The sequence below is a fragment of the Salvia miltiorrhiza genome, unplaced genomic scaffold (assembly GCF_028751815.1).
Source record: "Salvia miltiorrhiza cultivar Shanhuang (shh) unplaced genomic scaffold, IMPLAD_Smil_shh original_scaffold_302, whole genome shotgun sequence".
Lineage (NCBI taxonomy): Eukaryota > Viridiplantae > Streptophyta > Magnoliopsida > Lamiales > Lamiaceae > Salvia > Salvia miltiorrhiza.
The window spans coordinates 12098-129032 of record NW_026651523.1 but is presented as its reverse complement, the minus strand read 5'-3'; the positions used below and the strand labels follow the sequence as shown (position 1 = coordinate 129032).

General features: G+C 36.3%; 5 protein-coding genes and 9 long non-coding RNA genes across 16 annotated transcripts in view; 8 read left to right on the top strand and 6 right to left on the bottom strand.

Annotated features, from left to right (window-relative positions):
* The first annotated feature begins 11764 nt into the window (after positions 1-11764).
* LOC131003939 (uncharacterized) lies at positions 11765-14580 on the top strand. The gene is made up of 3 exons (XR_009094862.1): positions 11765-11826; positions 13684-13750; positions 14357-14580. It is a non-coding gene; the product is annotated as an uncharacterized LOC131003939 (long non-coding RNA).
* Positions 14581-21605: 7025 nt separating this feature from the next.
* On the top strand, positions 21606-24421 carry LOC131003938 (uncharacterized). The gene is made up of 3 exons (XR_009094861.1): positions 21606-21667; positions 23525-23591; positions 24198-24421. It is a non-coding gene; the product is annotated as an uncharacterized LOC131003938 (long non-coding RNA).
* Positions 24422-35723: 11302 nt separating this feature from the next.
* On the bottom strand, positions 35724-37763 carry LOC131003937 (uncharacterized). Its single transcript, XR_009094860.1, has 3 exons — positions 37428-37763; positions 36549-36615; positions 35724-36135 (listed from the first exon to the last, which is right to left on the bottom strand). It is a non-coding gene; the product is annotated as an uncharacterized LOC131003937 (long non-coding RNA).
* Positions 37764-44152: 6389 nt separating this feature from the next.
* Positions 44153-45637, bottom strand: LOC131003936 (F-box protein At3g07870-like). The gene has a single exon (XM_057930501.1). The coding sequence runs from the start codon at positions 45391-45393 to the stop codon at positions 44236-44238; it is 1158 nt and encodes a 385-aa protein (XP_057786484.1). The 5' UTR covers positions 45394-45637; the 3' UTR covers positions 44153-44235.
* Positions 45638-48632: 2995 nt separating this feature from the next.
* Positions 48633-49793, top strand: LOC131003935 (uncharacterized). Its single transcript, XR_009094859.1, has 2 exons — positions 48633-48898; positions 49496-49793. It is a non-coding gene; the product is annotated as an uncharacterized LOC131003935 (long non-coding RNA).
* Positions 49794-58248: 8455 nt separating this feature from the next.
* Positions 58249-59409, top strand: LOC131003934 (uncharacterized). The gene is made up of 2 exons (XR_009094858.1): positions 58249-58514; positions 59112-59409. It is a non-coding gene; the product is annotated as an uncharacterized LOC131003934 (long non-coding RNA).
* A 1960-nt stretch (positions 59410-61369) lies between these two features.
* On the top strand, positions 61370-62466 carry LOC131003933 (uncharacterized). Its single transcript, XR_009094857.1, has 2 exons — positions 61370-61838; positions 62299-62466. It is a non-coding gene; the product is annotated as an uncharacterized LOC131003933 (long non-coding RNA).
* Positions 62467-69006: 6540 nt separating this feature from the next.
* LOC131003984 (F-box/kelch-repeat protein At3g23880-like) lies at positions 69007-70119 on the bottom strand. The gene has a single exon (XM_057930557.1). The coding sequence runs from the start codon at positions 70117-70119 to the stop codon at positions 69007-69009; it is 1113 nt and encodes a 370-aa protein (XP_057786540.1).
* Positions 70120-82628: 12509 nt separating this feature from the next.
* LOC131003983 (receptor-like protein 7) lies at positions 82629-85265 on the top strand. The gene has a single exon (XM_057930555.1). It carries the CDS (start codon positions 82629-82631, stop codon positions 85263-85265), a length of 2637 nt encoding a protein of 878 aa, XP_057786538.1.
* Positions 85266-86574: 1309 nt separating this feature from the next.
* LOC131003973 (F-box protein CPR1-like) lies at positions 86575-88034 on the bottom strand. The gene is made up of 2 exons (XM_057930547.1): positions 87367-88034; positions 86575-87249 (listed from the first exon to the last, which is right to left on the bottom strand). Exons 1-2 carry the CDS (start codon positions 87896-87898, stop codon positions 86795-86797), a joined length of 987 nt encoding a protein of 328 aa, XP_057786530.1. The 5' UTR covers positions 87899-88034; the 3' UTR covers positions 86575-86794.
* A 1811-nt stretch (positions 88035-89845) lies between these two features.
* LOC131003967 (uncharacterized) lies at positions 89846-90862 on the top strand. Its single transcript, XR_009094871.1, has 3 exons — positions 89846-90085; positions 90530-90580; positions 90817-90862. It is a non-coding gene; the product is annotated as an uncharacterized LOC131003967 (long non-coding RNA).
* A 12851-nt stretch (positions 90863-103713) lies between these two features.
* LOC131003974 (uncharacterized) lies at positions 103714-107100 on the bottom strand. 2 transcript variants are annotated; one of them, XR_009094872.1, is made up of 3 exons: positions 106321-107100; positions 104523-104601; positions 103714-104012 (listed from the first exon to the last, which is right to left on the bottom strand). It is a non-coding gene; the product is annotated as an uncharacterized LOC131003974 (long non-coding RNA). The 2 variants fall into 2 exon arrangements; XR_009094873.1 differs by having other exon boundaries at positions 104523-104588; positions 106321-107099.
* A 5556-nt stretch (positions 107101-112656) lies between these two features.
* LOC131003976 (uncharacterized) lies at positions 112657-116025 on the bottom strand. 2 transcript variants are annotated; one of them, XR_009094874.1, is made up of 3 exons: positions 115262-116025; positions 113466-113544; positions 112657-112955 (listed from the first exon to the last, which is right to left on the bottom strand). It is a non-coding gene; the product is annotated as an uncharacterized LOC131003976 (long non-coding RNA). The 2 variants fall into 2 exon arrangements; XR_009094875.1 differs by having other exon boundaries at positions 113466-113531; positions 115262-116024.
* A 470-nt stretch (positions 116026-116495) lies between these two features.
* LOC131003982 (uncharacterized) overlaps positions 116496-116935 on the top strand; it is a 1023-nt gene continuing 583 nt past the window's right edge. Inside the window, exons 1-2 of the mRNA XM_057930554.1 lie at positions 116496-116709; positions 116834-116935. The exon at positions 116834-116935 is cut by the window's right edge and continues 494 nt beyond it. Of these exons, the coding sequence (XP_057786537.1) occupies positions 116583-116709; positions 116834-116935 (229 nt within the window). The 5' untranslated portion in view covers positions 116496-116582. The remainder of the gene's footprint in view (positions 116710-116833) is intronic.

Here is a 116935-nt window from a genome sequence, read left to right as displayed (position 1 = left end):
GGATTTTCCCTTGTTCATTTAGATGATTAGTCGTACCCCAGTTATAGTTATTGTTTCAAGAATTGGGGTGTGACAGAATGGTATCAGAGCATGAGTTTTCTTTCATGTTTCTGATAACCATAAGTTTTTAAATGTCGAGTCTAGAATAGTACCTCTAGACTTCTAAGAAAGTTGTTGAACCTCAGCTCGCCGTCACACTGCCGCAGGAAAAAGGTACGATTTAAAAGTTTCAAAGTTATTAAATGTTTTAGAGTTTTCAAGAAGTGCGCGCTTCAGTAAATGATGCTATGTGAATTGCTTAACGCTTTCCATATGCTATAAGTTATGAATTGCTAATTGCTTTCATATTGTTATTTTGAGTCTCCGACTCATATAACCAGCTAAGTATCGTGTTTGGGACAACCCGAGCCCTTAACGATAAAATGAAGTAAAGTCGTGTTTAGGACTATCGAGCTTTTCACGAATATCAGATGTATGGTCGAGTTAGATCCTTTGAATCCCGGCAATAGAAAAGTTTCATGTGACATTAAATGTCCACATGTTTCAGGTTTCAAAGAGAATGAACGAATAAGAAAGTTATGTTATTGTTTTAGGTTCACTGCCTATACGATCAGAATAATAAGAACTCTTACAACTGTTTGAGTACCACCCAAGAATGTCTTGGGAATGTTAGTCGTGATAGCCCCGCTTGATCGATTTAAGTAAGGACTGGTAAGATAGAAACGTTTAACATAGATATGTTATAACGTAGAAGCAATGAGATAAGATTAAGGATTCACTTGAGTATTCCACCCAGATAGATCAGTTTCCCCATAGAGTTAGCCTTTCATAGGGTTACACTATAGAAGTAATATACCTTAAGTATATCTATGTATGTATATATGTATGCATGCATGCAGAATAAGTCTCACTTTTGTGTTATTTTCGTTCGTAAATCAGAATGGAAGACGCACCAAGAAGACGCGGTAGGGGACGAGGACGTGGTCGTGGTCGTGGACGCGGCAGGGGATTCATCCCTGAAGAGCCAATCCAACAAGTAGCACCAAATCGTACTGCTGAAGAGAAGTTTCGCAAGGAAAAACCTCCAACATTTGACGGGCTGGGCGATCCAACAGACGCCGAAAAGTGGGTTAGGGCCATAGAGCGTATCTTTAACTACATCCGTTGCGATGACGAAGACAAAGTAACTTGTGCAACCTACCAACTGGTGGACGAAGCCGACTTCTGGTGGGAATCGGTGAGGCGCACAATGACTGAGGAACAGTGGGAAAATTTCACTTGGGAAGATTTCAAGACTGAATTATATGAGAAATACATACCGGGATGCTATAGACAGAAGAAGCAGAATGAGTTCTGGAATCTGAAGCAGAGGGCTGGGACAGTTACTGAGTACGATAGAGCCTTCAATCAGCTATCAAGATATGCTCCGACGCTGGTGGACACTGATGAGAAGCGTGCAGAAAAATTCAGGAATGGACTGCGCCACGAGATATCAATCTCCCTAGCAAGCCAGGGAGGTCTCACCTACGCACAAACTCTGAGCAGGGCTCTTACCATTGAGTCATTGCTACCAAAGGAAAAAGGGAAAGCTCCGGGACAGTCTGGATTTGTACCACCTCAAGATGGTGGTAAAGGAAAAAGAAAGTGGAACGAAGGAACTGGAGGAAACCCTGGAAATGGAAATGGGAAGAAACCATGGGTTGCTAACCAAAATCAGAATCAGCGTCAGAACCAACAGCCGCAAGCAATGGGACGACCACTCTGCCCAAAGTGTCAGCGACCTCATTCAGGGGAATGCCTGAAAGGAATGAATATATGCTATAGATGTGGGGAAACTGGGCACTATGCTTCAGTATGTCCGAAGAAGAACGGAGGAGCACCTCAACAGCAAAACCCCAGAAATCAACAGCGACAAAATCAGGGTCCTGGAGGACAACGGGGACAGCCACATAATGCTAGGGCCTATGCCCTTAACCAAAAACAAGCAGCGGGAAACCAAGGAAACTTGGCAGGTATGATTAATGTTTTCGACGTGCCGATTATAGCTTTGTTTGATACTGGAGCGTCCCACTCTTTCATTTCACATACTGCTTGTAAGAGATTAGAACTGGCTCCACAATTGGCTGAGACAATTTTAGAAGTTAGCACCCCTGGTGGTAGAAGATTGGCTGCTAAGGACATTATCTCGAACTTAGAGCTGAACATAGGTGCTGAAACGTTTAAGGCAGATTTGTATGTCATCACTATGATAGAGTTTGACATAATCCTAGGGATGGACTGGCTTACTCAAGTCGGTGCCACGATACTGTGTAGCGAGAGGAAGATCTCTTTCCAATCCGCTGGAAAGGAGAAGGCAAGTTTTCATGGCATAAGAATGGGAGGAAAAGTACCAGTAATTTCTGCAATGAAGGCCACCAAGATAATAAGGAAGGGAGAATGTGAGGCTTTCCTAGTCAGTTTGACAGGAGAATGTGAGGCAGAGAAAACGATCGAAGAAGTTCCAGTGGTGCGAGATTTCAAAGACGTTTTTCCCGAAGAATTGCCCGGTATGCCACCGAACAGACAACTAGAATTCACGATTGATCTAGAACCCGGGGCAGCGCCAGTGTCGAAGGCACCATACAGGATGGCTCCGCCGGAGTTACAAGAATTGAAAGTGCAACTACAAGAACTGTTGGATCTAGGTTTCATACAACCTAGCGTATCACCGTGGGGAGCACCGGTCTTGTTCGTCAAGAAGAAAGATGGTTCACTAAGGATGTGTATCGACTATAGAGAATTGAACAAGCTCACGATAAAGAATAGATATCCTCTTCCAAGGATAGACGACCTGTTTGATCAGTTGAAAGGAGCCGGTGTGTTTTCCAAGATTGATCTAAGATCTGGTTACCATCAACTCAAGATGAAAAGAGAAGACATTCCAAAGACAGCATTTCGAACGCGTTACGGACATTACGAGTTCACAGTGATGCCCTTTGGATTAACGAATGCCCCAGCCGTTTTCATGGATTTGATGAACCGAGTGTTCCATCAATATCTCGATAGTTTTGTCTTAGTGTTTATTGACGACATCCTCATCTACTCTAAGACTGAAGAACAACACGAGGAGCACTTGCGCATCGTACTCGAAACCCTGCGTAATGAGAAATTGTTTGCTAAATTCAGCAAATGCGAGTTTTGGTTGAGAGAAGTGATGTTTCTCGGTCACATCGTGTCGACTGAAGGAATCAAAGTAGACCCCGCCAAGGTCGAAGCAGTCAAGGAATGGAAGGCACCATCAAATGTCAATGAGATCAGGAGTTTCCTCGGTCTAGCAGGATACTACAGAAGATTCATCGAAGGATTCTCGAAATTGGCTAGGCCAATGACTCAGCTTTTGAAAAAGGGGACTAAATACGTTTGGTCTGAAGCATGCGAACAAAGTTTTAAGGAGCTGAAGACTAGGCTGACTACTGCACCAGTGTTAGCAATACCAGAAGAGAATGAAGAATTCGTGGTGTATACTGATGCCTCGAAACTAGGATTGGGTTGCGTGTTGATGCAAAATCAGAAAGTGATAGCATACGCGTCTCGTCAATTGAAGCCCCATGAGCTGAAGTACCCTACTCATGATTTAGAACTAGCAGCCGTCGTGCACGCGCTGAAGATTTGGAGACACTACCTCTATGGAGTAAAGTGTGAGATCTTTACAGATCATAAGAGTTTGAAATACTTCTTCGAGCAAAAGGATTTGAACATGAGACAACGAAGATGGCTCGAATTAGTAAAGGATTACGATTGCACCATCAGTTATCATCCAGGAAAAGCGAATGTAGTAGCTGACGCACTGAGTCGAAAGACGAAGGCTAAGCTAGGGTATTTCATCACCCAGCAGAAGGAACTGATCCGTGACTTCGCCTCACTCAGTTTGGAAATTGTTCATCCTCCAGACACAGTATCGGGTTGTGTTGCTGCATTGATAGCTAAACCTGATTTGAGGGAAAGAATTGTGCAAGCACAAAGAGAAGATTGGTTTTTGGAGAAGATGCGTCTAGCTGCAAGAACGAATGAAACGAAAGGATTCACTGAAGCAAAGGATAATGCACTTATGGTTGGTGAAAGATTGTGTGTGCCACACAAAGAAGAATTAAAGAATGAGATTATGAGCGAGGCTCATGATACTCCTTACACTGCACATCCAGGCAGCACAAAGATGTATCAGGATTTGAAGAAAATTTTCTGGTGGAAAGGAATGAAAAGAGATGTAGCGTTGTTTGTAGAGCGATGTCTCGCTTGTCAACAAGTGAAGGCCGTGCATCAGAGGCCGTATGGAATGCTGCAACCACTATCTATCCCTGAGTGGAAGTGGGAGCACATTAACATGGACTTCGTAGTGAGCCTACCGAGGTCGGCACGTGGAAACACTGCTATTTGGGTCATAGTGGACCGATTATCAAAGTCGGCGCACTTTCTGCCAATTCAAATGACTTTTGGATTGGAGAAACTTGCAAAGTTATATGTCAGAGAGATAGTACGCCTTCATGGTGTACCTGTATCTATCACGTCAGATCGTGACACCAGATTCACATCGCGTTTCTGGAAAAGTTTACAAGAAGCAATGGGCACTCAGCTGAATTTCAGCACAGCATACCACCCTCAGACTGACGGGCAGTCAGAAAGAACGATTCAGATCCTAGAAGATATGCTGCGAACGATTGTCACAGACAAAGGTGGAAGTTGGGAGGATTTGTTACCTCTTATAGAATTTGCTTATAACAACAGTTATCAAGCAACAATTGGAATGGCTCCATATGAGGCTTTGTATGGCCGAAAATGTCGATCGCCACTTTACTGGGATGAGGTGGGCGAGAGAAAGTTGTTAGGTCCTGAACTGGTCCAACAGATGGTTGAGAAGGTCGACCACATCAAGCAAAGAATCAAAGAAGCTCAAGATAGACAAAAGTCTTACGCCGATAAACGCCGATCGGAGTTAGAATTCAATGTTGGGGATCGAGTTTTCCTCAAAGTTTCTCCCTCAAAGGGAGTTATACGTTTCGGAAAGAGGGGCAAGTTACGACCCCGTTTTATAGGACCTTTTGAGATCCTAGATAAGATAGGCCCTGTAGCCTATAGGTTGGCATTGCCACCCAGTATTGGAGACGTACACAATGTGTTTCATGTCTCTCAGTTAAGAAAGTATGTGTTTGATCCAAAACATGTGATTAAGCATGATGAAGTGGTCCTAGCCCAGGACTTAAGTTATGAAGAGAAACCAGTCCAGATACTTGATCGCAAGGTTCAAGTTTTACGTAACAAGAACATTGTTCTCGTTAAAGTGAAGTGGAACCATCACGGGATGGAAGAGGCCACATGGGAACTTGAAGATTCAATGAAAGTCAAGTATCCCCAGCTAGATTATCAAGGTATGTAATTTCGGGGACGAAATTTTTTTTAAGGAGGGAGGGATGTAATACCCCGTTCCTTTTTGCTAAGTTTAGAATAATTTTTGAACTTAGATATTAAGTTGATTCACGCCGGATAAAAGAAAATAAATTTATTTTTAATTCCAACAAAAATGATTTACAAAAATATTTGTAAATTTAGTTATTGAATTTATATGCATTGCATATTTATTTAATTTACCTTTCAAGTATTTTCACGAGATATTTATTTAACGAACACTAAACGAACATTACAGTTTTCATAGTACAACCCGGAAGATTTTTATTGTATTTTATTTTATTCTCCCATCAGCCACTTTAACACCTTTCCAACCACCCATCCACTCTTTCCCTTTCCAACCACCCATCCACTCTTTCCACCTAAAGAATTTCCTTTCCAACCACACACGATACATTGTCTCCCCAAAATCACAACTTTAGCCATATTTTTTTTTTAAGCAATCAGCCATACTTTTGTTAAATCAATCACATGCAAATCAATATTTTACAACAATCAATCCACTTGGAAATTTCCTCACAAGCTCTTCTTCATCCCTGAAGTGCGCAGCAACCATATGTAAATTCCTCTCAACTTTGAGATTTCTCCATCTCATTCTTAGTTTCTCTGCATATATTGAAGAGAAGCAAAAATCTGAAATATTGTGCAGTGATTCCAGCAAACAAGCAAATTCAGAATCAGGCAGCAACCATTTCACATCCTAAATACCTAAAGGTTTCCTCTCGAGCCCTTACCTCATTTGCTCGACTGTTAAAAATCAAGCTCTTCATATGTGCCATTCCAGTAAACCAATATACACAACAAAACATTCAAGCATTTCAATAGTATGACTTTCATTATTACATATACATACATGATAGCATGATTCATTGAAAAGAAAAGATTTTATTTTGAAGCATATCTATTAATAAGAATAAAGAAAAAGTCTTGAATTTGATATTAATGCCGAGTTCAAATGTTGGAGTTGAGTGTCTGGTTGGGTCTGCTGAGTCGGAGAGGACGGCGGTGGCCTTCATGGTTGCTCGCCGGGAATGGTGTGCTGACGGTGGTGGCGCGGAGCCACTGACCGAGGCTGCCGGATCTGTGAACAGAGGGTGGGGAGAGAGGAGCGGCTGCTTCGATGGGGTGCAGCGGAGGGAGGCAGGGCGCGGCGGCGGTGCCGCTGCTGCCCGGCCACGGCTGGAGAAGAGGAGAGGGGTCATTTCCGATTTGAACTTTGAGCGGCGGAAGTGTGGGAGTCGGAGTCACTGGTCGGCGGCGGCTTTTGCTGCTGTGCACCGGAGATTCAGAGGAAGAGAGATTAGAGGAGAGGGAGATGAGAGTCAAGGGGGCGGCGGCGTATCCGGCGGTGGCATACGTCGTCCGTCGGAAGAGAGAAGGATGAAGAGGGAGGCTGGGCGGCAGTCCGCTTCTCCTGCTGCTGACCGACCGAAGATGGAGAAGGGAGTCAGGGGACGGCGGTCGGGTGGTGGAGACGGAGCTGCTACAGCCGCCGGAAAAGATCGAGAGGAAGGGAGAGAGTGCTGCTGCGTGCGTGTGTGTGCGTTTGTGTTTGTGTGTGTGCATTTGTGTTTATGTGTGTGCGTCCGATGGGGGAAGAAAAGGAGGGGTGAGGATGTTGGGCTAGGCTAGGGCTTAATTAGTAGTGGGCTTGAGTGGGCCGATTTTAATTAAGTTGTGGGCTCGAGTCATGGGCCGATTTTTATGAGTATTTGGGCCGAGATTTTATTTATTTTTGTTTCAGTTGGGCTTTAATTATTAAATCTGCTGGGCCTTTATTAATTTATTCAATTGGGCTGTGCAGCTTCTTTATTTAAAATGGACTATACTATTTTAATTAATTAGACTTATTAAGTTTGATTAATTATTTTCAAAGAGTAAATTTTTATAATAATATTAAATTATTATTATAAGCATATTTTAAGTAATTACTTATTATATGCTAAGCATGACAAGATTTGCATTATATTTTGCAATAAGAATATTTATGATTTAATTGGTTTTATTTATAATTCCAATTAAAAAAAAAAAAAGATGAGTAAGAATATTGTTGGTGTTCTTAACTCAAGAGAAATGTTTTCAATTATTTATTCATTAAATTTTGAAAACCCGGCTAAGTGAATCATAGAATATTAAGCACTACACCATGACTTAAGATTAGAATTCAAGGAGACCTATTGAGAATAGATTTCTTGTAGGCTTTGAGCATCAGGAGGATTAGCACTGCTATTCCGATTCAGAGATAAGGTTAAACGACAGGCTTTGCCTAGACAGGTGGGCTTATTTTTCAAATGTATGATTAAGCTATTGAGCTTAAATATTCGTGTAATATAAACTGTTTATCCAATAAAATATTTTTGTGCACTCTACCATGTTTAATGCTCGTACAGTTAATCAATTGAGGTTCTCTTATGACCTAAAACGTTGTTTGAGAATTGTGTACACTTGTTAGATGACTCGGTGGGTTGATCTCCATCGGGCACTAACCAGAGGCGTTATAAGGGTGCTCGACGGGATGTGTTCCGGAGCATAGAAATAATAGGCCTGTCTGGATTAATTTTCGAGGTTTATTATACTTGGCTGGGTTACGCCCTCAGTTCAAGTCAGCGGGAGACAGAGATCCGTCGGTGGCTAGAGGTCCGGGATCACAGCGAGTAACAGAATGGAGTGTGCAAACGCGCGCAAAATAATTAAGTATATATATATATGAAAATGTTTTAACATGCATAGAAGTTATTTCTCTTTAAAACCTTCTATGTCATGTCAGTAAGATTGGATAAACTGTTCTTCAGATTATGAAATGCTTTAAAAGTTGCAGCCCACTAAGTACATTAGTACTTAGCCCAAAATTACTTTCAAATGTTTTCAGGTTAATGGCTGGTGATGACGGGGCAGAGCTGAGGCTAGAGTTCAACTCCTTATCTTGATTTCCGCTGCAGAATTAGCCAGTATCTGTCTTTTGTTTCTTAACTTAAGACCTATCATGTTGCGATTCTAAACAATATCTTGTGTTGAGCCTAAACTATTGACTCTCAAAGTATTTCAATCAGTGAATGTTGGTTATCTGAAGCATGACACTAAACTTGTGATCTTGAAGTTGTTATGTTTGTTGATTGATTCGTATCACTTGAATACCTGTCTTTCTTCATCCAAAGGGGCTAAGCCCGATTGTTATCCCTTTTATTCAGATTTCACAAGGATTTTCCCTTGTTCATTTAGATGATTAGTCGTACCCCAGTTATAGTTATTGTTTCAAGAATTGGGGTGTGACATGTTATTTTCGAGAGCTTTACCAGCGGTATCTTTCTCGGTCATTTCCTGAAGAAAAAGTCTTCTCTCCTCACCTTCTGACTGTCGTGGTTTGCCCTCGCGTTCTTTGTCTTTCTCCGATCCAGACTCGGCTGAAAGCCTCGTTTCTTTGGCAAAAACTTGACAGGATGAACTCTCTCCCACCTGACCTTCCGCGAATCCATTTTCCCTTCCCATTGTGACTTCTTCCTCAAAAAGAGACGCTGATTTTCCACTTGTTTGGTGGCTCTGGGAGACCAAACCGCAGGAGTCAAGAAAGGGCTGGGCCAAAAATGCTTCCTGATTTCCTGGGCCACTCTCTAGATGATGTGGGCCTTCATCTTCTTTACTAAAAATATATACTAATCCCTTCGTCCCAATTCAACGGGACTTGGACACAAATGTTAAAATAAATACTTCATCCGTCCACTAATTCAAGACTTAGGAGGCAAAACACGAGTTTTAAGAAAAATTATACTTTTATTAATTGGGTGGAGAAAGAGACCCATAAAATATATTGTTTATTGGTTGAGTGGAGAAATGGACCCACAAAGTATATTATTTAGTTGAGTGGAGAAAAAGTGTATTGTTTATTAGGACCCACCAATTAAAATATGAATAAAAATTTACTAAAAATATATAAGATTGAGTTGGTGGACGGACCAAAAAAGAAAGTAGGCCTTGAATTATTGGACGGAGGGAGTAATTTATAATAAAATAAAGGATAAAAAAATTAAAAATATATTTATTTAAAAAATAAGAGAGAAAAAAATAAAAATATTATTTTTAAATAAAAACAGAGATAATTTTCTGTAGATCACAATTACATTTAGTGTAAATTATGAGTTACGTGAGAAGATTTGTTACGTATTGACTTTTCATTTTAGAAAGTAATCTATTGAAATTGAACATTAAAAAAAAACGTGACACATTAAATTGGGATGGAAGAAGTACTCCATTTGTCCTTCAAAATTATGCATACTTTTTTCTTTTTGATACGTTCCCCAAGATTATGCATATCATATTTTTGGATTCTACCCCACATATAATTCTTATAATTTTACCCTTTTAACTTACACTATTTACTCATAATCTAATTAATAATACTCTAAATATGGGACCCTTTCTTCATTATCATTACTATAAATAATTTTTTTATTAAAATTCGTATCGGAGTCAATCATACATAATTTTAAAGGACGGAGGGAGTATGAAATATAAAATTAATTTAATATTTTCCCGTCTATAAATTCACTTCCCAAGTAAAGTGGACACAAATTTACTTTCGAAATGAGTGGATAAGAATTTTAAACAAGTTAATTATATATTTAGTGGCCCCATAAATTAGAAAAAATAGTGTTAATTATTGGGTTCATTAGTGACGGTACGTAAAAAAATTTAAAGAGTGATGTTATCTCTAAAAAATGGGTATTATGTGAATGTGTGGACGGACAAAAATGTTGAATTAGAAAATAAATTAGTAGACGGAGGAGTAATGCTTTGTGTTTCCAACTTTTAACGAATTAAAAAAAATATCTTAAATTTTTATTTATTTTTATTTAAAACCTCTAAATTTTTCAAAGAATATCTCATTACGCACAATCTAACAAAGGATTGATGTATTACCTCACCGGATTAGCAGGTGGAGCGACATCATTTTATGAAGGGAGAAGTAGCAAATAATCCCTTATCATACAACCCCTAGCACATTTACCTCTTTATCTTTTAATTGTGGACGATTAGCCCTCAACATTTTATAAAGAGTGCAAAGTCTCCCATGTTCCTGACGGATACTTAACACCGTAAAATATATCTTTCAATTTTCTTATTTTTATTTCACTATAATATTTATTAAGAAAGATACACTCATAGAAAGATTTCTACGCAAACCTCAACTCTAGTTAATAATTAACAGCTATCATTAAATATAAATTCGTATTTTTTGGAACATTAATCGACGAATTCCCAAAGATTAAAACATGCTCATGCAATTGCTTCTATTTATTTCTCCAAGAAGCAGGATCCATTGACCATGATATTCATTTGGTATGATAGAGAAAAATACGTGAAAGCTTATGAGCTCCCAATCTTACATAAGATTAAAACATGCTCATGCAATTGCTTTTATTTATTTCTCCCAGGATCCATTGTAATACCCGGGCTTTTGATGACGTGTTTAATTGCTTAAGTTTGAGTAAGTAGGGTATAAGATCCCTTGTTTGATTACTTTGTATAGAGATGAGGAGTTATATGAAGTTTTGTTGTTATATTTTAAAGATGTTGAGATGTTCTTTTGATGATGTGAGGATGATGTGTGATTTTATATCCGTAATTGAGTTTGAGTATTTGAATAATTCGAGATAATTATTTGAATGAGAACGGTGAACTCGGAAGTGAGATCTGAGTCCGTTAAGACGTTTTTGAAATTTTTGACTTTTTGACGATGAATAGTAAAATACTGCTATTTCGTCTTTTTGTCGACTTTCAAAATCTTACGTGCATGTCGTCGAGAAATATTCTTAATTTTTCGATACGAGTCCAATAATGAAAGTTTTTATTTTTGGACGACGAGTGAATAGTAAATTGGGATTTCTCGATAAACGAACCGAGCTCGTTTATCAGAATTTCGAGAACGAGCTTGCGTTTTCTATATTTATATAGAATTACGAGTGTAATGAAAGTGAGTAGGAGTTAAGAGGGTGAGTAACGAAGAATGTGGGTAATTAGTCGTTAAAACGAGACGAAACGGGATATTTAACGACTAACGGGTTAATATCTTAAATATCTAAGGCTACCCCACCAAAACTGAAAGATATTATGGACTAGATTAGGATATATTTGATATATTCTAATACTAAGTAAGACAGTTCAAGTGTGAATTCCTTAGTCGTAATTGTTGACTCAAGTGTGAATTCCTTAGTCGTAATTGTTGACTAAGGAAGACAAGACAATTTAGAATTGTCTTCTTCGCTTATAAATAAGGGAGCTTGGTCTTACGAATCGATATATGAAAATATACGAAAACATTAGCTTAGAGCTTTTGACTTCCGATTTGAGCACCGAGACGAGCGCCGATCATCTTTTCGATCACGTATCTAAGTAGGTAAGATCTCTACCTACGTTTTGATGGTTTTCTTTTCGATTTTCGTCGACGTCGAAAAACGTCGATTCTCGACTTTATTTTGAAACGACGTCGGATCGTCGGGAAATTTTAGTATGTTGTTCTTGGGTAGATGTTGAGCATGTTTAATGAAGGGAGTAAGAACGGAACGAACCGTAGCTATGAAACCCATGAGGGCAGCCCCGTTTTTCACATATTAGCTTGTCTTTCGATTTTTGTTTGATCGTTTTGACTTGATATTTGTGCTTAGGGGTATGCTAGAATCGATATATATTAAATTCGTATTTTTCCAAGCACGAAAATTGTATAAATTTTTAGAGTATGATTATTTAAATTCGTGAAGTTTGAGACGTTGCATAATGAATATTATTGCGTATATGTGTTCTACGATATCACATGAGCATGCTAATTGATTTACAATTTATGGATGATAATTGTTGAACGAGATTAAAACTGGAATTCTGTCAAAATTTTACAGCAGTTTCAAGCTTATGTTTCGATGAGTTTTCATTGCTTGATGGCTCTGAAATTTTAGTATGTTTATCTATGATATGTGTATTTCGTTTCTGCAAAATTTCATGTCTTTTGGATGATGTTTGCTATTTTAAAGATATTTTGAAAAATCCTTGACAGAATCTGTCAACTATTGGTAGACTTCACAAAAACGTTTATATCTATTAATCCATGAAGGATTTTGCATCACCGTTTTTTTTAAACGAAACTAGACTTCAATAATTTTCTAAAAACATAAGATTTCGATTTTTATGACCTCTGAAACAGAGCAGTTTATTATTTCAAAAATGCCCTGTTCTGCTGTCATATTTGTCCAACAGTAAAAGTGTATGAGTTTCATTGTTTATTTGGCAGATCATATGAACGTTTTCTCTTGTGAAATTTTAACCAAATCTTCAAGGATACCTTTAGTTTTGGATGATTAAATTTGATGGAATTTTATTAAGGTTTGCCTTGGTTTCTAATGGCCTAAACAAAATTGGCAGAAACTGTCAATCTTTGACAGCCTGCACTAAAAGAGCAATATCTCCAAAAACCTTTAACCTTTTTGGTTAACTACCATTTTTAGAGTGAACTACACTTCATGAAGTTTTTGAGAGCAATTGGTATGAGAGTTTATGATGATTGAGTTGGTTGTTATGAATTTTTAAAGATGACACAAAAACAGCAAAACTTTCTAGAAAACAACTTGATTATATTTGTTTTGATGGATGATACGATATGACTAAATGGTGTGAGTTGTGAGAGTTATGATTAACGCACATAAATGTTGGTATCTGACACTCGAACAATTGGTGTCGAGTATAAATGATAGTTTACTGATAAAGAGTTTTGATGATTTTGAATTGTTTGGTTTGCGTTGAAAAGATGTCAAGATGTTAAGTTTTGAGTCGAGAGACGAGTTCACGTAGTGAGATTCACGCGTTGAAATCTCGTGGCTGACATTATATATGAATAGGTCATGCCGAAATTTTTAGTGAAATTAGAATTTGAGCATAGTAAATTCTTGTTGACCCGTGACTCAAATACATGCCTAATGGAAAGTTTAACTTTCTAATTGGTTAATTAGACGAGATGAGAGCGAATATATCTGCTAAGAAAGTGGACTTTTCGATGTGTTAAATATTTCTTTTAATTGAAGCGCTGCTAATTATAACATAAGGATGTTATAATTAATGAGTAATGACGAGAGATAATAATTGTTATATTGATTAACAATCAAGAGAGATGAACATTAGAGATACTAATGTTTCATAAAAGAGATTAGATTATTAATCGAGGTTTCTTTTATAACTTCTCACCAATTCTTCATAACGATGAAGGTCCTTTTGGGAAGTAACGACTTGAGGGAGAGAGTGACGTTACTCATTGATACAGAGACACAACGAGGTGGGCATTACTTTTACTATACGTATATAGAGATCCCCTGCGTGTCGTAGGCCTCTTATACGAATGAATGCATGAGATGATTTAACTGTTAATTTCAGTTTTATATATATCTATCAAATGAGTTTAATGTTACATTTGAGCAAGTTATTTCGTTACAAAATATTTGAGTTAAAGTTATTTCAAGTATTGTCTTGCCATAAAATGTTTAAATTTTAGTATGATATCTATCTGCTTTGGCTTTGCCAATGATGCAATCGAATTCGGGTCCTGAGCAGTTGATAGCTATCCTGCCAGGGCTAGTGTACACCAGTGACCGTGAGTCATCTAGCGGGTTGGCCGGTCAAGTGACCGTGAGAGGTGGCCACCTCTCCGGCACACAGTTTCAGATATGATAGATTACAAAAGAACTTAGTCTAATCAGACGAACTTTAAGAATCACAAATGAACTTAGTAAGCTTGGGCCTTTTTAGCGAAAAAACTCCCTTGCTGTACTGATTATGATGGCATGACAATTTATAGTTTTGAAGCATGTATTTTTATACCTAGGCATATGTGCCCACTGAGTGCTTTTGTACTCAGCCCTGCATATGTTTTCTAAATGTGCAGGTTGAGCTGATGTGATGATGGTGCTGCAATGAGCGGAGTCTCCAGGGTTGTTAATAAATAGTTAACCTGTCTAGAATATGTCTTCATACATATGTCTAGCTACTTTCCGCTGCAAGATGTTGTTGATGTTATAGTATGTTATGTCATACTTTGAGTCTTAAGAGAATGGTTTCATACGATGTATAACTTGATTAATGATATTAATTAAGTTTTATGCTGTCTTTCATAGACTGTTTTCAATTGAGTATTAATGAATAAAAATGACGAGTTTTATTAAGATGAGTAAGTTTTACGGCTATAAATGACGCCCCTTTTCTTCCCCTTCTTCTTTAACCCCATCCCTAGTCGTGGATCACTCGACCTAACTATCCATAGTTAGGGCGGGCTGTGACAGAGTGGTATCAGAGCGAAGGAAAGCTCTGAATTAGAAGTCTTGAGTTTAGTCTAGAATGAGTCACTAGACTAATAGTTATTAACAACCGTGAGCTCGGCGCACCATCACACCAGGCTCAACGAGGTATGTAAAATTTCAAAGTTTATTTGACGTTAAATTTTGAAGAGCATGATGTTGAGGTTATATGATGAGTTATGATGTTACACTTTAAAGGTGCATAGTTTGAGTTTGAGGATGACAACATGATTAATAATGAGTTATTATGTTGTAAGAGCATATGTTGACGTTACATGATGAATCATGAGAGCGTTTATATCATATGATGTTATATGATTGAAGATGCATAATTATGAGTTATGATGTGATGTATTTGAGATGTTTTTGTGATGAGAATTGTTTGAGCAGTTGTGATAAGTCACGATGATTTAGATGAAGGAATCTAATGTCATTGTTAAGAGAGATTTTTTTTTTTTACTAAGTAGAAGGATGAAATGAGAACTTAGAGCTAAAGCTTGAGAGAATTAGCAATTGCTTTAAGTACTTGTTGGTTTTAGTTATGAGTTTGAGTTATGAGCTTGAGTATAATAGCATGATTAATGATGAGTTATTAGCATGCTGCAATGAGATATTGTACGATATGTTGAGTTATTTTGTGACGCGAGTTTTGCTCACGCAACCTTAATGGTACTTGAGGAGGTATCATGAGCCATAGTCTTTGGAGATGGCTTTGAGAGAGAATTGTTGAGTTGTCTTACTGAGTCACGATGATTTAGATTAAGGGATCTAATATCATTGTTTAGAGAGATTCCCTACTAAGTAAAGACGGGACGAGATGAGAATTTAGATGTTTTGAGCTTGAGTTTTAAGATAACAGTACTACTTAATAGGAGTTTTGCTAAGTTATGTTTTGTTTATTTCTGTTGCTGGAGCCAAGTAGAGTTAGTTCCTAGAGTCACCTTTAAGTTCTCCTTATAGGTTGGCCAGGACTGTTGGCACTGCACGAAAGTGGACTGTTGTGAGATCGAACTCAGGAAAGATCGGATACGAGGACGAGGCGTACAGTATGTGGTACAGAGATACCCTAGCAGATTTTCAAACACATGTTCATAGACTATGAAAGGATGAAAGCCTTATGGTTGTTACTAGACTGGATGGCATCGTGCACCTAGTCCCCGTGCTACCAATCGAGTGGTAGGATTGAGCAAGGAAGAAAGCCACTCAATATGATGGGACATGTTGTCTTGAGCATTGGACCCACAGGAGATGAGATTTGTTACAGATACCCAGATTTTCTATGCGGATCTAATGACCGGATGCTTGTTTTCTACCAGAGACTCTAGAAGAGTGTAGTAGATATCGAGTCGATCCTTGAGTATCAGTTACCAAAGATGATAAAATGATAAACGATAATGAGGATGAGAAGTAGCCGAGGATGGCTAGAGTTGATGAGGATGAGAAGAGAAGTCGATGTAGGCTAGAGCTAAGGATGATCTTGAGAGTATGCGCGGTACACCCTCGTTTTTGATTAGTTGCAATTACATTGCGATGTATATAACTTACTTAGGAGATATTGGTACTTGAGATTTTGACATGATGATAGATAAGCATGCGAATATAGTACCCTACTGATGTTAAATAGATGGATGTTCCTAGTGTGCTAAAGTAGCAACTAGATGAGTTGACTGGTAGCAGTTACCGTAGGAGGTCCAGACCGAGACATAGTACTATTAATGGTGTCGGTTTAGAAGGGACATTACGATAGATACTATGGTTTTTGTAGGGTTTAAATAACCCCTTTATGTAAGCCCTCTAAAACGAGGCATTCTACTGATGGATATATTAGGTTGACCAGAGTGGTCTTTTTGTTAGCATTTCGTGAGTGCTTATTGCCTTACAGATGAATGTTAAGGTGACCGTGAGGGTTTCCTTAAAGTTGAGTTAGTAAATTGAACTTGAGTTTTGAGGATGCTTAGAGCGTTGGTCGAGTTGAGTTTTCCTTTTGTGATTTCAAAAATGCCTCAAAGATGTCATCAAGAGTGTGATGTGAAGGATAGGCGGGATAATACTCCGCCACCACCACCGCAACATGAGAGGAGAGTTGAAAAATATTGAACTTTCGAAACAAGAGTCTAGAACATATGACCCTGAGTTTAAGCTTTTAGCTTGCTGGTGTGAACTTAAGTTTTGTTATGTATAGTATGTTGAGGGTTTAGAAGACACATAATTTCCAAGTTCGGGATAGTATATCCCGTGTGACTGGGGAGTGATTATGTTGGACCTGGCCAGTCCGCATGATCCAAATCTCAGTAGACGTGTTTTGGGTTTATAAACCCACGTGTTTCAACTTTCGGTTGAAAAGCCAGATGGGTTCTTACTCTAGGTCATTTTTGTTCGACCTGGTAGTTACTTCATTCTACCCTCTGGTCATTCATTTGAGTCTCTTGAACAATTTGTTTTGATGTCGTTCTAGGATTGAACCCTTACAACTTTTGAGTTATCCTAGTAGATTCTTTTAATGTATAAGACTAGTGAGAGGCACGTCAGAGGACTTTAACACCCGAGCAACTGGTAAACTATACTTGAGAACAATTTAAGACTACTCTTGAGAAGTATGTACCGAGGAGTACAGTAAGCAGCGAGAAGCTGATTATCGAAGTTTGATGCAAGGAAAGAAATCGGTTGTAGAGTATAATTGAGAATTCTGTGAGCTATCACGTTCGCTCATCAGAAGATGGATACTGGTGAAGAGATGTCTGAGTTTTAAATGCCAGTTTAAGGCAGGACTTTAAGGTAGTATGGGCAAGTTATTGGATGCACCAGTTAGAATCCTGTTTAATACAGGAGCCTCGCATTCTTTAAGTGTTTGAAGCATGTTACCTCCAAACTCGAACCAAAACGAGCTAGTCCCAAGTTGAGAGTAATCACTCCTGTAGGAAGAGCTACTACAGTTTCTCACATGATTTCTAAATTAGAGTTTGAGTTAGGATCACTAAAGATGAAAACAAGAACCTTGCACTTAATGCCTATGTGGAACGTAGACATTATTCTAAGGATGGACTGGTTAGCAGAGAACTTTGCCCCGATTGATTGTAAGAAGAGACAGATAACTTTCCAACCACCTGGGAAGGAACAGACATGTTTTCACGACATTGATAGAAAGAAGAGAGTTCCAATCATTTCGGCACTTCAGGCGTCGAAATTGGTAAAGAAGAAAGGAGCACAAGCTTACCTAGTTTACTTGAATGATGAAGGAGAATCAAGTAAAAACTTTGAGGATGTAGTAGTGGTAAGGGAATATAGAGATGTATTTCCCGAGGTCTTACCAGGATTGCCACCAACAAGATAGTTGGAGTTCACTATCGACCTAGAACCTGGATCAGCACTAGTGTCGAAGGCACCCTATAGAATGGCGCCTAAGGAGCTACAAGAGCTGAAGATTCAGCTACAAGAATTGCTCGAGTTAGGTTTTATTAGACGTAGTGTATCCCCGTGGGGAGCACCAGTCTTTTTTGTCAAAAAGAAGGATGACACGTTGAGAATGTGCATAGATTATCGAGAGCTGAATAAATTGACACTCAAGAACAAATATCCTTTGCCGAGGATAGATGACTTGTTTGATCAATTACGAAGAGCGAGTTTTTCTTGAAAGTTGACTTGAGATCATAATACCACTAGTTCAAATTTTGACAGGAGGATACACCTAAGACAGCTTTTCAAATGAGGTATGAGCACTATGAGTTCATAGTTATGCCATTCGGTTTGACGAAGGCACCAGTAGTTTTCATGGATCACATGAATCGAGTGTTCCATCAATAACTGGATAAATTTATCCTAGTTTTCATAGATGATATTCTCATCTATTCGAAGAATGAGCAGGAGCGCCAAAACATTTGAGAAAGATGTTGGAAACACTAAGAGTTGAGAAGCTTTTTGCCAAATTCACCAAGTGCGAGTTTTGGTTGAACGAAGTAACTTTTCTAGGACATATTGTATCATCCGAAGGAATTAAAGTTGACCCCGTCAAGGTACAAGCTGTACATGAGTAGAGATCACCAACTACGCCTAACGAGATTCGCAACTTTTTAGGCTTAGCAGGATACTATCAGAGGTTTATTGAAGGATTTTCCATGATAGCAAGACCGAGAAAAGAAGCTAAGTACAATTGGAAAGAGGAGTGTAAAGAGAGTTTTTAAGAGCTTAATGGAAATTGACTACAACACCAGTGCTGCTAGTCCCGGAAATGGATAAAGAGTATACCATCTACACAGATGCGTCAAAGAATGGGCTAGGATGTGTTTTGATGCAAGAAGGAAGAGTTACAGTCTATGCATAACGATAACTTAGACTCCACGAGATACATTATCCAACGCATGATTTAGAGCTTGCAGCCGTTGTGCATGCCCTGAAAATTTGGAGACATCATCTCTACGGAGTTAGATGTGAGATTTTCACGAACCACAAAACTTTGAAATACTTTTTCGAGCATAAGGATATTAACATGAGGCAAAGGAGATGGCTCGAATTAGTAAAGGATGTTAACTGCGACATTAATTATCACCCTAGCAAGGCCAATGTAGTAGCCGATGCATTGAGCCGAAAAGTCTCGTCAAAGTTAGGATGTCTTCTCACGAGAGAGGATGAGCTTATAAAGGACTTTGACAAGATGAGGATAGAGATGATAAAACCACCAGGGACGATAGCAAGTATTGTTGCGACGATGCCTAGTTGGAGGAAAATGGTGATTGAAGCACAAGGAAAGATGAGACAATGAACAATTTATGAGAAAGGATAAGAGCAGGAGATCTCAAGAGTTACAAAAAAAAAAAAAAAAAAAACATCAGACAATGCTATCTTATTTTAAGGGGAGAAGATGCATTCCCCGCGATGATGAACTTAAGAATACGATCATGAGTGGGACTCATGACACGCCTTACACCGCCCACCCAGGAGGCACAAAGATGTATCAGGTTGTGAAAAATAGATTTTTGTGGGACGGAATGAAATGAGACATAGCTTCGTTTGTAGAGCGATGCTTAGCTTGTCAGCAAGTGAAAGCATTACACCAACGACCCTATGGGAAGTTAAAACCGTTGGAGATTCCCGAGTGGAAATGGGATCACATAGCGATGGATTTTGTGATAGCTTTACCGAAAAGTCAAAGAGGAAATACAGCAATTTGGGTGATTGTAGATCGACTAACAAAATATGCACATTTCATACCGATCCTAATCGCGTATGGACCAGATAAGTTAGCACAATTGTATGTTCGTGACATTATAAGATTGCATTGAGTACCAGTGTAGATCACCTCAAAAAAAAAAAAAAAAAAAATTACATCACGTTTTTGGATGAGTTACAGAAAGAGTTGGGTACAAGGATGAATTTTAGCATAGCAGACGATAGAAGATATGATAAGAACTACTATCCTTGATAGAGGAGTACATCAGGAGAATGTGTTGCCACTACTTGAGTTTGCCTATAAGATGTGAGACAAAGTTTCGAGATAGGAGACAAAGTTTTCTTAAAGGTTTTACCTCAAAGGGGATGAATAGATTTGGAGTTAAAGGACAGGTTAGACCCAGAGTTATAAGTCCTTACGAGATATTGCAAAAGATAGGTTCAATAGCGTATAGGTTGGCTTTGCCACTTAGCTTTGGAAATGTGCATAACGTGTTTCACGTGTCACAATTGAGAGGATATATATTTTCGACCCAAACCATGTGGTTTACTAAGAAGAAATGATCTTAGAACCAGACTTGAGTTATGAAGAGAGACCTCAGATGATGTTAGATCATAAAATTCGGCAATTGAGTAATAAGTCGATTGCATTGGATAAGGTCCAATGGAGATATGATAGTTAAGAAAGAAGTGGAAAGAGAGCTTGAGGATAAGATGTGAGAGAAGTACCCGATACATTTACAAGAGGTACAAATTTCGGGACGAAATTTATTTTAAGGGGGAAGGTATGTAATACCCGGGCTTTTGATGACGTGTTTAATTGCTTAAGTTTGAGTAAGTAGGGTATAAGATCCCTTGTTTGATTACTTTGTATAGAGATGAGGAGTTATATGAAGTTTTGTTGTTATATTTTAAAGATGTTGAGATGTTCTTTTGATGATGTGAGGATGATGTGTGATTTTATATCCGTAATTGAGTTTGAGTATTTGAATAATTCGAGATAATTATTTGAATGAGAACGGTGAACTCGGAAGTGAGATCTGAGTCCGTTAAGACGTTTTTGAAATTTTTGACTTTTTGACGATGAATAGTAAAATACTGCTATTTCGTCTTTTTGTCGACTTTCAAAATCTTACGTGCATGTCGTCGAGAAATATTCTTAATTTTTCGATACGAGTCCAATAATGAAAGTTTTTATTTTTGGACGACGAGTGAATAGTAAATTGGGATTTCTCGATAAACGAACCGAGCTCGTTTATCAGAATTTCGAGAACGAGCTTGCGTTTTCTATATTTATATAGAATTACGAGTGTAATGAAAGTGAGTAGGAGTTAAGAGGGTGAGTAACGAAGAATGTGGGTAATTAGTCGTTAAAACGAGACGAAACGGGATATTTAACGACTAACGGGTTAATATCTTAAATATCTAAGGCTACCCCACCAAAACTGAAAGATATTATGGACTAGATTAGGATATATTTGATATATTCTAATACTAAGTAAGACAGTTCAAGTGTGAATTCCTTAGTCGTAATTGTTGACTCAAGTGTGAATTCCTTAGTCGTAATTGTTGACTAAGGAAGACAAGACAATTTAGAATTGTCTTCTTCGCTTATAAATAAGGGAGCTTGGTCTTACGAATCGATATATGAAAATATACGAAAACATTAGCTTAGAGCTTTTGACTTCCGATTTGAGCACCGAGACGAGCGCCGATCATCTTTTCGATCACGTATCTAAGTAGGTAAGATCTCTACCTACGTTTTGATGGTTTTCTTTTCGATTTTCGTCGACGTCGAAAAACGTCGATTCTCGACTTTATTTTGAAACGACGTCGGATCGTCGGGAAATTTTAGTATGTTGTTCTTGGGTAGATGTTGAGCATGTTTAATGAAGGGAGTAAGAACGGAACGAACCGTAGCTATGAAACCCATGAGGGCAGCCCCGTTTTTCACATATTAGCTTGTCTTTCGATTTTTGTTTGATCGTTTTGACTTGATATTTGTGCTTAGGGGTATGCTAGAATCGATATATATTAAATTCGTATTTTTCCAAGCACGAAAATTGTATAAATTTTTAGAGTATGATTATTTAAATTCGTGAAGTTTGAGACGTTGCATAATGAATATTATTGCGTATATGTGTTCTACGATATCACATGAGCATGCTAATTGATTTACAATTTATGGATGATAATTGTTGAACGAGATTAAAACTGGAATTCTGTCAAAATTTTACAGCAGTTTCAAGCTTATGTTTCGATGAGTTTTCATTGCTTGATGGCTCTGAAATTTTAGTATGTTTATCTATGATATGTGTATTTCGTTTCTGCAAAATTTCATGTCTTTTGGATGATGTTTGCTATTTTAAAGATATTTTGAAAAATCCTTGACAGAATCTGTCAACTATTGGTAGACTTCACAAAAACGTTTATATCTATTAATCCATGAAGGATTTTGCATCACCGTTTTTTTTAAACGAAACTAGACTTCAATAATTTTCTAAAAACATAAGATTTCGATTTTTATGACCTCTGAAACAGAGCAGTTTATTATTTCAAAAATGCCCTGTTCTGCTGTCATATTTGTCCAACAGTAAAAGTGTATGAGTTTCATTGTTTATTTGGCAGATCATATGAACGTTTTCTCTTGTGAAATTTTAACCAAATCTTCAAGGATACCTTTAGTTTTGGATGATTAAATTTGATGGAATTTTATTAAGGTTTGCCTTGGTTTCTAATGGCCTAAACAAAATTGGCAGAAACTGTCAATCTTTGACAGCCTGCACTAAAAGAGCAATATCTCCAAAAACCTTTAACCTTTTTGGTTAACTACCATTTTTAGAGTGAACTACACTTCATGAAGTTTTTGAGAGCAATTGGTATGAGAGTTTATGATGATTGAGTTGGTTGTTATGAATTTTTAAAGATGACACAAAAACAGCAAAACTTTCTAGAAAACAACTTGATTATATTTGTTTTGATGGATGATACGATATGACTAAATGGTGTGAGTTGTGAGAGTTATGATTAACGCACATAAATGTTGGTATCTGACACTCGAACAATTGGTGTCGAGTATAAATGATAGTTTACTGATAAAGAGTTTTGATGATTTTGAATTGTTTGGTTTGCGTTGAAAAGATGTCAAGATGTTAAGTTTTGAGTCGAGAGACGAGTTCACGTAGTGAGATTCACGCGTTGAAATCTCGTGGCTGACATTATATATGAATAGGTCATGCCGAAATTTTTAGTGAAATTAGAATTTGAGCATAGTAAATTCTTGTTGACCCGTGACTCAAATACATGCCTAATGGAAAGTTTAACTTTCTAATTGGTTAATTAGACGAGATGAGAGCGAATATATCTGCTAAGAAAGTGGACTTTTCGATGTGTTAAATATTTCTTTTAATTGAAGCGCTGCTAATTATAACATAAGGATGTTATAATTAATGAGTAATGACGAGAGATAATAATTGTTATATTGATTAACAATCAAGAGAGATGAACATTAGAGATACTAATGTTTCATAAAAGAGATTAGATTATTAATCGAGGTTTCTTTTATAACTTCTCACCAATTCTTCATAACGATGAAGGTCCTTTTGGGAAGTAACGACTTGAGGGAGAGAGTGACGTTACTCATTGATACAGAGACACAACGAGGTGGGCATTACTTTTACTATACGTATATAGAGATCCCCTGCGTGTCGTAGGCCTCTTATACGAATGAATGCATGAGATGATTTAACTGTTAATTTCAGTTTTATATATATCTATCAAATGAGTTTAATGTTACATTTGAGCAAGTTATTTCGTTACAAAATATTTGAGTTAAAGTTATTTCAAGTATTGTCTTGCCATAAAATGTTTAAATTTTAGTATGATATCTATCTGCTTTGGCTTTGCCAATGATGCAATCGAATTCGGGTCCTGAGCAGTTGATAGCTATCCTGCCAGGGCTAGTGTACACCAGTGACCGTGAGTCATCTAGCGGGTTGGCCGGTCAAGTGACCGTGAGAGGTGGCCACCTCTCCGGCACACAGTTTCAGATATGATAGATTACAAAAGAACTTAGTCTAATCAGACGAACTTTAAGAATCACAAATGAACTTAGTAAGCTTGGGCCTTTTTAGCGAAAAAACTCCCTTGCTGTACTGATTATGATGGCATGACAATTTATAGTTTTGAAGCATGTATTTTTATACCTAGGCATATGTGCCCACTGAGTGCTTTTGTACTCAGCCCTGCATATGTTTTCTAAATGTGCAGGTTGAGCTGATGTGATGATGGTGCTGCAATGAGCGGAGTCTCCAGGGTTGTTAATAAATAGTTAACCTGTCTAGAATATGTCTTCATACATATGTCTAGCTACTTTCCGCTGCAAGATGTTGTTGATGTTATAGTATGTTATGTCATACTTTGAGTCTTAAGAGAATGGTTTCATACGATGTATAACTTGATTAATGATATTAATTAAGTTTTATGCTGTCTTTCATAGACTGTTTTCAATTGAGTATTAATGAATAAAAATGACGAGTTTTATTAAGATGAGTAAGTTTTACGGCTATAAATGACGCCCCTTTTCTTCCCCTTCTTCTTTAACCCCATCCCTAGTCGTGGATCACTCGGCCTAACTATCCATAGTTAGGGCGGGCTGTGACATCCATTGACCATGATATTCATATGGTATGATAGAGAAAAATACGTGAAAGCTTATGAGCTCCCAATCTTACATATTTTAATCTTTGCGTACTTGTCGATTGTTCCCAAAAAATGTGAATTTATATTTAGTGATAATTGTTAATTATTAATTAAGGTTGAGATTTGCGTAGAAATATTTGTAGCAATGTATTTTGCTTAACAAATATTATAGTGAAATTAGAAATTAAAAAATATTTAACGGTGTTAAGTGTCCATCAGGAATAGAGGGGTTTTTGCACTCTTTATGAGATGTTGAGGAGCTAACAGCCCACAATTAAGAGATAAGGAGGTAAATGTATTAGGGGGGTTGTATGATAGGGGGCTATTTGCTACTTCTCCATTTTATTAAATACTCCCTCCGTCCCGCTCCAAATGTCTCCTTTCTTTTGTACACGGAGATTAAAAATGTGTATAAAGTAGATAAAGTGGGTATAAAAATAGATAAAGTGGGTTGGTGAAAATTGTTTAAATATTAAGTATAGAGAGAGAGTGTATTGCCAAAAAAGAAAATGAAACATTTGGAGTGGGACGGAGGGAGTAAGTTTTTAAAAAAATCCACCTAAGACTCCGGTAAAATGACTCATTATTTTATCTTCAAATTTTATGTAACATGAAATTTTTTAAAACCACTGGAAGTCAAGTATTTTTATTTTAATAAAAAATAAAAAATTAGAATTTTTTTTAGAACAAAATTTTTTATAAGTTAAAGACACAAAATATAATTAATTTAAAATATATAAATTAGTAACAACTTTCGGTCTATTGGATGTCAACATATCCATAATATATTTGTTTGATTTCCACTAGTAAGTGAATGGAAAATCGAATTAGATGGTTTGATTCGATTTTTAAGTTTCAACTTTTTAAAACGAATTAACAATAGTTTATCCTTTACTTTTGTGTTGATTCAAATTTTTAATCTAATAATTAAATATAAACGTCTTATAAAATAATCTGCCGTTCATAAAAAATTTATATTTATTTTGCTCATTCCTAAAATTTAGTATTTACATATATTTTAGGGTAAATATTCGATTTTGTCCCATCGTATTAGCGTTTTCATAAATATGTCCCAATTTAAGGATAAGTGCATACAAATACCCATCGTTTCCGAATTTGATTATATATGTTCCCCAAAAAAAATTCAGCTCCTAAGTACTGACGTAGAATGCCCAAATTTCACATTCGCAACTTACGTGGCACCAATAAAATATGCCACGTAAGTTGCGAATGTGGAATTCCAACATTCCATGCCAATACTCAGATGCCAGAATTTTTTTTCGAAACACAAATAACTAAACTCTAAAAGGATGGGTATTTGTATGCACTTATCCTTAAGTTGAAATATTTTTGTTAAAACACTAATACGATGGGACAAAATCGAATACATACCCTATTTTTTACAATAATTTATACTTGGGAATCATCCAAAGGCGAAAAATGTTAAATCTTTATATATATAAAAAGCAAAGTAAATGTAATTTAATTCAATTAGAAGGGTGTAATTGGAATTGGAGTGAAAATAATATATAATCCATGTCATATAACTACCGAAAATTGTGATCCAAGGGGAAAAAAAACTGCCTAACTTTAGTTGCTATTTTTGTAAATTTAGTTTAAAATTTTAATTTATTCCATTTTTTCTCATTTTGTTGATAAAGCATATTTTTCTCATTTTTATTAGTAAATTATATTTAAGATAAAATATGCAATCTACATCTTGAATAAAAGATCATGAAATTACCTTTAATTTGATATATAATATGTAAAAAAGAAAAATTAAATGAGAAAGTTGTAATAATTTAAAGTTTTAGCATATTAAAAGTTTATATTTTAAGAAGTGGTATGTTCCTTAAACTAAGGAACCGTATTTTAACTCTTTTAGTTTTCTTTTTCTTTCTTAATTCTAATATTTTAAAATTTCAAATTATAAATTAATATTTATTTTATATTAAAAATATATTATTAATATTACATTATGTAATTATTATAAAATCATATCATATTATATATTACAAAATATAGTTTAATATATAATAATAATAATGTATCTATATATGATTTGTACTTTATTTCTTATTATTATTTTAAATCTATAAATATTTAAAACATAATTTTTAATGTTATTATATTTTAAATATATAATCCGTGTGCATCGCACGAGTGATATACTAATATATATATATATATATATATGTATATATATATATAAGGGAGAGTGTAAATAAATTAAATTAAAATGATATAATTGAAAGTTTACAATTAAATTATTTAAATATAAATTATCTCAACAATTTTATATCATCACACACGTAATATAGATACTTCAACTATCTAATGCTCAAACTAAATTCATGTTTATTTCGAAACAAATTAATTCAATTATCCAATCAACACTTAGGATGTGATAACTTATGATTTCTTTTTCTTTTTCTTTTGCATGGATTATTTTCTTTTTTTGCATGTAAATGTGTTTTAAATGAAATATCAAAATGTGTGCTCCTAAATAGTAACAGTTTATGAAAATAAGTTTAATATACGATATTTATGAATTGAATTCAAATTGAATAGGTTATGATAATTTAAATTTTGAGCATATTATTTGAATGAAATAACTTTTTATTTTTATTTTTATATTTTTTCCTTATATATATATACATATATTACTTGATTTTACTATTAGTTATAATTTTGAATTTGAAAGTAGTTATAAATCCGGTTTATATACTAGCAACTTCTTATACAAGTGATATTATATCTATATATAAACAAATGTTATATTTTTGCATAAATTACATTGATTATATTAAAATATTAGATCAGATTGAAAATAATAAATTTGATATTAAATTTTTAATTTTTTTAGGTTATATTAATAATTACTCCATCCGCCCACAAAAACAGTCTATTTTTGTCATTTATGGACGTCCACAAAAATTAGTCTCATTATATTTTTGGAAACTTTACATCACATGATGGATCTTTTTCTTCACTCGCAATATAATTAATTATCATTATTTACACTATTGTTTACGTGTGATCCTTTCTCTACTGATCACAATACACTAATAATTTTTATTAAAATTTGTATCGTCTCTTTCTAGGACTATTTTTTATGGACGAAAAAAATATAAAATATATACATAATTTATATGACCCTAAAATCACAATCACCGCGCATAGCGCGGGAGATACACTAGTACAAAATAATTTACGAAGTTGAGTTGAATTTAGAATATAGAAGAGAGGGCTATTGTGAGCGCATCACTCATTTGTGAGCTCGACATCTTTATATACAAAGGACAAGGAATTGAATCCCAACGGCAAAATTTTGTAGCGAGTTTTTGTAACACCCTAAATATAAACTTTGATCTAATTAAATATCATATAGTATTTTCGTAAAAATATTGAAAACTCAAATAATCTAATTTCAAAACCCTGTAGAGAACCTAATAATCGAAGGTAAAACCACCAAATATCATTTTTAGAAAAATACCATACACACTAGATTGAAAACATAACACTAATTTATCAAAGTACCTAACATTATATAAGAAAGTCAAATATGATTCACTAGAAATTCTTAAACTTTACCATCAAAATAAACTTACTTCAAATCCTAAATTTTTCTTAACCAACAAAGAGTCTTTAATAAAACTATAGAAAGCATGATTAAAATATCCTAAGCACCACACACATCCATCACGCATCTCCCTGCTCCTCGCCTGAAAAGGTTTTAAACAAATTGGGGTGAGTATTTTAAATATACTCAGTGAGGGGGGATTCATAACTAACTTTTACTTTGTCCAAACGTGAAACATAGCATATGAAATATAAAATCATAACTTCAACCATAAACCAACAACTTGCTCAAATAACAAGAGAGGAAATATGGGACATAACTTCAACCACATTTCAATACAACACTTAAGGAAGTATGAACACATGAGACATATCACTTCAACTGTGCACAGGAACATAAACTTGGCATATTGCTATATGCTCACATCATAATCTCATTCATAAATCATAGCATATGTAAACACGTTGGACATAAAATAACTTTCACAATAAATAACTTAAACATTTTCTTGTGGAATTTAACTTGAAATAAAAGAATTTTCTTTATTTTACCCACCTCGAACCTTTGATAGCAAACTTGACTAACACTTAACTCGGGGATAGAGATCCTAATTGCGCCGCACCTAATCACATAAATATAATTACTTCAATATGGGCCTAACTAAAACTTTAACTAAAAATTATACAGACAAAACTATATATATTCATATATATATATATATATATGTATATATTCTAAAAAAATATGGAATCATTGACAAAAATAAACATAAATATAGTTAGACCAGGAATCTGTAAACCTTTGTAAATCAAATAAAATATTTATACAAAATTTGCGACAACCAGTTACCCAAATCAAATAAGTATAACTGATTCAATTACTTGATCCATCCAAACTTACGTATACTAACTGAACTCTGGCCTCATAATGACTCTAACTTTGTGAAAATCTAACAACTAATTTAAAATCTCTTTTAACAAACAAAACCCGTAGGCCACTATGTGAAAATAAGTTATGCTCATCTGGAGACTAATAGCTAGATTTTTGAAATAATAATATTAATATAAAATTCAAAACAAAGAATTTCAAACCAACATCAACGCCATACATAAATTTTCTCCAAGCTTTATTGAAATTAAAATTATTTGTGACATCATTGTCTCCCAAATTCGCATTTTACCAAACAAAAACTAGTTTTAGAAGGTTTCATAGAATAACAATATAATAGTAATAATTATCTTCGTATTAATAACTAGTCTAAACTTACTGTATGAAAGCAAAACAACCCAATACTAATCAAATAACGTCTTTCTTGACAATTGAAGATTAAAAGAATTTGAAGAATCGTAAGTATTCAACCTAATCAGAAAACTAATTCCGAATCATACTAAATTTGAGAAAAACTCACAAATCAAATAAAGTTAGAATTTAATCTTACAAGAATTCTTGATTTCTTGGCAGCAACTAAAACTTGAATACTTGAAGAACTTTAACAAAGAAGGTTTTTCAGAGTTTTTTGAATGGTTGTGAAACGAAAGGAGAAAATAGCAGAATATAAAGTTGGAGAATGAGAATTTTCAGATGATCAGTTTGTGAAAACCGTCTGTGCAAGTCTTCAGAAAAGAAGAGGGAAAAGCGGAACGGTTTCTACACGTTTCATTCGTAGAAACCGCTAGGTTAGACGAATTTTATAAAAGATTTTCAGAACTGTTTCTGTGAACACGCTACTATAGTTATTTATCAGATAAATTAAATAAATCTTATACCTAGCCCGCTAACACATACTTAAGCCCAATATTTTTAAATACAGCAAATTAATACATCCTAAGGCCCAAATAAAAATGATACGTAAATATTCATTATCAACTCAATAATAAAAATCTGATCTAGGCGCAATTTCGAACTTCCTGAAATCCCCTACACATAAATTCAAGAATAAAAATAAAGAGACTATTTTCTCGAATTTTAATAAATCATTAAATCACAAAATAGTAATAATAATAAAATGTGGGATGTTACAACCCTTCCCACTTAAAATAATTTCGTCCTCGAAATTGGGTCTTACCAGGTTTAATAAGTGACTGGTACTTTGCTAATATCTTATCCTCGTTTTCCCAAGTCGCTTCCTCCTCCCCGTGTCGACTCCATTGCACTTTGATTAATGTCACTTGTCGATTTCGCAGGTGATGTGTCTTCCTATCGAGTATGGCAATAGGCTCTTCTTCATAAGTCAAATCCTTATTGATTTGTACCTCCTCGTGACTAATTGCATGACTTGGCTCATGCAAATACTTTCTTAGCATGGAGACATGAAAGACATTATGCACCAATGACATATTTGGCGGCAAAGCCAAACGATAAGCTACGTCTCCAATCCTATCCAAGATTTCAAAAGGTCCAATAAATCGGGGTCTTAACTTCCCTCTTTTGCCAAATCTTAAAATCCCTTTCATCGGTGCTATTTTGAGGAAGACCTTCTCTCCAACCTCAAAATGCAAATCCTTTCTCCTTTTATTGGCATACGACCGTTGTCGATCTTGGGCAGTCTTGATTCTTTCTCGAATTCCTTCCACTATCTCGACTGTCCTTTCGACTATCTCAGGACCCAAAATTTTTCTCTCACCAACCTCATCCCAATACATCGGCGACCTACACTTTCGCCCATATAACGCCTCATAAGGAGCCATTCCAATACTTGAGTGATAGCTATTATTATAAGCAAACTCCACCAATGGCAAGTGGCTTTCCCAACTACCTCCTAGGTCTAGAACACAAGTTCGAAGCATATCCTCTAAAGTTTGGATTGTCCTTTCAGATTGTCCATCTGTTTGAGGGTGATACGCTGTTGAGAACTTTAATTTGGTACCCATGGCAGTATGCAAGCTCTTCCAAAATCTCGAGGTAAAACGTGGATCCCTATCTGACACAATGGATACTGGAACTCCATGTAGTCTGACTATCTCCTTAACATAAATATGTGCCAATTGATCCAAAGTATAAGTCATTCTAATTGGCAAAAAGTGTGATGATTTTGTCAATCTATCCACAATGACCCAAATCGCATCGTGACGCTTTAGTGTCTTGGGCAGTCCTATCACAAAATCCATATTTATGTGTTCCCACTTCCACTCAGGTATCTCTAAAGGATGTAGTAATCCAGATGGTCTTTGGTGTTCTGCCTTAACTTGTTGGCAAACTAAACAATGTTCAACGTATTTAGCAATTGACCTCTTCATTCCTGACCACCAAAAATTTCTTCTCAAGTCTTGGTACATCTTTGTAGTACCAGGATGAGCAGTGTATAAAGTCTTGTGTGCCTCATCCAAAATTTCTTTTTCCAATTCATCGTTCCTTGGCACACATACTCTTCCTTCGAACATCAATGTTCCATCCATTGCTATAGTGAATCCTCGAATATCGTCAGACACCTCCTTGACTCTCATCTTCTCCAGATAATCATCATTCTTCTGAGCATCTCTGATTCGATTGCGGAGTGTAGGTTTAACCACCAAAGCAGCAATAATGGCCTCCGCATCATCTTGTGTAGCTACTACTTCGAGATTCATTTTTGCAAAATCCTTGATCATCTCCTCTTGTTGTGTAAGTGGCATCACTATAGTATTTTCTTTCTTCCTACTCAAAGCATCTGCCACCACATTTGCTTTTCCAGGATGGTACAAAATTGTACAATCATAATCCTTTACCAACTCCAACCACCTTCTTTGTCTCATATTCAATTCCTTTTGGGTAAAGAAATACTTTAAGCTCTTATGATCCGTATAAATCTCGCATCTTCCTCCATACAAATAGTGCCTCCACAACTTTAATGCATGCACTACAGCAGCCAACTCTAAATCATGAGTGGGATAATTCAACTCATGAGGCTTCAATTGCCTAGAAGCATAAGCTATCACCTTCCCTTGTTGCATCAACACGCACCCTAAACCTTGTATCGACGCATCGCTATAGATCACAAAATCTTTCGTTCCATCGGGAATCGTCAAAACTGGTGCCGTGATCAACCGTTGCTTCAACTTTTGGAAACTTTGCTCACACTTTTCTGTCCACTCAAACTTTACTCCTTTCTTAGTCAGTTGTGTGAGTGCTCCAGCAATCTTAGAAAATCCTTCAATGAATCTTCTATAATACCCAGCTAATCCAAGAAAGCTCCTTACATCCGCGACATTCGTTGGAGTTTTCCAATTACTAACCGCTTCCACCTTTGATGGATCCACCTCAATTCCTTCGGCTGTAATTACATGTCCAAGAAATGCAACTCTGTCCAACCAAAATTCGCATTTTTTAAACTTGGCATATAACTTCTCATTCCTCAAAGTTTCCAACACAGTTCGTAAATGTAACTCGTGTTCTTCCCTGCTTTTTGAATACACTAAGATATCATCGATAAATACGATAACAAATTGATCCAAATAAGGGTGGAAAACTCTATTCATCAAATCCATGAACACTGCTGGTGCATTAGACAACCCAAAAGGCATCACCACAAACTCATAATGCCCATATCTCGTTCTAAACGCTGTTTTTTGAACGTCACTCTGCTTCACCTTCAACTGGTGGTAGCCCGACCTTAGATCTATCTTTGAAAACACTCCTGCACCTTTTAGTTGATCAAAAAGATCTTCAATTCTTGGTAGCGGATATTTATTCTTTATCGTGAGTTGATTCAACTCGCGATAGTCTATACACATTCTCATGCTTCCATCTTTCTTCTTGACAAACAACACTGGTGCTCCCCAAGGTGATACACTAGGTCGTATATACCCCTTGTCTAACAGTTCTTGAATTTGTACTTTCAATTCCGCCAACTCTTTTGGTGCCATCCTATAAGGCGCTTTAGATGTCGGTGCTGCTCCAGGTATCAAATCAATTGTGAACTCAACCTTTCGGTCTGGTGGTAATCCTGGTATCTCATCTGGAAAAACATCAGAATATTCTCGAACAATTGATATACTATCAATCGTCGGCTCCGTTGATTCAACTCCCATAATGTTCACTAGAAACCCTTGGCAGTTTTCCTTCTTCAACATTTTCACAGCCTTCATCGCTGACACTATTCTTGGTAGACCACCAATCTTAGCTCCATGAAACACAAATTCTTCTTCATTTGGTCTAGAGATCATCACCTCTCTACTACGACATCGAATTGTGGCATAATTTCTACTCAACCAGTCCATACCAAGTATTAAATCAAAATCTCGCATCTCTAATGAAAACAAATTGGCTTCTAGTTCTTTCTCACCCAAGTTTAATCTAACTCTCTTAATCATCATATTGGTGTTCAAGGTTCGTCCTGAAGGGATGCTTACACTAAGATCTATGTTCTCTATTTCAACAGACTTTCCAATTTTCATAAACAACTCATGAGATATGAACGAATGAGATGCACCAGAATCAAACAAAACTAATGTAGGTATTCCAAAGACAGATATAATACCTGACATAGTTCCATCATTTCCTTCAGCCTCCTGCTGTGTTAAAGCAAACAATCGTGCATTTCCTCCAGTTCTTGGCTCATTCGCTCTTCCTTTGGGACATGTATTTGCAAAATGTCCCGACTCGGCGCACCTAAAACAAACTCCTTTGTTCCATAGACACTTGCCTGCGTGAAACTTCTTGCATTCCGGGCACTGAGGTCGCTGTGCTCCTCCTGGACGTACTTCTCCTATCTTCTTATTTGGAAAGTTTTCCTTCCCCTTATTACTAATGTCAAACTTTCTCTTCCCATTGTTGTCTCCAGCTTTGAATGACACAACATCAGCCTCCAAACCAGTTGCTACCTCATGAGCTCGCCTTACCGCCAATCCATAATCCACAATCTCCTGTCCCGCCAAAATGCCCCGAATTTCAGGTCGAAGCCCTCTTAAAAACCGATCAGCCTTAAGATCCTCAGTATTCACCATACGAGTAGCATAACGAGCCAAAAGATTGAACTTTCTCTCGTATTCTGTGACTGACATGGTTCCTTGTTTGAGGTCCAGGAATTCTGCTTGCTTTTGATTTCGGTATGAACGTGGAAAATACTTGTCCATTACAACCTCTTTAAACCTGTTCCAAGTAAGTCCTTGACGTTGGGCCTCAGTCATTCCATTCTTATACGACCTCCACCAATGACCGGCATCTTCCGTGAATTGGAAAGTTGCACAGGACACTTTGTGCGCGTCAGCACACTCTATGTGCTCAAATATCCTTTCCAATTCCATCACCCACTCCTCAAGTGCTAACGGCCCACTCTTTCCATCAAATCTTGGCGGTGCATATCGACGGAACTGCTCAATCACTTGATTGGTTTGTATTTGAGCCGGTGCATTGTTAGGAAGATTATGCACTTGAGTTTGCTGTTGGACAAAACCTTGGAGTGCAGTAATCAAATTTTGTATTAAGTTTTCATCGCCAACATTTGCTTCTGCATCATTCCCGGTGTTGTCATTGAGATTTGGATTGTTTCTTTGTGGACGTCCCCGTCTCATTTTCCTAGAAATTCAACATAATTACTTGTTGAATATATAAATAAGGGATAGATATATTTATATATATATATATATATATATATATATATATATATATTAAAGGCATATACCTTCACTTACTAACATCACATAATATTCAACTTATAATATTGAATAATAACTAAAAAAAAACATTCAAAACACAAAGAAAACTTGTCCAATAATATTATATCCTGGCGAAAAAAATAATAATCCAAAGGAATGACTTGTTCTCAAATCCATAACTAAAATTCAAGGGAAAACAAAATAACATAATAAAATCTCAAAGGTGATCCTAACTTCTAATCCTCATACTCATCATCATTGCAGATAACAGATTCGTCATCTGCATTGTTGTCTCCTTCTGGGTCCTCTTCCGGATCCTCTTCATCCGAGCTAACTTCTATAGGCTCATAGTTCTCGTCAATTTCGTGTATTCCGTTGTACTCATCGTGAATCTTCTGACCTACTGTCTCGATAAATTGCTCGAAGTTTATCTTATCTACCCGACCTGGCCTTCTGACTAACAATTTATTATATATGTTATAAACCGTAAAGTAGTATGCCGGGGATACAAAATTAACTACCCTATAAGCCGCCTCGAACTTGCGGACTCGTCTTCCATGATCACCTGTCCTGAGCCACAAGTCTTTAATAGCCACTAGATTCTCTAATGCTCCCATTCTTGGGTTCCATTCTTTATTAAAGAACCGATGTTTAGCGGCTTTATGCAGCGCTACCAGGTCAACGGTGTTATCGGCCATTCTATTCAAATACAAATCAGATTATGAATACATCTTATCGTCTCTTCTAGGTTAAAAGGTCAAAAACAAAATCAATGAAAATAAATCATTAATTTTGAATAAAACAATTCAAGCTTGAAAAAAATTTAAAATCCATCATACCTCATTAAACATAAAAATAACATTATTAAATTTACCTTGGAGTAGGAGCGCGTGTCGGAGATGTGGTGTTTAGTAATTTTTTTTTTTTTTTGCAAGTCTACAGAAACGTAGACCTGCTCTGATACCACTAAATGTAACACCCTAAATATAAACTTTGATCTAATTAAATATCATATAGTATTTTCGTAAAAATATTGAAAACTCAAATAATCTAATTTCAAAACCCTGTAGAGAACCTAATAATCGAAGGTAAAACCACCAAATATCATTTTTAGAAAAATACCATACACACTAGATTGAAAACATAACACTAATTTATCAAAGTACCTAACATTATATAAGAAAGTCAAATATGATTCACTAGAAATTCTTAAACTTTACCATCAAAATAAACTTACTTCAAATCCTAAATTTTTCTTAACCAACAAAGAGTCTTTAATAAAACTATAGAAAGCATGATTAAAATATCCTAAGCACCACACACATCCATCACGCATCTCCCTGCTCCTCGCCTGAAAAGGTTTTAAACAAATTGGGGTGAGTATTTTAAATATACTCAGTGAGGGGGGATTCATAACTAACTTTTACTTTGTCCAAACGTGAAACATAGCATATGAAATATAAAATCATAACTTCAACCATAAACCAACAACTTGCTCAAATAACAAGAGAGGAAATATGGGACATAACTTCAACCACATTTCAATACAACACTTAAGGAAGTATGAACACATGGGACATATCACTTCAACTGTGCACAAGAACATAAACTTGGCATATTGCTATATGCTCACATCATAATCTCATTCATAAATCATAGCATATGTAAACACGTTGGACATAAAATAACTTTCACAATAAATAACTTAAACATTTTCTTGTGGAATTTAACTTGAAATAAAAGAATTTTCTTTATTTTACCCACCTCGAACCTTTGATAGCAAACTTGACTAACACTTAACTCGGGGATAGAGATCCTAATTGCGCCGCACCTAATCACATAAATATAATTACTTCAATATGGGCCTAACTAAAACTTTAACTAAAAATTATACAGACAAAACTATATATATTCATATATATATATATATGTATATATTCTAAAAAAATATGGAATCATTGACAAAAATAAACATAAATATAGTTAGACTAGGAATCTGTAAACCTTTGTAAATCAAATAAAATATTTATACAAAATTTGCGACAACCAGTTACCCAAATCAAATAAGTATAACTGATTCAATTACTTGATCCATCCAAACTTACGTATACTAACTGAACTCTGGCCTCATAATGACTCTAACTTTGTGAAAATCTAACAACTAATTTAAAATCTCTTTTAACAAACAAAACCCGTAGGCCACTATGTGAAAATAAGTTATGCTCATCTGGAGACTAATAGCTAGATTTTTGAAATAATAATATTAATATAAAATTCAAAACAAAGAATTTCAAACCAACATCAACGCCATACATAAATTTTCTCCAAGCTTTATTGAAATTAAAATTATTTGTGACATCATTGTCTCCCAAATTCGCATTTTACCAAACAAAAACTAGTTTTAGAAGGTTTCATAGAATAACAATATAATAGTAATAATTATCTTCGTATTAATAACTAGTCTAAACTTACTGTATGAAAGCAAAACAACCCAATACTAATCAAATAACGTCTTTCTTGACAATTGAAGATTAAAAGAATTTGAAGAATCGTAAGTATTCAACCTAATCAGAAAACTAATTCCGAATCATACTAAATTTGAGAAAAACTCACAAATCAAATAAAGTTAGAATTTAATCTTACAAGAATTCTTGATTTCTTGGCAGCAACTAAAACTTGAATACTTGAAGAACTTTAACAAAGAAGGTTTTTCAGAGTTTTTTGAATGGTTGTGAAACGAAAGGAGAAAATAGCAGAATATAAAGTTGGAGAATGAGAATTTTCAGATGATCAGTTTGTGAAAACCGTCTGTGCAAGTCTTCAGAAAAGAAGAGGGAAAAGCGGAACGGTTTCTACACGTTTCATTCGTAGAAACCGCTAGGTTAGACGAATTTTATAAAAGATTTTCAGAACTGTTTCTGTGAACACGCTACTATAGTTATTTATCAGATAAATTAAATAAATCTTATACCTAGCCCGCTAACACATACTTAAGCCCAATATTTTTAAATACAGCAAATTAATACATCCTAAGGCCCAAATAAAAATAATACGTAAATATTCATTATCAACTCAATAATAGAAATCTGATCTAGGCGCAATTTCGAACTTCCTGAAATCCCCTACACATAAATTCAAGAATAAAAATAAAGAGACTATTTTCTCGAATTTTAATAAATCATTAAATCATAAAATAGTAATAATAATAAAATGTGGGATGTTACAGTTTTTCTATTTTTTTTTACAGGCTCTTCTCAATTACATCTAATTTTTATTTATTAAAAGTGTTATTTATAACATATTATTTATTTTTATATTGAAAGTGTAATTTAGATATATGAAAAGTATTAGTATTTATTAAAGTAAATAATATCTTTTACATAAAAAATAATATAATTTTATTAAATTAAAAAATAAGCAATATATATTGATTATTGAATATCATTTATTGTAAATAAAAATGTCATTTATATATATTAAAAGTGTCATTTGTAATATAAATATATAGTACTCCATCTGTTCCATAATAAGTGTCCTAGTTTCCTTCTTGAGTTAATCCATAACAAGTGACCTAGTTCTAAAATACGAAAGTGGGCTCCACCACTTTTTTTTTTATTCTTTTTATATTTTAATCATCTTTACTTTAATTCTATTCCTCCAACAAAATAAAAATGGACTCCACCATTTTTTTTACTTTTTAATCATATTCACCTAAATTCCCATGTCAGAATAAACTAGGACACTTGTTATTGGACGGAGAAAGTATCATTTATTAATGCAGATGGTGTCTTTTACTAAGAAAAATAATGTCATTTATTATTATTAAAAGTGTCATTAATAATATAAATATATAATATTATTTATGAATGCAAATAGTGTCTTTTACTAAAAAAATAATGTCATTTACATATATTAAAAGTGTCATTTATTAAGAAAAATAATGTCAATTATAAAATATATGTGTCATTTACAAGGTTATAGTGTAAATTATTACAAGTAGTGTCATTTATATTTTAGAATAATGTCAATTATAGAAAGTATCATTTGCAAGGTTGTAGTGTCAGTTATTCATTTAAATTTTCGAATAGTGTTAATTATAAAAATTGTCATTTATAAAGTTATAGTGTCAATTATTACAAGTAGTGTCATTTAAATTTTTGAATAGTGTCAATTATGGAAAGTGTCATTTACAAATCTATAATGTCAATTATTACAAGTAGTGTCATTTAAATTTTGGAATAATGTCTATTATAGAAAGTGTCGTTTACAAGGTTCTGGTGTCGATTGGATGTATTAATAGTGTCACTTAACAAGTAACATAGTTTCATGTTGAATAGATAATAATGTCATTCTTACAAGTAGTTTCATTTAAAAAGCACATAGTGTCGATTCGATCTATTAAGGCGAAATTGCCGCTACCATCTAGAGCTCGTCCATCGCGCCATTGGCTCTGGTTCCGCGAACCCCCGCCATGCACGAATCCTTCGCTGCATCGTCATGCCTTGCAGAGAAGAGAGAGGGAGAGGCCGACGAGAAAAGTGAGGAGAGAGAGGGAAGGAGAAAGAGAGGCAGAGGCTGGTTGGACTTAGAGAAAAGTATATATATAGGGAGAGGTTCAAATAAGAACCACTAAATAAAATTAGAACGGAGAACCATTTTAAGCCATTCGATCATCAAGATCTACGGTGGATGCATCATCTTGGTGGATGAATGCAGATCCTGGGTTCGAATCCTGAAGGGAGCAAAATTTTTATTATTTTCGGATGCATTAAATTTAATAGCGAATGCATTAATTTATATAGCAGATGCATTGATTGTGGTTCTTATGTTCTCACGATAAGTGTGGTTCTCATTATAACCACAATATATATATATAGTATCGGGTTAATAGACCCGATTCTGGGAGGAGTCGAGCATGGAGGATCCGAGCTCATATGTGAGCGCACAATTTGTGTGGGGCTGAGGAGAATTTGTCAACCTTAATCTTTATATATATAAAAAACAAAGTAAATGTAATTTTATTCAATTGCAAGGATATAATTGGAATTGGAGTGAAAAATATATTATCCACAACCAAAAAACGTGGACACCATTTGATCAACAAAAAAAACTGCTACATGAATTAATGATGCAATTAAGCTGAATATTTAATATTCTTACGGATTATTAGTAAATATACAACATTGGTGATTGGTAAATTTACTATTCATTTACTATTGTCATTTACTATTGTTTTAATATACTAGTAAATAACTTAATTTTTTTGAGTGATGATATTTTGTTTGAAGCTATTAATTGTATTTCAATTTTTTTTTCAAATTCTAATTTTTTTAATTGATCATATTATATATTTATATTTATTTTATTATTAAAAAGTTATTAATAGTACACTATATAATTATCATAAAATGTTAGCATATTATTATAATTAAATTTTTTTTGAGGGAATATTATAATTAATTTTGAGAAACACTAATTCAATAATTTTATCTATTCAATTGAATACTTCTATTATTTACGTGGACTTTCTCGAAATCTTATCCAATTATCTATACTATATTAAAAGAGCAGTTTTCAATTAGAAATTGATTTCAAATCAATTTGAAAATTGAATGGCGATTTTGTAGTTAAGACAAAATTGAAGATTTATTTATAAACTCTATTTATTCTTTTCATTTTCTTTTCTTTAACTTCTTATTTTTTTGTTTTATTTATTTCTAAAATTATGAAATTGATTAATTATAAAATATTCAATATGCCTATCAAATTAAAGATCACGATAAGAGCTTTAATTTGATATAGTTTATGTAAATATAAGATTTAAAATGTAAAAATTATATTAGTTTAAATATTAAAATTTTAAAAATTTCTCTCTCCTCTCTCATCTTTTTTTTACTAAATCTATTCTTTAATTCATTTTTCATTATTTTTTAATTTTGTAAACTTTTTTTTTACGATTCATAATTTAAAATAAAATATTAAAATATTTAAGTCAACTAACTCACATTTCTAACAAACGTTTATTTACAGTTCTAGAATCTATAAAAAGGGTTTTATTTTCTTTTTCTTTATCTTTTTATTTCTTTGTTTGTTCCTTTCAAAATTTTTGAAATTCGTTTAATTATAAAATATTTAATATGCATATTAAATTAAAGATTGTGATAAGAACTTTAATTTGATATATTTTATTTATAATATAAAATTTATATTTATTTAAAAATTAAAATTTTTAAAAATTATCTCTCCTCTCATTTTTTTTTGAATAATTTTTTTAATTGTTTAAATTTTTAATTTTTTAACTTATTTTTTTTATTTACATAATATCAATTTTTTTTTATTATTGTGGATTCTTTTTTTTTCAATATTCAATAAAATATATTTAATTAGTTAAAGTTAATTTTTTTTATTATATGTATAAATGTGATATTGAGTTGTTATCAATTTTATATAAATTTAGAAATATAAAAATATTTCCCGTGCATTGCACGGGGTGCAAATGCTAGTTGAATATTAAATTGTTCTTCAAATTGTCTATAAAAAAAAATTGTATACATGTACTTTCTTGGGACTATCAACCAAGCAATTAATTATTAAATCTTAACAATACTTGATACATTTTTATTGAATTCATCAATAATTTGTTTAAATAAATTAATATTGAAATCACTATAAGTTAGTATGTTAGTAAAAATAATTACAAACATTTAACTTTTCAAAACAGGGAAGATAGTGATTAATTATCCAATAGTTAGTTTTTCAAAGAATGTTGAATGTGAGTAAAATTGAAAATGAAATATAGAAAGTTATACGTAAGCTATTTATATTACCAAAATCTAAAAACTCATTATTGTAAATTTTTTAAATTTAAATTTTAATTTTCAAATGTAAAAAAATTCAATTCAATATTCGCTAATAGAATTTTTGTAATTGAATGAAAAGTTATAGGAAATATGGAGAATCATACACGATTGAATTTGCTTATTATTATTTTAAATCTATAAATATTAAATTTAAATTTTAATATTATTATATTAAATTATTAATTATAAAGTGTTTCATATATATTGTGCGACGTACACTGTGCGATTTTTTCATAAAAATAAATGATAAATTGTAGATAAAAAATAAATAATACTTTAATACATGCAAATGACATTTTTAGTAACAAAAACTATTACTTTTTGTAACACCCCAATTTTCATAAACTTTTCTATATAATATCTTTGAAAAACTAATAGATAAAAATAAAATTTCTTGACTATCAACATTTAAACTAATTTAAAATCAACTTGCTAAAACTAAAGTAGTAACATGAAAAAAAATAAAATAAAACAATAAATTAAAACTTAACAAGTTCCACTTAAATTTCTATGGAAATACTAAATCTCTAGTCATTCTCGACTTCCATGGCCACCTCAACTCCATAACTGCATGGAAATACTAAATCTCTAGTCATTCTCGACTTCCATGGCCACCTCAACTCCATAACTGCAAAACTGAGAAGATAAGGGGTGAGCATATTGAAAATATACTCAGTGAGAAACCATGCAAATATTTACATACGCTTAAACATGCAAATAATTCACATTGTCATACACATATACTGATAATCTGATGGGCGAACTGAGAGCCCATGAACATGTATTTCAACATGGCTAAATTTCTGAACATGTATTTCAACATGGCTGAGCAAGTATAATCAAACATGAAATAAGAGCACATAAAAACATACATGAATATAACCACAAGCATATAATCCCTCACCTTAAAGTCGAAGGCAATTAACTAAAATCCGGAATGAAGGTCTTAATAGCGCCGCACCAGAAGAATTCGTAAAAATCGCAGCTGAACAGACCAGTCAGCTTAAAGCCTTCGTTTGAAGCCTCAAACGTCCTCAAATCGTATTTTGCCCAGAAATACGACTTCTTCGTCTTCGAGAGAGCTTTCCGTGGCCGCCTGTTTCGCTTGAATCGGAGTTCTGTGGAGGAAGTTATGGCCGTTCTCCCGAAACTGCCAGAACTTGATTTCCTGCGAAAATCTGACTCCAGCTCAGATCTTCTGCCTACACGTTTCTGGCCCTCTATGCTCTCTCTAAAACCCTAATTAATAAGTGTGTCGTCTGTTTTAGGGTTTGAAAATAGATCCCATATTTATACTAGTTTTTAAAGAGTTCTAGTTTTAATAGGAAACAAAAATAATACTAATAATAATAATAATAATAATAATAATAATAGTCTAGATAAAATTAATGGTGCATATCTATATATATCATGTAATTATTTAAAAAAAAAGCTATACCAGAAAATACTATTAATTAAACTTATAAAATAAATCTAAATTATCGGGGTGTTACACTTTTCTTAAATGCAACTGATTATATCCAAATAATATTTTGTATAAATAATAATGATACATTTGTAATGATAATTTTAAAGCCTGTGAATGACACTTTGAATAACAAAACATGATTTTTTGTCCAAATGAGCGAGGCAGAAAGGGAAAAAAAAGGAGGCGAAAGGAAGGGTCAAGCCCAACGCAGTTGCAGGTTTGACACAACCACATAATTCTTCATGATAGAAAAGTTTGCCAAGATTAAACATAATGCTCCAAAAAAGTATATATGCAATGCATTTATATTTCTAAAATTTTCACATTTCATTACTCCCTTCGCTCACGAAAAAGTAGAAAAGATAATGAAGATATTATTTTTTAAATAAAAAGAAAGATAATTATTTGTGGGCCACAATGACATTTAATGTAAATAATGAGTTGAGTGAGAGTGTTAATTATGTACTGATTTTTCATTTGAGGAAGTAAAAAAATGTGGTATATCAAATTGGGACGAGAGTAATAAGTATATACACAATTTAAGTGAGTTTAAAATCACAATTATCGCGCATAGCGCGGGTGGTACACTAGTATGGTAAACAAGCACATACTTGTTCCTATCAAAATCACCCATCACATATATACTCTTTATTCCAAGATTTATGGAATCCATATGCCTTCGTCAACCATTAACTATCTCATAGGCTTTATTTCTAATTCATCTTTATCAGACTAATGAATTTTTATTATTTCAAATCATAGGCCTTCTATCCAACTCAAACAACATGATTCTTTACAAACTCGATAGCCACATATAACAACTTTCCATTCGGTCATTCCACATATAAATAAGCACAAGCAATATACAAATTTCATATTGACAAATATCACTACATATATAACAAACAACAATCTCATCATCACATGATTCATCAAAAAAAAAAGACAGGTAATAATCCGTCAAACTATACAAGCAGAAGCAGCATCATTGTCACTAAGAAATGTACCAAAAGGAACCATAATATATATAGATAGTTTCCTTGATCTAAATTATATTCTTCATTACTAATTCAATCTTCAAACATACATTCAGTTGATGGTAGCATTATGAAAATGCAATCAATCAGAATGAGGTTACATTCTCCACACCTAAACCTAAAGTTTTGAGTGAAACAAGGGTGGGAGTGAAAAGTCCACAGTCGAAACTGTCAGAGGCCTTCCCTGCACCAAACAAATCAATCCTTTGCATAGTTTTATTCTTGTTAGAGTAGTAGAAAAGGCACCTGGATATGTATACCATCACTAACATCAATAGGTCGCCATTTTCGAAAACTTTGATGGGCTCAACAATCCACATGCCCTCATCAAGGGGGATCACATATTCCATGCTCCAAGATTCGTCCACTCCATATTCCTTCATAATCCATATAGTAAGCTCACATCGCTCAGTATCATCTTCATATTCGGTTGCTTCCTTGCAAAACCATAGGCAACCGCTCAAAGCAGACAAGGACCTCACTCCTTGAGCATGATAAGGAGGAGCTTTAAAGAAGCTAAAACATTCTGTTTCAACATCAAAGCAAGAAATCCATGACGCTTCTCCAATGATTGCAATCCAATGGAGATTTCCATTAACAAATGCACCTGAAAGACCAAACTGGTACACATACGGAATACCTTCAAGGCGTCGCCATGATCCTGTTCCAAGAGTGTATACATGACAATCCAATTTATCATTATAGGGCTTACGGTAAATATAGACCGCCTTGTATCGACCAGTGATTTTGCTTTCCCCAAATCCAAAACCAGATACTTCTGGAGTAGATGTGATTTTGCTTTCCCCAAATCCAAAACCAGATACTTCTGGAGTAGATCGTTGTGAATCTGAAGGCAGATCCAGCTTAATAACTTCACGAGTAATCGGATTACATACAGAAAGCATATCAACACGCATCCTTAGAACAAGAAAACCATTAACAGAACTCTGTATTCTTCCTCGGTGGTAATTAGGGAAATCATACTTGATGAGTGGATCGTGGCTCTCGAGGTCCAGATTGAGCTCGCCTTCGAATTCCAAAACTTTCAACTGATTTGAAATCCCCACAACAACGAGGGCGGGGGCGGATCTGGCAAAATGAGACTTGACAAAAGCATCAGACTCCAGCAGATGGAGCCATCGCTTGCAAACACATTTGCTCATTGGAATGCTTACAACAGGTAGTCTTAAGAGGATCTCGGTGATGATTTCTGATGGTAGATTTTTGAAGAAATCCGGCTCCATTTTGGGGATGGATTGAGAGTGCTTTTTCAAAATTCATAAAAAAAAAAGAGTGTGAAGGGCGGAAGCGGTGGGAGTGAAGATAGGGCAACGGATTTTATCATATGCGGTTTCGGAAAAAAGATTTGTTAAAGATTTGATGACACAATTTAGTGAGGCTCGAGCAGCACCTTTTTTCCAGTTTCTTAAATTGGGAACAAATGTTGCAAAGGAATGGAAACACCACTTTTCAACTCAGAAAGCGAAGAAACCAGTTCCTATGCACAGTGGGCCCCACTACAACCTTTTTCGAATTTTACATTTGTTTATGTATTTTTCAAGGTTAGCTTAGTTAGCTTACAGCTCCTTTGCTTTTCAGTAAAGGATTATATTGGATAATTTATAACCAAGATATTTAGCGTGGATAATAACAGATTATTTGTCACAGTCCGACCTAAGCTAGTGAATAGTTAAGTCGGGAAAAAAGTGTGACTGAAAATAAGTAAAGGTGCTACCTCGAAAACCTTATGAGAAGTTACAACCATTATCTATGTCAACCTTATAAGACGCATATCGAGATATGTCACAAAACTCACGATCATATTCAGCTACGGTCTTCTTGCCTTGCTTTAAATTGCTAAATTTCGTCTTTTTTTTACTGACGACGGCTTAAGAAAATATATTCTTCATAAAAACTTCTGTGAACTGGCCCCAAATAAGATTCTCTAGTCGCTCGAGGATATATATCTTCAGCTTCGTCTCTCACTAATAATCAGTCGATCCTTGTAGTTGAAATAACATACAAGAAGGCACTCTTGATCATTGTATCTAAGGAAGCGAACCTCGCGAAACTCTACTATAAGCAGGAAAAATTTAATGATGAAAAACTTCCGAAATTCTTCTTTCAAGTTGATGGGGAGGAGTAAGTTTCTAATTTATTCGCATGGCGGATGGCAGATTTCCATTGCTTCTTTGAGACATCATGCCGAGTAAATACACAAATCCCCAAAATTAAGCTTTCATCCCATCAATAAGGTCAAACTACTACTTAACTATAAATCAGCTAAGTTATAAAACTCATATACTAAAATTAAACCATCTAAGCAATTAAAGCTCAACGGCCTAGTAAATGACCACTTTGATAATTTCATATCATGGAAAAATTTGCCTCAACGAGTTCTCATATAAAAGATGAGAATATACGTTGTAAAAAAAACTCTTAGTACTAATTGTGATGCCCTAACTCACTACTAGTACTAGGTTACAGTGCCACTGACATAACTCACTACTGTATCATCAAACTGTCTATATCTACATCCATCCAATGTATAGATATACGTACACACCATCTGTAATACCCCGTTTCCTCGAGCTAAGTTTAGAATAATTTTGAACTTAGATTTAAGATTATTCACGCCGGAATGAGAAAAAGAATTTATTTTTAATTCCAACAAAAATGATTTACAAAAACATTTGTAAATTTAGTTATTAAATTTATATGCATTGCATATTTATTTAATTTAGCATTCAAATATTTTCACGAGATCGATATTTATTTAGCGAACCCTGAAGTATTTATTACAGTCCCGATATTTTATCCTGAGGGATTTTATTAGTTCAATCAACACCGCATCTCACACCATACCCTATGTTCCTAATAGCCACCCTATATCATGATTATTTTTTTTCATACATGTCTTTAGCCACCCTATATCATGATTATTTTTTTTCATACATGTCTTTATGCAGACAATCAAACCTCTCATATCTTTATCAAATTTCTTTTGCTTTAGGCTGTCCACTTTCTTTTGCTTCCACTTTCAAATTCCACTACACCTAACATCACCACTGTAAAACCCAACTGCCAGCCATATAATCAAACATCAGAACATGAACCCATCCATCCATACAATCTTTGAGTTCTCAAGAAAACAGCAACGCCGATTTCATCAATAGAAGCAATCAAAACCAGTATCATTCATTCACAAAGGTTCTACCTTTTCTTTATACATCTTTCATTTATTCTTTACACAATCCCAAACCATATCAGACTACATACATTTTTCATGAATTCTTTGCAGATACACAACAAATAGAAACAGACTCCATTCCACACCTACAAGGTTATTTCTATGACTCGAGCACTTCTTTTGAAACAAAAACTCAAGTTAGAACCCATAACACATACACTGATTCCATTATATATAAATTTGCATATGACAACAAGACCCAAACTCAATGATGTTTATTTATCGTCTGTGCATATACATACATACATGAAGCATGTTTTCTAAATAGAAAAGAAGTAGAAATTGAAGCTCTGTTTTTATTCTTTGTTTTCGAACTGCCGTGTCGAGTCGGGGAGAGAGCTTGAGGGCTAGGGATCGGCGGCGGCGGTCTTCCAGCCGTGCAGTCGCCAGAAGTCAGAGGGTAGGGAGGTGGAGACTGAAGGTGGGGATTAGAGGCGGTCGGCGATGGCTGGTTGCTGTCGTCCGTCCGACACAGAGTGAGAGGAAGAGAGGCAGGGGCCGGGCACGCGGCGGTGGTTAGCTCCGCTAGCCACTGTGGCCGCCGGACTTCGGAGAGATGCAGCGGCGTTCTCAGTTTGTGGGAGTGTGTGCGTGCTCGTTCGGTGAGCGAGGAACGAGAGAGAGGACGAGGTAGAGGGGTTTAAGGATCGAGCGGCCGGCGGCCGGCGACTCTACCGCCGCCGGAGAAGGAAGAAAAGGGGGGGAAGGCGTGCTGCTGCGCGCAGCTTTGTGTGTGTGAGTATATGCGTGTGATTGTGTGTGTGAGGGTGTTAAATGATGGGTTAGGTTTGGGCTTAAGAGTTGGGTTTTGCAGATGGGCCTATACTTTAATTTTCACTTGGGCTGAGTAAGATTGTGGGTTTGAGTGTTGGGCCGGATTTTAATTAGATTAGGCTGCGATTTTTAAAAGCTTGGGCCATTTCCAAATCTTAGCTGGGCCCTTATTTATTTAAAACTTTGGGCTGATTTTATTTATTTAACATGGACTCAATTTTAATTAATAGTTGGGCCTTCATTCCTTTAAAATTTTGGGCTGCCTTCTATTAATTAAATGGACTACACTTATATTAATTAATTGAACTATTAATTAGTTTAATTAATTATTATTTTTAAAGGATAATTAGTATAATAATATTATTATTATTATGTGCATATTTTAAGTAATTACTTATTATATGCTAAGCATGACATGAAATTGCATTTTTACTTGCAATAAAAGATTTAATTGGTTTTAATTATAATTCCAATTATTAAAGAAAGATGAGTAAGAATATTGTTGGTGTTCTTAACTCAAGAGAAATATTTTCAAGTATTTATTTATTAAATTTTGAAAACCCGGCTAAGTGAATCATAGAATGTTAAGCACTACACCATGACTTAAGATTAGATACAAGGAGACCTATTGAGAATAGATTTCTTGTAGGCTTCGAGCATCAGAAGGATTAGCACTGCTATTCCGATTCAGAGATAAGGTTAAACGACAGGCTTTGCCTATACAGGTGGGCATTACTTTTACTACGTATATAGAGATCCCCTGCGTGACGTAGGCCTCATATACGAATATATATGCATGAGATGATTTTAACTGTTAATTTCAGTTTATTATTATGCCCAAATGATAAATGACTCTTATGAAATGAAAATGAAAATGTTTAATGAAATGAAATGTTTATGAAATGATTGACTGCCAAAAATGTTTATGTTTTTATATGTATCCTATCTGTGTTGGTTCGCCAACTTTAAAGGAAATCCAATTGGGATCCTATGCTAGACAAAGGTCGCTAGCTAGGGTTAACGTGTACACTCATGGAGACCGCGAGTCGCTTGCGACCGGTCTTGGCGTCCGTGGTAAGGAGGCCTTCTTCCCGGCGCGTGACAGAAAGGAACAGATATGGATCATATGAAGGGAAATGATCGGCCGATCGACTTTATGAAAATGAAAGAAATGTTTTAGTAAGCGCAGGTCTTTCAAGAAAACCCCTGTGTGTTACTGTTATGGAAGTTCAATTTATATATATGTTATGCATGAATGTATTTTCGGCTATACCCACTGAGTATTGTTATACTCAGCCCTGCATGTATTTCTAAATGTGCAGGTTGAGCAGCTGATGGAATGGAATGATGTTGAGCGGGTGTTCCTTTGACATTTCAAGAAATGTAACCTTGAGTATACATCTTCATATGTATATCTCACGCGTTTTCCGCTGCAAAACACTTTGATTAGGATAGCTCTATGTTATGAAGTTGTTATACGTGTTATTGGGTAACCCACCTTAATCAGTTCTCATTTATGTGTATGTTTTATAAGTATCCAAATAATCATATATGATCCTAGCATTTTATCTATGAGTGACATTTCCATATACTTTAATGTTAAGTAATTGTCCATTTCCATTTCTTATTGTTCACCCCAAGTCATAACCCCTGTTGACCCGTCATTGGGATAGTGGGATGTGACAGAGTGGTATCAGAGAGGTTCGTTCGCTCTGGCCCTAGAAACCTTATTCTAAAGAGTCGAGTTTAGTTGGATTCTTTATACTTACATGGGTTCATATGGCACCGCTCAACACTCCATTGCATCGTGCTCAATCAAGGAAAGAAGGTAACTGCAGTTTCAACGTTTTAAAGATGTTAATGTTCTAAAATGCTTCATGAATATGTTTATGTGAAGAGCATGTTATGATGAAATGTTGAATGTTTTGCCTTTCATGGCATATTTTCGCAGTCTATGATGTTATGATCAGATGAATGATAGAAAAGTGACATATGTTTTCCCAGAGAACATAGATTGCTATAAGATGCATGATCACAATTTCAAAAGAACATAGACTACTAGATTAGTAGGATATCTCTACAATCTAGATTCTTAAGGTAATGATTTAGAAGAATGAAAGAGAACTTAGAACGTCTCAGCTCCCTTAAGAAAATGATGGTTCTTTTGAACTACAAAGAGGAATGAAAAGATATGTACGAGGTAAAGGAAAGCACAGAATGAAAATACGAGACGAATTCAAGGTAAACGTTGCATCAAAGGTTGAACCATAGTCTCTACGTTCGGATGTTCAAGTGCGACGGAACATCGAATCGACTTTTGCTACACGATAGATTTTAAGAATAGTGTGTTTTGCCTGTGCACGTATGTCTGTGTGTATATGTCTTAAAAGAGGTTTGGGGTTTGAGATCAATAGGATAAGGAACCTTAAGATAAGTTTAGTTGTCATGATGAACTTATGCTTTGTTATGTATAGTATGTTCATGGCTCTCCAAGTTCGGGACGATGTTTCCCGTGTGACTGGGAGGTGATGATGTTGGACCTGGCCAGTCCACATGATCCAAATCTCAGTAGACGTCTTTTGGGTTGAAAACCCATGTGTTTCAACTTTCGGTTGAAAAGCCAGATGGGTTCTTACTCGAGGTCATTTTGTTCGACCTAGTAGTTAATCATTTCATACCCTCTGGTCATTCTTTTGATTCTCTTGAACAATTTCTACAACACCTTGCTTTGATGTTGTGTTGAGTTTGAGCCTTGCAACTCGTGAGTTGTCATAATAGATTCCCTTGTTTGATAAGACCAAGAAGTGTTAGTCTACCGATGTAGTATACTACCCAAATTATGGCTTCGTATAATTGTGTCTCATTGTAATTAGTTGAGATTATTAGTCTTTGTCCTATAAATGATATCGACCACTCATTATGATAGAAATTCAGAGTTCAAGCTAAGACCGTAATATAGTGTTCGAGTACGAGGACTTAAGTTAATTGGTCTATGATAGTTTTAAGATAGATTCATAAGAAAGTGTTATGCATGTGATAGGTAACAAGAAATGGGTTGATGACCATTTTGATCTTTGGAAAATAGGATACTCCGTAGATGAGCCCTAGGAATGAGGTAGGAGTAATGAACCGCCGCAAAAGGACGAGGGAACTTATTCTCAAGTAAATCTCATGTATATAAATTGGAATTAGGAATCCAATTGATATGAGGAGAGACCCGAATCTATTCTAGATCGGAAAGTTAAAGTACTAAGGAATAAGTCGATACCTTTAGTAATAGTTCTTTGGAAGCACCATGATCAAGAAGAGGCGACGTGAGAACTCGAGTTTAGCATGAAGGAGAAATACCCATAATTATTTCCCGTGGTACAAATTTCGGAACGAAATTTCTTTTAAAGGGGATAGTATATCATACCCCGACTTTTAATCCCTGATTAAGGGCTTTATTATTAATAATTAGGGTTCGGCATCCATTAATAATAAAAACTGGTTTGATTTATCTGATGTGATTTGATCGTTATATATGTGTTTTAATGTGCTTAGTTAAAGAAAATTTTTATAAATGTGGTGCATAAGTTTTAATTGGTGAGTTAAGTGTATTTATATGAGCCACATGAATTTTAAATTATGCATGAAGTCATGAATTTTATCTAAATTTGATAGTACATGTAACACCCCGTACTTTTCCCTATGATTGAGATAGTGTCTTAACACTATTGAGAGTACTGAGATGTCAGAGAGATTGACTGTCCTATTAAGAAAATAGGAATAATGAGTTGGAAATAGAGTCGAGAAAGAAAGAGTGAAAAAAAAAAAAAAAAAATCGGTCGGAGAGACGTCTAGTTTGTCTGTGTTTGCCGACTGCTTTGACGTGATATTATGTGAAATTACGTGACTGATTGATTATGTGAGTTTTGTTACGTATGTCTTTGTGAGCAAGTTATTATGATTTTTATTTGAGGATATTAGCACTTGAAATTTTAATTAAGTTTCTAAAGCAAGTGCAGTTTATTTTTACCGAGAAATCAAAGAATGCCGGTTAATGAAAATATTTCCAAGCATATATTTTGTTTTAAAATTATTTTTCCTATGAGAGGAATATTATAATTGAGTGAGTGCACTAATATTAGTGCTATAATTATTTTATGTGGTCACATGAATAATTATGTATTGGTATTTTATTAATTAGTACATTTCCATAGTTTTTGTGATTTATTTTTGATCACCCTTCTCACACTATTACTTTAATTTCCCTACCATGTGACTAAATACCACAATTTGCCAAGTGTAGAGATTATTGAGAGAGTGTAGAGATTAGAGAGAGAGAGATCAAGGCATTAATTGCCAATATTTCCTTAAGATTACAAAATCCTCTTTAAAGATCACAAGATCATTTACAATCTTGCAAAATCCTCTCTCACTACTCACTCATCATTTTCGACCAACACCTCTCTCCCTCTTTCTCTCACTTTCCTCCATTTTCATCCATTGTAGAGACCTTCGGAGCTTCCAAAAAAAAAAATTATACCAAACACCTCAATTTCACTCTTAAATCTTACATAAAAACATCCTAGCTACTTGAATTCAAGAGGATCATTGAAGAAAGGTTTCCAAGCTAGAGTGAGAAAGTGTGAGTTTTGGTGAGAAATTTGGGTAAGTGATCATGTATTCCATAAATCTTGCTTGAATGATATTGTACGTGAGTATTCTCGAAAGATTGAAGAAAGAAAATCACCCCTCCCTTGTTCTTAAAATTTTCAAAAAATGGGTCTTTACCCTTCAAAATTTTTTTTTTCTTTCCTTGATTTGGGGTGAAAAATGAGGTCTATGTGGTGTTTGTTTATGATTGATGTGTGTTGTGAAAGTATATGCTTTGAGATGTGAAAGTCGATTGAGTTTAGTTTACCAAAAAATTGGAATTGGTGAGTTGATGTGTTAAATGATGAATTGATGATGAGAATGAGTCTATGTGATTTCTATGATGATGATTGATGGAGTAAATTGATTATTTGATGTCAATTGATGAATTTGAGATGAGTTAATTTAATAAAATTAGGGACATGTGTATCTATGCCCTAAATTGTAATTGATGGATTATATGCGAGTTTAAATGGTTAAAATTGATGGATCTATGATTAAATTAAAGATTCATGTGTGTTATAAAATTTCAAAGAGTTTAGTTTAATAAAAATTAGGACTTTTTGCCTATGTGTTATCTAAGTGATTTTGGTTTAGGATATATGTAATTGAGCATGATATTAGTGTCTAATTATGTTTGACTAGGTCTTTTGTTGGCTAAATAAAATTTTGACTTAGTTTAGTTTATATGAGTTTTTGAGTTTTCATATATTGAGAGGTTGATGATTGGTAAAATGAGGTCTAATTACTTTATGATCATTATGTGAACGCTTGTCATGCTTTTATTAAGGGTTTACGTTGATACGTGAGTTTTCATTAGAGTTTAGTTTGCTAAAATTTGGGAAGTTTTTATTGATGATGAGATTTGATGAATTGATGTCTTATATGTGCTATTAAATGACTCAATTTGATTAATCTAAGGTTGGATTAATGATTTATGTATGTTTGTAAATTTTCAAAAAGTTTAGTTAGATATAAAATAGGGCTTTTTGATTTATGTGCTAATTATTTGAATTGGCTAAGGATAATTGATAATAAGCATGATAGTAATGATAGTTAAAGGTTAATTTCGCTAATTGTTGATTATATGTGAAATTGCTTGAGTTTAGATTACTAGGATTTGGGTATTTTTGAATTATGAGATCAATGTTTGGATTAATGATGTCTATATGCTAATTGGACTTTATAAAGGACTATGGCATGATTAAATTGAGAATTTTGAATGAAATGAAAAGTGTTAGTTTGAGGAAGAAGATGACATACATGTGTATCTATATGTGTATAATGAGTTATATGATGAATGAGATCATGTTTGAATAATTGAGTAATTTTGTGCATGAAAATGAAAAGAGAATTTTAATGATGCGTTCATTGAAACGTTTTACTAGAGATTTGAGGTTATGATGTAAGAAGAGAGTCAAGATTTGAGTATGATGAGCATTATAATGTGCCTGAATGTTTGTGAGTGTTATATGTGTTTAAAATGAGCTTTGATGAGTTTCCTTGAAGGAATGTTGAGTTGAGTATTTTAAGAGTTTGAGATGAGATTTTGGTGAATTTCGTAGGCCTACTGACCTACTGTGATCGACGGTTTTTCAATGTCAAAAAGCTTTGAAAATTTTATACCAAGTCTCTACATGAGTCTTGAGAACATTGGTAAAATTTCAAGTCATTTGGACTTCGTTTACTATTTTTATAAAATACAAAACCGAAACTGCACATTACTACCGAGAGTTTCAGAGAGCAGGGGAAAGAGTCATTCATTTCAGTAGCTTCCTGTGTGATATAGCTTTCCAAAATTTTATGGTATTAATCTTATTGTGTTAGCTAGATATCCACAAAATTTGAGCTCAGTTTGACAACATTTACTATTTTTCAAAAATCCAAGTTTTCGATTGCTCAAAACTGCCGAATATGGTAGACTGTAGTAAAACAGTCATATCTCCTACAATACTTGGAGTTTTTGACTCTATTTTTTTTATATGAAAATAGACTCGAAGACCTTTCTTTTGGTATGAGTCTCGAGTCCAGGAGGTGTCGAAGTAAGAACAGGATAGATTTTGAAGTTGAGTCAGTGTAAAAACAGAGCATGTTTTGATAATGTTTGATTGTGTTTTCTTATATGCCTTATGTGATTGTGTTGTCTATGTGTTGAATGAGATTGGACGAGCCTTATATGAGAGATAAATCGAGACTTAGTACCATGATTTTCTTGAAACTTATCCTTGAACTTAAGGATTGGAGATGAGTGGAGAGTTTATATAGAGATGAGTAAAGAGATAGAATATGAGATAGAGCATGAGTTAAGGCTTTATGAGTATGGATTTTAAAAGGATTAAAATGTTTTAAATCAATTCCTTTTTAATGGAGTTTAAAATGCTTATTTAAGTCATTTATAAATGAATAATGAGAAATGCGTAAAGAAGTTCGTAAATGAATCGCGGCATGAGATTTTCAATTTCCCTAGTAAACTAAGGAGATATTATGAAGGAACAAGCAATGAACGAGACTCTCACCACCGAGTCACTACAACAAATTGGAGAAGGAAAAAGTTCACGCACAAACAAGATATGTACACCACCTCAAGATGGAGGTAAAGAAAAAGGAAATGGAAGGAAAGCACTAGAACTAAACTTAAGGTATAACCCAACCCCAAGGCTAGTAGGCTCAAGTTAAGAGAGTGAATGCTTTGGCTAAAGTGCCAGAAGCTACAGCAAGAATAAAGTTGGAACGCCACCACAATAGAAACTTAGAAACCCCCATTAAATAATCATTTGGAAATGAGAAAATGAGTTTACATGGCAGAAGGAGTGTCATTAATCTTTAAAGTGAAAGTTACCAAGATGATGAGAAAAGTTTGATATTAGAATTCCCTAGTCAAATCTGAGAAGGTGACTTAGGACGAAGGAAACAATTAAGGTAGTTCACCACTTTACTAAGATGAAGTGGGTGAAAGAATGTTGTTAGGTCCTGAACTGGTCCAACAGATGATTGAGAAAGTCGACCACATCAAGCAAAGAATCAAAGAAACTCAAGATAGACAAAAGTCTTACGCCGATAAACGCCGATTGGAATTAGAATTTAATATTGGGGATCGAGTTTTCCTCAAAGTCTCTCCCTCAAAGGGAGTTATACGTTTCGGAAAGAGGGGCAAGTTACGACCCCGTTATATAGGACCTTTTGAGACCCTAGATAAGTTAGGTCTTTGTAGCCTATAAGTTGGCTCTGCCACCAAGCATTGTGGATGTATACAATACGTATAGCACCTCGCAATTAAGAAAGCATGTGATTAAGCAAGATAAAGTAGTCCTAGCCAGGACCTAAGTTGTGATGAGAAATCAGTCCAGATACTTGATCGCAAGATTCAAGTTTTACGAGACAATAATATTGTTATCGTCATGTAGTGGAACCATCACAGGATGGAAAAGGCCACAAAAGAGATGAATGAAACGAATGACTAGTATCACAAGATAGAATACCAGATATGCAATTCCGAGGACGGAATTTTTATAAGGAGGGAGGAATGTAATACCCCGTTTCCTCGAGCTAAGTTTAGAATAATTTTGAACTTAGATTTAAGATGATTCACGCCGGAATGAAAAAAAGAATTTATTTTTAATTCCAACAAAAATGATTTACAAAAACATTTGTAAATTTAGTTATTAAATTTATATGCATTGCATATTTATTTAATTTAGCATTCAAGTATTTTCACGAGATCGATATTTATTTAGCGAACCCTGAAGTATTTATTACAGTCCCGATATTTTATCCTGAGGGATTTTATTAGTTCAATCAACACCGCATCTCACACCATACCCTATGTTCCTAATAGCCACCCTATATCATGATTATTTTTTTTCATACATGTCTTTAGCCACCCTATATCATGATTATTTTTTTTCATACATGTCTTTATGCAGACAATCAAATCTCCCATATCTTTATCAAATTTCTTTTGCTTTAGGCTGTCCACTTTCTTTTGCTTCCACTTTCAAATTCCACTACACCTAACATCACCACTGTAAAACCCAACTGCCAGCCATATAATCAAACATCAGAACATGAACCCATCCATCCATACAATCTTTGAGTTCTCAAGAAAACAGCAACGCCGATTTCATCAATAGAAGCAATCAAAACCAGTATCATTCATTCACAAAGGTTTCACCTTTTCTTTATACATCTTTCATTTATTCTTTACACAATCCCAAACCATATCAGACTACATACATTTTTCATGAATTCTTTGCAGATACACAACAAATAGAAACAGACTCCATTCCACACCTACAAGGTTATTTCTATGACTCGAGCACTTCTTTTGAAACAGAAACTCAAGTTAGAACCCATAACACATACACTGATTCCATTATATATAAATTTGCATATGACAACAAGACCCAAACTCAATGATGTTTATTTATCGTCTGTGCATATACATACATACATGAAGCATGTTTTCTAAATAGAAAAGAAGTAGAAATTGAAGCTCTGTTTTTATTCTTTGTTTTCGAACTGCCGTGTCGAGTCGGGGAGAGAGCTTGAGGGCTAGGGATCGGCGGCGGCGGTCTTCCAGCCGTGCAGTCGCCGAAAGTCAGAGGGTAGGGAGGTGGAGACTGAAGGTGGGGATTAGAGGCGGTCGGCGATGGCTGGTTGCTGTCGTCCGTCCGACACAGAGTGAGAGGAAGAGAGGCAGGGGCCGGGCACGCGGCGGTGGTTAGCTCCGCTAGCCAGTGTGGCCGCCGGACTTCGGAGAGATGCAGCGGCGTTCTCAGTTTGTGGGAGTGTGTGCGTGCTCGTTCGGTGAGCGAGGAACGAGAGAGAGGACGAGGTAGAGAGGTTTAAGGATCGAGCGGCCGGCGGCCGGCGACTCTACCGCCGCCGGAGAAGGAAGAAAAGGGGGGGAAGGCGTGCTGCTGCGCGCAGCTTTGTGTGTGTGAGTATATGCGTGTGATTGTGTGTGTGAGGGTGTTAAATGATGGGTTAGGTTTGGGCTTAAGAGTTGGGTTTTGCAGATGGGCCTATACTTTAATTTTCACTTGGGCTGAGTAAGATTGTGGGTTTGAGTGTTGGGCCGGATTTTAATTAGATTAGGCTGCGATTTTTAAAAGCTTGGGCCATTTTCAAATCTTAGCTGGGCCCTTATTTATTTAAAACTTTGGGCTGATTTTATTTATTTAACATGGACTCAATTTTAATTAATAGTTGGGCCTTCATTCCTTTAAAATTTTGGGCTGCCTTCTATTAATTAAATGGACTACACTTATATTAATTAATTGAACTATTAATTAGTTTAATTAATTATTATTTTTAAAGGATAATTAGTATAATAATATTATTATTATTATGTGCATATTTTAAGTAATTACTTATTATATGCTAAGCATGACATGAAATTGCATTTTTACTTGCAATAAAAGATTTAATTGGTTTTAATTATAATTCCAATTATTAAAGAAAGATGAGTAAGAATATTGTTGGTGTTCTTAACTCAAGAGAAATATTTTCAAGTATTTATTTATTAAATTTTGAAAACCCGGCTAAGTGAATCATAGAATGTTAAGCACTACACCATGACTTAAGATTAGATACAAGGAGACCTATTGAGAATAGATTTCTTGTAGGCTTCGAGCATCAGAAGGATTAGCACTGCTATTCCGATTCAGAGATAAGGTTAAACGACAGGCTTTGCCTATACAGGTGGGCATTACTTTTACTACGTATATAGAGATCCCCTGCGTGACGTAGGCCTCATATACGAATATATATGCATGAGATGATTTTAACTGTTAATTTCAGTTTATTATTATGCCCAAATGATAAATGACTCTTATGAAATGAAAATGAAAATGTTTAATGAAATGAAATGTTTATGAAATGATTGACTGCCAAAAATGTTTATGTTTTTATATGTATCCTATCTGTGTTGGTTCGCCAACTTTAAAGGAAATCCAATTGGGATCCTATGCTAGACAAAGGTCGTTAGCTAGGGTTAACGTGTACACTCATGGAGACCGCGAGTCGCTTGCGACCGGTCTTGGCGTCCGTGGTAAGGAGGCCTCCTTCCCGGCGCGTGACAGAAAGGAACAGATATGGATCATATGAAGGAAAATGATCGGCCGATCGACTTTATGAAAATGAAAGAAATGTTTTAGTAAGCGCAGGTCTTTCAAGAAAACCCCTGTGTGTTACTGTTATGGCAGTTCAATTTATATATATGTTATGCATGAATGTATTTTCGGCTATGCCCACTGAGTATTGTTATACTCAGCCCTGCATGTATTTCTAAATGTGCAGGTTGAGCAGCTGATGGAATGGAATGATGTTGAGCGGGTGTTCCTTTGACATTTCAAGAAATGTAACCTTGAGTATACATCTTTATATGTATATCTCACACGTTTTCCGCTGCAAAACACTTTGATTAGGATAGCTCTATGTTATGAAGTTGTTATACGTGTTATTGGGTAACCCACCTTAATCAGTTCTCATTTATGTGTATGTTTTATAAGTATCCAAATAATCATATATGATCCTAGCATTTTATCTATGAGTGACATTTTCATATACTTTAATGTTAAGTAATTGTCCATTTTCATTTCTTATTGTTCACCCCAAGTCATAACCCCTGTTGACCCGTCATTGGGATAGTGGGATGTGACACCATCATCTAAAAGATTTTCATCGCTATACAACAAATGAAAATCCCCCACATATCAAGATACAAGTATTAAAATATGAACAACACTCTATCCGTTTAAGAAGTTCATACTAGTAGAGGATACTCATATATAAACCATGTTATTCATATTCACTCACTTGTAAACATGTAAACTTCTCCAAATACTAGTTTCTTGCAAAATTGCAATATTAATAACTTTCTTGCAAAGTTGCAATATTAATAACTCAAACTCTTTCAAAACTGTAAATTGATACTTTAAAACTCTGAAAACCAGTACCTGGCTAGGCTGGATGAGATGGAGCGCAGAGCTTTTACTATATTACTCATACTAGTCCAAAGATTCAAATTTAGACTAGACTCAAAGGAATATTTAGGCTCAGAGCAAATGATCTGCTCTGATACCACTTTGTCACAGCCCGACCTAAGCTAGAGAATAGTTAAGTCGGGAAAAAAGTGTGACTGAAAATAAAATAAGAAAATGAAAAAGAAAATAAATCTCAATAAAAATCACTAACCTGCTTAAACAATAATTTACCAAAATATTTGGTAATCATAAACAATCTTTTCTAAAACTCAAAAGCAGACAACTCACAATACATAACGACAAGTTGTCTAAGTATCAAGTGACATAATTCTGTAAGCTATTAGTTTGAAATCTTTGCAACGCATCAATAAAGTAAAACGCACTAAGCGTTGCAGCGGAGTAACTTAAGTGGATTACATGTATGAAGACATGAAATCCTGAGCCTAATTTAGTACTTATGTTTCAAAGCTTCGCTCTGCCGACATCCATCTGCATCACAGCTTAACCTGCACATTTAGAAAACATATGCAGGGCTGAGTACTAAAAAGCACTCAGTGGTCACATGCCAGAATAACTTGAAAGCTTGCTCTTGAGCTATATATTGAACTTGCCATCTCAAGCATCACACAGGAGTTTTATTTAAATAACCTGTGCACGCCAAAACTGTAAAACTTCTATATATATCATGAACTTCATATGCCTCTGCAGACATGCTTCTTTGTACTCTACCATATCTGCAATGATAACTGTGTGCCGAGAAGGTGGCCACCTTCTACGGTCACTGACCGGCCGATACGCTAAACCGGCTCACGGTCCTAGACCGGCCGATATGCTAAACCAGTTCACGGACCTAGACCGGTCGATACGCTAAACCGGCTCACGGTCCTAGGCCGGCCGATATGCTTGATCGGCTCACGGTCCCTTGTGTACACTAATCCTGTCTAATATCTGGATAGAACAGGATCCAAATTCGATTAACTTCTGGTGCCAGATAGGTATCATACAAGCTCATAAAAGTTTTGGCAAGTCAATAACTTTAATATAACCTTACTCATGTAAACATCATTAAATAGTGTGCACTTCACATTTGAGTTTAGAAAGCCCACCTGATCGTGGTCTGACGACACTAGTAATTCTGAACTATTGCTTTACTTCTTTTCCCTTGTATTTGACCTTCAGTATAAATACTGACTAATAAATAACGAGAACATGATGTGAAATTTATTTAGAGAATATTTATGTTGGTTTTAAGGTGATGGTTCTACTGAAAATCTTGGCATGAAGACAAGTTGCTATTTTGCAAACTTATCAACAAATCTCAATATAGACTTAAACTGCGATGATCATAATCCTGGCATTAATCATAACTTTACTTACACTAATGAAATAAATAATTATTTACTTAGGGACAATATAAATCCCTTCTTTTCATCTTCTTTAAAGAATCTAATTTCGAAATAATCTAATGTCTAATTTATGCATAATTAGACTGGATAATAGCATAAATTAATCAATCAAACTAAATTTTAGTTAACAGCTAATAATCCCTCGTATAAGATTATTAAGCTCAAACTAATAAACTACTACTCAGTTCAATTAAATAAATTAGATCCATCTTCTAATTAACTATCAAGGGCCAACAATAATCTTATTTAACTAAGCCCACTAGAAATAATAATAAGCCCATCAGAAATAGCTTAAGCCCAATTAAATATACAAGTTTAATAAATAATTAAATCCACCATCTTCTTCTCAAAGTTAAGAAAATCAGATTTCTTTCTCTCCCCGTGTTCTCTCACTCACCGCGTCTCTCTCTCCCTTCGCTCCCTTTCTCAGCCGGCAACTTCGCCGGTCCTTGCCGCCTCCGGCCGCGAGGCCGGCTCCTCATCTTCTCCTTCCTCTCTATTCCTTATTTCCTTCTCTAATTCTAAGATTCCCAATTTCTAGGGTTTTCTGCCTCCCTTTCCCCTCTGAAATTCGCCCCTCCGGCGAGTGCTGCCTCTCCGTTGTCTCTGTCACGCCGCCGCCTCTTCTGACTCAGGTAAGTCCCTGTCTCTCTCTCTACTTCTGTCTCTGCTCTCTCTCTCTCTCTCTCTCCAGGGCGCGGCGGCCGCCGCAAGCCACGACGGCGCTTGCAGCGCCGGTGCTCGCCGCCGCCTGCCCCGCTCCTCTCTCCCTCTAGCTCGTTCTGCCTTTCTCCCTTCTTCCTGCTGTCTGTCTCTATCTCACACTCTATCTCACTATCTTCCACTCACCTCTTTCTTTCGACTGTCGGCAGCCACGGCGGCCGCCGTGGCGCGGGCAGCGCCGGCGGCCACCACCGCCAGCCATGCCTCCGCTGTGGTGGCTCGCGGCTGCGGCTGCTAATCCCCCCTTCTCCTTCTTCCTTCCCTCTTCTCTATTTCCCAATTCAAAATCTCATTCCAGCAAACTTCTAATCTAATTTCTATTTCAGTTTTAACATCACAAACTAATAAATCTCAAACTATTTTCTGTTCCAGGAATCGGTGATTCAAGATGGTTTGAGATGGTTTCATCGGCAGTTCATCTACAGCCCAAGACTCCCTTTTAAAGACTCTGCCTTTTATTATTGAATTAACTGTTGTAACTAAATGTATGCTGTAAGTGTTAAAGAAAATTGATGTTATCTCTACTATTCTTGATTACTATCTATGAGTGATTACCGAGTTATAGGAAGAATACTACCTGCTTGCGTGTTGTGATCAACTGCTGGGGACGATTTATGTTTTGGATGGATATTTGCTTTGCTGTTTGGAATTTGCAGAATGGGGAAAAATTTGGTTCACGCTCAACTCCTCTCTTCTTATACTATTTTGAGTCGGTCTGAGCAATTGGCTGAGTCACAAGTTGGAGATACTTGTTGTTTTACATGCTACGTGTTTTATTATCACAAAAATCTTGTTTCTTCACAAGACAAATGTTGCCAATTTGATCTGATCAATCCATTCAAGATAGGATAAGAGTTGGGTTAATGAAATTGGGCTTCTTATGGGCCAATAACAGCTATTGGGTTCCTCTTAAAACTGAATTCATATATAATAACTTGGGCTCGACTACTCCAGCCCAAAATAACTATTGGGCTTTCTACTCTTACACAACTTTTGGCCCATTTATCCATAATTGTTGGGCTTTTTGCATAAAATCCTATCAACCTTAAAATCATGAAATACTCGGGCTTCTATGATTTTAAAAATCTCGATATAATTTGCTCGTTAAATAACTAAGTTCAGGTTTTGCATAAAAATTGAGACTTCTCTTTCTTCTTTAAAATCATAGAAAACAATATTAATAATATATATACTGCAGTGAAAATGCTGGGTGTTACATCCTCTCCCCCTTAAAAAAAATTTCGTCCTCGAAATTTGACTACATCAGCAAATAATTCTAGATACTTCTCTTTCATCGAACTTGTGCACACCTTTAGAATGCGGAACATTGAGAAAAACTTCATCCCCTATTTCAAAAATTCAAATCAAATCAACGAGTATCTGCAATAGTTTATGTCGCTCTTTAGGTTCCTTGAGCAATTGTCGAATTTGTCGGATAAGCGTAATCATTTCTTCAACTGCATCAGGTCCTATCACTTTTGTTTCACCTATCTCACGTCAATAGAGTGGAGATCAACTTTTCTTTCCACAAAGAGCTCCATATGACGCCATACCAATTGTTGCCCGAAAACTATTATTGTAGGCAAATTCAACGAGTAGCAAAGCTTTTTCTCAATTCATTCTTCAATCTAGTGCATAATGCGGCCTCTGGTACGCGTGATGCACCTTTTAGATGGCTGTCTCCTGCCCGTGCCGACGGGGAATTCGCTCCTTTTAGACTGAGGAAAAGACAAGTCTTATTTGAAAAGAGAGTTTTAGAACCCGAAATCACCCACGATTGCCAGTGTCTCCACCCAAAAGCAGGCACTTCTTCGCTCTAGTACAATAGTCTACATCATAGCTTCCAATGTCTAAATAGTTTCTTCATATTGTCCATCTATTTGTGGATGCATGAAAGGCTATTTTAAAATTTGGCTGAATTCCAAAGTTGAAAGACCATATGAAATCGGTCATGTGTATCAAAGATGGACGTGGTTGAGCATTGTTGCAAAGTGAAAGAATTATTGTTTGGTCATGAAAACTTAGACCGCAAGAACTAAATTGCTCAACACAACTTGGAGCTAGCAACAATAGTATTATGAAACGAGATGTAAAATTGATACACCTCATAAAAATTTAAAATACTTATTCGAGCAAAAAGATCTAAGTATGAGGCAAAAATATAGCTCGAATTAATAAGGGACTATCATCCACGCAAAGCTAAGATAGTAGTGGATGCCTTGAGTAGAAAAATTTTAATTATCATCCACGCAAAGCCAATATAGTAGTGGATGCCTTGAGTAGAAAAATTTAAGTTAACTAAGGATTTCTCCTTACCCATGAAGAAAAATTCTCATCAAGGATTTGAAAGTTAAATTTACAAATGGTTCTACCACAGCAAACCATAGAAGCTGTAATTCCAATGTTAACAATAACTCATGATTTGAGAATCAAAATTCTTACAGTAACAAAAGAAAATGACAGGTAGAAAAATTACGGGTAAGGAATAGAAGGGTTCGATAATTACCAAGAAGCTCGGGGCAAAGCTATCTTGTTTGAGAAAAGATTATGTATACTCAACAATGAATAGTTGAGAAATGAAATCACAAGTGAAGCTCATGTATGCTAGATATTGCATACCCACGAAACACTAAAATGTATCAAGATCTCAAACAAAACTTTGGTGGAAAGAAAGGAAATGAAATATAGCTTTGGTTGTAGAAAAATGTTTGGCTTGCCAACAAGTAAAGGTGCTACCTCGAAAACCTTATGAGAAGTTACAACCATTATCTATGTCAACCTTATAAGACGCATATCGAGATATGTCACAAAACTCACGATCATATTCAGCTACGGTCTTCTTGCCTTGCTTTAAATTGCTAAATTTCGTCTTTTTTTTTTACTGACGACGGCTTAAGAAAATATATTCTTCATAAAAACTTCTGTGAACTGGCCCCAAATAAGATTCTCTAGTCGCTCGAGGATATATATCTTCAGCTTCGTCTCTCACTAATAATCAGTCGATCCTTGTAGTTGAAATAACATACAAGAAGGCACTCTTGATCATTGTATCTAAGGAAGCGAACCTCGCGAAACTCTACTATAAACAGGAAAAATTTAATGATGAAAAACTTCCGAAATTCTTCTTTCAAGTTGATGGGGAGGAGTAAGTTTCTAATTTATTCGCATGGCGGATGGCAGATTTCCATTGCTTCTTTGAGACATCATGCCGAGTAAATACACAAATCCCCAAAATTAAGCTTTCATCCCATCAATAAGGTCAAACTACTACTTAACTATAAATCAGCTAAGTTATAAAACTCATATACTAAAATTAAACCATCTAAGCAATTAAAGCTCAACGGCCTAGTAAATGACCACTTTGATCATTTCATATCATGGAAAAATTTGCCTCAACGAGTTCTCATATAAAAGATGAGAATATACGTTGTAAAAAAAACTCTTAGTACTAATTGTGATGCCCTAACTCACTACTAGTACTAGGTTACAGTGCCACTGACATAACTCACTACTGTATCATCAAACTGTCTATATCTACATCCATCCAATGTATAGATATACGTACACACCATCATCTAAAAGATTTTCATCGCTATACAACAAATGAAAATCCCCCACATATCAAGATACAAGTATTAAAATATGAACAACACTCTATCCGTTTAAGAAGTTCATACTAGTAGAGGATACTCATAAATAAACCATGTTATTCATATTCACTCACTTGTAAACATGTAAACTTCTCCAAATACTAGTTTCTTGCAAAATTGCAATATTAATAACTTTCTTGCAAAGTTGCAATATTAATAACTCAAACTCTTTCAAAACTGTAAATTGATACTTTAAAACTCTGAAAACCAGTACCTGGCTAGGCTGGATGAGATGGAGCGCAGAGCTTTTACTATATTACTCATACTAGTCCAAAGATTCAAATTTAGACTAGACTCAAAGGAATATTTAGGCTCAGAGCAAATGATCTGCTCTGATACCACTTTGTCACAGCCCGACCTAAGCTAGAGAATAGTTAAGTCGGGAAAAAAGTGTGACTGAAAATAAAATAAGAAAATGAAAAAGAAAATAAATCTCAATAAAAATCACTAACCTGCTTAAACAATAATTTACCGAAATATTTGGTAATCATAAACAATCTTTTCTAAAACTCAAAAGCAGACAACTCACAATACATAACGACAAGTTGTCTAAGTATCAAGTGACATAATTCTGTAAGCTATTAGTTTGAAATCTTTGCAACGCATCAATAAAGTAAAACGCACTAAGCGTTGCAGCGGAGTAACTTAAGTGGATTACATGTATGAAGACATGAAATCCTGAGCCTAATTTAGTACTTATGTTTCAAAGCTTCGCTCTGCCGACATCCATCTACATCACAGCTTAACCTGCACATTTAGAAAACATATGCAGGGCTGAGTACTAAAAAGCACTCAATGGTCACATGCCAGAATAACTTGAAAGCTTGCTCTTAGAGCTATATATTGAACTTGCCATCTCAAGCATCACACAGGAGTTTTATTTAAATAACCTGTGCACGCCAAAACTGTAAAACTTCTATATATATCATGAACTTCATATGCCTCTGCAGACATGCTTCTTTGTACTCTACCATATCTGCAATGATAACTGTGTGCCGAGAAGGTGGCCACCTTCTACGGTCACTGACCGGCCGATACGCTAAACCGGCTCACGGTCCTAGACCGGCCGATATGCTAAACCAGCTCACGGACCTAGACCGGTCGATACGCTAAACCGGCTCACGGTCCTAGGCCGGCCGATATGCTTGATCGGCTCACGGTCCCTTGTGTACACTAATCCTGTCTAATATCTGGATAGAACAGGATCCAAATTCGATTAACTTCTGGTGCCAGATAGGTATCATACAAGCTCATAAAAGTTTTGGCAAGTCAATAACTTTAATATAACCTTACTCATGTAAACATCATTAAATAGTGTGCACTTCACATTTGAGTTTAGAAAGCCCACCTGATCGTGGTCTGACGACACTAGTAATTCTGAACTATTGCTTTACTTCTTTTCCCTTGTATTTGACCTTCAGTATAAATACTGACTAATAAATAACGAGAACATGATGTGAAATTTATTTAGAGAATATTTATGTTGGTTTTAAGGTGATGGTTCTACTGAAAATCTTGGCATGAAGACAAGTTGCTATTTTGCAAACTTATCAACAAATCTCAATATAGACTTAAACTGCGATGATCATAATCCTGGCATTAATCATAACTTTACTTACACTAATGAAATAAATAATTATTTACTTAGGGACAATATAAATCCCTTCTTTTCCTCTTCTTTAAAGAATCTAATTTCGAAATAATCTAATGTCTAATTTATGCATAATTAGACTGGATAATAGCATAAATTAATCAATCAAACTAAATTTTAGTTAACAGCTAATAATCCCTCGTATAAGATTATTAAGCTCAAACTAATAAACTACTACTCAGTTCAATTAAATAAATTAGATCCATCTTCTAATTAACTATCAAGGGCCAACAATAATCTTATTTAACTAAGCCCACTAGAAATAATAATAAGCCCATCAGAAATAGCTTAAGCCCAATTAAATATACAAGTTTAATAAATAATTAACTACTCACTTTGCTTTTTAGACATATATACCCTCCCTTACTTTTTGAATTACAACACTTTACCTACATGGCCCACCATTCTCTTACCTTTAAATTAGTTAATCGCCTAATTAACTAATTAAACAAATGGGTCCTATCCTCTAATTAATTGGGACTTATTTCATATTTGTGTTTCCTTTTTCGGCCCATATTACCTAGGGTTACTTGAACTATTCTTTCCCTAAAAAGGCTAAATACCAGCAGTCCCAAGTTTCTCAAACCCTAGCCTCTCGAAATTCCGCCGATTCTCACTTCACCTTCTCCGGTTAAGGTGATCCTCCCATCGATTAAATTTCATGGCCCCAAGTCTTATCTCTTTCTCCATTCATCCTCAGCTTTTGTTGCTAAAAAGTCTAATCAATTTCTTCTCACTTTTCTCTCCCCCTCTACCTAAACTCTCTCTCTTTCTCTCTCTCTCTCTCTCCCCGTATTGTGCTTTTTGTTGTTAACTAGTAATGCAATTTTTGAGAACTTGAATTATACTTTCCACTGCTTCACCACTACGGCCGTGCCGAATAGCTCCAGAATCGTGGTTGTGACGAGGCGAAGGAATTTGTTGAGGATCTCTTGAGCGTTTTGAAATTTGTAGCCGCTTTTGACTGGCGCGCGGAGATAGAGCAACTACTGTCTCAACTGGTGCTCTCCTACCAGGAAATTAGCACATAGAAATTTCTGACCTCAATCAGTTGAAGTGTTGATTGTAAATTAGAGTTTTAAACCTCTATTCTTTCCAAGAGACATAACATATTCTTTAATCCTTACACATGATATCCTCTATTCTAGTTTCTGGTGTTCCACTATTATCCTATTTATTTTACTCCCCCAGTCCTATAAAAATAGTCATAATTTTCTTTTGTGTGGTGTTCACAAAAAATAATTATAATCTATTTATGGATACTACCCCATAATAGATTACCCTTCATATATTAACTTATTTACCTATTCTACCACATGGTGGGATCCTCTCTCCGCTCACAATACAATTAATTATCATTATTAACACTATCTATGGTGAGATTCTTTCTCCACTCATAACAAACTTGACAACTTTTATAAAGACCGTGTTACTCTCTCCTAGGACTATTTTTATAAAACAGAGGGAGTATGTTTTAATCAATTGCAATTTCTTATTTCTTGTTTTATTTAGTCAATCTTGAAATTATTTAATATTGACAGATATCACTGCATAAGTCCATATATAACAAACAACAATCTCATCGTTAGAACATAGGTAATCCTCAAACTATACATGCAGGAGCAACATCATTGCCACTAAGAAATGTACCAAAGGAACCATAATTTTCTTTTACGTATATAAGATAGTTTCCTTGATCTAAATGATATGCTTCATTACTAACTCAATCTTCAAACATACATTTAGTTGATGGTAGCATTATGAGAATGAAGCAAACAATCAGAATGAGATTACATTCTCCACACCTAAACCTAAAGTTTTGAGTGAAACAAGGGTGGGAGTGAAAAGCCCACACGCGAGTGCGTTAGAGGCCTTCCTTTGCATAGTTTTATTCTTGTTAGAGTAGTAGAAAATGCGCCTGGAAAAGCGTACCGTCACTAACATCAATAGGTCGCCATTTTCGAAAACTTTGATGGGAACAACATACCTCAAGCCATCATCAAGGTCATGGGGGATCACATATTCCAAGCTCCAAGATTCGTCCACTCCATATTCCTTCATAATCCAAATAGTAAGCTCGCATCCACCATCATTTACATGTTCGGATGCTACCTTGCAAAACCATAGGCAACCACTCAAAGCAGAAATGGACCTTCCTCTTATGAAGGGCAATCCTTGAGCATGATAAGGAGGAGCTTTAAAGAAGCTAAAACATTCTGTTTCAACATCAAAGCAAGAAATCCATGACGCTTCTCCTCCAATGGTTGCTATCCAATGGAGATTTCCATTAACAAATGCACCTGGACCAAAATGGTGCACATACGGAATACCTTCAAGGCGTCGCCAAGATCCTGTTCCAAGAGTGTATACATGACAATCCAGTTTATCATCATAGGACTCAAAGTAAATACAGACCGCCTTGTATCTGCCAGTGATTTTGCTTGCCCCAAATCCATAAGCAGATGCTACTTCTGAAGACAGATCCAGCAGATCCAGCTTAATAACTTCACGAGTGATCGGATTACATACAGAAAGCCAATCATTCTCCATTAGAGCATCATCTCCACAATTCCTTAGAATAGGAAAACCATTAACACAACTTACTATGTTTCCTCTGTGGTAAGGGAAATCATAGTGGGTGAGTGGATCGAGATGGAGATGGAGATCGAGCTCGCCTTCCAATTCCAAAACTTTCAACTGACCTGAATCCCCCAAAACAACGAGGGCGGGGGCGGATCTGGCAAAATGAGACTTGACAAAAGCATCAGACTCCAGCAGATGGAGCCATCGCTTGCAAACACATTTGCTTATTGGAATGCTTACAACAGGTAATCTTAAGAAGATCTCGGTGATGATTTCTGGTGGTAGATTTTTGAAGAAATCTGGCTTCATTTTGGGATGGATTGAGAGGGGTTTTTCAAGAGTATAATAGAAACTCCAATCTGAGACTTATGTTGAACAAATTCATGGAGCAGATAATAATATAGGAGAGAATATTTCATCACATGGGGTTTCAGAAAAGAGATTTCTTAAAGATTTGATCACACAATTTAGGGAGGATCGAGCAGCACCTTTTTTCCTTTCCAGTTTCTTAAATTGGGAACCATCGTTGCAAAGGAATGGCAACACCAGTTTTCATCTCAGAAAGCGAAGAAATCAGTTCCTATCTTTGCATCCACCTTCAAGTCTGATGCAGTGGCCCCCACTGCCACCTTTTTCCAATTTAACATTTTTTTTATGTAGTTTTCTTTCTTCATAATTACTCCCTCCGTCCCTGAAATGGCTTTCTCTTTGGGGACGGCACGGGTTTTAATAAAAAGTTGTAAAGTGTATTGATAGTGGAAAAAAAGTGATATAATTATTATTGGAAGTTGTGAAAAGTGTTATAATTAGTATTGGGAGTGGTGAAAAGTGAAAAGTAAGAATAAATAAAGTATTATTAGTGGTGGGGTAGGTTTCCAAAAATGGAAAGAAAGAAAGAGGAAGTTATTTGGGGGACGTCCCAAAATGGAAAAAGAGGAAGTTATTTTAGGGACGGAGGGAGTATTAATTAATGCGCTATTTAAATGAAATATATTGTGGAGCGTTGGATTTAATGCCAGCTGAGGCTTTAGAGCATCCGCATTGGGGGTTCCTTGATAGCCTACTTGATAGTGTTTGTGTTATTGAGTAGGTAGTGCTGCATTGGGGTTCCTTGATAGCCTACTTGATAATATTAGTTTTGATTTTATGTTTTTCATTTAATTTTTTTTGCATAATTTAAATAGCATATTTTTGTAATAGTTAAATACTGGATTAAACATAAAATTTAAAATTACTTAAAACATAAAAAAAACATAAAAATTTAAAAACACCTAAAAAAAAATACATAAAAATTTAAAAAACCTTAAAACATCATTAAAATCACATAATTAAAAGCCTAGGATAGACCACGACGCCTGAGCACGTCGGCGACCATGGACGCGTGCAATGCACGTTGTGCGTCCGTCATGTGCGTCGTATCCGTGTTCAGGAGCTGCATATCGAGCTCCCTCTCCCGGATATCGTTCCTCCGCTGGTACTGGGCGGTGAATGCCCTCATCTGCTCGTCGGTCCTCTCCAACCTCTCCACTATTTCTGGTGGAGGATCCAAGCTCGTATGCGACGCTACTGCCTTCCCTTTCCCTTTCGTCGCCGCCTTCGCCGCCTTGTTGCCAATGAGCCGGGCAGAAGAGATCTCCTCGCCCGACGCCGAGGTGGTGAAGCCGCCCTCTTCCGTAGTCTTTGTCCTCTTGGAGGCATGCACGTCTCCAAGGAGGTACATCGACTTGAACTTGGGATTGTTCCGGAGAACTCTCCACGCGTTCCAGAAATTGAAGGAGGCCTTGTGTGGGCTTCGAGCCTTGAAGAGGGTTTGGGCCTTTTCACGAATCATATCATCCGAATGACCGAACGGCCAATTGTTGCGCGTCTCCACCCAAACAGCTTCCTAGAGACGCACATCCGCGCTCACCCGGGACCAGTGGCCTTGAAGTTGCTTGATCTTAAGGTCGACGCCGAGGATGGGGTTCACACGTTCGCGGATCTGGCCCCAATATGCCTCTCCCTTCTGATCCGTCCCACGGATCGAGTCGTTGGTCTCCTCCGCCCAAATTTGGACAATGAGATCCGTATGCTCGGGAGCATACGTATGACGGTACCTAGCGGCCTTGTCGTGCTTGATTTTGGTGGCCATTTCCTTCCTCTGGCTGCCTTTCTTTGGTGGGGAGACACTCTGCTGAGCACTGACCGGTTCCTCCTCGGGCGGGCTCTCCTCCAAGTTGATTCCTCCCATATCGGGATGATAATCGGAGGAGAGATCGGGGCACCAATTTGGATCGTAGAAAGGGTTGTGTGGATCCATGACAGAGAAAATTGTAGGAGAAGAAGAGGTGTGAAGAGAAGAAAATTGGAGAAGAAGAGGTGTGAAGATTGTGGGGAGAAGGTGGGGTTTTTTAAAGAAGAGAAGAAGGAAAAAAAAAAATTGAAAACGGTCGGTCAAAGGTGCGCAAATCGAGGAGGTGCAGTCAAAATTCGAATAAAATTCGAATTTTCCAATTTTTCCTTTTTTTTTTTTTTTATTGGGCGCGTGCATTGCACGCGCCATCCATTCTCCCCTATCGAGCATACCCGATAACTCGGGTACTCCTCGAGGAGCTCCCCCCCGCATCGCCCTCCTCGACCGGCTCCCTCTCCTCGAGGAGCCACTCGAGTACCCGCGTTGCGGGTGCTCTTAGAGTTCAAATCCTCTCCAGTACTTTTTCGCCCCATTTTCACCTTTTTCCCATTTCAGCCCATTTATATTTCACCTTTTTTTTGTTTTCCTCTATAATGAGGGTTAATAAATTGGGTGAGTGACTTATCTTCAAATAAGAGTAATGGTTAACTCGCTATCCAAATGAAACAACAAGTAATGGATTTAATTAATTGAATTCATTTTCAACCTCTAAATACCAAACGTGGATTTATTGTAATAATTTACTGAGCGCATTTTCACATAACATTTGTTCATTTTACTTTATTTATGAAAATTGCTTTTTTAACTTATTTTTTTCTTTGTTTCCTTGGTTGTCTGGATTTGATTGCCTATGAATACATGAACAATACTAAAAATTTGATTTTTAACTAAATCTATTTTATTGGTTAAAAAATAAATAAAGTTTTAATTTTTTGAAATTTGGTCTAACTCTAAAATTCTGTTGCCAATAACTTGATTATCTGAAGTCTGATGTGCAGGTCGAAGATACCCTTAGAAACATCTCAATGATAACTTTCTAATAATAATTACTGAATTTTGGTCATCGAAAGTAGTCGAAAAAAAGAAGAAATATAGAGTTTGATGACATTATTTTTCACGTCATTGACCACTCACAATATATGACAAAAAAAACAAAAAAAATATAAGTATCATTATAATGATAATGTGAATAACTTTCTAATGGTACCCTCAGATTGTCCATCGGACTTCACACAATAAAGTTATTAGTCAACGAACTTTGTGCTCGGGTTAAATTCGAAAAAAAAATAAAAAGTTATGTATTTTTTTTTACCAAAAAATTAAATTTGGATAAAAACTGTAGGTAATTAAATTTATAGCCTATTAAATCCCGTCGTGTGGAAATTACAAATGAAATATGAAATTATATAGTTTATTTTATATTTTGGAATTAAATTAAATATAATTCCAAGATTAAATAAATATATAATTAATATTTGATTATGTAGATTTATTGGCCAATCAGAAATTGACATGTGGAAAGTCTACATAAAATATTAAATATTTTATTTAGATAAATACAAATATTGAGGAGCCAATCAAATCACGCCACCTCAGCCCTAAAAGCCCAATATGACAAGCCAAAGCCTGCAGCCCACTCCATTCTTCACCTATAAATATGGGTCATTTGTGGAGTCAAAACGCACAGAAATCATTTGAGAGCTCAAGCATTGAAGGAGTAATTATCTACAACGAAGTCATCTCCAACAATCAAGGCATTCTGCAAAGAAGATCAAAGAGTTCTTCATCAAATTCATCCAAGTCAACGTTTGATTCAGAAATAAGGTGGAAGCCCTCTGGATTGACGTTATCAAATTCAAGTCAACATTCAAGTTCGAGGAGATCAAGAAATTATATTTCCCTCCAAGGATTTGAAGAAGTTTGAAGAGGAGAATCAGAGGATTAAAGCAGAGAATCGCAACCCGCAACAAATTCATTTCAATCCACATATTTTGGATTTGTACACATTTTTGTATTTCATTTTGGATTTGTACACATATTTTTGGCATGCCCGGTGGGACTTCTCTACTTCTCATCTCTCCTCTTCACCAACAACAACTCAAGAAAATTCAAATGGCGAACAAAGCTTCAAGTGCTGCCACAAAAATCACTTCAGAAAATATTGGTGTTATCACGCGAGGCAAAGCTAGGCAATTGAAAGAGATTTCCAAGTCTGCTTCAGCAATGGAGGAGCATTCAACCGCAAGCTACTCTCTTGAAGCTCCCGTCATGGTAACAAACGCTTCTACTTTGGAGGAACAAATTGCTGGCCTAGCTAAGGTTGTTGAAAACATGAACAAGCATATATTGGAGCAAGACGCCAAGATCTCAAAGCTCATCTTAGAGAAAGGAGAAGTAAGTCGAGTAAATGACGAGAAAGATGAAGAAAGCGATGATTCAGAGTCATCCGAGAAACACCATGAAGAAAAGACGTCTTCAAAGAACATCCAAGTCTCTTTCGATGGTTTCATTCAAATCGACCAACTCAAAGAATTCATCGAAGGAACTATGAAGGCGAGTGGTAGCTCCAAGTCATCCATGATCTATTCCAAACCTTATACTAAAAGAATTGATCAATTAAAGATGCCTCTTGGTTATCAACCTCCCAAGTTTCAACAATTCGATGGAAAGGGCAATCCTAGACAACATGTGGCTCATTTTGTTGAAACGTGCAATAACGCTGGCACCTATGGAGATCATTTGGTCAAGCAGTTTGTTCGCTCACTCAAGGGAAATACTTTTGACTGGTACACGGATTTAGAGTCAAACGCGATCGATAGTTGGGAACAGCTGGAGCACGAGTTCCTTAACCGCTTTTATAATACTAGAAGAACTGTCAGCATGGTGGAACTCACAAGTTCTCGTCAATTCAAGGAAGAGCCGGTGATTGATTATATCAATAGATGGATAAACCTCTGCCTCAACTGCAAAGACCGATTATCCGAATCATCCGCTATTGAGATGTGCATTCAAGGGATGCATTGGGGTTTACAATACATCTTGCGAGGAATTCAACCAAGGACATTTGAAGAACTAGCTACTAGAGCTCATGACATGGAGTTGAGTATGGCTGCAAGTGGAATTGAAGGACCACCGCTTCAAGAGTCCCGCAAATTCAAGGACAAACAGGAATTCAAGAAAGGAGCTAAGTCTTTTGACAAGACGCCAAAGAAAGAGTCAATGGCGGTAAAAGCAACCTCTGTTAAATTCTTGAGAAAAGATGACAGCAAGGGCGACAAGCAGAAAACTCCTCAAGACGCAGGGTACAGAAAGCTTACTTTAAAAGAAATGCAGCAAAAGCAATATCCTTTCTTAGAATTTGACGTCTCCGGGATATTTGATGATCTACTTAGAGAAGGACTTATCGAATTGCCGGAGATGAAAAGGCCAAATGAAGCTGGATAAACTGATGATCCAAAGTACTGCAAATATCATCGACTGATTGGACATCCCATACATGATTGCTTCATCTTCAAAGATAAAGTTATGCAATTAGAGCAACATGGGAAGATATCACTTGAAAAGGATAAGTCCACCGCCAATCTTGTCACTATTGAGTCCAACAATATGGTGGATGGTGTTGAAATCTTGCATGACTCAATTTGCCAAGAAGAAGATAGAGTTGAATCAAATGTTGTTGATAAGGAGGATGTCTTCGCGATAACATTCTCTGATGAAGATTTAGAACTTGGATCTGAACTTCACAATAGGCCATTATTTGTGAGTTGTTATACCTATGAGCAAAAGGTGAACAGGATACTCATCGATGGAGGGTCTGCGGTTAATATCTTGCCCTTAAGAACACTTAATGAGTTGGGAATTCAAGTGGGTGAACTTTCAAGTAGTCGGTTGATGATCCAGGGATTCAACCACGAAGGACAAAGAGCCCTTGGCACTATAAGGTTGGATTTATTGATTGAAGATATGAACTCAACGGCATTGTTTCAAGTAATTGATGCCAAGACATCTTATAACATGCTATTTGGCCGACCATGGTTGCACGAAAATGGCGTAATCCCTTCAACATTGCATCAATGTTTCAAGTATTGTCGAGATGGCGCAGTGAAGAAGATAATTGCTGATCATAAGCCCTTTACAGAAGCTGAATCGTATTTGACCGATGCGAAGTACTTTATGAAAAAGGCAAAAGTTGTGAATGATGTCCAAATTGAGAGTTTGAAAAGGCCAGAAGATAGCCATGAGGACAAGCCAGAACTACCCATCACTAAATCTTTAGAAGGACTTACCATGCCATTGACCAAGATTGATGTTGTAAAGCCAATGCCTCCACCACTGGAAGGATTTGTTCGACCAAAACAAAGCGCTGCAATTGAGTATGGAGAACTATCCAATTGTGAAATCACAAAGTGTTTCGGTCCAAAAGCATATGGACTCCTTGTTAAAGCTGGATATGACCCACAGAAAGGTTCCAAGTCAGAATCTCCTACAAAAACCACAAGTAAGAAAGAGCATGATGGTAACACTAGCGAAAGGATGTTGAAAAAGAATGTTCCAATTGGCCAAAACACAAAGATGGGATTGGGATTCACTCATCAAAACCCCATTCGCATTGCCATCATCAAGTCTGATGCAGTGGCCCCCACTTCTACCTTTTTCGAATTTAACATTTTTTTATGTATTTTTCTTTCTTCATAATTAATGCGCTATTTAAATGAAATATATTGTGGAGCGTTGGATTTAATGCCAGCTGAGGCTTTAGAGTTCAAATCCTCTCCAGTACTTTTTCGCCCCATTTTCACCTTTTTCCCATTTCAGGCCATTTGTATTTCACCTTTTTTTTGTTTCCCTCTCTTATGAGGGTTAATAAATTGGGTGAGTGACTTATCTTCAAATAAGAGTAATGGTTAACTCACTATCCAAATGAAACAACAAGTAATGAATTTAATTAATTGAATTCATTATCAAACTCTAAATACCAAACGTGGATTTATTGTAATAATTTACTGAGCGCATTTTCACATTTTTTTTTCCAATTTCAGCCCATTAAATTTATTTTAATAATTTCTTGATTCTTTTTTAAACAACAGCTTCATCAAATATAACATTTGTTCATTTTTCTTTATTTATGAAAATTGCTTTTTTAACTTATTTTTTCTTTGTTTCCTTGGTTGTCTGGAGTTGATTGCCTATGAATACATGAACAATACTAAAATTTTGATTTTTAATTAAATCTATTTTATTGGTTAAAAAATAAATTAAGTTTTAATTTTTTGAAATTTGGTCTAACTCTAAAATTCTGTTGCCAATAACTTGATTATCTGAAGTCTAATCATGTGCAGGTGGAAGATACCTTTAGAAACATCCCAATGATAACTTTCTAATAATAATTACTGAATTTTGGTCATCGAAAGTAGTCGAAAAAAAGAAAAAATATAGGGTTTGATGACATTATTTTTCACGTCATTGACCACTCACAATATATGACAAAAAAACAAAAAAATATAAGTATCATTATAATGATAATGTCAATATCTGGGAAGAGATATTAGACGACAAATTCAAATTAGCTGGGAAGAGAGAGGATGCAAAGCCTGCGTCGCTGGAGAGGAGACGACGGAACATCTGTTTCTTCATTGCCCGAAAGCTGCGGCGGTGTGGGACCAAATCTTCCAATGGTTACACATCAAAACGGCAAATCCTAGAGGTACTCTCCATCATTACACTTCCTTCATCTCTGCTGCCAAAAAGAAGAAAGGAAGAAGATTGCTAAATGCGTTATGGGTGGGAACGGTTTGGACACTATGGGAAAAAAGAAACGAGTGTCGTTTTCAAGGAAAGATTTGAGATATTGAGAGACTTGTTTTACAGATCAAGGGTAGACTTTGGAGTTGGAATGAGGTCTATAAAGTTTTGGAGTTGAGAATCCCTTTCACCATGTGGTGCTCAAAGGGTTTCAATCTTTCCTTCTTGTTTTGATTGGCATCCCTGGTGCCTTGCTTTTTATCTCAATAAAATTTTAATTTTACCGATAAAAAAAAATAATGATAATGTCAATATTTTTCTAATGGTATCCTCAGATTGTCCATCAGACTTCACACAATAAAGTTATTAGTCAACGAACTTTGAGCTCGGGTTAAATTCGAAAAAAAAATAAAAAGTTACGTATTTTTTTTACCAAAAAAATTAAATTTGGATAAAAACAAAAATTAAATTATAGTTCGTGTATTTATATGCAATTAATAATAGACGCTCCTTCTCCAAATCCTCCAATCCGCATTCCTTGAGCTCTCATTATCGCAGACCTCCTTGGTGAAATATAGGTTGTACCTTTTTTTTTTTTTTTTTATATAAGGCCTAGATATCAAAGTGATCTTATCATATCTAGGCGTTTAGTAGCTTAGATTATTAATTGGGACTACCCAAAACAATGCCAAGGCCCGTGCTATAGGCATTGTTCCTCTTTAAAAAACAATACCTCCTCATCATTCCGATAACTTTACTCAGTGTTAAATGTAAAGAGTGAAAGAGTTACACCCGACGCACCAATTAGATTGGTCATTTTTATTTATATGTAAATTCAATCTCATTGGAATTTATATTAATAAAGGCATTTACTTATCTAATGTATTTGTTTTTAATAACTTATGCGATTTAGATGAAGTCCTTAGACCATAAAGAGTTATAAGATATGATCACGCATATGATGGTGATTATGAAATATGTCTTTAAAGCTTTGGTCTTAAAATAGTTCCGAGTGAAATAACTATTCAAGAAAATAATATTGAATTGTTGGAAATAGCTCGCACATATGATACATACTCACAAGATGGTGGTTAAGTTGCATGGTTTTCCCTCATCAATTAATTATTTTGGATCGTGACCCCATCTTCATGAGCCGTTTTTGGTCCGAACTCTTTAAGCTTAGCGGCACTTCGCTTAAGCATAGCTCGACATATCACCCACAAACGGACGACCAATCAGAGGTTAATTGTCAATCGTTGTTTGGAGCAGCAATAACTCCGCGCTATGACGTCTGACCACCCTGCTCGTTGGTTTGATTTTTTAGGATGGACTGAGTTTAATTACAACAAGAGCTATCATTCTAGCATTCTTATGAGCCCTTTTCAGGCCGTATATGCTCGTCTTCCGCCGGTTATTCCTCGTTACACACCCAGTTCCACCTCGGTTGACGCCTTGGATGCTTTACTTGTTGAGCGAGATAGTCTTCTAGAGGAATTGAAAGCTTCCTTATTGTCGGCTCAACACCGCATGCAGCAACACGCTAACAAGAATCGTCGCGATATTTCCTTCAGTGTTGGTGATCTTGTCTGGGTGAAACTCCAGCCTTATCGCCAGGTTTCGGTCTCTCGTTGCCCTATTCCTAAGCTTGCCAAACGTTACTTTGGTCCTTACACAATTCTTGAGAAAATTGGGGTTGTTGCTTACCGTCTGGACTTGCCATCCGGGAGTCGTATTCACCCTGTTTTCCATGTCTCACTGCTCAAGCCATTTGTTGGTACTGCTTCTACTCCAATTAATCCACTCCCAGTTGCTTCGGATGGTCTGCCGCAATTGGTTTCTATTGTTGTTGTGGCAACCCGCACCATTTTCCGCAACGGTCGTCCTGACCCTCAAGTCTTAGTGCAATGGGACGGTCTTCCTCCGGATGCTGCCACCTGAGAACCTCTCGATTCATTTCGCCAGACTTTTCCAGATTTTCACCTTGAGGACAAGGTGCTTTCCGAGGGTTGGGGAGTTGATACGAGCCCGTGTACTAAACCTCAACTTGAAAAGGCCCAACCCATTACTGTGCATGAGGAAGAGCCAAGCCTAGCCCAAAGTCGTCCACGTAGAGAAATCCGAAGGCCCACACGATATACTACTTAAATGGGCTGCTATTTTTTTATTTAGCTATTTTGTTGGGCCATGCTTAAGCCCATAAGACTAGGTTTAATTTCCTTCCTTCCATGATAAGTTTCATCCTGCTCCCTCATATATATAGGGACGAGGATTGCTTTTGGGGATCATCAGAAAAATTGTATCTTCTTTTGGCTTGTTCTTGTGTGATCGTAAGAATTCTCTTAAACGTGATAATTAATACGAAGCGTATTACCCAGCCCCAAGACTACAACAAAAAATTCTAGGGTTTATCAAAAAATTTAATGAGATAATGCAGGTTTACGAAATAAAAGCTCACCTCCTTGTTTTGTTGGTGTAATGTGTGATTTTTGGTTGAATTTGAAACAGACTTTGCACTTTCACCGTTGAATTTGGGGGAGATTCTTACGGTAGAACTCCTTTCCTTTTCATTGCCGGAACTGTATAAGAGATAAACAGAGTAAAAAGGTGAAAGTGAAAAACAAATACTCCTCCCCATTTGTGAATACGATTAGATATATAAAGCAGAGCAGGGATGACAATGGGACGGATCTGGACCGGATCCTACTTGGTCCAGATCCAGATCCGCATTTTCTTACTTAGGTCCAGATCCATAAGATCCACAGGGTCTCGGGTCCAGACTCAAATCCATATTTTTTTCTTTTTAAAATATTTATAAATTTTAAATAAACTCAAATTAAAATCGAATTTGATCTAGACTTTCAACAATAATTAAAAAATAAATAACTAAATCATAATCTATATAAAAAATTAATATAAAAATTCATAATAAGTAAGAATATAATAATCGAGTACTAAATAATATATTAGTATTATAATGAAATATATTTAGTAATAGTGGAACAATGTGTCTTCTATTTTGACATTGAAAAAAGAAAAATAATAATATCAATACAAATAATAATAATAATAACAACTAAAATTTAAATAAAGATATAAGTAAAATATTATCTTTAATAGAATTATATATTATTTATGAAAAGAGATGTATAAATCAGTAATAGATTTTAGGGTAAAGTTCAATAACAATAAAATTAAATTATATATTTTTTATATATCACTAGATCCGCGGGCCGGATCTGGGTCTTAAAACTTTTGCTCCAGATCCAGATCTGCAAATCTTAGGAGTAATCCAGATCCGGTCCAGATACATCGGGTACATTTTTAACAAGGCCCAGATCCACTAAAAAGGATTTGGACCTGGTCCAGGATTCATTGCCATCCCTAAAGCAGAGTCGAATTTTAGAAAAAAGTCACAAAAGGAAAAAAATTACGAAAATGCCTTTGGCAGTTGGCACTATTTTTACTACAATACCATTCCTCCCAAATCCAATAGTACCCCACTCCTCTCTTATTAAGATTGTTAAATTAAATTAAATTAATTAATGTGTGTTTACTTTTGAAGATTAACGATGATAGTTAAAAATAGGATCCCTTTTTAATTAGATGGATTAATTTTGTGAGATTCATATTCCACTGAAAGATCGAGATTAAAGAAATCATAATATAGAGAATAAAAATATTCAAAATCATGCAAACAAACTCTCAATATATTATTTTCCAAATGTTTTGAAATTAATATAAATCTATATTTGTAAATTCCACAAATAGGCCTACATGATTGGAATTTAGAGAAATAGAACTGATATGTGTGGCTTTAACGTGGTCTACCAAGTTGACCGAGGTCTTTCAAAGTTCAAAGCGCTATCTTAAGTCAACTATTTAGTCTTCTTCCCCATATGTTTCAAAAAAAAAAAAAAAAAATCTTCTTCTCACCACTTACACAAGTATATCAATGGCAATTTCTTTAATTCCCCACTTTTTTTTGTTTTCCACAAGTATATCAATGCGGATTGGCCTACTTGTGGACTATATATGCACAAACAATTGACTTTGTAACAACTATTAAGTCAACACACTACATTACATAAGGTGGGAGACAACGACTTTAAAATAAAATAATAATAATAATAATAATAATAAAATAAAAATAGCTGCAAATGTGACTTTAGATTTATTTTTCCTAATTGACTTATTTATGGCTAGTCATAATGTGACAGGATTTATTGTTAATTTTTAGGCGGCCTAGTGCACGGTAGTACACAGTAAATTGTGTATACAATAAATTATAGGGCATACGATCTCATTCGATCCTAGTGATAGTTTTTTCGTTAATCTTTGTGGCCGTGAATTGGTAGAGTTTTTCTTTAATTTGAAGTACTTACTTTTAGATTCTCAATCGATGAAGTTCCAATGTTCCAATAAAAATACCTATATGGTCCATTTTAATCCCAAGCTTGTACTTATTCTTTATTTTATTATATCTTTTTTTAGAATAATAAGAAATTACAAAAAAAATAGCTAAAATGTAATTAAATTTCTTTTTATGTAAAGGTGTTACTATGGGAGATAGTGTTTAAAAACGTGTGGTGGAGGAGTGAAGTTTGGATCTCACATTAATAAATTGTATTGTGAGGTAGTGTTTAAAAATGAAAAAAAAAACATTTTTTGTGGACATAATAAAATGACAAAAAGGGAACATTGATCGTAGTCGGAGGGTGTAAATAAAAAATTTCTCATGACGTGGTGTTCATAAAATCATTATAAGTGAAATAAGAGTTCCCACTAAACTGCAATAGTCTTTCTAGTGGCTTTATTTAAAGCCACTTGCACATATCTCATACCAGCTGCAAGTTTGTTGAAAACACAATACAATCATCAATTAATTAATAGCCTCTTCATCACAATGCTTCCAAAGTTGTTCTTCATCATTATTTCTACACTAATTTCCTCCTTCATCTTCACTCATTCTTACACCCAATGTCTTCACCATCAGAGAAACTTGTTGCTTCAACTCAAGGATGAGTTCAGCTTCAATTCTTATCTTTCAACTAAATTGGTGCGATGGAATGAAAGTGATGAGTGCTGCAAGTGGCACGGTGTGGAATGTGATGCTGCTGGCTACGTCGTCAGTTTGCAGCTCGATGATGAGTCTATTTCTGGTGGAATCGCGGATTCATCGAGTCTCTTCAAACTTGTGCATCTGCAGAAGCTAAATCTAGCCTACAATAATTTCAACTTCATTCCCATTCCGAAAGGTATTCACAATCTCACCTATTTGACACACTTGAATTTATCCTATGCTGATTTTGGAGGGCAGGTTCCCGCTGAGATTTCTTCCTTGAGGAGGTTGGTTAGTCTCGATATCTCCTATGATTATAGAATATCTGTGAAACTGGAGATGCTTGTCCAAAATCTAATAGGGCTTCGAGAGCTCTATCTTGATTATGTAAATGTTACTTCCTCTCATGAGAGAAGAAAATGGAGCCTCATTATATCAGCATATTTACCCAACCTCACCACGTTGAGCTTGCGTGGTTGTGGTTTGTCTGGGCCTTTAGCTAAGTCCTTTTGGCAACTCCATTCCCTTTCCATCCTTCGACTAGATTTTAACGACGATCTTGAAATAGAACCTCCAGACTTGTTCGCCAATTTTCCAAGTTTAACCACTTTGTCTCTTCCTGGCTGCGGTTTGAAGGGTTCGATTCCATCCACCTTTGCTAACCTAACCAAGCTGATTCATGTCGATTTATCATACAACTTATTCACAGGCTCACTTTCTTCTACGCTGTTTGAATATCTTTCCAATCTTGTTTATTTGCATCTGAGGAGTAATTCATTCTCTGGTGATATTCCCCACTCTCTCCTTGCTCTCCCTTCATTGTTGGAACTTGATCTAAGCAACAATCAGTTTAATGGCACTTTGCAACTGGACAACTTTCCAAGTCTTGCAAATCTAACCCGACTTGATCTATCTCACAATAGATTGTCAGTAGATGTTGGCAACGTCAATTCGACTTCATATGGAAATCTCCAACTGAAAGCATTAGGACTAGCTTCTTGTAACTTGTCCCATTTTCCTAATTTCATCAAACATTTGGATATGGAAGAAGTGGACTTCTCAAACAATCGGATTGGTGGGGAGATACCTAGTTGGATTTGGGGAACACATCTCTGGTATTTGAATCTTAGTTTCAATCTTCTAACAGATTTGCAAAAGCCTTACCATATCCCTGCTTCGCTTGAATACCTATACTTGCACTCTAACCAGCTCAATGGTGAGTTGCACCTTACCATTGCCCCCGCGTCTCAACTCTCACACTTGTCTCTTGCTACTAACAGTTTAAGTGGATCAATTCCAACCTCCCTTTGCAGTGCCACTCAACTCCTTCTTCTTAACTTGTCTGGCAATAAATTAAGTGGCAGCATTCCACCTTGCCTACTTGAAAACATTAGTAGCATCAATTTGAGGCAAAACAGCATAGGCGGTCGCATCCCTGATAACTTTTCTCAGGATTGTAAGCTACAATATTTGGATCTTAACAACAATAGTTTACACGGGAAAATCCCAAAGTCCCTTCAAAATTGCAGGTGGTTGGAGTTGTTGAACGTTGGGAACAACAGCATCAACGACACTTTCCCATGCATGCTATCATCCACCTTGTGGGGTCTTGTTTTGAGTTCCAACAAATTCCATGGAGAAGTTACATGTCACACGAGCTGGCCACTGCTTCAAATTGTAGATATATCATCAAATAATTTCAGTGGATGTCTGCAATCAATAAACTTCTCTAGTTGGAGATCAATGGCGTTCAACAACATTAATAGCTACCTCCCACTGTCCATCTCTACCGTAACACTTACCATTAAAGGGCAGTTCGTTGAGCTTGATAAGATTTGGGCAGGCTTGGGCACCATTGATTTCTCGTGCAATAATTTCGGAGGAGAGATACCAAATGCTATTGGTGATCTTACCTCACTTTATCTTCTCAACTTCTCCCACAATGCCCTCAATGGAAGCATCCCAAACTCATTTGGTCAGCTGAGGAATCTTGAATCACTCGACCTCTCTGGAAACCGACTACCAGGGCTGATACCAGTGGAGCTTGCAGGGCTCACATTCCTTTCATTTTTGAATCTGTCCTACAATAAGCTGGTTGGAAAGATTCCAAATGGTCGTCAGTTACAAACATTTTTAGCTGATTCCTTCAAAGGAAATCCGGGGTTGTGTGGTTTCAATCTCAACATAAGCTGCAGTAATAGTGATGGCGGTGATCATTTGTCGCCACAAGAAGATGAAAATGTGGGAGAGAAGAGGGAGATCGAGTGGGAGTATGTATCTTCTGCGCTTGGATATGTTGTGGGATTAGGAAGCATTGCGTGGACGCTTTTAAGCAGCAGAAGCTTCAGAGAAAGATATTTCGAGAAAATAGAAGAGATTGTTGACAAGATATTGTACGAGAGAGCGAGGAAAAGAAGGCACGAAAGAAGAAGAAGAAGAGTAGAGATGAGGAATGAGGTTAGGAGACAGCAGAGAAGTTGATGATATACAATTTAGATACTTAAATAAATAAGGCTGTTTAGAGTTAAAGGTGAGTGTGAAGTTTTTTGTTTTGCTCTTTTTTTTGTTTTTGGACGTGTAATTTTCAAAATGACTAGAATTGTAAAGTTGATAGTGATCTATAGTCTTGAGTATCTTAAAACTCTCTCTCTCGCGCAACAACTTGTCAGTTGATGCAAGCAGCAACACTAGTTCAAATTGGTCTACACTTTTTCTGATAATATTATTCAGATTTAAATTTAAAAATTTAAAGGAAAACACTTTAATAATTTAAATCGTTTGTGTAAAGTGTGAAAACAAATTGAGTAGGCTAGATTAGTTATTGATCCCTATTTGTGGAATTTACAAAATATAGATCTATATTAATTTCAAACATTTGGAAAATAATATATTGAGTGTTTGTTTACTTTGCATGATTTTGAATATTTTTATTTTTTATAGTATGATTTCTTTAATCTCACTCTTTAAGTGGAATATAAATCACACAAAATCAACTCAAATAAACGAAATTATCAAGAGGCTTGAGATATTCGAAAGTTCCACATTCATCTCCATCTGCACGTCCAAGCTGTTGAACTGTGGATTCTCCTGCTACTGCTGTGTCGTGCTAGCTGCCCACATCTGCAGCTTCATACACAAACATATCACAAATTGCAAATATAAACATCAAACAATTGATCAAAGCCGAAGAAGAGGAGGACTAAATAATCCCTCATCTTCGTCTTTAACAGAGTTTAAAGATCAAATATGAGATCAAAAATTTCCCACCTTTCTCATATACTCTAACCAACTGAGTGTGCTGCTATGTTCTTCACCATAATTCAAGTTATTCCACCGACAACTAGAAAATAGAACTCATTGAACAGAGTAAACTGTTCGTTACCATCATCCAAACTGTTCCACAGACAACTACAGAATAGAGCTCATTGAAAAGAGTAAACTAATTGTACCTCCAAACAAAGCCCCGCTGTATGCTGAGCTCAAGAGGCGAGAAAGATGCGTAGAAGTGGACATCGTACGTGCACCACATGATATATATTTCACGCCTTCCAAATACAGAAACTAGCCTACATCATCCTCATCAATAATGGGCTTTGCTAACATTGATAGAGGAGGCATGAAAAAGAGGGTGTGCTGCACAAGCTCAACACTTTGAAACAAGTTATTGAAATACATGTTTGGTGTTGAAGCCTAAACCTTGCATAATTAATTGCAATTATCCTTTTTTATTTTACTTTTTAATTAATTGCAATTATTTCATATAACAGATATCACTGCATAAATGCATATATAACAAACAACAATCTCAATGATTCATTGATCACAAAAAACATAGGTAATCCCTCAAACTATACAAGCAGGAGCAGCATCATTGCCACTAAGAAATGTACCAAAAGGAACTATAATATATATAGGATAGTTTCCTTGATCTAAATGATATGCTTAATTACTAACTCAATCTTCAAACATACATTTAGCTGATGGTAGCATTATGAGAATGAAGCAAACAATCAGAATGAGATTACATTCTCCACACCTAAACCTAAAGTTTTGAGTGAAACAAAGGTGCGAGTGAAAAGCCCACACTCGACCCAGTCAGAGGCCCTCTCTGCACCAAACAAATCAACCCTTTGCATAGTTTTAGTCTTGTTAGAGTAGTAGAAATGGCGCCTTGGAGAGTAAGCTCGCATGAATAGGTCGCCATTTTCGAAAACTTTGATGGGATCAACCCACCTCATGCTACCATCAAGTCGGATCACATATTCCATGCTCCAAGATTCGTCCACTCCATATTCCTTCATAATCCATATAGTAAGCTCGCATCGCCCACCATCATTTTCATATCCGTATTCGGATGCTACCTTGCAAAACCATAGGCAACCGTTCAAAGCAGAAATGGACGTTCCTTTTGTGAAGGGAAATCTTCGAGCATGATAAGGAGGAGCTTTAAAGAAGCTAAAACATTCTGTTTCAAGATCAAAGCAAGAAATCCATGATGACGCTTCTCTACTCATGTATGCTATCCAATGGAGATTTCCATTAACAAATGCACCTGAACCATAATAGGTCATATGCGGATTACCTTCAAGGCGTCTCCGTGATCCTGTTCCAAGAGTGTATACATAGCAATCCGGTTTATCATCACAGTGCTTAGAGTGAAAACAGACCGCCTTGTATCGGCCACTGATTTTGCTTGCCCCAAATCCATGAGCAGATAGGTCTGAAATACGCAGATCCAGCTTAATGACTTCACGAGTGATCGGATTACACACACAAAGCACATCAAGAGGCAGCCTTAGAACAAGCAAACCATTATTATAACTGTATATATTTGCTGGGCCGTAAGGGAAATCATAGTTGGTGAGTGGATGGAGATGGAGATGGAGATCGAGCTCGCCTTCGAATTCCAAAACATTCAACCCACCTGAAAACCCCAAAACAACGAGGGCGGGGGCGGATCTGGCAAAATGAGACTTGGCAAATGCATCAAACTCCAGCAGATGGAGCCATCGCTTGCAAACACATTTGCTTATTGGAATGCTTACAACAGGTAGTCTTAAGAAGATCTCGGTGATGATTTCTGGTGGTAGATTTTTGAATAAATCTGGATTCATTTTGGTAGATTTTATCACATGCGGTTTCAGAAGAAATCAATATGAAATATTGATAGAAGCAATGGCCTACGTTAACAAATACAACGGCAACGGCAAGCTTCAATAGCCACATGACAGCATCGCCTACAATAATGCGGTGATTTCCAGCCGCAAGTGTTTCTACGGTTTAAAATATGGAGAAATACAACAATTATGCGTATGAAATCTCATAGAAGATCAAACAAGAAATGAGTTTTACGAATCTCTATGGAAATAGTGAGAATACATATGAAAGTATAATTTTCATTTATTAAAAACGTCATTATAATATATAATTTATTTTCATATTGAAAGTATCATTTAGATATCATTTATAAAGTACTAGCAGTGAGAACGTGCCATGCACGTTTAACACATGCGATATTATACAATGAAAATAAATATATAGGTATTATTATATAGTTTTGAATATTTTTATTAATTAATTGTATTTATTAAATTGACTTTAATTAAAATTTTAGAAAGGAATCAATGAAACTATTAATGAATAAATTTAAATGTAAGAAAGTAATATTTAAAATATATGCCTAAATAAAAATGCAAAAATATCTATGAAAAACATCCTAAATTAGTAAGACGAATTTTAAAATTTTTATTGTTTGTAAACAGAAAGACTTCAAAGTATATTTTTTTTTCACACACTTAAATCGAAAAGTTTAAAACTACAATTTATCAAATTAGTAAAATTAATTTTAAACATTATAATTAATAGAGATACATTGTTCATCATTGGAGATAATATCGCCCGCAGTTATGATTTTTGCTAATAAAGTAGAAGTAGAAACAAAATTTGTATTACGAACTAAACACTGTGGGATCAATCTTTTTAATGTTTTGATGTCAACCTGTTTCGTTTATTGGAAAAAGAAGATATTGCAATGGATGGTAACATTCGTAATAATGTTTTATTATGTGCTTGTCATCGGAATGAGCATGAACTACAATATCCCGCTTCAATGAAATATTTTTATTATTTCCCTCAACCCATATAGCTGCAACTTGATCTACATATGGAGAATTATATATTCGTTGATCTAAGTTGACATCTTTAGAAATATGAACCTGAACATCGTCCATTGAAGGATAATCTTTCAATCTTCGAAAGAATTTTGCATACAAGTTGACCTCTAAAATTTCCATGAGCATATTTACAAGTGCTTCTGGCAAAATTTGATTTTGCATTATATATGTTAATTTTGTTCTCAATTTCACTTCGTGTGTCATAAAAGTATAGTTGAAAAAACGCTGGAGATGTATATTGTGGAATCAATCCACGAAGATCATGATAAATTATTCCTTGTGCTAAAAAAGAATAAACTCTCCGTCTTGCAGATGCGAGTTCTTTATCCAATTTAACATCGAACAAAGTAAATGAGAATATACTATTATACGCACGAATATTCCTGCTGAAACTCCGGAGAAACTTCAAAAAATACAAGTTTAATGACTAATAATTTTTCTAAAAAAATTGTTGTAAGAGACAATAGAATTAAATAGATCAAATTGTTAATTGAAAAATTAAATATATATATATATAGGGTGAAAACACATCTTTTTGTAAAAACTAAAAACGGCTAAAATGTATGAATTCTATGTAGAACAAGTATGAATTAGCTGTGTAACTGTATGAATTGCAAAATTCATACGTGTTCTACATAGAATTCAGTCGAACTCAGGACCTTTCGCAATTCATACAGTTACACAGCTAATTCATACGTGTTCTACATAGAATTCAGCCGTTTTTAGTTTTTACAAAAAGATGTGTTTTTATTATAGCTCCACTCTATATATATATATACATATATATATATATATAGGGTCAAGTTAAACAAAGAATGACCCTATGTATAGAGAATAGAGAATAAATCTCATCCCTAGATTTTAATAGATCATGCGGTTGATATATAATCTGCCGAAAATTTTAATTTAGCAATTAATCTGTTCTTAATTCGTTTTTAATTGAATTAAGGGTAGTTGGGTAAAAACTCATTATAGTAAATAAGGTAGTTTCGGATTTTACTCCTATCTACCGTCTTGAAGAAGTTTTGAACAGTCACCAAAAATTCACTTCATCTTCCACGATTCTCACGGTAGCTAGGGTTTCTCCCGGTTTGCTTTGAGCAGACGGCGACGGCGGCGCCTATCCAGGTAGGATTTCTTTGATCTAAAATAAGGCTGATTTTTTCCCCAATTCGTTTCGATTTTTCGAACAATATAATACAGGGTTTTGAACGGAACTTTTCTCTGATCTTCTCTCTCGAATCGCCGGCAACTTGTTCTAAAATCTAAAAGAATTTTTGGGTCGAATAATAGAGGTTTTGGGTTTTATGATTTGAACAATTCATTATCCCTAAATATCGAAAAACTTTTGAGAATAATAGAAGTCGTCGACAGAGTATAAAATGTTTTGGGTTTTATGACTGAATTTTTGGTTCGAATATAAAAGGTTTTGGCCTTTATACTATTTGATTAAAGAATTGTAGGTGTTGGTTGATATGTACATATGCAAAAAAATGGTCCCCCACTGATGAATATACTTTAATTCGTTTTTGTTGTTATTCACCTTTAACTTTTGTTGTTATTCTGTTGTAGGTATTTTGAATACAATGGCTCGTACGAAGGGTAAAGGAAAGGCTGTCGATGGTAAAGTTTTGGTTCATTTGCTATTCTCCTCCAGTTCGTTTTTTGTTCATTTTCTAATCTGCTCATGTTCGTTTTAGGTGTTGGGATGTGAATTATATTTTTATTCTATTTGATTAAAGAATTGTAGGTGTTGGTTGATATGTACATATGCAAAAAAATGGTCCCCCACTGATGAATATACTTTAATTTGTTTTTGTTGTTATTCACCTTTAACTTTTGTGGTTATTCTGTTGTAGGTATTTTGAATACAATGGCTCGTACGAAGGGTAAAGGAAAGGCTGTTGTCACGACCGGACCTAATTAAGGATAATTAAGCCGGGAAACCGTGACTAATGGAGGGAGATTAGAAGCGGGGTAGAAAGGGGATAATCAAACAAGGAAGGATCGCATTTCATCATTGTTAACAAAAGGAATATTTATAATATAACGGAGGTTTCGTCGTATAGACTCAAATAACTAGTAAGTTCGGATAACTCCGACTTAGCCAAAATAACATAACACTTCTGAGTACGCAGCGGAATAAGGTTCTGAATACATGTATGAAGACATGTATCCCTAGAGTTCATTAATACATAATAAGACAAAAGAGTCCCGCTCGTCACTTCATCACCATCGGCAGCTACTCAACCTGCACATTTAGAAATATATGCAGGGCTGAGTACAAAAGTACTCAGTGGGCACGTTTGCCTAAGTATAAAAATACATGCTTCAAAACTGTAAATTGTCATGCCATCATAAACAGTACAGCAAGGGAGTTTTTCGCTAAAAGGCCCAAGCTTACTAAATTCATTTGTGATTCTTAAAGTTCGACTGCAGTCTAAGTTCTCTTGTAATCTATCATATCTGGAACTGTGTGCCGGAGAGTTGGCCACCTCTCACGGTCACTTGACCGGCCAACCCGCTAGATGACTCACGGTCACTGGTGTACACTAGCCCTGGCAGGATAGCTATCAACTGCTCAGGACCCGAATTCGATTGCATCATTGGCAAAGCCAAAGCAGATAGATATCATACTAAAATTTAAACATTTTATGGCAAGACAATACTTGAAATAACTTTAACTCAAAGATTTTATCATGAAATAACTTGCTTGAACGTAACATTTAAACTCATTTGATATATATGAAAGTAATGCCCACCTGATAGAAACTTTCTGTGGTACAGTAGCTCCTTGTCTGATTATTAATCTCGTGCTTGACCTTTATTACGAGAATATAAATAAGATACTGCTCGAGCAAAATCCTCAAATAATGAGAATATGAAATTAACGATGCATGATCCTCTTATGCATGAATTATTATTCTAAAATAATAACCGGGAAATTTCTATTGTTAATCCAGGCTATTAGATTTAAACAAAAGCTAAGTCTCGTCTCATGAAGCCGGATAATTAACTAAAATTAATCCGTTCTCTGCAGGGTGTTCTACTCCACCGATTAAATAAACCCCGCTCCTCGTAGTCGATAGAAACGAATAAATAAATACTTCGACTTACTCGCTTTTATCCTCGTAAAACTCAATCGGGCTTAACAACTAGGAGAAAGTACTGTTGTAGGTTTAAATAATTAAAAAGGCTCGACATAAGGCCATGCGCCTAATAATTAATATGAACGGCCCAATTGAAATAATTCATTGGCTTAAGTAATTAAATAAATCTTGACCCAAATGAATAAATAATCTAATAGTTGGGCTCAACTAAATGAAGTATGCTAGGCCCGGCTGTAATTAATAATTCAGCCCAATTGAAATGAAATAATAAAGGCTCATCTGAATAAATAAATAAGGCCCAACTGAATAAAATAACTGGGCTTGATTTAATGAAAATTCAGCTCGTTCCGAAACCAATTAAAGGTGGCCCAATCATAAAAATAAAACAAGGCCCAATTGAATATAACAACAAAGCCCAATAATCAGTTAAGTGAAAGAGGCCCATTAAAAAGTTAGGCCCAACTGAATTTCTCTCATTTCTCAAAACAATCGGCCCTCTTTTTCAATAATCAGTCGAGCTCTCTCTCGAATCAGTCAAGGTCTCTCTCTCTTGATTCAGTCGACATCCGACGCCGCCGCTTCCTTCTCCGGCTGTTCGAGCTGCCGGCGTCCAATCGTAGACCGCGCCGCCTCCTTTCCCTAAAACCCCTCTTGCTGACAGTTCGTCCAAGGCGAGGAGAGCGAGCCCTAATTCACAAATTGAAGGTCGCCGTCGCCGCTGCAATTGGGTGTCCGACGAACGGCCGTCGTCTGCGTCTCTGAGGCCGCCGCCTTCGCTCGTCCTCCCTCCTTCCTTGATTTAATGGGAAATCCCCAGGTGAGGAGCCCTAATTCTCTCAAATCTGGAAGCGTCGCCGTCGCGGTTCTCTGGCCATCAATCGACGGCCGACGTCGTTTCGTCCTCTCCTCCGAGCCATTCACGTCCCGACTCAGATGTCAAGGTGGGCAAGGAGTCGAGCCCTGCTTCTTTTTTGCCTCTGCCGCCATGGTTCTGCCGCCATCTCCCCCGCCCATTTCAATCGGCGGTTCAGCGTCGTTGCTCCATTCGCGATGCTGCTGTTGCTGTAACACGATTTCCGCCGAGGCAGTAAGAGCTGCGGCCATCGTCGCCGTAGTCTTGGCTCGACCGAACAGGCAGCCAGCTTCATTTCCCTAAGCTAAGTTCTGAATCTCCGTCTCCTTTCTCTTCGTTGCGTGATTGAGTTTCGAATCGAACATAAATTCCCTCGAGTAAGAATTTAGTACTTAGCACTCTACGTGTGTGTGAGCATGCTGTAGCAGGGCTAAACTCTATTTATGAGCTAAGGTGTTCTCTTTCTTTTTGTCTGTGAAGCAATACTTATGCTATGGAATTCTACATGAATGAACTGATCATGCTCTGGTGCGAATGCTTGCTAGAATAGATATTCGAAATAGAATTAATACCTTGGGAATGACTGTTGGTTGGCTGATTGCCGTTGAGTTTAACGAACTGGAATGATTGAACTGAACTGAAATAAATGTTCTTTCCATTAATGTAGGTGAAATCTTGGAGGAGTTGAAGAGAGTTAAAGAAGTTTACCTCCTCGCAGAGAATGTATGAAGGCCCCTGCTGTCCTGAACTTTCTAAGTGTGGAATGGAAACAAAATGGAGATTAATAGCTGATGAAGTTTGGAACAAAATGAAGGTGTTCGGGTGTGAAATGCACACTTGTTTTAGTCAAAATGTGCAAACTGGCTGGAGTCAAAAAGATACAAATAGGCGGTGGAGCATGCTAAGGAATAGGGGAGGGTGTAGTGGCAGGGGAATTGGAACAGTTGTTGAAAAGAAAGGAAAAAAATGTAGCTGCAGTAGATGTTCCTTGCAGCACACACGTTTTATCCTTCTCATTCTTTTCTTTCTTTTCCTTTTTCTTTAAGTGCTAGATAGTGAATAGTAGTGTAGAAATGATTGTTGATGGTATTTGTTGGAGAGCATGCGTGTAGTATGCAATAGAGTAGGAAAGAGGACTATGATTGTAAGTGTTTGAAAGTCTTGAGGTGACAAATAGAATCCCATAGTAGTTTTTGTATCAATTGAGAATCTGTAAATCTAAATTTTTTTTTTCGGATTCTACTTATCTTTATAAAGCCTCTGCGAATTAAAATATCTAATTTAACTCGCTCTATTAGTCGGGATTAAATCCACGACTGAGTAAAGTAATAGATAGAAATAATATTTCGATTACAAATAAAATAATAACTCGACTTCGCTAAGTCAATTATCATTCTGAAATAAATCATTGACTACTCAATAATTCAATCGTGGTCATCTCAGGTAATGGCATCTAATTCAGAACTCTGAGCTGAATTAACTGAATATTAATCACTGGATTAAATCAACTAAAAGATGTAAAAATAAATATTGCATTTGTTGCTCTTAATCATAAAATAAAATAGCGGGCTACTACATACTACCCCTCTTAACAAAAATTTCGTCTCGAAATTTGCATATCATTGCAAAAAGGTTCTGGGTACTCTCTCATCTTAATTTCTGTCAGACTATCTCAATCATCTCATTCATCTTGTCTGATCCTAAAATTCTCCTTTCACCTATTTTATCTCAGTAGAGTGGTGATCTATTTTTTTTTCTTCCATGCATTACCTCATAAGGCGCCATATTGATTGTTGCCTGATAACTATTATTGTAGGCAAACTCAATCGATGACATCACTGTTCATCACTTTCACCTTTGCTTTGTACTACTTTTAACGTGTCTTCGTGAGTCTGAATTATTCTCTCAACCATCTATATGTTTGTGGGCAAAAGGTGGTACTGAAATTTAACCCTGTGCCTAATTTCTTCTACAAGTTCATACATAATCTGGATGTAAACTTCGAATCTCAGTCCAAAGTGATTGACACGAGCATACCGTGGAGCGCACAATTTCTCAAACATATAATTGGCCTAACTTGTCTGATCCGTATGTGATCGGTATTAATATAAAACGAGCTCATTTCGCAAGTCGCTCCACTATTACCCAGATGGCAGCACTCCCTCTTTTCGACTTCGTAAACTAGTCACGACATCTGTTGCAAAGTGCTCTAACTTCCATTATGAAATCTCCAATGGTTGTAATTTTTCATATGGTCTATGGTGCAAAGCCTTCACTCGTTGGCATGCTAGGCATCTCTCAACAAGTGTAGCTATATCTTTCCATCGGAATTCTTCTTTCAAGTCTTTGTACATTTTATGCTTCCCGGGTGGCCAGTATATGGCGTGTCATGAGCTTCGTTCATTATCTCATCTGTGAATTGTTCATCGTGTGAACACACACAATCTTTGATCAACATCAACGCATTATCCACGTCTCATGATATGTTTCCTAATCTTATTGCTAAACGTATTTTCTCCAAGGTCTCATTCCCATTTTTTTTTTCAGCTTTCCTAAAAAGTTGGGTGTTATTACCTTCGTGGCAATAATCCCTTCTACAGATTCTAGTGGTTGAACCACTTCTAAATTCATTCTACTAAAATCTTTCATGGGTTCCTCTTCCTTAGTGAGGGGAGATCCCAACTTAAGTTGAGTCTTACGACTCAAGGCATCAACTACCATGTTAGCTTTGTCTGGGTGGTAGTTATTAGCACCGCCATAGTCTTTCACTAGTTCGAGCCATCTCATCTATCTCATGTTAAGATTCATTTGCTCGAAAAAAAAAAAATATCTCAAACTTTTATGGTTTGTGAACATCTCACATCTAAATCCATATAGGTGGTGTCTCTACTACAACTAGTTCTAGATCATGAGTTAGATAGTTCAATTCATATGGTCTAAGCTTTCATGATGCGTATGCTATCACTTTTCCTTCTTGTTTTAACACGCAATCGAGTACTATCTTGGACGTGTATACATAATCCACCTATTCTTTGTCAATCGTTGGAACAGCTAACGCTGGTGCAGTGGTTAACTTCTCCTTGAGCTCTTAAAATCTCCTTTCACATCCTTCTGTCCAAGAAAATTTGATTCACTTCTTGAGTAGTTGCGTCGTTGGTCTTTATATTTGAAAAAAAAAATCCTTCTACGAACCTCCTATAGTAACTTGCTAATCCCAAGAAACTCTTGATCTTCTTAGGGTTAGTAGGCGATCTCTATTTGTGTACGACTTGTATGTTGTCAGGACCCACTCTAATCCCTTCTCATGAGATAATATGTCCCAAAAATGTGACTTCATTGAGCCAAAATTCGCACTTGCAGAACTTAGCATAAAGATGCTTTGTTTTCAATATTTTTAAGACTATCCTCAGGTGTTTCTCATGGTCCTTCTCGTTCCTCGAGTAGATCAAGACATCATCTACGAAAACTAAGACAACTTGCCTAAGTATGGGTGGAACACTCGGTTCATGAGGTCCACAAACATGGCTGGTGCATTGGTCAATCCAAATGACACCACTACGAACTCATAGAGTCTATATCTGGTTCGGAAGACCACCTTGAGTACATCTTCTCATCGAATCTATAGTTGATGGTACCTAGACCTTAAATCTAGCTTTGAGGACACACTCACTCCTCTGAGCTGCTTGAAGAAGTCGTCTATCCTCGATAGAGGATACCTGTCCTTGAGTGTCACCTTGTTCAACTTTCTATAAGTTGATGTGTATCCTCGGTAGAGGATACACATTCTCAATGTGCCATCTTTATTCTTTTACAAAAAGAACGGGTGCACCCCGGTGAAATCTCCAGGAAACATTTGGAAATTCACGTACGATTGTCACGTCTCCTATACTTTTCTCGGTTTTTTTTTTTTTTTTTAGTTTTCTGTGCAACTACACAAGGTAGGGTGGACATCATTTTCTTATCATCTTTGTTGCTTGAGGGGCGGAGATGATCGTCTTTCTCCTACCCATGCTGATCCCATGAAAACGTGTCAGTTTCTTCCCCGTGGTCGAAAAGAAATTTGACTTTCATGGCAAATGATGGTGGCATAGTTCTCAACTAGCCATTCCATTCCTAAAATTATGTATATGTCTCTCATCGACATAACATACGAGTTATTCACTCCAACTTTGAATAATTTTTATGCTCAGCTCTAAATTTAAGCACACCTGTGCTATTATTGTTGTTGTTGCTATCGCTGGCGTGGTTACTGCTATTGGTATGGTTGGGCAAAGCTTGGATTGCTCAAATGCAGAGTCTGAACAGGCGAGTTTAGCCTGAGACCTGCCCTTTGTTGCTTATTCGGGTAACGATTTGTATAATGTTCATTCCAGTTACTATGCAACATCCTTCATTACCAGTCCTGGAGAGTTTCCCATGGTTCTTGTTCCACTTTGGGTAGGGTGGAGTCCCATACTTGTTATCCCCCATCTGTTTTGAGGTGTCATAGCCACGTTGCTGGGACGTCTGCCCCTGCCATGACCCTTTCCTTAGCTTGGCCAGGGTTACTATATCCCATTCTCTTTTTCTTTCTCAATTTTTTTTTTTTTTGAGCCCGAGTTTGTGGAGGTGCAGACGTAGGCGCAGTTGCTGGTCTCTCTCCCAGCATTGCTGCCTCAATGCATAACGCTTTGCTAAGCGACTCCACGTAAGACGATCCACCATGGCTTGCCCAAGCCATTCTAATCTCTTGCCTCAGTCCGACACAGAATTCTTTTAACCATCTTTCCATATGTGTCTACTTGCTCTAGCGCATATCTTGACGTATCGCAGAACATCATGCCGTATGGAGTAATTGTTGTTCTTTTTTGCTTCGGATTGTTAAATTCCATTTCTTTCTTTTTGCGATAGCTTTTGGGTGTATACTTGTCATATATTACAGTCTTAAACTATTCCCACGTTAAATTTCCTAACTACTCAATTGTCATTGTCTTCCTCCTTGCTTCCCACCATAAGTCAGCTGAAAGGATACGCAAGTAAGACGTTCCAGATCTGTGCAGCGCAAGAAATTAAAGATGCGCTCACTAGCTTGTACCCAAGTCTCAGCCTTTGTTTGATCTCCTATCCTATCGAAGACAGGTGGGTTTCCTCGTAGAAATAGTTCTTCTATTCTACGTTTTTGTTGTATGGTTAGTGGCGTTATATTGTTCTAGCCATGGTACTGGGCCTTTTTCATTATCTCGTGGAATTCTTCCTCTTCTTGTCGGACTCCCTTGTTTTGGTGGCGTACTGATGAGTTGACACGTAGTCATCAATACATACATATGCATATCATCACTTCTGTAAACAGTTTCTTGATTCTCAAATCTTGCTCGCATTCTTCCTCGTGCAAGCATATAAGTAAAATGTGGCGGAAGTGACTTGCCGCAAAAGATCGATAAGGTCGCTAAAAAGACATAAGAAAATTGTTTCGATGAGAACTTCTACATTAACATATGGATCTAGATATATTGATCTATCCAAGTACTACTCATGATGAACTGGCTGTCTAGCAATGCCATCTCCAACTAATTTGGTCATGGAACCAGTTTTTTTTTTTTTTTCCGTACTAATACTAGTCAAACATAACTAAGCCAACATAGGGGCATACAAAAACATCAGAACAATCATTGTTTTCTAAAATAATAACGTTCTACCAAATCCATAAGAGATGGTCTATCTGCATCATGTGATTGACCCCTGGGTCGAGGCATACTTGTTTGATGGATTTAATCTGGTGAATACTTGTTTGTCTTTAGGTCACCGGAATTCTACTAACAACTAACAAACCACAACGATTAAAACCACAATCGATTGAAAAGAAATGGCCTTAGGGTAGAAATGAATTGACTAAAAGGTCGAAACGAAATGACTTAATAATCTGAACCCGCTTGGCTTTTCAGATGAAAGTTTAAATATATAGGTTTAGAGACCCATATATGACGACTACTGATATTTTGGTCATGTGGACTGGCCAGGTCCGACACAACTACTTCTCAGTTACTCGGAAATACTTTTCCGAACTTGCCAACTCTTGTTCATTGGCTGCAAAAGGTATATTTGGTCTAAAATCACCACTTTCTTCTTAACATCTTGAACATGTCCTTGAGAATATTCTAGAGCTTCTCAAACTTGGAGTCTGTCTCCTAGTTTAATGCAATCCTTAAACATCTTCTATAGGCGAAATAAGGTAGGCTCGACCTTACTTAACAATCTTCCTCTACATGATCTTTATGTAGTACTCCTAGTACTTAGTGTTTTCTACACATAGCGCTTGAAATGCAACCATATAATTTGAAGTACTCTTCCGTGTTATTTCAAAAGACCTTCTGAATCATCACACATTCAATAAGGAAATAGCCTTTGCTCATCTGAGCACCTTTATAGGGTATGTGTCACCATATGTAATGCTAAGTCATGGAATGACCTTAGTCAATGCTCTTATTCCGGCTACCAGACTAAATACCTAATCCAAGACGTTCTAACTGAGGCGATGTCCTCGATAGGTTAAGGTATGTATACTTATCTTGAGTATATCCTTAGGGTCTCATTAGAATCTTAATTCATTTGTTTCAGCATTGATCCACTGTCGGCGCTTCTAGCTATTATTAAACTCTGAACCATCTTCGAGAACTTCTCTCGTCTTACCCACTTGCGTAAACTTTTATGATCAATCATAATGGTTGGTAATTGTCAGTACCCATATCACATCTCGTCTTTCCAATTCGTAGTAGGTGATCGTAATCAATAGGGATTCTCAGTCATGTCCTCATCTAATATGATAGGTACTGTAAGCAGAATGGTTCCGAATACCTGAAACTATAAGCTGATAGCTTTAATCGAATTATTAACATCATATACAAAGCATTTTGACCCCTGGTAAGTCTAATTATGAAGTTCATTGATGAATCATGAAAGTTATCCTCAAGTCATAGCTAGTGATAATCGAGGCTAGAAGTGAGTCTCAACTTATTAGGGATTAGCTAACTGGTTACATAAGTCATACTCATCGCTATAAGCAATATCATACTTAAACTATCATTGAATAAGGCAATAGTCGATTAGGTGCTCCGTCTCGTGTGAACAACCTGAATGAAGAACTATGCCTGCTTCAGTGATTCGTGCGTGGCACTCCGCTTGCACTGCTTTCATTGGATTCTCTTCCTCTTTCTTAGCTCTTCACCATGGCTATAGTGAAATATAACTGAGTTTCTAGCTTCTATTGTTCTTCTCGTAACAGTGATCATGCATTCTTAACGCATCTAAGTTCATTGAGATATCTAATCAATCAATAAAGCATAAAACTTGAATGTAAGCATCAGTACATTCATATAAAACGTGAACTTCTCAATGTTTTAAAATCATTACCACCTTCTTTCTTGCTGAGCATGACGATGTGATGAAGTGATGAGCTTTGGTTGACTGACTCATATATTCTAGTGATCATACCAGAAAAATGGGCTAACTCTAGGGTTCAGAGCAAATGACCTGCTCTGATACCATTCTGTCACGACCGGACCTAATTAAGGATAATTAAGCCGGGAAACCGTGACTAATGGAGGGAGATTAGAAGCGGGGTAGAAAGGGGATAATCAAACAAGGAAGGATCGCATTTCATCATTGTTAACAAAAGGAATATTTATAATATAATGGAGGTTTCGTCGTATAGACTCAAATAACTAGTAAGTTCGGATAACTCTGACTTAGCCAAAATAACATAACACTTCTGAGTACGCAGCGGAATAAGGTTCTGAATACATGTATGAAGACATGTATCCCTAGAGTTCATTAATACATAATAAGACAAAAGAGTCCCGCTCGTCACTTCATCACCATCGGCAGCTACTCAACCTGCACATTTAGAAATATATGCAGGGCTGAGTACAAAAGTACTCAGTGGGCACGTATGCCTAAGTATAAAAATACATGCTTCAAAACTGTAAATTGTCATGCCATCATAAACAGTACAACAAGGGAGTTTTTCGCTAAAAGGCCCAAGCTTACTAAATTCATTTGTGATTCTTAAAGTTCGACTGCAGTCTAAGTTCTCTTGTAATCTATCATATCTGGAACTATGTGCCGGAGAGGTGGCCACCTCTCACGGTCACTTGACCGGCCAACCCGCTAGATGACTCACGGTCACTGGTGTACACTAGCCCTGGCAGGATAGCTATCAACTGCTCAGGACCCGAATTCGATTGCATCATTGGCAAAGCCAAAGCAGATAGATATCATACTAAAATTTAAACATTTTATGGCAAGACAATACTTGAAATAACTTTAACTCAAAGATTTTATCATGAAATAACTTGCTTGAACGTAACATTTAAACTCATTTGATATATATGAAAGTAATGCCCACCTGATAGAAACTTTCTGTGGTACAGTAGCTCCTTGTCTGATTATTAATCTCGTGCTTGACCTTTATTACGAGAATATAAATAAGATACTGCTCGAGCAAAATCCTCAAATAATGAGAATATGAAATTAACGATGCATGATCCTCTTATGCATGAATTATTATTCTAAAATAATAACCGGGAAATTTCTATTGTTAATCCAGGCTATTAGATTTAAACAAAAGCTAAGTCTCATCTCATGAAGCCGGATAATTAACTAAAATTAATCCGTTCTCTGCAGGGTGTTCTACTCCACCGATTAAATAAACCCCGCTCCTCGTAGTCGATAGAAACGAATAAATAAATACTTCGACTTACTCGCTTTTATCCTCGTAAAACTCAATCGGGCTTAACAACTAGGAGAAAGTACTGTTGTAGGTTTAAATAATTAAAAAGGCTCGACATAAGGCCATGCGCCTAATAATTAATATGAACGGCCCAATTGAAATAATTCATTGGCTTAAGTAATTAAATAAATCTTGACCCAAATGAATAAATAATCTAATAGTTGGGCTCAACTAAATGAAGTATGCTAGGCCCGGCTGTAATTAATAATTCAGCCCAATTGAAATGAAATAATAAAGGCTCATCTGAATAAATAAATAAGGCCCAACTGAATAAAATAACTGGGCTTGATTTAATGAAAATTCAGCTCGTTCCGAAACCAATTAAAGGTGGCCCAATCATAAAAATAAAACAAGGCCCAATTGAATATAACAACAAAGCCCAATAATCAGTTAAGTGAAAGAGGCCCATTAAAAAGTTAGGCCCAACTGAATTTCTCTCATTTCTCAAAACAATCGGCCCTCTTTTTCAATAATCAGTCGAGCTCTCTCTCGAATCAGTCAAGGTCTCTCTCTCTTGATTCAGTCGACATCCGACGCCGCCGCTTCCTTCTCCGGCTGTTCGAGCTGCCGGCGTCCAATCGTAGACCGCGCCGCCTCCTTTCCCTAAAACCCCTCTTGCTGACAGTTCGTCCAAGGCGAGGAGAGCGAGCCCTAATTCACAAATTGAAGGTCGCCGTCGCCGCTGCAATTGGGTGTCCGACGAACGGCCGTCGTCTGCGTCTCTGAGGCCGCCGCCTTCGCTCGTCCTCCCTCCTTCCTTGATTTAATGGGAAATCCCCAGGTGAGGAGCCCTAATTCTCTCAAATCTGGAAGCGTCGCCGTCGCGGTTCTCTGGCCATCAATCGACGGCTGACGTCGTTTCGTCCTCTCCTCCGAGCCATTCACGTCCCGACTCAGATGTCAAGGTGGGCAGGGAGTCGAGCCCTGCTTCTTTTTCGCCTCTGCCGCCATGGTTCTGCTGCCATCTCCCCCGCCCATTTCAATCGGCGGTTCAGCGTCGTTGCTCCATTCGCGATGCTGCTGTTGCTGTAACACGATTTCCGCCGAGGCAGTAAGAGCTGCGGCCATCGTCGCCGTAGTCTTGGCTCGACCGAACAGGCAGCCGGCTTCATTTCCCTAAGCTAAGTTCTGAATCTCCGTCTCCTTTCTCTTCGTTGCGTGATTGAGTTTCGAATCGAACATAAATTCCCTCGAGTAAGAATTTAGTACTTAGCTCTCTACGTGTGTGTGAGCATGCTGTAGCAGGGCTAAACTCTATTTATGAGCTAAGGTGTTCTCTTTCTTTTTGTCTGTGAAGCAATACTTATGCTATGGAATTCTACATGAATGAACTGATCATGCTCTGGTGCGAATGCTTGCTAGAATAGATATTCGAAATAGAATTAATACCTTGGGAATGACTGTTGGTTGGCTGATTGCCGTTGATTTTAACGAACTGGAATGATTGAACTGAACTGAAATAAATGTTCTTTCCATTAATGTAGGTGAAATCTTGGAGGAGTTGAAGAGAGTTAAAGAAGTTTACCTCCTCGCAGAGAATGTATGAAGGCCCCTGCTGTCCTGAACTTTCTAAGTGTGGAATGGAAACAAAATGGAGATTAATAGCTGATGAAGTTTGGAACAAAATGAAGGTGTTCGGGTGTGAAATGCACACTTGTTTTAGTCAAAATGTGCAAACTGGCTGGAGTCAAAAAGATACAAATAGGCGGTGGAGCATGCTAAGGAATAGGGGAGGGTGTAGTGGCAGGGGAATTGGAACAGTTGTTGAAAAGAAAGGAAAAAAATGTAGCTGCAGTAGATGTTCCTTGCAGCACACACGTTTTATCCTTCTCATTCTTTTCTTTCTTTTCCTTTTTCTTTAAGTGCTAGATAGTGAATAGTAGTGTAGAAATGATTGTTGATGGTATTTGTTGGAGAGCATGCGTGTAGTATGCAATAGAGTAGGAAAGAGGACTATGATTGTATGTCACAGCCCACTATCCCAATGACGGGTTAATCGGGGTTATAACTTAGGGTGAACAATAAGAAATGGAAATGGACAATTACTTAACATTAAAGTATATGGAAATGTCACTCATAGATAAAATGCTAGGATCATATATGATTATTTGGATACTTATAAAACATACACATAAATGAGAACTGATTAAGGTGGGTTACCCAATAACACGTATCCCAACTTCATAACATAGAGCTATCCTAATCAAAGTATTTTGCAGCGGAAAACGTGTGAGATATACATATGAAGATGTATACTCAAGGTTACATTTCTTGAAACGATCAAAGGAACACCCGCTCAACACCATTCCATTCCATCAGCTGCTCAACCTGCACTTTTAGAAATACATGCAGGGCTGAGTATAAAAATACTCAGTGGGCACGTATGCCTAAGTATAAAAATACATGCTCAAAACTGTAAATTGTCATGCCATCATAAACAGTACAACAAGGGAGTTTTTCGCTAAAAGGCCCAAGCTTACTAAGTTCATTTGTGATTCTTAAAGTTCGTCTGCAGACTAAGTTATCTTGTAATCTATCATATCTGGAACTTTGTGCCGGAGAGGTGGCCACCTCTCACGGTCACTTGACCGGCCAACCCGCTAGATGACTCACGGTCACTGGTGTACACTAGCCCTGGCAGGATAGCTATCAACTGCTCAGGACCCGAATTCGATTGCATCATTGGCAAAGCCAAAGCAGATAGATATCATACTAAAATTTAAACATTTTATGGCAAGACAATACTTGAAATAACTTTAACTCAGAGATTTTGTCATGAAATAACTTGCTTGAACGTAACATTTAAACTCATTTGATATATATGAAAGTAATGCCCACCTGGATAGGCAAAGCCTGAAGATCATACACATAAAAACCTGTCTTGGGAAAGCAGCGCTAATCCCCCTGGTCACAAAGCCTACAAGAAATTCTATTCTTAATAGGTCTCCTTGAATCTAATCTTAAGTCATGGTGTAATGCTTAACATTCTATGATTCACTTAGCCGGGTTTTCAAAATTTAATGAATAAATAATTGAAAACATTTCTCTTGAGTTAAGAACACCAACAATATTCTTACTCGATTTTCTTTAAAAATTGGAATTATAATTAAAACCAATTAAATCATAAATACTTTTATTGCAAAATGCATATGCAAATGCATGTCATGCTTAGCATATAATAAGTAATAACTTAAAATATGCACATAATAATATTAATATTTTTATGCAAATCATCTTTAAAATAATTAATCAAACTAATTATAGTCAAATTAATTAAATTATGGACTACCCAAAATAATTAAATGTAGGGCTAGTTCTTAAAATTTTACAGCCCAAGCAATTAAAATAAAGGCCCAGCTGATAAATTAAATCAAAAGAAAACCGGCCCAAATAAGAAGCCCAACTGAAATAAAAAAAATGAAAAAAATCGGCCCAATTGGCCCAAGCCTCAAAGCCCAACACCTAGCCTTCAAGCCCTTCTTTCTCCCCCCCCTTTCAGCCGCTCACTCACACGCACATAGCTTTTCTCTTTCTCCCTCGGTTCCGCCATATCCGCCCCTTCTCCCTCGAAATTCCGCCGCCGCGGCTCCTCCTCCGGCGAGAAGCCGATGACCGGCCCTCTCCCTCTCCCCCATCTTCTTCTCCCTCGTTTTCCCTCTTCCTAGCCACCCGTCTATCTCTCTCCTCTTTAGCGACGGAGAGACGCCACCGCCTCCCTCCATCTAGCAGACTCCCGGCGACAGCAGCCCAGACCGCCGCCGTTCTCCACTCAGATCTCCGATCCTCATCTCTCTTCTCTAGTTCCGGCCGCAGCCGTTCTCCCCTCTGTTCACCGAACCCGGCGGAAACAGCCTCTATTCTCCCTCTCGTCCCTCGCTCACCGAACGAGCACGCACACACTCCCACAAACTGAGAACGCCGCTGCCTCTCTCCGAAGTCCGGCCGCCACAGTAGCTAGCGGAGCTAACCACCGCCGCGTGCCCGGCCCCTGCCTCTCTTCCTCTCACTCTGTGTCGGACGGACGACAGCAACCAGCCATCGCCGACCGCCTCTAATCCTCACCTTCAGTCTACCCTCTGACTTCCGGCGACTGCACGACTGCAAGACCGCCGCCGCCGATCCCCAGCCCTCAATCTCTCTCCTCAGGTCGACGGCAGCAAGGCCGCCGGCCGTCGCCCTTCAGCCCCCTGTTCTCTCAACCCTCTCATCTCTCTGCATACACCGGCGACAGACGACGAGGTCGCCGCCGACAACAACAACCAGTCGCACCGTCGTCACCCTTATCTCCCTGACTCGACTCAGCAGTGACAACACCCAACAGACCCGACTCAGACGCACCGGCATCAACCGGCTCGACACAGCAAGTTCAAAGGCAGGGAAGAAATCAAAGCTTCAAATTCTATTTCTTCTTTCATAAAGATCTTTTCTTTTCTTTTCCTTTCAATGAATCATGCTTTCATTTATAATTATATGCACAGACTATGAATAAACATGTGTACAGATTGTATGCATTTATGTAAATAATTTGTCATGCTTGTGATTTGTTATGAAAATATTGAAATCTTGGTTGGTGTTCTGTACAAACGAGATAGCTGTGTGTGCTTGAAACAGAGGCAAAGAAAATTGAGGTAAACACCTTGTGATGTCTGTGTAGGGGAAGAGTTCTTTGAATGGTGGTCTCTTGTTGTATACTTGAAACTTCATGGATAGGCTGGAACGAGAGAGTAATTTAAAGGATATTTGAGTTGCTAGTGAAAGTGCAAGGGATGGGTTTCCTTCAATTATGCAGAGATATTTGAGGCTGAAATTAGGGGAGTTGGTGGCCGCCAAGCATGGCTAAAGCTTGACTTTTGGAGTTGATTAGATTGACAAGGGATGGTGTAGGTTGAAAAGAGGAAGGTGAGACGTGAGAGATGTTTGAAAATATTAACCAAAATCCCTATGATTAAGGGATTTTGTATGACTTTGTAGGAGTGGGCGCATGGGGGTGAATAGTGTAGCAATTGTAGAGGCATGGTGAAACACAAGCAGCAGCTGCGTGCTGTACTTGGCTGTGGTGCAAAGGAGGAGGTTGGTTTGGGCTTTTGGGCTTTGGTATTTATGGAAAATCATTTCAATAAACAAAAACTAATGCCCAAATAAATATTTGTCAAAGCTCAACACATTTAAATAATTAAAGTCTAACATAAACTTTAATTAAATCGTATACAAATAAATATTAATCATATAGAATAATCACCTATTCATATAATTCAATTTATGCAATGCACAAAAATCAAAAGACTAAATTTTCTAAAAAGTTTTTGAAATAAAAATTGTTGGAATTACAATAAATCATTTTTTTTTTCATTTTTCCGGCGTAAATCATCCTATTCTAAATTAAAAATGAATTCTAAACTTAATATAAATGGACGGGGTGTTACATCCCTCCCACCTTATAAAAATTCCGTCCTCGGAATTGCATATCTGGTATTCTAGCTTGTGATACTAGTCATTCGTTTGCGAACTCCTTCACGCGTTTCTCATACGTGTCCACCATATTTGGAGCACGTCCCGACATTTTGTTGAAAACTCTATCATACTAGTTATCTGCTCTGGTTCTCCACTTGGGATTCCAGAAGTTGCTTTGTTTCTATTGACTGACAGTTAAGAGACAGGTTGGTGTTTAGTGTATCTTTCTAATTGTGAGAATATCACATTCTAGTACTTGAAAACTAATGACAACTAAGAAATTCTAAATTATCACTATACTTATCATGATAAAAGGAATTTTTATTGTGACAACTACATAGTGCGAGTCCATACATTGGGATGACGTTCTACTTAAACATTAAAAAAAAATCTAAATTGACAATCACCGAGATCATAGTCATGTGGGCTGGCCAGACCCAACAAAACGAATCACTCAGTCAAATGGGAGCTTCGCCCCCAATCATGTCAACTTCTTATTCATGTAAGGCTCTGGTCAAACTTCTAACTTAAAACACTTACTAACATGTACTTCATCATAAGTTACTGATACCCTGAAAGTCCATTCTAATGTCGTTCTAGCAAAGCTATCACGGCTAACATTCTCAAGGCATTCTTAGGTGGTACTCAAACAGTTTGAAAGAGGACCCATCATTCTAATCTTATAGGCATGAACCTAAAACGATAACATAAAACTTTCACATTCATTCATTCATTCATACATACATACATACATTGATTTGTTAAGGGCTCGGGTAGTCCCAAACACGACATTGAGCTTAGTTATATGAGTCAGAGACCCAAAATAACAACATGAAGAATAATTTGCATTCACATAAGGCGCACATTTTCTTGAAAATTTTCATAACTTTGAATATATATATATATTTTTGAAATTATTATCGTACCCTAGTTGCGGCAGTGTGAAGGTGAGCTGAGGGCTATTGACATTCTTAGAAGTCTAGAGATACTATTCTAGACTCAACATCAAAAAGCTTATGGTTATCAGAAACATGAAAGAAAACTCATGCTCTATCTCATATTCTATCTCTTTACTCAATTCTATATAAACTCTCCACTCATCTCAAATCCTTAAGTTCAAGGATAGGTTTCAAGAAAATCATGGTACTAAGTCTCGATTTATCTCTCATATAAGGCTCGTCTAATCTCATTCAACACATAGACAACACAATCACATAAGGCACATAAGAAAACATAATCAAACATTATCAAAACATGCTCTGTTTTTACACTGACTCAACTTCAAAATCTAACCTGTTCTTACTCCGACACCTCTTGGACTCGAGACTCATACCAAAAGAAAGGTCTTTGAGTCTATTTTCATATAAAAAAAAGTAGAGTCAAAAACTCCAAGTATTGTAGGAGATATGACTGTTTTACTACAGTCTACCATAATCGGCAGTTTTGAGCAATCGAAAACTTGGATTTAAAAAAAAAAATAGTAAATGTTGTCAAACTGGGCTCAAATTTTGTGGATATTTAGCTAACACAATAAGGTTAATACCATAAAATTTTGGAAAGCTAGATCACACAGGAAGCTACTGAAATGAATGACTCTTTCCCCTGCTCTCTGAAACTCTCAGTAGTAATGTGCAGTTTCGGTTTTGTATTTTATAAAAATAGTAAACGAAGTCCAAATGACTTGAAATTTTACCGATGTTCTCAAGACTCATGTAGAGACTTGGTATACAATTTTCAAAGCTTTTTGACATTGAAAAAACCGTCGATCACAGTAGGTCAGTAGGCCTACGAAATTCACCAAAATCTCATCTCAAACTCTTAAAATACTCAACTCAACATTCCTTCAAGAAAACTCATCAAAGCTCATTTTAAACACATATAACACTCACAAACATTCAAGCACATTAAAATGCTCATCATATTCAAATCTTGACTCTCTTCTCATTTTCATGCTCAAAATTACTCAAATACTCAAACACGATCTCATTCATCATATAAATCATTATACACATATGGATTCCCTTTTATCATGTACTAAACTCTAATGAAACTTCATGTATCATCATAAAACTCTTAATAAAACATGACAAACTTTCACATAATGGTCATAAAGCAATTAGACCTCATTTTATCAATCATCGACTTCTCAAAATATGAAAACTAAAAAAAACTCATATAAACTAAACTAAGTCAAAATTTTATTTAGCCAACAAAAGACCTAGTCAAACATAATTAGACACTAATATTATGCTCAATTACATATATCCTAAATCAAAATCACTTAAATAACACATAGGCAAAAAGTCCTAATTTTTATTAAACTAAACTCTTTGAAATTTTATAACACACATGAATCTTTAATCTAATCATAGATCCATCAATTTTAACTATTTAAACTCACATATAATCCATCAATTACAATTTAGGGCATAGATACACATATCCCTAATTTTATTAAACTAACTCACCTCAAATTCATCAATTGACATCAAATAATCAATTTACTCCATCAATCATCATCATAGACATCACATAGACTCATTCTCGTAATCAATTCATCATTTAACACATCAACTCACAAATTCCAAATTTTTGGGTAAACTAAACTCAATCGACTTTCACATCTCAAAGCATATACTTTCACAACACACATCAATCATCAACAAACACCACATAGACCTCATTTTTCACCCCAAATCAAGGGAAAAAAAAAAGAAATTTTTTGAAGGGTAAAGACCCATTTTTTTATATTTTTTTTTTTTTTGAAAATTTTAAGAACAAGGGAGGGGTGATTTTCTTTCTTCAATCTTTCGAGAATACTCACATACAATATCATTCAAGCAAGATTTATGGAATAAATGATCACTTACCCAAATTTCTCACCAAAACTCACACTTTCTCACTCTAGCTTGGAAACCTTTCTTCAATGATCCTCTTGAATTCAAGTAGCTAGGATGTTTTTATGTAAGATTTAAGAGTGAATTGAGGTGTTTGGTATAATTTTTTTTTTGGAAGCTCCGAAGGTCTCTACAATGGATGAAAATGGAGGAAAGTGAGAGAAAGAGGGAGAGAGGTGTTGGTCGAAAATGATGAGTGAGTAGTGAGAGAGGATTTTGCAAGATTGTAAATGATCTTGTGATCTTTAAAGAGGATTTTGTAATCTTAAGGAAATATTGGCAATTAATGCCTTGATCTCTCTCTCTCTAATCTCTACACTCTCTCTAATCTCTACACTTGGCAAATTGTGGTATTTAGTCACATGGTAGGGAAATTAAAGTAATAGTATGAGAAGGGTGATTAAAAATAAATCACAATAACTATGGAAATGTTACTCATTAATAAAATACCATAACATAATTATTCATGTGACCACATAAAATAACTATAGCACTAATATTAGTGCACTCACTCAATTATAATATTCCTCTCATAGGAAAAATAATTTTAAAACAAAATATATGCTTGGAAATATTTTCATTAACCGGCATTCTTTGATTTCTCGGTAAAAATAAACTGCACTTGCTTTAGAAACTTAATTAAAATTTCAAGTGCTAATATCCTCAAATAAAAATCATAATAACTTGGTCATAATGACACACGTAACGAAAATCACATATATAACGATTAAATCACTTCGGATAAATCAAACCAGTTTTTATTATTAATGGATGTCGAACCCTAATTATTAATAATTAAGCCCTTAATCAGGGATTAAAAGTCGGGGTATGACATACTATCCTCCTTAAAAGAAATTTCATTCCGAAATTTGTACAACACGAAATAATTCTGGGTACTTTTCCTTCATGCTAGACCCGAGTTCCCATGTCGCCTCCTCTTGATCATGATGCTTCCAAAGTACCTTTATTAAGGGTATCGACTTATTTCTTAGTACTTTATCTTTTCGATCTAGAATAGATTCGGGTCTCTCCTCATATCAATTGGATTCCCAATTCCAATTTATATACACGAGATTTACTTGAGAATAAGTTCCCTCGTTTTTTTTTTTGCGGCGGTTCATTACTCCTACCTCATTCCTAGGGCTCATCTACGGGGTATCTTATTTTCCAAAGACCAAAATGGTCATCAACCCATTTCTTGTTACCTATCACATGCATAACAATTCCCTATGAATCTATCTTAAAACTATCATAGACCAATTAACTTAAGTCCTCGTACTCGAACATTATATTACGGTCTTAGCTTGAACTCTGACTTTCTATCATGATGAGTGGTCGATATCATTTATAGGACAAAGACTAATCTCAACTAATTACAATGAGACACAATTATACGAAGCCCTAATTTGGGTAGTCTACTACGTCAGTAGACTAACACTTCTTAGTCTTATCGATCAACGGGATCTATTATGACAACTCACGAGTTGCAAGACTCAAACTCAACACAACATCTAAGTAAGGTGTTGTAGAAATTGTCCAAGAGAATCAAAAGAATGACCAGAGGGTATGAAATGATTAAATATAAGGTCAAACAAAATGACCTCGAGTAAGAGCCCATCTGGCTTTTCAGCCGAAAGTTGAAACACATGGGTTTTCAACCCAAAAGACGTCTACTGAGATTTGGATCATGTGGACTGGCCAGGTCCAACATCATCACCTCCCCGTCACACGGGAAACATCGTCCCGAACTTGGAGAGCCATGAACATACTATACATAACAAAACATAAGCTCATCATGACAACTAAACTTATCTTAAGGTTACCTATCCTATTGATCTCAAACCACAAACCTCTCTTAAGACATATACACACAGACATACGTACACAGGCAAAACACACTATTCTTAAAATCTATCATGTAGCAAAAGTCGATTCGATGTTCCGTCGCACGTGAACATTCGAACGTAGAGACTATGCTTCAACCTTTGATGCAACATTTACCTTGAATTCGTCTCGTATTTTCATTCTGTGCTTTTTCTTTATCTCGTACATATCTTTCCATTCCTCTTTGTAGTTCAAAAGAACCATTGTTTTCTTGTGGGAGCTAGAATGCTCTAAGTTCTCTTTCATTCTTCTAAATTATCACTTTAAGAATCTAGATTATAGAGATATCCTACTAATCTAGTAGTCTATGTTCTTTTAGAATCGTGATCATGCCACTTATAGCAATCTATGTTTTCTGGGGAAGCATGTGTCAATTTTCTATCATTCCTCTTATCATAACATTATAACTTGCAAAGATATGCCATGCAAGGCAAAACATTCGACATTTCATCATAGCATGCTCTTTACATAAAACATATTCATGAAGCATTTTAGAACATTAACATCTTTAAAACGTTGAAACTGCAGTTACCTTCTTTCCTTGATTGAGCACGATGCAATGGAGTGTTGAGCGGTGCCATATGAACCCATGTAAGTCTAAAGAATCAAACTAGACTCGACTATTTAGAATAAGGTTTCTAGGGCCAGAGCGAACGAACCGCTCTGATACCACTCTGTTACAGCCCACTATCCCAATGACGGGTTAATCGGGGTTATAACTTAGGGTGAACAATAAGAAATGGAAATGGACAATTACTTAACATTAAAGTATATGGAAATGTCACTCATAGATAAAATGCTAGGATCATATATGATTATTTGGATACTTATAAAACATACACATAAATGAGAACTGATTAAGGTGGGTTACCCAATAACACGTATCCCAACTTCATAACATAGAGCTATCCTAATCAAAGTATTTTGCAGCGGAAAACGTGTGAGATATACATATGAAGATGTATACTCAAGGTTACATTTCTTGAAACGATCAAAGGAACACCCGCTCAACACCATTCCATTCCATCAGCTGCTCAACCTGCACATTTAGAAATACATGCAGGGCTGAGTATAAAAATACTCAGTGGGCACGTATGCCTAAGTATAAAAATACATGCTCAAAACTGTAAATTGTCATGCCATCATAAACAGTACAACAAGGGAGTTTTTCGCTAAAAGGCCCAAGCTTACTAAGTTCATTTGTGATTCTTAAAGTTCGTCTGCAGACTAAGTTCTCTTGTAATCTATCATATCTGGAACTTTGTGTCGGAGAGGTGGCCACCTCTCACGGTCACTTGACCGGCCAACCCGCTAGATGACTCACGGTCACTGGTGTACACTAGCCCTGGCAGGATAGCTATCAACTGCTCAGGACCCGAATTCGATTGCATCATTGGCAAAGCCAAAGCAGATAGATATCATACTAAAATTTAAACATTTTATGGCAAGACAATACTTGAAATAACTTTAACTCAGAGATTTTGTCATGAAATAACTTGCTTGAACGTAACATTTAAACTCATTTGATATATATGAAAGTAATGCCCACCTGGATAGGCAAAGCCTGAAGATCATACACATAAAAACCTGTCTTGGGAAAGCAGCGCTAATCCCCCTGGTCACAAAGCCTACAAGAAATTCTATTCTTAATAGGTCTCCTTGAATCTAATCTTAAGTCATGGTGTAATGCTTAACATTCTATGATTCACTTAGCCGGGTTTTCAAAATTTAATGAATAAATAATTGAAAACATTTCTCTTGAGTTAAGAACACCAACAATATTCTTACTCGATTTTCTTTAAAAATTGGAATTATAATTAAAACCAATTAAATCATAAATACTTTTATTGCAAAATGCATATGCAAATGCATGTCATGCTTAGCATATAATAAGTAATAACTTAAAATATGCACATAATAATATTAATATTTTTATGCAAATCATCTTTAAAATAATTAATCAAACTAATTATAGTCAAATTAATTAAATTATGGACTACCCAAAATAATTAAATGTAGGGCTAGTTCTTAAAATTTTACAGCCCAAGCAATTAAAATAAAGGCCCAGCTGATAAATTAAATCAAAAGAAAACCGGCCCAAATAAGAAGCCCAACTGAAATAAAAAAAATGAAAAAAATCGGCCCAATTGGCCCAAGCCTCAAAGCCCAACACCTAGCCTTCAAGCCCTTTTCTCCCCCCCCTTTCAGCCGCTCACTCACACGCACATAGCTTTTCTCTTTCTCCCTCGGTTCCGCCATATCCGCCCCTTCTCCCTCGAAATTCCGCCGCCGCGGCTCCTCCTCCGGCGAGAAGCCGATGACCGGCCCTCTCCCTCTCCCCCATCTTCTTCTCCCTCGTTTTCCCTCTTCCTAGCCACCCGTCTATCTCTCTCCTCTTTAGCGACGGAGAGACGCCACCGCCTCCCTCCATCTAGCAGACTCCCGGCGACAGCAGCCCAGACCGCCGCCGTTCTCCACTCAGATCTCCGATCCTCATCTCTCTTCTCTAGTTCCGGCCGCAGCCGTTCTCCCCTCTGTTCACCGAACCCGGCGGAAACAACCTCTATTCTCCCTCTCGTCCCTCGCTCACCGAACGAGCACGCACACACTCCCACAAACTGAGAACGCTGCTGCCTCTCTCCGAAGTCCGGCCGCCACAGTAGCTAGCGGAGCTAACCACCGCCGCGTGCCCGGCCCCTGCCTCTCTTCCTCTCACTCTGTGTCGGACGGACGACAGCAACCAGCCATCGCCGACCGCCTCTAATCCTCACCTTCAGTCTACCCTCTGACTTCCGGCGACTGCACGGCTGCAAGACCGCCGCCGCCGATCCCCAGCCCTCAATCTCTCTCCTCAGGTCGACGGCAGCAAGGCCGCCGGCCGTCGCCCTTCAGCCCCCTGTTCTCTCAACCCTCTCATCTCTCTGCATACACCGGCGACAGACGACGAGGTCGCCGCCGACAACAACAACCAGTCGCACCGTCGTCACCCTTATCTCCCTGACTCGACTCAGCAGTGACAACACCCAACAGACCCGACTCAGACGCACCGGCATCAACCGGCTCGACACAGCAAGTTCAAAGGTAGGGAAGAAATCAAAGCTTCAAATTCTATTTCTTCTTTCATAAAGATCTTTTCTTTTCTTTTCCTTTCAATGAATCATGCTTTCATTTATAATTATATGCACAGACTATGAATAAACATGTGTACAGATTGTATGCATTTATGTAAATAATTTGTCATGCTTGTGATTTGTTATGAAAATATTGAAATCTTGGTTGGTGTTCTGTACAAACGAGATAGCTGTGTGTGCTTGAAACAGAGGCAAAGAAAATTGAGGTAAACACCTTGTGATGTCTGTGTAGGGGAAGAGTTCTTTGAATGGTGGTCTCTTGTTGTATACTTGAAACTTCATGGATAGGCTGGAACGAGAGAGTAATTTAAAGGATATTTGAGTTGCTAGTGAAAGTGCAAGGGATGGGTTTCCTTCAATTATGCAGAGATATTTGAGGCTGAAATTAGGGGAGTTGGTGGCCGCCAAGCATGGCTAAAGCTTGACTTTTGGAGTTGATTAGATTGACAAGGGATGGTGTAGGTTGAAAAGAGGAAGGTGAGACGTGAGAGATGTTTGAAAATATTAACCAAAATCCCTATGATTAAGGGATTTTGTATGACTTTGTAGGAGTGGGCGCATGGGGGTGAATAGTGTAGCAATTGTAGAGGCATGGTGAAACACAAGCAGCAGCTGCGTGCTGTACTTGGCTGTGGTGCAAAGGAGGAGGTTGGTTTGGGCTTTTGGGCTTTGGTATTTATGGAAAATCATTTCAATAAACAAAAACTAATGCCCAAATAAATATTTGTCAAAGCTCAACACATTTAAATAATTAAAGTCTAACATAAACTTTAATTAAATCGTATACAAATAAATATTAATCATATAGAATAATCACCTATTCATATAATTCAATTTATGCAATGCACAAAAATCAAAAGACTAAATTTTCTAAAAAGTTTTTGAAATAAAAATTGTTGGAATTACAATAAATCATTTTTTTTTTCATTTTTCCGGCGTAAATCATCCTATTCTAAATTAAAAATGAATTCTAAACTTAATATAAATGGACGGGGTGTTACATTGTAAGTGTTTGAAAGTCTTGAGGTGACAAATAGAATCCCATAGTAGTTTTTGTATCAATTGAGAATCTGTAAATCTAAATTTTTTTTTTCGGATTCTACTTATCTTTATAAAGCCTCTGCGAATTAAAATATCTAATTTAACTCGCTCTATTAGTCGGGATTAAATCCACGACTGAGTAAAGTAATAGATAGAAATAATATTTCGATTACAAATAAAATAATAACTCGACTTCGCTAAGTCAATTATCATTCTGAAATAAATCATTGACTACTCAATAATTCAATCGTGGTCATCTCAGGTAATGGCATCTAATTCAGAACTCTGAGCTGAATTAACTGAATATTAATCACTGGATTAAATCAACTAAAAGATGTAAAAATAAATATTGCATTTGTTGCTCTTAATCATAAAATAAAATAGCGGGCTACTACAGCTGTCGATGGTAAAGTTTTGGTTCATTTGCTATTCTCCTCCAGTTCATTTTTTGTTCATTTTTATTCTGCTCATGTTCGTTTTTGTTCATTTCATAAATGTGCGAATTCGCAGCTGGCACCTCACGCGTTAAAAAAACAAAAAAGGTAGTGCAAGGATCGTCCTCTGGCCCACCCACAAAGAGACTGAAAGTGGGCGAATCATCCGGAGTGAAGAATGTGGAAGGTACCTAATACATTCTTTAATTTTGCAAAATGATTTATTACAGTTCGTTGCATTTCAATATATCATAGTATGGATACTGAAATATGAGGTTTATTGTTTGGGTGTGTTTCTTTTATTTGAACAGATGGTTCCGAAAGCCCAAAAGTAAAGAAGCTAAAGAGAAAGGAATTTGCAATTCCAAACGAGGTGAAGTGTCGTCGACGGATTAAGAACACCGAAGATGGTC

What these genes read in the sequence shown, in the direction of transcription:
- LOC131003936 (XM_057930501.1), bottom strand. Translation starts at nt 45,393, where the DNA reads ATGGAGCCGGATTTCTTCAAAAATCTACCATCAGAAATCATCACCGAG.
- LOC131003973 (XM_057930547.1), bottom strand. Translation starts at nt 87,898, where the DNA reads ATGAATCCAGATTTATTCAAAAATCTACCACCAGAAATCATCACCGAG. An exon ending in ATCACGGAGACGCCTTGAAG is followed by an intron (nt 87,250 to 87,366) that starts GTAATCCGCATA and finishes ATCTTGAAACAG; the next exon opens with AATGTTTTAGCTTCTTTAAA.
- LOC131003983 (XM_057930555.1), top strand. Translation starts at nt 82,629, where the DNA reads ATGCTTCCAAAGTTGTTCTTCATCATTATTTCTACACTAATTTCCTCC.
- LOC131003984 (XM_057930557.1), bottom strand. Translation starts at nt 70,119, where the DNA reads ATGAAGCCAGATTTCTTCAAAAATCTACCACCAGAAATCATCACCGAG.